Genomic DNA, 144,179 nt, shown 5'->3' with positions numbered 1-144,179 from the left:
GAAGAAATGCAAACATCTGGATAAGTTCCCTTCTCCGTCCCTTTGCAGAGTGGCTAGAAAAGAATGAAGAGCATCTAAGGCAGATACAGAAGAGTACAATTTCTTGGCATTAGCTTGGCTGAGAGGCATCAGATGTAAACATGCAATTAGCTATCTCATTCCAATGTTCTATTATAATTAGTGAGTCATTTCAGCCCTCTAGTCAGAGACAACTTCCTTCAAAAATTGTGTAAGGGAGAGCAGATGTGAGGTTGCTAGTTCTCCTCTACTTTGGCATCAACGTGGAATGGACTGGTAGGTAATAGCGCCTATCCACTATTGCAATATTCCAGCATTTAAATCAGTTTTTCCTCAACTTTGTCACCTTTAAGAAGTGTGGACTTCAAATTCCCAAATTCCCCAGACAGACAGAGTAGTCAAGGTTTATACAGCCTTTGATTCTGGAGGTAGTAAATATCCATTAGTATAAATATCGACTGACAGGTTGGTTCTTGTAGTCATTGACTCTGAAAACAATTAATTGCCAGTGGCATGGATTTTCACAATTGAACTGGACTGTGTGAAACATGTATCTTCTTCCTTCAGTCCTGAATCTCCCTGCACTTAGTTCCAATAGATATATTCATTTATAGCAGAGATCTTCAAACTTGGCAGCTTTAAGACTTATGGACTTCAGCTATGCTGGCTGGAGAATTCTGAGAGTTGAAGTCCACAAGTCTTAAAGCTGCCAAGTTTGAAGACCTCTGATTTATAGCATGCAAGAAAGAACCTCTTCTCTTCTCTTCCCTTCTCTTCTCTTCTCTGCCATGCCATACATCAGTTTATGTGCCTTTATCATATCAGTACATGCTCTCCATTACTCCATTCTAAAAATTCCCTTTTCCTGCATTTTTTCCTTGCAAAGCAGCTGTTTCCAGCCTGTAATCATATGTTTTATACACATTTATGCAAGGGCTTTATTATATCACTCATCTTTGTTCCCTTTCAAGTGCATAACCCAAATGAAAAAAGAAAAACATCCCTGGCCTGCTAATACAATGCACAATAATGGGAAACACACTGTGTTTTAGTCCGTTTCCAATGATGATAATGATGACGATGCTTTCCATACAGTTGTGTCTAACTCTTGGCAATTCTATGGACCACGGCTCTCCACATCTTCTGAACTTGCACTTCTTCTTTGAATTGTTCTATGCTCTGGCTGGTGTCAACTTTGAAGATGTCCAGCCACTGTGTTCTTTGGCAGCCTGGTTTCCTTTTACTGCTAACTCTAACAAACATAATTGCTTTCTTCAGTGAATTTCCCTGCATGACATGGCCAAAATAAGATGCAGTTTCGTGGTTTTTCCTTCCAGTGATGTGTCCAGTGTTAAATGCTCCAGTACTTGCTTGTTAGTCACCTTTGCTCTCCAAGGAATACACAGGAAACACAAGGAATACACAGCACTATGGCTCAAACGAGTTGATTTTCTTCCTATTTTGCCTTTTTTTAATGTTCAACTTTTACAACTATAGGTAGCTATAGGGAACAAAATAGGGCAGTTTAAACCTATATTTGGTTGCCAGGCTGATGTCCTTGCTATTCCAATATATCCCCGCCACCAAATGTTCCCAAGATCATGCCATCAGAACAGGCCACCATATTTCCTTGCCATCTTCCAAGTTATTTTGGGATGAAAAAGGTTCTGGAATTGAGTGTGGAATGTCCAATAAGCTTAAAGCCACCTTTTCAAAACAATACATAACTCTAGCCTCCCTCCATTTCTGATGTCAGGCCCATACAAAACTATACTCCTGGAGACTGAAATAAAAAAGGTGAAAATCAAGAGCTTTCAAGGACAAAACTCACCCCTGTCATATTGTGTTGTAAACTGTGATTTGGTACAACAATTACAATAGGCATTGGCATCTTTACAAACCAGACACACTGTGTGAAGATGATTCTCTGTTATCTGTACTGATAACTCTCTTTTCCACCTCTTCTTCCTCCCTTCATACCAGGAGAATACAGCAAAGTTGTATGCTACCCATCAGGTGTGTCTAACAGTCATAGTTCCTGCTCAATTTTCAGAGTTCCCAGCTGTGCTAAAATACACTCTGTTGCAAGCTGATATGTTGAATTTAAATATATTCCAGTTACAGAACTTCCCCACCAGAGAATTTATTCCAATGGTTAGTTAACCTCAACTTTCATATAATGTAAGGCAAGCCTTGACCACTCTAGCTTTAGTTCTAGACAGTGGATCATGTTCTGTCTTTTGTCGTCTTCAGACTTCCTCAAGCATTTCTCATCTGCCTTCATTACATGCCCTCCTTGACTTTAATAAAGAAGAATATTTGGAGCTCAGGGTTGAAATGAGGGGTCCTTGGGGTTCTCTGAGCTTGCTTGTTTTCTTGCAGATGTTTCATTACCCAACTAGGTAACATCACCAATGATAGAAAGGAGGGGGGTTGTTTAGTTGAAGGGAAGGAGAATGGGATGAGGAGGAGGATGGGGGGCAACTGTGGGTGTTGATGTTGCATTATTCAAATTAGGTAACATCATCAGTGCTAGAAGGGAGTGGGAGAGGAGGAGAAGGAGGAGAAGAAGGAGGAGGACTTTGGGGTTCTTGGTGCTCCTTGAGCTTGGTTGTTTTCTTGCAGATGTTGCATTACTCAAACTAAGTAACATCACCAGTGCTAGGAGGGTTGGAGGAGGGTTGGAGGAGGAGGAGGAGAAGGAGGAAGAGGAAGAGGAGGAGGAGGAGGAGGATCATGATTTTGGGGTCCTTGGTGCTCCTTGAGCTTGGTTGTTTTCTTACAGATGTTGCATTACTCAAACTAAGTAACATCCCCAGTGTTCAGAGCACTGATGATATTACCTACTTTTGTACTGAAATGTCTGCAAGAAAACAACCAAACTCAGAAAGCACAAGCACTCCTCCTTGATCTTTCTGGCTACATCCCATAATATCTAGAATGAGATGTGGACATTTTAAAACAGGACTCATCTTTGCAACTTTGCAACATCAGCCAAGCTGAAAGCTCTCCTAATTCAATCTGTGTTTACCTCTTAAAATAACATTTGGGATTGAGAGGATGGTATGTGATTTTTTTTTTAATGACCACATTGTCTCTGTCAATGGAGCAGACTTTCCAATAACTTTTTCACAAGGTTTTTATGTTTTTAAAGGAAAACTATATATTTAAAAACATATGATGTGGTTTGAAAAGCAGCAGGCATCAACTGCAATGCAGATGTCATCTTGTATCTTAGCCTCAAGGAGAAATTCCATTCTGATTTTTTAAAAAAAATAATATACCTAAACTGAAAATCAGATGGGTTGGTGGTGACAACTATGCCATTCATGGTGGGAAGTAGTTCTGTGTTATCAAAAGCACTTCTCAGATCTCTACCTAAAAAGATGGCAAAACTTTGGAACATTTCGGAAAAGTGGATGGCTACTGCAAATTATTTCCCAGAATATAGAAAGAAATTTGATAGGAGGGAATGAGAAATCTCATAGATACAAAATGCCAAATGCCAAAATGTAACAGTTTTCCCAATCCTGATACCCCCTAGGAATATTGGATTACAAATTCCATCCTGCACAATTGTCAGCCGATACTTTATGGAAATAAGATGGAATGAATTTAAGAAGGGAACAACAAGTATTTAAAATTGACTTCATGGGATGAATGAACACGGTGCAAAACTTTCAGCCTTCTCAAGGAGAATTAAGGAAGGATTTAGACCAGCCTGGTGTTTTCCAGATGTTTTGGGACTGCAACTCTGGGAGGCTGAGATTTTGGGGAATTAGTACACCAGATTGGGGAATGTGTTGTGAGAACTATGGATTTACAAGTAGGCTTTCGCTTTCATCAATGAAATGTTACAAGTTATAAGTAAATTAGTCTTTGTCATTACTCTCAGAGTAAATCTGCTAAACTGCTTGTCTCCCATGCTGCTCCCATCTGTTTCTTAAGTCATCCTCAAACATTCCAAGCTAGAATGCCATAGATTGGCGACAGGGCTGGTTCGGTGCTTAATCTAACCACAAGACAGCTTATTGATAATTCTCCTGCTTCTTGACCTTCTCTGTGCAGGAAATGAAAGACTCACCAGCTGAATCCTGTGTGGACAATTCTATGGGGAAAGAGGAAAACATGCCACAGCCAACTTGCTGCTGCAAACTCACTGTGGCCAACTCGTCATGGCCAACTCGCCACAGCTAACTCACCACATCCAACTTTCAGTGGGAAAACTCGCCAAGGCCAACTCGCTGCAAGACAACTTGTTTCAGGGCAATTTAACAATTCAATTTAATTATTTAAAATAAATAAAAAAATATTTTAATTTTTGCAATTCACATTTCATTCTATCCCTCCTTTTACATTCTTTGTTTAATTATTCTGTTCCACCATTTCTTTGATATTACTGTAACTCTTGTCCCACAGTGAGTTCTCCTGTGGTGAGATGGCCGCAGTGAGTTGGCCATGGTAGGTTGGTCAAGGCGAGCTGGCTGCGGTGAATTGTCATGGAACCAATTCTATGGGGCCTCTGCCTCTTTCATTTAAGCTAGCAAGATTCTGTTACCACAACTTAAAATAAAGGTATTGTTAGTATTTATGGTTGGTGCCTTTTGTCTGGACTTTTTCGAAGGGCTGGGTAGAAGACATAATTGTATTAACTGAAAAACCCAGCTGAAGACTTAATCTATATTTCCTGGCTTTCAGCAACAGAGCAATAGCAACAGCACTTAGACTTATATACCGCTTTAAAGTGCTTTATAGCACTCTCTAAGCAGTTTACAGAGTCAGCATATTGCCCCCAACAATTTGGGTCTTCATTTTACCCACCTCGGAAAGATGGAAGGCTGAGTAAGATTTGAACTGCCAAATTGCAGGCAGCCAGCAATCAGCAGAAGTAGGCTGCAGTACTGCATTCTAACCACTACACCACCATGGCGCATAAGGGGAATATATTGCTGCAATAAGTAGAATAAAAAATATTGGCCAAGTTGAGAGGCTGAGATCACTAATAGGAGCATCCACCACCACCACGTTTAAAAGAATGGTTCTGGATGGAAGCTTCAGAGTAGAGTGGAGTGAAGAGCCCTGGTGGCACAGTGGTTAGAATGCAGTATTGCAGGCTAACTCTGCTCACTGCTGGGAGCTCAAGGTTGACTCAGCCTTCCATCCTTCCGAGGTTGGTAAAATGAGGACCCAGATTGTTGGGGGGATAATATGCTGGCCCTGTAAACCACTTAGAGGGGACTGTAAGACACTATGAAGCGCTATATAAGTCTAAGTGCTATTGCTATTGCTATTGCTATTGCTACTGTAGTCTTGTCCAACAGGTGCCCTTCAGATATCCCAGATGGTCATCCCCATAATTCCAAATCAACGTGACTAAAATAATCCAAAACTAATAATATCAGATTATTAAAACTGGAATAAAGCTAACCAGTAAGGACAAATCAAAATGTAGCTGCTCTCTATTTGCAACAAGGAATGTTGGCAGACAGACTTGCCTGCAACATTCCCACTGCACGCATGTTTTCAAAGGGTTGTCATCACTTCAGCAACTAAATCACACTTTATTGAAGCAAGCACCCACGGCTCCTGCCAAAGAATCTTGCTAGTTTGTGCCTGATCAAAGACATGGGGATTGGGCGCCAGATCAATGAAGAGAGCCATAATGATGCCATGTGATACTTATTAGCTGCAGGTGGAGATTCTCCCTCACACCTATTATATGGCCCATAATGGGCTTGATACCATCATTCCCTCCAAGGAACTAAGTGTTTTTTTCCAAGGGGAGGGGAGAAGGAGAGAAATGTGGACTTATTGTCACTGTAGTCCATTTTCTTTCTTCTTCTGCATGAGAATTAGTTGCTCCTATAAACTAATTGGGATTTTGCATTTGTATGATATTTGCTTTTTAAACATATCTCTGTGCTAATCCAATCAAAGGCTTCTTGGCAACATACACAGAAAAGATTCAACATAAAATTGCAAAATAAAAATACAGTAATATAGCAGTATTGCAGTAAAACCACACACACAAAAAATGATGATGATCAAATCAGGGAAAGGGTTTCTGAAATAGCTCAGCCTTTAAAAGTTTCCAAAAAACCTAACAATGAGGGAATCGGCCCATTTTCCTCAGGGAGGCCATTCTACAGCATTGACACCATTGCAGAAAAATACTGCCTCCTGAACAGTGGTGAAATCCAATTTTTTTTACTACTGGTTCTATGGGCGTGGCTTGGTGGGCATGGTGTGGCTTGGTGGACATGGGTATGGTGTGGCTTGGTGGGCGTGGCAGGGGAAGGATATTGCAAAATCCACATTCCCTCCCCACTCCTGGGGGAAGGATATTGCAATATCCCCATTCCCACCCCACTCTTGGGCCAGCCAGAGGTGGTATTTACCGGTTCTCTGAACTACTCAAAATTTCCGCTACCGGTTCTCCGAACTGCTCAAAATTTCCGCTACCAGTTCTCCAGAACCTGTCAGAACCTGCTGGATTTCACCCCTGCTCCTGAATCAGCCCTTGGAACCTCCCCTAAGTGTAGTATTTTTTCATGATAAATCTAATCAGTTGGGCTGATGCTGACTGGAGAAAGTGATCCTACCAATCTCCAGCTGTCAATCTTTGAAATGCTTTTATAGGTCTAAATCAGCATCTTGACCTGCAAACCAATTAGTAAACAATACAGGTTCTGCAAAAAGAGTATTATATGCCAACATGATTGCCAATGTCCAATGACAGATATGGCACAAGAAGAAAAAGAATGCCTCTCATGCCACTAGTCAAAAGGTATGTGCTATGTTGGACCAGTTTCTGAATACTCTTTAATGGGAGACTCAAGTAGAGTGCATTATAGTAGTCTTCCTGAGTGATGTCGAGGGTATGAGTTTCTGTCACCAAGCCCTCCTGCCCCAAATAAAGCATTATGAAGATACACATGGAAGAGTGTGTTGGGAATAGCTATGGGGTGAACATAGAATCCAAGGATAGAAGGAGAAGACTCAGTTGGACCCAGGGACTCTTTTGAAATGACAATCTTTCATTAGAAGCCTGTCATAAGAGCAAATGGAGCATTCTTTAACATTTTGAGGCATAGCCTCAAAAGGTTCTTGCTAGCCACCCTTAAACAGAAGGGTGTTTATGATGCTTATGGAGATGTTTTTATTTTTTTTACTTGGGGAGGGCACACAGATGTGGAACAGGCAGGAGAATGAAAGCCCTTGGTCTCCAATCAAACATTCTGTAATAATCAGTATTTCTGTTTATAGTCAGTTGAGCTGGACCATGGCCAACCATGTGGATTTTCAATGCAGTCAAGTTCACAAACACCAAAAAAGCACTCAAGAATTAGTTGCATACCTACTTATATGCTTTGTTTGTTTATGGTTATTAAACAGCTGTTTGGTGTGGCTTTTATCATACTCGTTTGTTGTGTAAATAGTAAATGTGTAACAGATGGATTTTTTTTTAAAAAAAAAAAACTTTATTACAGTTGCAAGTCTTCTAGTGGGCTCTCAGTGGTTTCTCACTCTGTGTCATTGACCAGACTTTGGTTGGTTTTGCTTCAGTGGTATTGCAATATTTTGGATTCTTAAGCCATTTCCCTGAACCAAGTTTGCAGAATGTATATGAATAGTTAAGACTAGCAGGAGACAATTCAGCCAATCTTATTTCAGGGTAATATGGGATCTCGCTGAATTTCATTCACACCTTTCATAGCAAAATATATGGGATTTTTTTTTCTGAGTAGATCAGTGGTGGGTTGCCCCTGGTTCACATTGGTTCTATAGAACTGGTACTAAAACCGGCAGGAAGCCCCGCCCACTGACCCTGACGTCATGAAAACGCTTCTGCACATGCGCAGAAGCTTCTGCGCTTGCACAGAAGAGTGCGCACATGAGCGAGCAAAGCGAGCACACACTCGCGGCCCTGTTGCGAACCGGTAGTAAAGGTAAGTAGAACTCACCCCTGGAGTAGATGTATTTTAAACTATTCTGCACCTAGAGTAAAACTGCTCTTTCATTATAATTAATTAATAGTCCTGCAAGTAATGGCTAGCCAATGGTCTATGCCAGCAATCTTATAGGAAGAATCTGCAGGAATCTTTCTTTTGTTCTTGGTGAGTCATCACTCTATAATGGCAATAAGGTGGCAAGCTACCTTCATGATTTCACCCACAATGAAAAGAAAGAACAGACGATTATTGTGTCTTATATAATTGTTATTGGAATCACACAGTCCTTGGCCCTGTTTTGTCCAACAACATCACACCATCCAAATTCATGAGTTCCACCCTTGCAAAGCTCAATAATGCCCGGGTTCAAGTTTTATAAAATGTGATTTTGATTTGGATTATATTTTGAGGAAGTCATGGGGGGGAGGGTCAGGGAGGGTCAGGGAGGGTTGGGGGGGGGAACTGGGGAGAAAATGTATTTGTAAAACTTTTTCAATAAAAAAAAATGCCCAATACTGCAAAAGAACCTGGGAAGCCTGACTTGTCATTAGCCGATAATCTCACCTAGCACATTAGAAGATGATGCTGTACTTGCTCTGTGCTTTCTATTGTCCTCAGAAGATCCAGTTCTGCCATACAGCTTGGAAAAAAAATTCAGCAAACAATTCAGTCAGGGTTTTTTGTTGATATAAGAGGTTAGTTGGCATCTTATTTCCTTAGGCCATGGAAAAGCTATTTGGGAGACTCTTCATGAAGGATTCAGATTGTTCTGTGACTGAAGACTATAAAGACCATCCAAAATAGCAGTTTAGCTTATCCCATGTTTCTATTTGATAATGATTAACATCTTCTATCTTCAAGGAAATCAACATTGGCTGTTCTTCAGAAGGACTCTGAGAGACAGGGGATGACAGGGAACTGGCATGCTATGATCCTTGGCGTCACAAAGAGCCGGACTCAAGTTAGTGACTGAACAGCAACAACATCTTCTATCTCTTCTTCAAGAAGGAAGAATGATCTTCCCACACACAATTTATCCATGATCATTTGGGGGTTCTAAAACAGAACTAGCTTGGCCAAGATAGACCTGAAAAGATCAGCAACTCTGGTTCTCTGTGAAGGAACTGAAGAATTCTGTTGAAAGTTTCAAGCAATCTTTGTCCAATTTTATTCCAAGACAGGGGCTTCTGGGGAAAAAAGTACCCTTCCTCTTCTTTCTCATTTTCTCTCTCATATTTCTTTTTTCCCCTGGAGGGAAAAAAAATTGGGTCTCATCTTCCGAGTTGCAGCAAGAGTTGGCCTCTGACCCCTTTCAGACACAAGGAAGGTGTCTGCCCTGAAAGACAAGCTTATGTTGAGCAGCCCAAATGAATAAAGCATGGGAGAAGGGAGGGGGAAGGATGTTTTATCCAAAACACATGTTTTTACCACTATTCTAGTTATCTGGAATATTTCCTGCATGTTTGTTGCCATGGCAACTGGCCCCGCATGAAAGACCTATTTACTAGGCTATAGGATAAGAAACAGCCATGTGTTGCCAATTTTAGAGTGTTCTCTGTCTCTCTCCCCCAGCCTCTTACACACACACACACACACACACACACACACACACACACACACCATTATATGGTCCCCTCTGTTGCATTCCTGGATGGTATAAAGCCGAAAACCCCAAGATGAGAGCCATCTCTCCGTTTCGCATCATTCTCTAGTAATTTTGTTTTCTCCTTGAGTGAGGTTTTCTTGGCTCCATGTGGAAAGGAACTGGGCAAGAAGCCACACTGGGATGGGGTGGGTGGGTTTTTTGCTTTGGAGGAAATGTTAAGAAGTGTCTGGTGCCGTAGAGGCGTGATTTGAACAAGGGAAGCTCCAAGAGTGGAGAGCAATTTACCGATTGAGCTGAAGGTAAGTGATCCCTTGCACTCTTGCGTGGCAGAGTTGGGGAGGGCAAATCTTTTCCCTGGTCTCCATCCTTAGCATTTTTTTTCTCCAATGATCTTTACACTCAATAAACCCGGGTATTTGGACCTAAACTTTGCATCTTTCTCCTTGCGGCTTTCCTGCTTTCCTTGTGAAGTGAGCAGCTTGTCAAAGACCAAATCTGTAGGAAAATATGAATTGCATGTGCTGCCTGCAAGGAGAGATCTGAACCCAGCTGTCTTCTATGCTTCACTGGAGGAGGGAACATATTTGTAAAGAATAGCTGAATCTTATTATCAGGTCTTTTTTTTTTTTCTGGCAACGGAAGGAGATGGAAAACTGTGTTGGGACTCTTTTAGGAGGCCTCAGAAATGGACATTTGATCAGGGATGTTATTATATTCTAAGCATCCACACCATCATTCTCTGAGAGGCTCCTGGAGATTGACTAGGGAGTCCTCAAAAGACTCCCTGCCTCCAACATAAATGAAGAAGCACATCCTGCCAGACAGAGCAGAGTTTCATCTGCTGCCTGTTGGATTCGGAAAAAGCTGTTCCTCGGTGAATCCAAGCCCTCAAGGAGACATCTGCAATCTAAAGTTGGCAGGTGTAAACCCTCTGGGGTATTGCAGTAATTAAAAACAGCCCAGGTAATTTGCCTGGATTAATTATCCTAATAAAAAGCAAATGTTTTTTTCCACCTCCGCACCCTGCCCAATTTTCCTTCCCTGGATGAATTAGAATAAATTTGAAGCTAAAGGAGTACTGAGGGGTGTAATTTGTTCCCGAAAAGGTATGATACAATTAGTGATGAAATTGTCCTGAGACTGGCTCATGGGATTTTGCAGAGAGAGTTTGGTGTTTTCCAGAAGATAGAGGGCAATATCAGCTTTGTTAAATCACGTCATTAAAAAATAGTGGGTAGGGTTGGTGTGGGCTATGTGATCCCAAAGATATAAATATGCTACATAGAAAGAAAAGTCAGAGGAATTGATGCATGTTATCCAAACTTTTACTGCATGTGGGTCTAGAGCAATCCAGACAAATGGAGTTGAACTGAGTTTGAAAGCAATGACCAAGAAAGAAAGCAATCCCAGAATGGACCATTGTATGATATGGGGAGTACAACTAAGTAGTAGCTTTGGGCTTGGAAGGAGCTGGTTTGCTTTGCAAATACTAAATTGAGATCAGTGTAAATTGGTTGGTCTGCTCACATTGGTGTCTTCAGCATTCCAGATAATAAAGGTTCCTATTTTTACTGGTGATTCCAGGCTCTGATCATGGGCATTTGTGAGCACAAGTCTTATGCTGTGTACCTGAACCAAAGATTCAGTTGTTAAAAGAGCAGCTAATACAATGGATGGATTCACACATTACTGAGTTGTAATGCACAGGATCTTCTTGCCATTGGCCATGCTGCCTCGGGTGGTTGTCCAGCAACCTAATAACATCCAGAGTCCTTATAGATCGTGCCAATCGGCCATCTAATCCAATATTCTGTATCTCATGTTGGCCACCTCATGCATCCAGGAATCTCGTGAATATGGATAGGAGACAGTCATTCACCCCAGTTGGTTTCTAGTAGCTAACTATTTAAGGCATGCTTGCTGTGGTACCAGAAGTAACAAATGGCCATTAAATGAAATAGCTGTTGATAGCCTCACTCCACTATAATTCAGTGCCTTACAAAACAGAGCAGCAATAAATGAGCATCCAATGCCTCACATGAAAGCAGCAAGATCCAGAGTAAGCTCTTAATATCTAGAAGACTTCTGATTCCTTGTCTTAGTTCTTTTAACAGAATAACAGAGTTTGAAAGGACCTTGGAAATCTTTTAGACCAACCTCCTGCTCAAGCAGGAAACCCTATAATAGTTCAGAATGATGGCTGTCCAATCGCTTCTTAAAAACCTTCAGCGATGGAGCACTCACAACTTCTGGAGACAAGTCACACCACTGATTAATTGCTCTAATTGTCAAAAGTTTCTCCTTAGTTCCAGGTTGCTTGTCTCCTTGATTAGTTTCCCTCCATTGCTTCTTGTCCTACCTTATGGTGCTTTGGAAAATAAGTTGACCCCCTCTTCTTTGTGGCATCCCCTCAAATATTGGAACACTGCTATCATGTCACACCTAGGCCTTCTTTTCACTAGACTAGATATACCCAATTCCGGGAAACCATTCTTCATATGTTCTAGCCTCCAGCCCCCTATTCATCTTTATTGCTCTTCTCTGCACTCTTCCCAGAGTCTCAACATCTATTTTACATTGTCATAACCAAAGCTGGCTGCAATTTTCCAAGTGTGGCCTTACCACGGCCTTACTAGTAGTACTAACACTTCACGTGATCTTGATTCTAGATTTATTTTTATTTTTTTTTTGGGTTTCAACTACCAAGACCTATTGAATGATTGTTCCATTTGTTACTCCTACAATCAGTTCACCTCATAATGTGGTTATCAAGATGTTCAGTCCATTCTAATCATTTTTTTTTTAATTTGATTTATATGCCGCCCTTCTCCGGAGACTCAGGGCGGCTTACAATGTGCTAAGCAATAGCCTTCATCCTTTTGTATATTTATACAAAGTCAGCTTATTGCCCCCACAAACTGGGTCCTCATTTCACCTACCTTAGAAAGGATGGAAGGCTGAGTCAACCTTGAGCCTTGGAGAGATTCGAACCAGCAGTAAATTGCAGGCAGCTGTGTTAATAACAGGGTGTGTAGACCACTGTACTATCAAGGCTCTTTTATTATTATATTAATTATATAATAATTATATAATATTATATTATATAATTATATTAATAATTATATTAATATTATATAATATTAATAATAACAATATTATTAATATTGTTGCCGTTTCCTGTCTTTCTCCCACCCACAGAGAGAAATTATACATCTTTAATAGCTTCATGAAAGACAGAAATCCAGGAGCTGATGCTTCACCCATCATTGCATTTCCATGCTGAAAAAAATCCTGTTATTTGTTAGGTTTCTATTCTCCAGGCAGAAATTAAGACTACCGTAGACCTTCCAAGGGACACGATAACAATGGAGGGTGATCTTGGGCTGGTTTTACAAGGAAAACCCAGGAAATGTAATGAGGTCTGATCAGAAACAGGTAGAATTACACTTGAGTACTGATTTTGCTTCAGAAGGGGGCAATCTAGGTCATCATAATAGTCTATATAGCTTGCATTAGCAATATGTACCTACAGCTGGGCTCCCCTACTGAGGAGAAAACATTCCTCATATTTTCATATGGATATGAAGTGACTGTTTCCATACCTTTAGCCAGAACAATGCTTCAAGCCATTTCTGAAGAACCAAAATGCCCAAAACATTAATTTTGGCTTGTGCACCCTGGCAACAGCACAGTGTCCTGCCATGTGCCAAGGAAAACAGCTCTTCACATTGCCTTACAAAAATAAATGCCCACGTTTGCTTGCAGTATGAAATAACTTGAATATTAAAAAGAAACGGAGGCCCAGTCACAGGGTTGGAATAAAAAGGGCAGAGCATCTAAGATCCTCTTAGAACGTCTAAGATCGATGGGAAAAGGAGGGGAACTTGCATTTTTGATGCTATTGGCTCTTGACTCAATCAGTAAGCAAGAAAAAAGAACCACTGTCAGGCTTCATCCATGTTTAAAAACATTTCACTGCAGCATTTGGTGAAATCAGAGATGCCATCCTTCAAGAGGCCCCTCTGAGGCCTCTGAAATTGATTGGTGAGTTGAAGATGGGTACAAGTTACTCATCTGAGTGAAACGGATAAACACAGGACAGTTAGTTGACTATCCACCATGCATGCAGGCTGACCAAATTATTCTGGCACCAGAAACTGAAAATACTCCCTGGGAGTAGCAATAAAACAATGTATTAAATAAGACACTAGCCTTCTAGTACTCTTTAGTGGCTCTAAATATCACTGAAGAGGCTGCCTTGGTTTTCTGAAATGTCAGGGCTTCAGAGTTCCTAATGTATCAACCTAGCAACCACTCTGTTTTTTTTAGGAAATACTGCAGCCACAAGACACAGTGTGGACATAGAAGCTTAACCCTCACTTAGCTAGAGATCTTAGGGTCTAAGTGCTATAACCCAACTGGAATGTGAAAAGGTTCACAGTTTGATTTCTGTTCACTCCTGTCTCCTAGACCCCATCATGCAGATATCCAACTACTCAATTCAGAATGAAATATGCTGAGAATAGAAGCTCTTTATGGGCATTGTTGATGGGCACCAGGCTAGAGACCATGAATTTTAATCCTTCCTACCTTAAATCTTAAACCTGCTGAGTGACTTTGGGACAGTTGCTCATTCTTTCAGCCCCAGGAAGAAGGAAATGGCAAGCTATTTCTGAAAATGTCACCAAGAAAACTGCCAGGGTAGTCACCAGGAATCAAGACTGGCTTGAAGGCAAAATATTATTTATTCATGATGTCATAGAATAGGATATAGAACGACACGCTCTGCAGATGTCGAAACCCAACCTCCAACAAACCCAGATATCATAGCCAGTGGTGAAAGATGCTGATGTTGTATTTTACTAATGCCACAGACTCAGAATGTCACAGACTCTCCAGCCTTGCTATACAAAACCCCTAGGTTCATAGGTTATGTCACTGACTACTAGTTGTTGGAGAACAACAGAATAGGAGTAGTAGGATCTTCCTCCTGTGGACCATCTAGAGGTGTCTTAATGGCTTAGCAAAAGGTGGTTTTCAAATACCATGTTTCCCCAAAAATAATATTTTATATATTATTTATTTATTATATTTTTTTGAACCCTGAAATAAGTACTTGGCCTTATTGCCATGTGCTCAAAGGCCCGATTGGGCTTATTTTGGGGGAAACAGGGTAGGTTGAAAGAATTCCTCAACAAGCACAGTCATCCCAATGCACATGGAATAGCACCAGTTTGAGAAGATAATTCTAATGTTTTTCCAAATCAAGGCATAGATACAAATAGGTAACTTGATGTCAGGAGACATCTAGATTTGCATTGGCTGGGTATTGTTTTGACAACCATGGAACAAAGATGAGCTGTTGTGTAGCAGTTAATGGTGTTATTTTACAAGTTAGATGAGGGAATATCTGGATTTTCATTTAGTGTAAACTCAACAGGAAAAGAATGTGCTCATAGTTCTCTGAACAACATCTTGCCGAGTGTAGACACCTGATATATTCAACCATAAAGGGTTTTGGTGAACACTTTAACAAAGGGTGAGCATACTCTTTCGTTGTGGGTCCATTTGCACTCCACCTTCAACTCTCACTATGACTACAGCCACTTTAGATGTTTGTGGATTTAAGCAGATAGGTAGGTGTGAGGCAATCGTGGGTCACTTGAGCTGAGAGAAAAACCATAATTTTGCAAAAAAATTGGCGAGTTTTATAGTGAATCTTGTAACCCAGCGGTGTTATACACTGGTGCTATTTTCAGATTTATATTTCTCAGAAGTGTCATTAAACATTTACAGATGCTGTTTCAGTTTTCAAGAAGGTTAGAAAAATCCCATCATGAAACAGAACAATATCCTTGGGAACCTCAGTCAAGTATCAGATTTTGCGCTTCATTGTAGAGTGTACTTGGAATCAGCCCCCCTTTTATAGGTGTTTGGAGTAGGATTGGATTGGATTTTATAGGTGTTTGGAGTAGGATTGGATCTAGGTTTAAGCAAGCATTGTCACCAGGGTAATAGAATCTCCCAATGACCTGTAATAGGTTCACACATAATCATATTGCCTCTGCGCATCATCGGGCCTTAAAGGGACATTCCTTTCTCCCCTAAATTCTGCTATTGTGCTATGTGGGAGAGCAAGACAGCAGTTTGTGATCATCCATGGTATGTGCCAGGGATCGGGGTGCCCAGACGACCAGGCCCTTGTTTATAATAACAGTGGGATGTGTGTAGTAAAAGCAGCCTATAAAAGGCAATGCAAGCTTAAGGTTGTAGAAGAGAAATATAAACATGCAGCTGAAGGTTACAAGCATCTATGCAGAGCTGTGAAAAAAAATGGGTGTGTAGCTCAGAAATGGAACAGAGGCTGAATATGGCTTTTTTGGGCAGAATTGTGAACTTTGATGCAAGAGTGTGAGTTCATGTCAATATTCAAAATACAACAATATTAGGAATTAAGCCTAATGGATTTGCCTCAATGAAACCTGAGAAGGAATCTCAGTTTTGTAAAATCTGGGGCAGATTGGCAAAATGTTTTGTCCAATTTGCCCAAGTTGTATGTAGACAATTTCTTTTCCTGTTTTCCACTCCACAAGTGTTTTTATCTCATAGATACCTAGATGGATAGGAGTTAGATATACATTCAATAGATGATAGATAGATAGATAGATAGATAGATAGATAGATAGATAGATAGATAGATAGATAGATAGATAGATAGATAGGGATGGATGATAGATAGACAGACAGACAGACAGATGGACAGACAGATGGAAGAACAGATGATCGACAGACAGATAGACACATACAGATGTTTACATTACATGTTTTTGAAGTCAAGGTCCAAAATATAAACAATATTGCCCAAATCCTTGGAGTCAAATTCAGCATTCATAATACATATTAATAAAACAGAAGATAGTGAGTGCACAATTAAATATTCTATTGATTCTTAAAATCAGAGTATTAAAATGATGAATGCAGCTAATCAGATGATAATGCAAAACAGCCAGAAGTCTTCACCTTCCTAATTAATAAACAGTGTCTGTTGTGATGTGTATTAAATACTGTATCTCACTTTACAGAAGGTTGGCCTCCATTTAAAAAGCTGCCAGGTTTCAAACTGTGCTCTGTGGGATGGACTGTCCAGTCCACAGCTGGTTTTCAGACCAAAAAGAACAATAAGAAGGGAGAGCGACAGAGGCCTCAAATTTTGTTCATCATAACTTAGCTCCTGGAGAAGCAATCACACAGCAGGGTTTCGATCACTAGGTCACAAATGTCCCGTTTCCACACACACAAACACACCTCCCGTTGTGAGAAGCATTTTTAACTCCCTTTAAAATGTGAGTGGTGATTTCTAAATTTGCATCTATACATATAGTTTAGCATATACAACGTTTAATGCAAACAGAGGCCTAATTTTTGCTTTTGGTGTTCCTTGTTCGTTTTTCATTCATTTATTACAGGCAGGATGTTTTAGAACATTCATTTATTAAATATTATGGTGACCTGGTTTGCACATATAGCTAATCTCCAATTTACGACTGGTTACTTAATGACAGTTCAAAGTTACGACAGACCTCCCCCTCAAGCTACTTATGACCCAGTATCCAACAGCCAACACACACACACACACACACACACACACACACACACACACACACACACACACACACACTGGTTACATGATCACATTTTGGATGCTGGGTAATCAGCCTGCATTTACTGTTACATTTAACTTATCAACCACCACAACTTACAACCATAATTCTGGGCTCAAATAAGTCAAGAACTGCCTATACAACTGAGCCACAATGTTTGGGTTGGCAAAACATGCTAAGCTACAAACAAACTACATCATGGGTTAGCGCCATGGGCTAACTGAGTGTCCAGAGTCATCTAAACCTATCCGATGAAATACACATCAAATCGCCATTGATTTACACAATTTGTAGAAAGCTGCTGCATTTTTATGGCTTTTTACGATTCAGTTAGTGGCCAACTTGCCAAGACATCATTCTTCCCATGGTTTCTATCCTACCTCTCCAGGATGGTGCGATGACCATCACTAAAAGGAAGTCCGACCCTTGAGAAATTGTTCAAAATTTTCATTTTCCCCTGGAAAACAATAGAGCAATTATTCATGTCCACCCAATTTCTCTGACCACAAATTTAAAGGGGGATGTTGAAAGGCTGTTTTTGCAGAGTCCTTGGTGCTCTCTGAGCTTGGTTCTTTTTTTCCTAGACATTTCATTGCCAAACTAGGTAACATCAATGCTATTTTTGCCCAGTTCTAAATCTATTCATTATGCTTTAATGACAATGATATAATTTATGCAGTGAGGTCAGGGGTTAGTGGGGTCAGAGAGATGTTACATTTCAGATCAGTATGGAACCAGGCTACTGAATCAGAGGATACTCAAGCTTTTGAACTCACCTCCAGATGCTATATCCCCCTCGGGCTAAAGCATCCAAGCATCTCTTAGATTCTTCATTGTATCACCTGGACATTCAGAGCGCCTAGTATTTCTTGTTCAAAAAACTGCCATTAAAATGCCACAGATGAGTGTATCGGAAAGACAGAAGGCCATCAGCCTTCCCTGAGGTCAGAATTGCACAGCACAGGTGTTAAGTCAGAATTCCTCCAATGGAATTTCTCCAGATTGACATCAATGTTACCCAGAGGAGCACCTGCCATCATTCTCCCACAAACAGCACAACGAGAAGCCCTGAGGCCATCCACTAGGTCAAAACCTGACCTATAAAGATGCAGCCACACAGGCTGGAATGTGTTTCCACAGCAACCTGTTGAGTCTGGATTCCCCCCCCCCACCTCCCCACTTATCAAGGGGACAGTTTATGTTTTGGCAGCTAACGGAGCAGCTTGGGAGTGTAACTGGATCCACCCCTGGAATTAAAGCAATAGTCTGCATTGTTTAAGACGTTTGACAGATAGAGTGAGAGGAGGAGAGGGCTAGATGTTCAAGGCCAAGCCTCAGAAGCAAGTGTTGAAAGTAGAAGGACACCTGTCTGCATGGCCTGGAAGCTGCCCTACTGGATCACTTGTGGTCTAATGCCTGGCTAGATGTCAGTAGGAAAAAACTGATGATGGCAAAGCCAAGCTGCAAAGTCAAGTGCAGTGGTCAGGAGGATTTGCATACATTCAAGACCAAAATAAGGAAACCGCCATGTTTATCAGCCTGGTAGAAAATCTGTATCTTAGCTCTTACATCCTCTATAGCCGTGATGGCGAACCTATGGCACGCGTGCCCCAGGTGGCATGTGGAACCATATCTGCGGGCATGCAAGCGTTGTCCTAGCTTAGCTCCAGTGCGCACACTGGCCAGCTAATTTTTGGGCCTTCTGGGCCCACTGGAAGTCGGGAAACAGGCCATTTCCGTCCTCTGGAGGGCCTCCAGGGGGTGGGGAAGGCCTTTTTTGCCCTCCCCAAGCTCCAAGAAAGTCTCTTGTTAGATCAGGCGCAGGAAATGAAGACGTGACCAGCTCAATACATTTAGTAACTTTATTAGCTACAGTAACAAGACAAGACAAGACTGGCTGCGCGCTGCCGGAGCTCTCCTTATATTCGCTCCGGCAGTCGCACCGCCCCTGACAGAGATTCAAACTTTCCCACCCGATGGCTGGCAGCCAATCCGGGCGGATGTCCTTATAAGGACATAACACTCCTCCCCTCTTAGTCCGGGAACTGTCAATTCTCATTAATGAAAGTCACGTAATCACGCAGGTACGTAGGACGCTTCGGCACCCTAGTTGACCTGCGCAGTCTCACTTCTTCTTCGTCCCCGACCTGGACGGACGGGGCTCCTGTGTCTCCTGGTTCCCCCCCCCCGGAACCGGGCTCAGTTCGGCTGGCGAGTGTGCGGGGTCACCCTCAGCGCCTCCGGCCGGACCGCAAACCTTGGATGGCTGGTTCTGGTGGTCTTCCTCCTGGCCTGTGGATCTATCGTCTCATCGCGGTTGCTCAGTTCCGACCCGGGAAGACCGTCTGAGTCTCGGTAAGTCCCAGGCTGTCACTTGCTCCTCCCCGGTCTCCCGGGCGCTGCAGTTCGGCTGCAGTTCGGCTCGTTATCGGTGGTTCGGATCGGTGCCCTCGGGTCCGGTCTGCCAGCGGTGGATGGTGTTGGCTCGGATCGGGGTGTCCGATCTCGCAGGGGTGGTGCAGGACTCCTTGGTCTGGCTGGCGTTGGCCTACCCCGTCAGGTCGGCGGTGGTCGACCTGGTCGGGGTGTCATTGTGGGGCTACCTCTGCGGGTCGGCGGAGGTCTCCCCTGCCGGGGTGGCACAGGTCTCCCTGGCCGGGTTGTTGTCGGCTTTCCCTTCGCCCTAGTCCCTGGTCTACCGCCGGTTGGTGACTGGGGTCATCTGGGTCGGGTTGTTGTTGCCGGGGTGTCTTCTGTGTTGGGCGGGGGTCCCCCTCGCCGGGTAGTCGTGTGCCACCCTCACCCATGGGTAGTGGGGTGCCCATCGTGGATGGATCCTGGTCTACTCGCCTGGAGTGGAGGTCTCCCTGGCAGGGCTGGTGTAGGCTGCCTTTACTGGTGGGGTGCGATGTTCCCACTCTGGGCAGGTCCCGGTCTACTCGGGGGCTGGTTTGGTAGTCCCTTGCCCTGTCGTGCCAGGTGCCCACCTCGCTGGGTTGGTGTTGCCATTCCCCATTCGGCTGGCCCCGGTCTACCGCGCTGGACTGTCGATGTGATAGTGCCTGGTAGTGTGCTTGGCTGGCCTCGTCGGGGTGGTGGTGGTCTGCCTCGCAGGGGTGTGGTAGGCCTACCTTGTCGGGGTGTCACAGGCCTACCTTGCCGGGGTGTTGTAGGCCTACCTCGCCGGGGTGTTGTAGGCCTACCTCGCGGGGTGTTGCAAGCCTACCTCGCTGGGGTGTTGTAGGCCTCCCTCGTCAGGCTGGTTTTCGTGCGCTCCCTCCCACCTTTTCCGGAGCTGGTCGATGTGACGTCTACAGACCTGTCCATCTTCCAGCTCCACGGTGTAGGACTTCAGGCCGGTTGTGCTGTCTATCTTCCCCTTCAGCCACTTAGGAGAGCCGTTGAAATTCAGCGCGAAAACTGAATCTCCCTTGCTGAAGGCGCGAAGCGGGCAGCTGGCCGTTGCGGTCACTTCTGGGCTGTATTGGGGGTGCAGCCGGTCCAAGGGTGATCTCAACCTTCTGCCCCTCAACAGTTCGGCCGGGCTCTTGTGGGTGGTGGCATGCGGCGTGATGTGCTGGGTGAGGAGGAAGTTGTCTATCCTTTCCTGCCAGTCTCCCGTGCCCATCTTGGTGAGTGCCTCCTTGGTGAGTCTCACCATTCGTTCCGCTTGTCCGTTCCCAGCCGGCCTGTACGGGGCGGACAGGGCATGGCGGATGCCCAGTCCTGCCAGGAACGCTTCCATGGCCAGGGATGTGAGTTGGGGGCCGTTGTCGGAGACCAGCACATCCGGTAGACCATGGGTGGCGAAGAGGCGGCGCAGGGCCCGGATCGTTGCTTCTGTTGTGGTAGATGCCATGGGTACCACCTCGAGCCACTTGGAGAAGGCATCTACCACGATGAGGAGGTGTCGTCCTTGCATCGGACCCGCGAAGTCGATGTGGATCCGTGACCAGGGGTTGCTGGGGGTCTCCCACTTCGCTGTTTCGGTTTGTGGCGGTGCTGGGCGTACTTCTTGGCACGGGTCACATCTGGAGACCCACTCTTCGATGTCTCTGTCCAGTGAGGGCCACCAGACGTAACTCCGTGCCAGGGCCTTTTTGCGGACGATGCCCGGATGCCCTTTATGTAAAGTCTCTAGCGTCCGCCGTTGCAGAGCGCTTGGGATCAGCACCCTGTCTCCCCATAGCAAACAGCCCTTCATGGTGGACAGCTCCTTCTGCTTCCTGGCGAACAGGCTGAACTTCTCCTCCGTCTTCTCAGATGGCCACCCCCTGAGGATCCAGGACTTCACTTGGCGGAGTGTGGGGTCCTTTTGGGTGTGGACGGCCACATCAGCGGACGAGACTGGACAGCTGGCGTCGTCATCTATGTGGAAGAGGTGGAGTGTGGGGGCTGGGTCTTCTACTGGATCCTCCAATGGGCATCTGCTCAGCGCGTCGGCATTTCCTATGGCTGTGCCTGGCTGGTGCACGAGCCTGTAGGAGTAGCCGGCTAGGAAGATGGCCCATCTTGTCATCCGCGGGGACATGAAGGTCGGGGTGGGTTGGTCGCCTGCGAGGAGCCCCAGGAGTGGCTTGTGGTCGGTTACTATGGTGAAACGTCTCCCGTAGAGGTATTCATGGAAGCGTTTCACTCCTGCCACGATGGCCAGAGCTTCTTTGTCCAGCTGGCTGTAGTTGCGTTCTGCGCCGGACATGGTCTTCGAGAAATATGCTATGGGGGCTTCTGAGCCGTTGGGCAGTTCGTGGCTGAGGACTGCCCCCACCCCGTAGGGCGACGCGTCGCAGGTTAGCTTGATGGGGAGCGTCTCATTGTACTGGATGAGGACGCTTTTGGAAGTTAAAAGTCCTTTTATGGCTCGGAATGCTGCTTCCTCTTCTTGGCCCCACTTCCAGGAAACCGCTTTCCCCAGCAGGCGGTGGAGTGGCTCAGCAACTGTGGCTTTCTGTTTGAGAAATATGGCATAGAAGTTAAGCAACCCAAGGAATGCCTGAAGTTCCGTTTTGTTTTTTGGGCTTGGAGCTTCATGGATTGCTTTCACTTTTGATTTGGTGGGGTGGATGCCAGTACTATCTATGAGATAGCCCAGGAACTCGACTTCCTGTACTCCTAGGATGCACTTATCACGCCTGACCCTCAAGCCCTTGGCCTTGAATTGCTGCAGGACAAGCCTGAGCCTTTCAAGGAGTTGTGCTTGTGAGTCTCCAGAGATCAGCACATCGTCAAAGTAAGGCACCACCCCTGGAACGCCTTGGAGTAGGTGTTCCATCATAGATTGGAAAATGCCGGGGGCAGCACTGACTCCAAATTGGAGGCGGTTGCATTTGAATGCCCCCCTGTGCGTGACAATTGTTTGTGCCTCTGCCATTTTTTCGTCCACTGGCAGTTGCTGGTAAGCCTGGGCCAGGTCCAGTTTCGCAAAAATTGAGCCAGTTCCCAGGGAATGCAGCAGATGTTGCACTACTGGGACTGGGTATGCGCTCTGTGCCAACGCCTTGTTGATGGTACAACGGTAGTCGGCGCAGTTGCGCACAGACCCATCATGCTTCAGTGGGGTCACAATGGGGGTCTCCCATGAAGCATGATCGATCGGTTCCAGGACGCCCTGGGCGATCAGCTTATCCAGCTGCTCGTCTACTTTTGGCCGCAGGGCAAAAGGAACCCGGTGGGGCTTTAGCCTAATTGGGGTGATTCCCTTGTCCAGATTAAAGGAGATTGGCCTTCCCACAAATTTCCCCAGCTTACCATCGAATACTTCTTTGAACTCTTCGATGAGGTTGTCGAGTTCATCCCTGTGAATTTGGTGGATGCCTCCGATGGATAGCCCCAGCGGCTTAAACCACTCCACTCCTAGCAGGTTCAGTCGGCTGTTCTCCATGACTGTGATGGGAAGCTCGCCTTGGAAGTCCTTGAAGGTGATGTGGATGGTGGTTCTGCCCAGGACTCCGATGGGGTTTCCTCTGAAATCCACAAGCCTCGACTTCAGGGGTTTCAGCTGGGTCTTCTCGCAGGATGGCTTTAGGTGCTTCAGATGCTGCCAGTCCATGATGGAGTAGGCGGACCCGGAGTCTACTTCCATCTTGCACGGTGACCCCTCTGCCAACAGTGTCACGTGGAACTTGGTGGCACCCTCGTCGTTTGTGTGGGTGATGGTGGTCCGGTGCACTGCTCTGCTGTGGGGATATTCTTCATCTCTGTGCCTGGACTGGTTCGAGGACCGTTTGGATGTCCTCTGGGTTTCTTTGCGGTCTTTGCGGAATCTTGGCCTGGGTGCTTCCGGGGCTGGATCTGCTGCTCTGCATGCCTCGGCGATGTGTCCCCTCTTCAGACAGCGGCGGCAGGTTGCGTCCCTCCATCTGCAGGTTGCCCTGGGGTGGTCGTTTTTGCAGCTGCCGCAGCGTTTCCCCCGGTTGCCATGCTGGGGGTTTTCCTGCCTGGGAGGGCGGGAAACCTTGTGGACGGCCATTTCCTCATCAGACTCTGATGGCGTGGTCGAGTCATCTGATGAGTTCGGGCTGGACTTGTGGATCTTGTGGATCCCTCTTGCCTTCACCATTGCGGCGGCTGCTTTTTCGGACGTCTCGGCGGCTGTGGCTTCTTCGAGGACTTCCTTGAGTGGGATCCTCTTGCGGCTCAGGAACTTCTTCTGGAGACCCACATCCCGCATTCCGAAAACAACGCGGTCCCGGATGGCATTGTCCACGTTGTCGAATTTGCAATTGACAGCGATTTGGCGAAGCGCTGCCACAAATTCTTTGATGGATTCACCTTCCCGTTGATTCCTCTGTTGGAAGGTGAACCTGTTGGCGATCGGGGTGCCTGTGGGTGCGTAGTGTTCCTGTAGGACTTCCTGCAGGTCGTTCCAGGACATCTCCTCAATGTCCCTGGGTGCCACGAGGTCAATGGCCATTTCCAGGACATCGGACCCGCAGTGAGCCAGGAATAGGGCTCTCTTTCGCTCGTCGTCGAGGTTCTGGTATCCATTCCCTCGCAGGAATTGCCAGAATCTGACCATGTACGACCTCCATTTCTCTCGTGCCAGGTCGAATGGGTTCAGCGAGGCAATCGGTGCTTGCGGGTTTGCCATTCTGAAGGTCGCTGCGGTTGAGTGACTTCAGCTCGGTTGGGCGATCGTGCCACGAGTCTTGCTCAGGTTCTCTTCTCTAGTCCTTCGTCTAGAGTGTTAGATCAGGCACAGGAAATGAAGACGTGACCAGCTTGATACATTTAGTAACTTTATTAGCTACAGTAACAAGACAAGACAAGACTGGCTGCGCGCTGCCGGAGCTCTCCTTATATTCGCTCCGGCAGTCGCACCGCCCCTGACAGAGATTCAAACTTTCCCGCCTGATGGCTGGCAGCCAATCCGGGCGGATGTCCTTATAAGGACATAACATCTCTGGAGCCTGTGGAGGGCAAAAAACAGGCCTACCTGGCCCACCGTGCCAACACATGCCAAAAGTGGGGGGAGCGTGGGGAGGCAGGGGCATTGAATTATGGGTGTGGACATACATGCGTGCGACCTCCCCACACTCCCCCCACTTTTGGCACGCGACGGCAAAAAGGTTAACCATCACTGCTCTATAGTTTATAATCTGTCTTTAGTATTTTATTTATTTATTTATTTATTTATTTATTTATTTATTTATTTATTTATTTATTTATTTATTGAATTTGTATACCACCCTTCTCCAAAAAGGGACTCAGGGCGGTGGACAGCCAAAATTAAAATACATACAATACAAAAGTTAAGATAGCTAAAATAAATTAAATCAATCGGCCTCCCAATTTAAAACCCCAAGTCTATAAAATTTAAAAATTCCCATTAAAAAACCATTTAGGCTAGGCCGGCTTGCTGGAATAAATAAGTCTTCAGGGCCTTACGGAAAGTACGGAGGTCTGGGATCAGTCGTATTCCAGGAGGTAGCTCATTCCACAGGGCGGGTGCCCCCACAGAGAAGGCTCTCCCCCTGGGGGCCGCCAGCCAACATTGCTTAACCGACAGCACCCTGAGGAGGCCCTCTCTGTGAGAGCGTATTGGCCAGTGGGAGGTTATCGGTAGCAGCAGGCAGTCTCGTAGGTACCCTGACCCTAAGCCATGGAGCGCTTTAAAGGTGAGTTCTAGAAGATGTGCTCATGGCCATTGTCTGCCCTTGAAATATTGAAGTGAAGATCCACTTCCGATATGTAATTTTCCTCTTGTTTATAAGAGGCAGGAAGAAACTATTTGCACAGGATCTTCCGTTGCATACCCAAAGGGGATTTATCATCTTGAGCATCAAGGGCAGCCTTTTATGAGAAACATCACTCCCGTCCCCATGGGAAGATTAGCTTGGCACAAAAGCTTTTGGTCATCTGGGCAAATTTGTTTCTTTGTTTTGAACTAAGGAAAATATGTGGTTCTTTTCCAGCAAGTGGAGACCAGCAAGTTCTGCTACTGATGTAGGGCAGGGGTCAGCAACCTTAAACACTCAAAGAGCCACAGAGGTCCTAACCAGAAGCCCCCCATTCAATTCTGGAGCCAACCGGAAGTCTGATTCCTCCACCATAGAGTCTCCTAGCCCGGAGTTCTTTTTCCTCTGCTGATCAGAAGTCTGGTTTTCCCCATCATAGAGTCTCCTCCTAGCACGGCATCCTTTTTCCTCTACCTGTCCTAACTGAAAGCCCTATCAAATGTGGAGCTGACCGGAAAATCCGTCCCTTGCCATAGAGTCTCTTCCTGGTGCGTTGTGCTTTTCCTCCCCATAACCGGAAGCTCCTCTCAAAATTGTGGCGGTGACAGGGAGCTGCAGCAGAGGGATGAAAGAGCCACATGCGGCTCCAGAGCCGCGGGTTGCTGATCCCTGGTGTAGGGCATGGTTGGATTGATCCTTAATTGAGGTTCCAGAGTCAAAGATCTTCTAGACTTTCTGGTCTAGATAGTGGGACAAACCTCTAAGCAAGACAGTGGGATCATCTATGCAGCTCAGCCCACACCAGATATAGGATTTCCTTCCCCGTCACTGAGGTCTGTATTTCTTTGGAGATAATCTCCAAAAAGTTGATGGTGGAAGCAGCTGAAGTAAGCAGAGTCAGATGTTGCTGGGGGTGGAGATGGCCTGAATCCTGGGAATTTAAGGAAGAAAGCTAATGTGAAATGGAATAAGAATTCCATGTCAGATTCTTAGCAGAATTGCCTGGCATCTTCTATATCCCTTCTCCTCATTAACCAGCTGTTGTTCCAACTGGATGATGGTCAGGAGACAGACAAAGGACAGGGAAGAAAATCGTTGGAAGCACATCTGTCTTTAGCACTGCTGCAATAACAGCAATCTGGACAGTCAAAAGAAGACATAGTCCAGGTGTGGGAAGGTTAAGGACTAACAAAAGAGGTGGGGGAAGAGAGGCTTTGTTCCCACGGTTACGAGGATGCAAACATGGCCCCAGAAATCCTGGATCTAAAGATGCTTCAGGCAAGGGACAGCTTCTTTGGAAACATTGTCTGCTGCCTTTTGGGTTTCATAGTGTGTCTGTTGAATAAATATTTCCTTTTCACCACGGTGCAGTGACACTTTCATTGTTTCTTCTTCATAAACAAAAAGGCTGGATTTTCACCACTTTGTTTGTCTTGCCTCTTGTGCCATGTTAAAGCCAGCATACATACCGGTAGTAAAAGAACAAAAATGTCAGCAGGAGCCTTCTATGAAAAAGTCACATTAATCCTAGCAGTATCCAGAAATGTTTCTTTCTTTCTTTTTCTTTTAAAGGGGCTTTAAGTTTATTTTATTTTTAAAATAAATGATTGAAGAAAGAGGAATCCAAAGAGTCAAGATGAGGGTTATGATTATGCAATCTTGCAACCTGCCCCTTTTTTACAAGTATCATAGGCCCAGGACAATTTCATGGACAATTTTTCTTTTCTTTTCTTTTTTTTTTGACCCCAATTCTTTACAAAGTGAACACCTTGTGGAATAGCCACAATCTTTTTCTTCAGCCCTAATCCTAACTAAACTAGTTTAGAAATGATCACCTTAGTAAGTAGCTAATATTTTCTCCAAATCCAGTTATAAGGTTTGCTTAGCATGGTAAACACCCCCCCCCCCAAAAAAAAAACCACCCAGGACTGTGTGATTTGTTCTTTTAGCATGTTGGATGAATCGGGCCATTAAAGAACTATAACTTAAAAGCATTTAACTTACAACTATTCATTTAATCACTGAAGTTACAACAGCACTGAAAAAAATGACTTATGACCATTTCTCACACTTACAAATGTTGCAGTATCCCCATGCTCATGTGATCAAAATTCAGATACTTGGCAACTGACTCGTATTTATGACAATCGCAGTGTCCCAAAGTCACGTGATCCCCTTTTGCGACTTTCTGACAAGCAAAGTCAATGGAGAAGCCACATTCACTGAACCACCATGTTACTTACTTAACAACTGCAGTGATTCACTTAACAACTATGGCAAGAAGGGTCATAAAATGGGACAAAACTCATTTAATAATTGTCTCGCTTAGAAACAGAAATGTTGGGCTCAGTTGTAGTCATAAGTCAAGGACTACCTGTAGTTTATCCATTGGACTATTGTAATTTACATGAATTATCTTTGGCTGATGTGCATTTAGATTGCTGCTCGAACTCAGATTTCATATAGGACCGTTCCAGGTATATTTTGGAGAGGATATGTTGGCTTGGAACTGACAGAGGCTAGGAAAAAATTGCAGATGCCCCTCGACCACCCAAATGCTTCTTATAACCTGGTCCTGAAGTTCCAAAAACTGGGACTTTAAATGGAAAATCAGATCGCTTATTTTATTGAACAATTTCTAGATTTTAATGGAGGGTTGACATATAATAAAGGAGCAAAATAACAAGGCATTATCCATTGCAGTTTAGCATAGAGCCTTAGGAAAAGATTGGTAAAAGGCAGAGTATTTGAAAATCTCTCCCCACTACCACCAATACATGCATATAGACAAAACAAGGGGATTTTTAAGGAAATTGGACCAGATTCTGGTATACAGGCTGCAGTATCTCCTACAAAATGCAGACAGTTTTAAATTAAGTCTTTCTCTTAGGAGTTAATGCTACATTTTGACTTTGCTAAACATGATTAGCTATAACTTCCCATCCGGGTTTTGTTAAATTGTTTCTCATTCCTTTAATAAGTTCTTCCCTTCAGTCTGCTGCTTCCATCCTTTACACTGGCCACAAGGTAGATTATTATTTCAAAAAGTTCTGGTCAAAATTGTTCCGCTATTTCACAGGGACATTTTTTTAAAGAAAATTTTTCCTGCCTCTAAACTCCTTGACATACAGTTTACCGAAAGGCCAAAGACGGCTTACACTCTGTAAAACATTCATCATGCACTTTGGCTAAAAGGCTATATAGAACATGTTGCTTGATTTAGTGACATTTTAGCAAAGCCAAAGAAATACTTGTGGCAAGGTTGAAGGATCGGAGGTCTGCAGTTTAAAAAAAGAGGTCAGTTATTTTTAAAATGAATGTTCATTTGGAATGGGAAACTCCAAGAGTCTGCCAACCTGTCTGTTCCTAACCACAGCTTACAACCACATGATTCATTTAACAATTGCAGTGATTTGCTTAACAACCATGGCACAAAACGTCATAAAATGTTGTTTTGGGATGACGCTGCAGTGGTCATAAATATGAGTCAGTTGCCAAGTGTCTGAATTTTGATTATGTGACCATGGGGATGCTGCAATGGTCGTAAGTGTGAAAAATGGCCATAAGTCACTTTTTTTCAGTGGCTTTGTAACTTCAAACTGTCACTAAATGAACTATTGTAATTCGAGGACTATCTGTACATCCATGAAAAACATTTTAAAAGTATAGACACTAGATTTGGCTGAGTAAGTATATATGTCTGCTTTGCAAACAACAAAAGAAAGAAAACATGGAAATAACTCCATTTGATTTTATGTTAGATTATTTAAAACAAGGATGAAAAGAAATATAAAATAAAAAGGTGAAGTCCTGATTGCATCTCAACTGCTGATGTATCATATCTGCAGAATCTCAACTATTGCTTATTGCCAAAGATGTTCCGCTTAATTCTTTTGTTCCACCCATTCTGAAAAATGTCCCAGGCAAAGGGCCGGCCATAATGAGGAAATAGAAGTCATCATATTTTACTATGTCTAAAGTTCTCAAATAGATTACTTTAATCTACCGCTACGTATAGGTTAAAGATACAATAATGAACTCCCTTTTTCTGTTCCTGGAGAGGTTTTTGTTTGAAGACAGTTCTTAATTTCCTGCTTGGCCTGCTTCAAAGTAAAGGGATGCCTTAGGGAGTATATGGAACTGGTTTCTAGCAAAGGTTTTGGATGCAGAACTCCTGGAAAAAGTGACAGCTGCAGCCTTAAATATGATGGTTACTTTATTAATGAGATAAATTACTGGCAAAGCAATTTGCCGGGCTGAAATGTTGGGCTTTGCGTACAGGAAGACAACTCTGCTCTGAGCAGTAGAGAAATCTCCCTCAGAATATCTAAAAAAAGCAGGGATGTTTTCTTTGAAAAGGTCATTCGATATGCTAATTAATTTATTGAGCTAAAAACAACATACCAATTAAACTAGCAGACAGTTTTTCTTTTAGCTTCTCCAACCAGTAAAAGGTAAAGGAGCCCCTGCAGATTTTACTCCGTTAATCATTGCTGACTCTAGGGGGCAATGCTCATCTCTGAGCCAGCACTATCCAAAGACATTTCCACAGCCATGTGGCCAGCATAACATCACGGAGCACTGTTACCTTCCCACTGAAGTGATACCTATTTATCTACTCGCATTTACCCAAGCCCAGCATTTTAACTACTGAGCCACCATGCCACCCTCTCTGACCAGTGGATGATATGAAAAGAAAGCCACCAGACCTCTGGCCCAGATGAGCATATTGGATGAGCTCAGCCACTGAATACTTGGATAAGCAAGCCCTTGTTGAGAGTTGGTTCAACATCTGAACTGACTGGAAAATACGTTAGCTGACTTCTGACAATATGCAATTTCCCGGTGATAGACAACATCATTTGATTAGAGGCCCCTACTTAAAACAGCCCTAAGTACCTATGTGTAGACCAAGGTTTCCACAAAGAAATGAAGATAAGCAATCTGGTTAATTTAGAGTTTAGTTGGGAGACATACAGTATCTGGTTTCTCTGTCATGATACTTAAGCACAATGCAGTTGTAATAAAATGTTGACGTACAGTGGCAAGACCAATGTGCCATGTTGCATCCCCTACAACTGGTGTCCCATTTATATTAAAACACCCTTCTCCAACCTGGTGCCTTCCCACTCCCTTGAATCCCCATGTTAGTTGCCTTGTTGACAAACAATAACAAAAGTATTGAGACAGGAACATGCATAGGAATCCTTCAAGTCATGATTCGCTGTATTAAGTCAATGTTTAGCAACTAAAAGATATATGAAGATTCGTCTATCTAAGCAATTAATTCTTGGAGGAGAATTTGGGTTTGGCCAGTCCTAGTTTAACCTGTAGCCACTTTTCCCCCCCTTCTGGTCAGTCGTGTCTGATCCCCAGAGGCTGCCTGGACAAGACCCTGCAATTTTCTTGGCAAGGTTTTTCAGAGGTGGTTTGTCATTGCTTCCTTCCTAGGGCTGAGAGAAAATGACTGGCCCAATGTCACCCAGCTGACTATGTGAATAAGGCAGGACTAGAACTTACAGTCTCCAGTTGATTGGCCCAAAGTCACCCAGCCAGTTTTCATGGTTAAAACAGAACTAGAATTCACAGTCTCCCAGTTTCTCCCTGATGCCTTCATCACTACACCAAATCGGCCCTATACTACTTTACTATTATACCATTTTTTTATCGAAAAATTCTCTCCCCCACCCAAAATATACAACTTAAAATTTCTAAAAACAAACGCACCAAAGTTAAAACCTCTACTAAGCCTCACAAAAGATGTACCTTTTACCACGCATATAATTTTTGGCCATAATACATTTTCTCCAGCAAACGCTCCGCTGTGGTAGGAAAGCAAGTAGGCCTAATTTGAAATGCTGCATTTTTTTATGGCTACCGCAGAAGTATTAGCATATAAAAGACCAAAAATAGGTTTTAGAGACATTGTTGATTTCCATATTAGCTTTCAGATATCTAAGGCAAGTTTTCAAAGGTGGCACCTCCTTCTGGGAGAACCTGCTGCCTTTCAGAAAATGAACTACATGTTGTAATGACCTTTCAGAACACGAAGAATACCAATTAGTAGCCCCCACCACAAACACCATGCCTCTGGTTTCTGTACCCCACTCCCTGGTGACTTTAATGCAAACTTCAAATTACTTTGCGCTTTGATCAGGTCACCAAAAATACCACCATAGAACTGGCAACCAGCCAATAATAATATTCAAATGAGTCCTGAAAATTTCAAAATGGTTCACTTCATAATATCCGGAGACCTCTCCACCACAATGGCCATTAAATTAAAAATGTGGTATGGAAACCCCATGAGAACATCCTCTGAGCGTGATAGGCTAAAGGGAGGCGGCAAAGGAGGACAGGGGTGTTAATATTAAACCTTTCTCCTCCATTTACAACCTGTTGACATTTTAAGAGTCACTTTCTTCAAGGCAACTGAGCTCACTGCAACAAAAGCTGACTTTGGATGACTGGGAGTTTGATTTTGTTTTTCCCCCACGTGGGTTTAAATGTGAAACCTAGAAAAGTGGCTATGGGAACGGAGACAGGAAAATTTGAGACCTTAGCCTGCATACCTTCTCCCCTTAGGCCTCTGGCTCACCCACCACCCCCTCCCCAGATCTGCTTCCCTGTTGATCTGGCTTTAGCAATTTGAAATTGATTATTTTGGTTTGCGTGTCTGGGTAAAGCCCTTCCTTTTCTGCTGGCAAATTAAAATGTGGCCTTGTTCAGGCAGCATGCTTTTAAATTGCTAAGGATTGCCAGGCTGGGCTTAGGGACAATGGCAACAAAGAGGAATTCATTAATTCTAAAGTGACAGTGTTTCTTTAAGAGGGGGCTTGCAGTACAGAAGAGGGGCCGAATCCCCTTGATTGGGAATCCTGTTCTCATCAATCTCACAAGCTCTGTGCAAAGGCAGCGGAAATGCAGCTCCAGATTTTGACTCTTGGCTCAGCTGTTGGCTGAGTTGGGATTGAAAGTCTCTTTCTCAGGCTCCATGTTTCTCCTGGGGGAGGACCGGGAAAAAGATTGCTCAGGCCCTATGTGCAGCCAAAGGTAATGAAGCATCATTCCTCCTCAGGAAGAGCGCTGTTGGATATTTAAAATTCTGGAGTTCCAAGACTGCGGTTCTTCATCCAGCCTTGGTCCCGTCCTGCCAGATTATCCCAGAGCCATGGGTGAGATCTCTAAATGAGAGCAGCAAGGCAATGTCAGTTCAGCTTTGTGAGATTCACTCCCATGAATGCCTGAAAGGTTGCCTGTACAAACTGCATTAGACGCGCTTCAAAATGTTCATTCCTGATTGGCTACGCTGTGACCCACAGCTGCATTCCCTGGCTAGGGAGTGAAAGATGCACAGTGGCCTTTGTTCTGCCAAAATCAGGACTTGGAACCATGACAGGACGATCATATTACTGAAATGGAGGGTCATCTAGAGAAAAATGATCCTCGCCAGGCCTGGAGGGGGGTTTCTGTCACTCCCTGGAGGAACAAAAACATGCAAACTCTCAGGTCCGCTTCCCTAAGACAGAGTCAGTGGAACCGAGGTGCAAAACACAAATCTAAAGGAGCCTCAAACCTCCAGCTCCTCTTTCATCTAAGTCACAGCCAGAGGACAAATATCCCCCTTGCTTTTTAATCACACAGCATGCTAAGCCATAATATGGCTTGCTTGGTTTTGATTTCCCAAGTTATGTGAACCGAGCTGCACAATATAGTCTTCGTGTGATGGATGTACCCGGTCAGTGATTTGTCCAGCAAACTGTGACTGTATAACTTTGTGAAATGGTTGAAGTTATCCAATGAACATTTAATGGCCAATTGGGGCTTGCCAGTGCTTTATTCAGCAAACCATGGTTAGTTAAACCATGACTCTGCACCACAGATAAACTCAATCTGCATTAGTCACTGGAAAATGTCAGTGGGAAGGTGTTACTGCGTTGTCCTTATGTCCCATTTGTGGAACAAGGCCACAACTATGTAGCTGGATTACAGAAGCTGCTAGTGTGATCTATAGGACATTTTTTAAAATTTATTGCAAACATTATTTTTATCGGAGTTGAATTGGTTTATTGTCCTTAGAACCGAAGACCAATGAAAGAGCAGGGAGGGAGGGAGGGAGGGAGGGAGGGAGGAAGGAAGGAAAGATAGAAAGAAAGGGAGGGAGGAAGGGAGGGAAGGAGATGAAGGAAGGAAGGAAGGAAGGAAGGAAGGAAGGAAGAAAGAAAGAAAGAAAGAAAGAAAGAAAGAAAGAAAGAAAGAAAGAAAGAAAGAAAGAAAGAAAGAAAGAAAGAAAGAAATGGCTTAAAATAGGAATAAGTTGTCAAGTGAGAAAGTCAGCTGACTTGGCCAGTTAATTGAGTAGGGAGTAAAGAACAAACAAAGAATGAATACAGTGAACTATGCAGATTTACTGGCAAGTTCTAAGCTAATAAATCAAACTAGAAACTGGAAGAAAGGGAGGGAAGAGGACAAGGATCTTTGAACCACCTGTATGTGAAACTGATGGAGCACATTGGCAAAAATATTTGCTCATTCATGAGTCATTGGAGACCTCAGAAGTTGAACAGATTCTCATGAGCGATTCCAGCCGTGTGGAATTCTGTGTGAATCTTGCTTGCTGGTATAATCTTAGCAGCCAGAAGAAGCAAAATCCTGTGAATTGTGTCTGAAATGATATATATTGTATAAATTCATCTGTTTTGCCAAATAGTTTTTGTTCCCAGCCCTTTGTGTTTGTCTATGTTTTTTCTCCCTCTCCCCTTCAACAGCTCATTGATCAGCTGCATTCACAGAAAATGTCTGTTGCTCTCTAGCTAGTTGTGAAATCAAAATACATATTACGTGTTGTAATATGGGATAGGATTATGTGGGGTTTCAGGCTTAATTCCAAAATGATATTTTGGACTATAAAGGATCACAAGCCTAGTGCTGGTCCACAACACTTTGAAAACAGCTGCAGTTTTTCTTGAGTTCGTATGCTGACAGCTGCTTCAAAAAGTTGAAGATAGATGGTAGGTTTATCTCTCCTAATGCACTGAAACAATTTGGGGGGATAAAATCTGAAAAGCTGCACTATCTTTGTGTGGAAAGTTTTCATCTGGGATTTTATCTATTCAACTAATCAATAGGCTCTTCTTAAATAGTTCCATTCCATTCAGAATTCCTTCATCTCCTCTAGATTGGTTTCTATCCCATTTCCTTCACAATAATCTCATTCTTTATTTGATTTATTTTGATTTTTTTTTTCATCTGATACCTTCTCAAGTGCCGGGAGAAAAATTGTGGCAATGGGCAAACATATCCTGGATTAGGGTGTTCTGTCAACTAAGCTTTGAAGGCATCCAACAATGAACTTTTTATTATAATGCAAAGAATAGGGTCCCTGTTTGTAAATTATTCTCTATAATACATTGTAAATATCTACAGTTGCCTTTGTTTAAAAGTTTGTGGCAAGATACAGCTCAATATTCTAACATGCATATAACCACACACTGTACCACAGTGTAGCCAATCATATGTTAACCTAATTGTTTGAACCCAGCCATTGTAGTTAGCGTATGGCTTGGGCATAATGCACATCTAAAACATTGGGTCAATTCTATAAACCATAAACTATGATTAGCAATGAGTAAATATGTTATGAAAGCAACCCAAGGTTGCATATTTCTGCTTTAAAAAAACTACATGGACCAAGTTTGTGCTATAATCTGCCTCTGGATAGGGATAAATGAATCTATCAATTTCACTTGGAATCAGTTTCTTGTTCTTTTTCCTTGAAAACTGTGGCTTAATCTTCTGTATATACTTTAGATTTAGCCTCTTCTTAAATGAGGTTCTACAACCAGTTTGAACTTTCCTTATTGATATAATATTTGCAACTTGATTGAGGCAATCAGATAGAGTGTGCTGAAAGGGGAAAAAAGAAGGATCAGATGTTAATTTCCAAAGATCTGTTCATATTTCCCACAATCTGAAATGCTGTCGCTTCTTGTCTAGCTTTGACTCAAAGCAAAAATCATATAGAGTCCCTTACAAACAAGGCCAAAAATACGTTTTTCTACACTTGGGCACTAAAATTTGACCTGTTTGTGGTTCTTGAAAGGAACTGTCTTTTCCTTTGATTGCACAGCTGCTCACCACATGAAAAGAAGAATTTTGGTTTAAAGAATTAAAAAAAAAAGATTCTATATATGTGTTCTGTAACCCTAAGAAATAATGAATATAATGAAACAATATACTTTTACAATATCTGCTTTCTCTGTCCTCCCACTAACACAAGCAGCTAAACTAATCAGAAAGTTTGTTTATTCATCATTCTACTCAGGAATCATAATTTGTTGCTGGCAAACAAGCCAGGATTTATGAATCAAAACTTAATCCTGATTGAGCCAGGATCAAGGAGGCTGTGGAGTGAGAAGACATCTCAGAGGTTGCAGCACCATGGATAGTTCCAACTGCTCCAATAAGATCTAAGGGGACACTACCTGAACAGCCAGGGCTTTGGTTCAAACTCCACCCCTTGTCTTAAAGGGGCAGGCCTCTGGCCTAAAGCATAAACGTTTTCCTTTTTTCTAACATTTATTGTTAGATGTATTGACAACATTGCTGCACCAGCTTTATGGGGCTGTGGTTCTGGAGGTGGGAATGCTGACTCTTCACTGGTATTCCATGAACATCTCTAGAAGTTGTAAAGTAGGGCCGTCCAACCTTGGCAACTTTAAGATTTGTGGACTTCAACTCCCAGAAATCCCCAGCCAACATAGCTGGCCAGGAAATTCTGGAAGTTGAAGTCCACAGGTCTTAAAGTTGTAAGGTTAGACACTTCTGCTGTAAAGTCTTCCCACAATGGTTTGCCCTCCAGATACAGTGGCTTATAATGCTTTAGCATTCTTGCCCTATATTAATCAGAAGACAAAAGGGAAAATAAAGGTCCAGAAGTTATTCCCAATCCCTTTCTAATAGTTTGTAAACAGTTGCTGCATCACACCACCAAAATTCAATGACACTTTTTTTTCTTTTCATGTTTTAAGTGGAAATAAATGAAATGCAAGTATTACTGGAGTCATTCCCATCTCACTACCATGCCTCTCTCTAGTGTTAAATAATACTTAAGAAAAAGTGCAGTCTGTTGATGCAAATAAATAAATAAATAGTTCTCCACCCCTCTTTTATAGCAACAACATGGAAAATGTTCATGCCATTCATAAGAAAGACTTCATAATATATTTTTTAAAAAAAATCAAGAATAGAAGGACTTCTTCATAAATAAATTTTAAAAAATCAAGAATAGCTTTTGACCGAATTATCTCATACTTTCCATCTATCTGTTCACTATCTCTGGGGTAGGCTGTGTATGTTAGACATGAAGAGAAGACCTGTCTGTCATCCCTTCTGAACCATAAAGTGGCTTGTCCTCTGATGTTAATTTAGTTAGATCACGGCCAAAGGGCGTAGCTTCTATCAATGCCAGGTCTTAATGAGCAGCTCATTTGAATCCATGCAAAGTACCAGGAAGCATGGAGACATGCTAATTAAAGTGACTGCTGTTCTTTAATTAAGCAGTAATTCCCTGCAAAGAGGTGATTCTCATGTAAATTGGGCACCACTGAAGTGATGTAAATGGTTTGGACAATATCTGACCTGCTTTCATTGGAAAGGAGGAGGGAGGCATTATGCCAGTGTTCATGTACTGGCATTAAGCAAGCAGATAAAAGTTATTCATTTATTGAGCTGTTGGGTTCTCAAGGCTTTGTCAGAGAACAATGGGATCAGGCAACAAGGGTCTCCTTACAATAATATATTTATGAATAAACCCACTTTCATGCTAAAAGCCTTTTCACAGTGTTCTCAACATTCAAGGGCATTCAAGACTGCAGATGTAGAGTTAAGGTCTGCCAGGAACAATGGGTGGGTCCCTGTGTGGGATGGGCACATGAGAGAAAGTGGCTGAGAATCTGGCAATATCAGCATTTGGAACCAATCAAATGGCATAAAATAGCAGGCCAATTTGGGGGTTCTCTAAGAGCTGTTCATCAGATCAGTTGTTACAAGTGGAGAATTGCAAGAGCTGGAAAGTCCAAAAGTAAGGTCATATGTTTTAGCCACAGACTGCAGATTGAAATAAACCTCAAGATGAGCTGTTTGAATTCACGTTGGTATAATACCTAAATCGATTTTGCAAAATTGCGGAAGGTAGACCTTGTTCCCTTCTGAATACTGCATCCCCACGTAAGTAATGTTTGTTGCAATATCAACCTGTTTATCAAAGCACACAATGTTATATTGCAGCCCTGTGGTTGTTTTTTTTTTTTCCCATTTCAGAGAAAGACCTATCTAGCTTTCATTGTCTCTCTGCTCCATCCTTGCTCCCTCAAAATTTCATTCTCATGATACTCTTCCTTGAAACTTTGTGCAAGCACTCATATGCCCCCCCCCTCTTTCTTTCTTTCATTTCTATATTTTGTCCTCTTTTGTAGAATTCTTTGATCCTGATTGTGTCTTGGGGCATGGGTGTCCTTGTGCAAGCAGCTAGCAATCAAGGTTTCCCCAGTGAAATGAAAGGCAACCAGCTTTGTAGGCCATCTGGCCATCACAGATGCATTTCATCATCATCATCATCATCATCATCATCATCATCATCATCATCATCATCATCTCCTGTGCAGAGGACTTTGGGCAGCAAGTGATTTCCAGCAGTTCTGATCATTCGCAGTGTCTTCGGCTTTGTCCCAAGAGACATTAATAATCTTAACATCTTCCTTAATTGTTTGGCACCAGGTTTTCTAAGGCTGGCCTTGGTTCCTCTTTCCTCCAGGAAGCATCCTATGTAGTGCAGTTTTTGGGTGCCAGTCTTTAAGCAGTTGCATTTGGGATGCTGTAATTTCCTGATGCCTTAAAAATGCACATAGACAAAACAAACATCTGCTGTGGCCACAGCAGGTAGAATTGAGGAAGGTTTAACCCACCATTTTCTCTAGATCTTTTAAGGACCAATCCTACATGGTCACAGGGAAGATGAAAAGTAAGGGTTAGGGTTAACCCTAAACCTAACCCTAACCCTAACCCTAATCCTGGGCTACTTTTGGAGTTATAACTAGCTCCAATCTCACAACTTGAATTATTTGCATGACATATTAACCCTGGTCATAACCTAATTAATCATGTTACATAAGCACAACTTTGATAAGGCTAGCATTGCAACTTGGTATTCTCTAGAAGTTTTTTGTGATTACAGAGTTCTTTCCCATTGATTGTGCTGCCCAGCAATGTTAGGGAAAACAACAAGGGGAAAAGACTTAATTATCCCTAGTTCAGACTACACATCAATTAGTAAGGAGATATTCCTTGAATTAGGTTACAGAGATGAGCCAGAATTGACCCAGTGTTTCTGAACTACATCTTACACTCTCTTTTGATTTTGTTCGTTGCGAAGTCATGTCCGACCCATTGCAACCCCATGGACAACGCTTCAGTGACTTCATCGAGCCACCTCATTCTCTGCCGTCCCCTTCTTCTTTTGCCCTCAATCTTTCCCAGCATTAGGCTCTTCTCTAGTGAGTCCTTCCTTCTCATTAGGTGGCCAAAGTATTTGAGTTTCATCTTCAGGACCTGGCCTTCTAAAGAGAAGTCAGGGTTGATCTCCTCTAGGACTGACCGGTTTGATCGCCTTGCAGTCGCAGGAGTCTTCTCCAGCACCATAGTTCAAAGGCCTCAATTCTTTGGCACTCAGCCTTTCTTATGGTCCAACTTTCACAGCCATACATTGCAACTGGGAAAACCATAGCCTTGACTATACATACTTTTGTTGGCAGGGTGATGTCTCTGCTTTTTAGTATGCTGTCTAGATTTGCCATAGCTTTCCTCCCCAGGAGCAAGTGTATTTTAATTCCTTGGCTGCAGTCCCCATCTGCGGTGATCTTAGAGCCCAGGAAGATAAAATCTGTCACTACCTCAATTCACCACTGCCCATATTTGCTGGGTTGCTAAGAGTTGTAGCTCAACAACATCTGGAAGGCTCCAGATGGCTGTTGCTCAGCCATGACTTCAATGTTTATGGTTCTATGAAATTTAAGAGAATTATACTTTATAGATTAGATATCGCTGTTAAGGCCTATGGAGCGTGCACAAAAATATCAGGAAACAAGTAAAGTTCACAAATCATAATCTAATCAATCAAGATCTTTCCATCTCAGACTGTTGGGACATTTCAGAGGCTACCAGGGTCAGTTCACCATTTCTACATGGGAACGTGGATTGGCCAATCTGAAGATCCATACAACCAATACAAAGAGTTGTAAAATATTGGATCTTCTCTGGAGCTGTATTTCACAGTCTCCTTCCAAGATGTGGTTTTTAAATAATTGAGGTCTTGATCTTGTTTATTTGGCTTTTAATCCACAAAGAATAATTATCCTCATAGGGGATTTAGTGTTTTATTAGAGGAGTGTTTCTTTTCTTTCTTTCTTTTTTAAAAATCCTTAAGCGCATCAGGCTGATGAAATGCATCTGTTTCCATGAGGCTTTAAGATGCTGTTCCATCATGTAAGCAAAGAGGAGAATAATGGACAGTGGAAATCTGGAGTAATCCCAAACGGCAAGAGGAACCAATGTGCTATCTGAAGAAGAAAACAAAAACAGAGGCTTGAAGCTTATGGCTTTGTTTATTTTATACTTGGCCTGCGGAATCCTTTTGCAAGAAAGAAAGAAAGAAGAAAAAACCCTTAAAACAGCAGTAGCTATTTATACAGCCAAGCCCAGAGTAAACATTCTGGGATGGAGTTGTCTCCATTCACAACACAGCAACCATTTTCATGGATTTGTGCCATTTCCTGTTTCCATAACAACATGGCTCACCCTGATTCGCCTTTATCACTTCCCTACTGCCTGAACCTTATGGAATTCCAAAATTCAAACTCATTCAGCTTTCCAAAATAAGTTTGGCTGAGGATCAGGATGAGTTGTCTCACTACACATCTAATAAGAAGGACTTGATAGGTGATAAAAATGCCAAATCCAGTCTAAACCTCTGGCTGACTATGTGACCAACCATAATGATACAGGGAGTTCTTGACTTAAAACAGTTCATTTAGTGACTGTTCAAAGTTACAATGGAAAAGGTGATTTATGGCCATATTTCACACTTATGACCGTTGCAGCATCCCCATGGTCACTTTATCAAAATTGATACCATCAAAATGATGGTTGCAATGTTCCAGGGTCATTTGATCACTTTTTACAAACTTTTGACAAGCAAAGTCAATGGGGAAGCCAGATTCACTTAACAACCATGTTACTAAGCTAACCGCTCTGGTGATTCACTTAACAACTCTTGCAAGAAAAGTCATAAAATGGGGCAAAATTTGCTTAACAACTGTTTCGCTTAACAACAGAAATTTTGGGCTAATTGTAGTCATACATCAAGGACTACCTGTAATAATAATGGAACATCATTGGCATTGACAAAACCACCGTCAGTCAATTGCAAAAGGCAGCTTTACTCGGAACAGCTTGCATCTTGTAATAATATCTTTCGCACCACCAAACAACATTATCTGCCTAACGCAAATCCTTAGAAAGGATTCGATAGGGGGATAAAGATGCCAAATCCAGTCTAAACATCTAACTGACTGTGTGACCAACCATAATGAAGAATATATCTTAAAATTCCTTGAAACATTAGCTTGACAAGGGAGAAGTTAAGATAATTTTTTGTTTGCTTTTGGAAACTGAGATTCCAAGGCTTCAGGGCAATGCATGGCAAAGCCACCATTTGGTGGTTTCTAATATTGTGAAGGTCTTCCTGTCTGACACATACCTTGTTTTAACGGGTTTTAAGTAAAAACATATCTCCAGGCAGTGCCTCCTGGTCCCCTCTACTTCACCAACATCTTTTCAACTGTCAACAGCTCCCTTTGTGAAGGAACTGGACTGGACGATGTAACGTGAATGTTTCTTTTCACATGCTTTTTTTTTAAAGAGCACAGTACAAGTAATATAATATTTTAACACTTAGGGGAGTGCCATTATCTTTTCTGCACTGAAGCATTCTGCAATCGCCTTCCTGCTTTGGATGTTGGTTTAGCAATCCAGCAGAGTAGCCCTAATAAGCGAATGAGGATAATTTCATCTTCGAGAGGATTGTTGTGAATGTTATGCTCTAGAGGTCCAGGGTGTTTGGTTAAATATCATCCTTTTCAGAAGAATCATTCTAAGAATTCAGACAGAAATTAAACTGGTGCTTTTAAAGGATGGAAAGGCAGTTTCCAGCAAGATATTCTGCTCGTCTATGCTGAAGAATGAGCCCATAGATTCATTTCTATAGCCATTTAACATATTCAGCTTAATAGTACAATTGTGTAGGAGTAATAATGGTTAGAATGAGCTACAATCAGGGCTATGCAAATGATCTGACTGCAAAACTCTGCATGTCCACCAGATGTAACCAGAGTTAGTTTTCAGTATCACATTTCTGCCATCCAGAGCAGTGGTGAAATCCATTTAACTACCGGTTCTGTGGGCGTGGTGTGGTATGGCTTGGTGGGTGTGGCAGGGGAAGGATACTCCGAAATCCCCATTCCCTCCCCACTCCTGGGGGAAGGATATTGCAAAATCCCCATTCCCATCCCACTCTGGGGCCAGTCAGAGGTGGTATTTGCCAGTTCTCCGAACTATTCAAAATTTCCGCTACCAGTTCTCCAGAACCTGTCAGAACCTGCTGGATTTCACCCCTGGTCCAGAGGTCATCTGGATGTTTGTGGACCAGATTCAGTAGCCGTAGTAGGAATATTGATATCAGATGTGCCTGATGACCATCACTGAGCCCAAAATTCCTGTTGTTAAGCGAGACATTTGTCAAGTGAGTTTTGCTCCATTTTACGACCTTTCTTGCCACTGTTGTGAAGGGAATCACTGCGGTTGTTGCGTTAGTTGTTAAAATAATCTGGCTTCCCCATTGACTTTGCTTGTCAGAAGATTGCAAATGTTGATCACATGGTCCGAGGACACTGCGACTATCATAAGTATGAACTAGTTGCCAAGCCTCCAAATGTTGATCGCATGACCATGGGGACGCTGCAACAGTTGTAAGTGTGAAAAATGGTCATAAGTCACTTTTTCCAGTGGCATTGTAACCTTGAACAACCACTGAATGAACTATTGTAAGTCAAGGACTACTTATATTTCAGGCAGGGGTGAAATCCAACAGGTTCTGACAGGTTCTGGAGAACCGGTAGCGGAAATTTTGAGTAATTCAGAGAACCGGCAAATACCACCTCTGGCTGGTCCCAGAGTGGGATGGGAATGGGGATTTTGCATTATCCTTCCCCCTGGAGTGGGAATGGAGTTTTTTTTCAGTATCCTTCCCCTGCCACACCCACCAAACCACGCCCACCAAACCACACCCACAAAACTAGTAGTAAAAAAGTTTGAATTTCACCACCATGTTTATGTTAATTTATATAAGAAATCTCAAGCAACTTCCGTCCCATTTTCCTAACGTAGGAACTCCAGGTACTTTATGTAACTATAAACTCATTCTCAGCTTGCTAGTGCCTTCCTCCTCTTTTCAAAACAGATATATCTTATGTTCTTCTGTTCAGGTACCAACTATATCCAGACCAGCTTAGCTTTTGGTAAGGACCATCTCTCCCCAGTTACAGGTGGTCCTCAAGTTATGACTGTAACGGAACCTGTCCATCACTGTTGTAAGTTGGGACAGTCAAAAACTGGATTGTCGTGTGACTGGAGCCAGTTTTAGAACCTTTTTTGTGGTGGTCGTAAAATGAACACAGTGGTCATTAAGCAAACACTATGGGTTGTTAAACAAAGCTCTGGTGGCTCAGCAGACTAAAGCACTGTTATTAACATCCACTTACATCTGCTGCCTGCAATTACTGCAAGTTCAAATCTCACCAGGCTCAAGGCTGACTCAGCCTTCCATCCTTTCTAAGGTAGGTGAAATGAGGACCTAGATTGTGGGGGCAATAAGCTGACTTTGTATAAAATATACAAAGTATGAAGGCTATTGCTTAACGCATTGTAAGCCGCCCTGAGTCTTCGGAGAAGGGCGGCATATAAATCAAATTAAAAAAAAAAATAAAAAAAAATACCACAGTCATTAAGTGAACTTATAATTTGTTATGGGGTGTTTTTGCCAAAAAACCAGAAGTAAATGCTGGTTGTTTTTTTTTTTGTTTTTTTGTTTTGTTTTTTTTGCAAAAACATTGTTAAATGTTGTCACGTGATCACAGGATACTCCAATGTTAAAATACTGGACTATATCTGTCCCAAAACATATTATATTGTAGAAAATGTTTAGAAAAAGATCATCAAAACAATCAAAAGAGAATATGTAGCATTTCGAGCAGTTCCATTTAGACAAAAGACAAAAAAGGGGGTCACACATGAGATTAAAATTTGAAAAGCATGGAAAAAGTGGATAAAGGTTCTACAAGACCTTGTCCTCAATACATGAGATCAATATCTAGCAAACAGGATCCAAATCTCGGGAGTAACTCAATAGGTCTTACTTAGGAGTAAATATGTAACAAGCTTCATTTTTATTTTTAAAACATTTATAATGGGGAGGTTTGGCACATCTCCATGCTTCTTTATAATGTTATGCCAAAATTCTAAAACAGAGGTGGTGAGAACAGAAAGTCATTAAGATGACTCAATAGCAAATGCGTCCGAGAGTTTGTACGCATGTGGGCACATTGAAGCTAAGACTGAATTAGGACGAGAAAAAACAGATTGCGAGCCTACTTGAAGTTTTGGACAGCTAACAATACTTTATTCAGTTACTGTAAAATAAATGCTTTGTGTTACAGCATGCTCTAGATATGATCTCAAAGAAAGGGGGGGGGGAAATCTTGCCAGTTTTGTATTTTTTGTGCCAATCCTCAAGCTGCCTTTGGAAAAGAGAACCAACTGAAGCAAAGCACTGCCAGCTCTTGCTAGGAAAATATTTTCACCATTCACAGAACTGTCATGCCTGAAAATATAAAAGATGTCAAGTAAAGCCAGTGACTCATTTATATACATAGAATTTACTTTTTTTTTCGAGAAATACTCTCTAAATTTAGCAATTACAGTTAAATGAAACAAATATATTTTTATTTTCCCCAGTGTGTGTGTATGTGTGCGCACATACATGTTAACGGAATGCATGTGATACATGAGAACAGTGATAAATGAGCATCCATCACCTCATAGGAAGGCAGCAAGATCCAGAGTTAGCTCTTCATAAATTAGCTTTTAAGCTTATTGGGAATTTTACTGGAGAATTATAGTAAAGAAGATACATATGTGATTATTCATATAATAACAGCGGCTAGAATGGACATTGCTTACCTGAATGTCCCTTTTGTCCTCGCTGCGAAGACACTCCTCAACATGGGGTACAGCTCACTCCTATTTGCATGGCTGAGTGTCAATCAAATCCCTCTGGAGCTGGATCCGCCCTTCTTCCTGCTCCTTCCTCAGACTTTTCACGAAGACATCTTGGTCCAAGAACATTAGGACTGATATGAAGAAACACCACCAGATTGCAAGACAGGAACATCACAGCTACAGAGGGAAAGAAGAACAGACCTCCACCAAGGCCAGACCCGGCGAAGATAAGGGAGGGACGGAGTGTCTTCGCAGCGAGGACAAAAGGGACGTTCAGGTAAGCAACGTCCATTTTCCTCCTCGCTGCTCAGACACTCCTCAACATGGGACATACCCAAGTTCAAGAAGAGGGAGGGAACTAAGCCGAAGACTGGCCTTGTGGAGAGATTACAGACTGTAAAATTCTTCTGCCAAAGGCAGCATCTGCAGAGGCAAACTTATCTAAACGATAGTGGCTTACAAAAGAAGAAAGGGAAGACCAGGTGGCCGCCCGGCAAATATCATCTACCGATGCCTGGGTAGCCCAAGCCGCCGATGTTGCGGCGCTACGGGTAGAATGGGGCAGGATACCTCCCGGGACAAGAGCCCCTTGCAACTCATATGCTCTAGAGATACAGGCTTTGAGCCACCTGCCTACAGTTGCTGAAGATATCTTCTGACCCAAAGAAGAGGGGAGGAAGGACACTAATAACGCCTCAGTCCTATGGAAGGAGGCTGTCCTCTTGAGATATCGTCTCAACGCTCTACGCACATCCAAGGTATGCCAGCTTTTCTCAGTAGGATGGCGAGGGTCCGGACAGAAATTAGGCAAAATAATTTCTTGGGCCTGATGAAAGTGTGTGTTTACTTTGGGGACGAAAGCTGGGTCTAGTCGTAAAACCACCCGGTCGGGATAGAAGACACAGAGATCACTTCTCATGGACAAGGCTGCAATTTCGGATACTCGGCGAGCCGAAGTGATTGCCAACAAAAAGGCCATCTTCAATGACAAATAGCGTAGGCTGGTCGAAGCAAGGGGTTCGAACGGTGGTACAGTCAAGGCTTGCAATACTAAGGTAAGGTCCCATGTAGGGTAGCGATGAATCGGTGGGGACCACAGGTTGGTGACCCCTTGGAGAAAGGAACGAATTCTGGGATCCTGAGACAAAGGAACTCGATTATCCCCAGACAAGACAGTGGCCAGAGCAGCCACCTGCCGGCGCAGGGTCGCAGGAGCTAGCCCTTTAGAGAACCCTGCATGCAGGAATCGCAGAATGTCCGGAACAGCCGCAGTTGTGGGGTCAACATGATGATCTCCGCACCATCTCGTGAAGGCGGTCCATGAAGCGTCATAAATGCAAACTGTAGATGGTCGCCTAGCGGCCTGAATAATGGAAATGACGTCTTCAGATAAATGGTCTTTGAATAACTTTATGCGCTCAAATGCCACACGGCTAATCGGAGCCATTCTGGTTCCGGGTGGCGTACGGCACCTTGAGTCAAGACGACCCTGTCGGGTGGAAGCCTCCACGGTGGTTCGACGGATAGGTTCTTGAGGTCGGCGAACCACTCCCGACGAGGCCAATATGGCGCTACCAACAGAAGATTCACCCGCTCTTGAATTACCTTTGAATTACTTTGGAGATGACAGGTAGGGGGGGAAAGGCATAAAGGAGCCCCCAGGGCCACGGACTCCGAAGAGCATCCAGTCCCTCCGCCGCTGGAGACGGGTAACGGGAATAAAATCTCGGTAATTGGGTGTTGTGAGCTGTCGCAAACAGGTCCACTACCGGCAGACCGAACCTCCGTGACAGGTCCTGGAACAGGCCGGGGTCCAACCGCCACTCGGCATGATCTATCTGGTCTCTGCTGAGCCAATCTGCTTCCCGATTTACAGTCCCCGAAATGTGTTCGGCTCTTATCGACGAGAGGTGGAGCTCCGGCCATGACAGAAGACACTCTGCCTCCTGCATTAGAGTCCAGGAGCGGGTCCCCCCTTGCTTGCTGATATGGGCCTTGGTGGCCACATTGTCCGTTAGAATCAGAAGGTCTTGACGATATACAAGGTGTTTGAAGTGTAGCAGAGCGAACCGGACCACTCTGAGCTCTAGCCAATTTATATTGTACAGCTTTTCCGTCGGCGACCAGACACCTTGGGCTAACTGAGAGTTGAGGTGGGCTCCCCAGCTCCACGGACTCGCGTCCGTGGTTAACACCATCCGTTCCGGTTCCAGAAAGGGAGAGCCCTTGCTGAGGGCCGGAGACAACCACCACCTCAGGGAAAGCCGAACTGGAGCCGGCACTGTCATTTTGAGAAGAGACTCCGCTCGACCTTGTCTTTGGAAAGGGAGCAGGAACCATTGAAGGCGACGAAGGTGGAAACGCGCCCAAGGGACAATGTCTATGCACGATATTAGTTTTCCCAGAAGCTGGGAAAGAGTCAGTAAGGTTACAGTCCGGTGTAGTAAGACATGAGACAACAGTTGCTGTATGCTGACTTGTCTGTCGGGAGACAGGAAGACCGCACACAGACTCGAATCTATCGTTGCTCCGAGATGCAGAATATGAGTCGTGGGGGACAGATGACTTTTGGTGAAGTTCAAAGTGAACCCGTGGTCTTGAAGAGTGTGAACTACCAACTCCCGGTCTCGAATCGCCAGCTCAGGTGATGATGACAGGATCAAAATGTTGTCGAGATAGCATGCTAGACGGACCGGGACTTCTCTGAGCGACACCGCCACCGCTGCTAGCAGCTTTGTAAAAGTCCTCGGGGCCGAGGAAAGGCCGAAAGGCATCGCCCGATACTGAAAATGGTGGTCCCCAGACGCAAACCTGAGGTACTTCCTGTGCAACTGGTGAATGGGAACGTGCAGGTACGCTTCCTTTAGATCCACTGATTGCATCAGATCCCCCCGCCGGATGCAACCTAGCAATGATTTGAGAGCCTGAACCTGTTGTCTTGCCTTAGCAAATTGTTTTTCTAGTGCATTGTGCCTACGTTGGGAATCCTTATCTAACTTGGCAGACTTGCTGGACTTTACATGTTTAGAATTCTTAGACTTCTTCCCCTTGACTTGTTTAGGGGAAGGCACTGGAGAAGGAGAGGGACTCCTGTCAAGGTCAGAAGAAAGAGCAACTGCCTCCCTGTCATCCATGAGACCAACCGTCAGCAAGCCCCAATAGGTAATAATTAATAAGTTGTAATTATTCACTTATCAATATATATATATATATGATTATTTTATATATATATATATATATATATATATATATATATATATATATATATATATATATATATATTAAATGAACTAATTCAAAAGTAGATATATACAGGTAAATAAGTCCTTTCAAATATAACTAGGCAACAGTCAATAATTCTCTTTTTTAGCCTCTTTTTTTTTTTTTTAAATATAAAAATAAACGGTATGTACTTCCCTGAAAACTTCAGGCACGCCTCTCCATACGGTTGGTAATCGCAGGTATGATCTGGACAGCGTCCACACCTGCCGGCAAACTAGCGACCCTGGAAACCAAAGCCCAGGTCGCAGTGCCAACGGAGCAGCCGAATAAGCGGGCGATTGTCAGACACAAGATGGCGGCCCGTGAGGAGATTCCCAAACGAATCCCAAGCCAGGCGAAACAAGGCGCCTACGGCCGGACTGAGGCTGCAAGGAAACAAGCCAGCAAAAGGACTCCGAAACGGCTAATGAGTTTGCCAGCCGGCAGGGACTCAAGCCGTGAAATTCTGCGATCGATAAGTAGGTCAGCAGTCACACGCAATGAATAGCGGCAAATGGCGGCAAAAACAACAATCAAATAAACCGCCAGCCAAGCCAAGCCGCTAACGGTGGCCGGAGCCCCGAACTGCCGATGTGTGCCTGTAAACTTCACCAAAGTGAAGGCAGGCGAAGCGCAGCACTCCCAAAGCAAAGAAAAAAATATTTGAAAGCCAAATTCCAAAAAGAATCAGTATTAATAGCCAATTTGAAAAATGAGAAACAGACACTCAATGCTCTTGCAAATGGCTAAGTGAAAAAGTCTGAGGAAGGAGCAGGAAGAAGGGCGGATCCAGCTCCAGAGGGATTTGATTGACACTCAGCCATGCAAATAGGACTGAGCTGTACCCCATGTTGAGGAGTGTCTGAGCAGCGAGGAGGAAAATTGTATTTGCACAAAATTGAAAAGCAGACAAAATCCCGTAGGAAGGAGAAATTATAAAGAAAATTTTAGAATGTGCAGAAATGAATAGATTAACACTGAGAATAAAATATAAAGAGGATTTGATGTATTTCAGGATATGGGATACATTTTATGATTGGTTAGAAAGGGAATATGAATAAGGGTATGGAGATAAAATAGATAGAGAAAAGATGGGAGAAAATAATCAGAAAAATAGAAACCCAGATGATGCCTAGGTAAAGGGAGAAAGGGGAGGGAGGAGTAAAAGGGAAAAAGTGAGATTATTATAAAAATGTACACAAATGATGAAATAGATATAATTATTTATTAATTAAATAAGAAATTGAAATGAGAATAGAGACAAATAGAAAATCGGGGCTGCTCTAATACCATTCTAGATTGAATTGAAAAGGGAAACAAGAGAGAGGGAAGGAGTAGAGAGAGAGGAAGGGAGAAGAGAGGAGAGGAGAGGGAAAGAGAGAGAAAAGAAAGGGGAAAGGAGAGGAAGAAAGGGAGGGGAAAGAGGAGTGGGAGAGAGGGTTAGAAGTGGGGAAGAAGAAGGAATGGGGGAAGGGAAGGGGAAGTAGGAAAGAGAAGGAAAGGAAGAACGAAGAAAGTAGGAAGAGATAGAAGAAGGAAGAGAAGGGGAGGAGAAGAAGAAAGGTTGTGGCAAAATTTGTGGAAAAAAAAATAAATTAGCTTTTAAGAGTCGTGGTGGCACAGGGATTAGAATGTAGCATTACAGGCTAATTCTGCCAATTGCCAGCAGTTCGATTCTCACTGGCTCAAGGTTGACTCAGCCTTCCGTCCTTCTGAGGTCAGTAAACTGAGGACCTGGACTGTTGGGGACAATATGCTGACTCTGTCAACTGCTTGGGGAGGAGCTTAATGCTTGTAAAGCATTATGAAGTGATATATAAGTCTAAGTGCTATTGGTATTGCTATTAATATCAATATCTGGAGGGCTTCTGATTCCTTGTCTTAGTTTTTTTAACAGAATGTCAGAGTTGGAAGGGACCTTGGAGGTCTTCTACTCCAATCTCCTGCTTAGGAAGAAAACCCTATACAATTTCAGGTAAATGGCAGTCCAATTTATCTTCTTTAAAACCTCTAGTGTTGGTGCACCAACAACTTCTGAAGGCAAGCTGTTAATTGTTCTCACTGTCAGGAAACTTCTCCTTAGTTCTAGATTGCTTCTCTCCTTGGTTAGTTTCCATCCATTGCTTCTTGTTCCAGGTGCTTTGGAGAAGAGCTTGATTCCTTCTTCTTTGTGGCATCCCCTTAGATGTTGGAACACTGTTATCATGTCATTCTGAGTCCTTCTTTCCATTAAATTAGACATACTCAAATCCTGCAACTGTTCTTCCTATGTTTTAGCCTCCAGTCCCCTAATCATCTTTGTTGCTTTTCTCTGCACTCTTTCCAGAGTCCCAAATCTTTTTTTATAGTGTGGTCACCAAAACTGGACAGTGTTCCAAGTGTGGTCTTACCAAGGCATTATAAAGTGGTACTAACACTTCACGTATTTGTATAAAAATCTTACACAAGGTGTCTATGTTAACAGTTAGGAAACATTCACCTAATTAGGTTTTGTAATGAACCTAACAGGCTTCTCAGTATCAAACTCCTCCTGAGTCACCAAAATCAAAAAAAGGGGGAAAGAGTTGGTTAGTTAACAAGACCACATCTGTATTAGGACTTATTCACCTGGGATGAATCCAAGTGTAATTTTTCACAACTCTGACTCTCAATGTCTGGGTTCATACCTCCTACTATGTCCTGGACAGTTTCAATCATAGTTTGTTAAATAAAACGTAGCAGTCTGGGTTACATAGCTCAACCATTGTGCTAATCCAAAATCAAATACAGGCAATCCTCCATTTACAACTGGTGACCACATGTAGTTAAGATGGATCCCCCTTCTCCAAAAAACTGCCTTGAATTCTCAGAGAAAGTGTAACACAAATATAATAAATGAATAAATAGCTTCTTGGCCTTTTAGTTAAGATCAAGTGTAATAAATTCAAGAATAATATAATAAAGTAAGTCGTATGAACATCAACATCAATAGCTTGCATTATGCTGATGACAATACCCTGATAGCTGAATATTCAAAGACTCTGCAAACGTTAGTATTAAAAGTTAAAGAACACAGTGAAAAAAAAATTGGGACTAAGATCAAGTATAAAGAAAACCAAACTAAAGTTAACAAGTAGAACAACCAGCCATAGAGCTGACTCCCAGAATTAAGATTCAGTGGTGAATAGCTTCTGCCTTTTAGGATCAAAGCATAGATGACCAAGTTCAAATTATCTTATTTTGGACACATTATGCAAGGACCCAGCTCTATAAAAAAGATTTTGAAGCTGGGAAAGATAGAAGGAAATGGAAGAAGGGAATGACCATCAGCAAGGCGGGCTTTGTAAACTCAACTATAGCAATGATGAGTGAACCATCAGAAATCCTAAAAGAACAGGTTAGAAATAGATCATCAGGTAGAAAATCTACCTGGTTGTTAGGAGTTGAAAACGACTCAACCACACAATCCACCAATCAATCAATGCATATTACTGTCTTCATATGTCTTATCAAATCATGATTTGTTTTATCACAGTTCATTAAATCAATTCCACTTCTGGAATCATACAGCATACTAAACTAGAAATTGTGGCATGGCCCTCATTCCACAATAGCTCTGGTCAAACACTGAAACAAACCACATCATGAATTAATTCATGCTCTATGAATCCAGCCAAGCAAAATTCCTTAGGAAAGAAAGTTGGTGCTCTTTATAAATATTTGGGCTGCAATCCTGGAAAATGACTCAGTAAACTTGCAAATCCCTTTCACTCCCAGGATACGGGTTTATCGGCGATTTTCAGATTTTTGTCTTACTCCTTTCAATGCATTGCAGAAATAGAGCTGGGGGTGTCAAAAGGCAAGTCCTCCTCTCCTCCCCCAGCTTCCCCCACCCCACCCCGATCAAAACAAAATCTCAAAGCATGGGGCCAAAGAAGCCAGTTGGTTCAACTTCCTGTCTCCTGGGGACAGGTCAGGCCAAGTTAAGTGATTTAACTTTCTAGAAGTGTTAAGTTCCCTTTCTTTAGCCTTCGATTTTTGTTTTGTTCCTCCACCCACCCTTAGGCTTAAAGAAATGTGGATGTTTCTCCAACTCCCCTCCTCCTTTCTTGTTTAATTCTCCAAGAATGCAGAAGGATGTGTTACCCCAAGGCGTCTAACTTTAATCACAAGGTTTTTTAAAAAAAGTTTTGAAGGTCCTGTACTGAGAAGAGGGGGTGGTGGTTGGGAAACAGCTTTTCTAGGGTGCTAATTAGCCCTGGAGTTAAGCTTCTGACAAATCCAGTTGAAATCAATGCAAGATGGGAAGCACACACATCCAGGAATGCAGGTACAAGAAAAGAATGGAGGTGAACTGAATGGCTTGTTGAGATTATACAACCTCTCCCCTGCTCTCCAGCGGATAGGTAGGTAGTGAGAAGGAAAGAATCCTTAATCAGAGACCATGGAAAATTGCATTGTGATCTGGCTTTTTTAGCATCTCTGCTTGGGTTTTCACTATCAGCAGGACTACCCTCTCCTTAAGGAAAAGAAGGAAGAAAGACTCAGTCAGAAGGATAGATGGATGAGAAAACACCATGCTGGGGTATTGAAGGCATCTTGGTGGGGAAACTGGATTAGAACAGGTCCTTTGGTAGTCCTAATCTCTGCCATAATAAAACAACTGTCTCTGTGAAGAGGCAAGAAGCCACATTAAATGAAGGCTATACAGGAGGCTGATATGGTCATTGCAGTGCATTTCTAGCAAATATCTGGCTCCATACCAGGGATATCCAACCTTGGCAACTTGAAGACTTGTGGACTTCAATTCCCAGAATTTCCATCATCCAGTTCAATAAGATTTTCTGATAATAGGTTTGGGGTAATAAAGGAAAATTTAGGAAGCCCTGGTTTAAGGGATCCCTCGTCGTGGTAAAGTTCTTTTTTTTTTTAAATTTGATTTATATGCCGCCCTTCTCCAGAGACTCAGGGCAGCTTACAATGCGTTAATTTGAGGTTAATTTGCTACGGTGCTTCTCTTTTTGAGAGGAGCTGTTTACGACTGGCTGTAAAAGTTCCCCCATGACTGGCTGTGTTCAGCTGTAAAAGTTTAATCATTGAAGTATCTTGAACCATATTAAAATACAGTCAAAATGCAAGCAATATATCAGTTTAAAAACAAAGCTTTTGGGGAAGGTTGGGAAAAAAAGAAAACTTTTCAACTTACAAATCCAATTCGAAAATTTGGATAAAAAGCTTGATAAAATAACAATGGTTTTAAATCAACCCGAGGATGATAACCAGATGCAAGTAACAATAGAACCAGATTTACAACCAGATAGATTGGAATGTAGTTTCCTTCTAGTAGACCTGTAGGTTGATTCAGAAAATAGAACATAGAATGACAGAGTTGGAAGGGACCTTGGAGGTCATCTATTCCAACCCTCTGTTTCTCCATAGAGGTCCCCCAAAATTTGAGGATATAGAGCAGGGGTGTCCAACCTTGGCAACTATAAGATGTGTGGACTTCAACTCCCAGAATTCCCTGTTCAACATGTTGGCTAGGGAATTCTAGGGGTTGAAGTCCAGATATCTTAGTTACCAAGTTTGGAAAACACTGACTGTCAGAATTGATAGTTGTAGAAAAGAAGACAGAGCCATATTGCTTTCCCTTTGGGAGAATTGATTAAGGACAGAAGGAACTCTATTATCTGCTAACTGGTTGGATAACATTGCAAGAAATAAAACTTTTGAATGCAAGAATTTTCTTTGTCTACCAGCTTGTGAGAAATGCTTAAATAATTCACTAATTGTTAGGGAGGTGAGGTGACATAACCTTACCTTTGAATACTTTAAATAAATGTCTTTTGCAAATAAGGCTATTGTGATAAGAAAATTATCTGGATGGAATTTAAATACTTTATTAAAACTCCCTCTTCTCTAATATTCCATGTTTTATTTCAAAATCCAGAAGAGGTGAAAGTGAGGCACTGAAATGGTTTCATTGCATTCAATGTTTTACTTAACTTGAACTTTTTATTTTCAATTCCCTGCTAATGTCAATATAAAAAGTCCACAGTGAAGACTTTTTGTTTTGTCTGGTGACGTTAATCCTTGCAAAATGCTTATTTTTAGAAGGCTGGAAAGTCAGCCAAACATGCTACAACCTACAATCTGTCTTCCTTTTGGATGGGTAAAATGTGACCGTCCATTATTTCATGTTTATTGTTAATCTTAAAAAACCCTTAGCAGTCAAGTGCATTCTAAACACAGCCATGTGAATCATACCCACACAAACTAAATCGTTTAAAATCTGAACTTTTCGTGCTACGTGGCGATTCTAGGATAAGATTTTATGGTTCAATATAATGAGGAAAATGTAAGAATGGAATTCCCAATAAACTTATTCAGGAGTATATACAATGCGGTACAACAGAATTAGAGATTAGTTAGATATACCTAATTTGGAAATGTAAGATACTGAGTACTAGAGGAATTGCAGAAATAAGATGAACTTGATTTGATAGCTGAATGGTAGTTAATCTAATCACATTTGACTTTTCGGAAGGACATCAACCTTCTCCATCTGCATCACTAAGCAAAAGCAGAGGTAGGCAGCCCTGCAGATCACTGTTTTCTAAATATTCTGCTAAGCATCTGTTCAGAGGTCTAGCAAAAGAGAACCATCTCTTGTGAAACAGCCTGAACCACAGGAAGGGGAAGGGAAAATAAAGACAGGGAGAATGAGGATGGTTATCTTGCACTCAACATTAACATATGGGACACTGGGACATTGAATCAAATGTTCTCAAACCTGGCAACTTTAGGATGTGTGGACTTCAACGCCTAGAATTCCCGAGCCAGCCATGGTGGCTGGGGAATTCTGGGACCCGAAATCTATATATCTTAAGAGCCTTGGTGGCGCAGCAGACTAAAGTGCTGTTAAGTAGCACCAGCTGCCTGCAATTACTGAAAGTTCAAATCTCACCAGGCTCAAGGTTGACTCAGCCTTCCATCCTTTCGAGCTAGATAAAATGAGGACCCGGATTGTGGGGGCAATAAGCTGACTTTGTATAAAAAAGAACACCGCTTAGGGGGGCCAAAAGCCCTACTAAGCAGGTATATACAAAAGTATGAAGGCTATTGCTTAACGCATTGTAAGCCGCCTTGAGTCTCCGGAGAAGGGCAGCATATAAATCGAACCAATAAATAAATAAATAAAATCTTAAAGTTACTGAGGTTGAAAAACACTGCCTTAGCCCTTTGGGGCAGGCCAACTCAGGAAAACATAAAGCCAGTCAGAGTTTGTTTGTTTTTTTCTTTGTTCCTCAGGATTGAAAACATGTTTTTCTAACTGTCTCTGCATAGTTTCTCCCAAGCCATCTCTGTGATTCTGCATAACACTGCACAAAATGCAAAGGCCATTTGGGCATGCCTACCCTGCAGGACGGTTGTTGTGGGAAAAATAGGTGGCAGCAGTATTAGGTATGTTCGCTGCCTTGAGTTAAGAAAAGTGGACTTTTTTTAAAAGGTGATGGAGCTTCAATCCACAATGCAGGATTAAAATGAAAGCATTCTGGACACACTGAGAGCATTTCCATCTACAAAGGGGAGGAAAACACAAGTATTTCTCTGGAATAAAAATGTTTTGCAATACATGGATATGAAAAGCATGCCCAGAAAGCATAATAGAATAGCGCAAATAGTAAGTTGTGAAAAGTAGGGTTTTTTTAAAAAAATATATATTTCTCATGAAAAAGATGTCAGTGCACCTTCCTTACAGCTGCAAAGAAGAGAACCGGTTATGTAAAATGCATTTTAAAATTTCTTCTTCTCCTGGGGACAGATTTCTAATTTTTAAACATGTGGTTTTATTAATTTATCACATTGGGTTATTTTTAATTTTAGCATTTGTTATGCATTTCACCACTGTGGTCTCCAGAGGCATCAGAAGTAAAACGGAATCTCTGACACGGCATTCTATATTGCTGAGGGTAAATGTATTTTAACTCAGTTTTATAGATGTCATACAGTAGATTGTAATAGGTCAGTATTCCGGGGCTGACCAGCAGACTTTTACACATAGTGCTCACCTTATGACCATTTGTTTAGCAACCGTTTGAAGTTACAACTGTGGTGAAAACAGAGACTTATGACCAGTTCTCATGGTCTTAGTGTAACAATCTTATGATTATTACACTATCCTCAAAGTAACTTGATTGTGATTATGGTATTTGGCAACTGGACTGTATTTATGATGGTTGCACCATCCCAGAGTCAGAGGACTGCCATTTGCCAGAAGTAAAATCAGTGGGGGAAGCCAAGCGGCTCCTGATCTCCGCTCCTTCCGTCGGGACTTGAAGACTTGGCTTTTCAAACAAATAGGCTGAGACTGATTCCGGGCTTTATTATTTACTACTAATTAATTATTTGGATTAAATTATGATTTTATTGTACTTGTTTCTTAACTTGTGTTCGCCGCCCTGAGTCCTTCGGGAGAATGGAGGCATATAAATACATGTAATAAATAAATAATAAATAAATATTTGCTTAATGACTCATTTAACAACTGTAGCAAAAATAGTGGTAAAATCAGGCACAGTCATGACTGCATCATTCAGCCACAGCTATAGCAATTCCAGCCCCTGTGGCTGTAAGACAAGGACTACATGTACTGATATATTTTATTATTATTTAGTGGTGTGCAAATCGGGGGTGGGTTCTACTTACCTTTACTACCAGTTTGCAACGGGGCCGCACGTGTGTGCTTGCTTCGCTCTCTCGCACGCGCTCTTTTGCGCAAGCAGAAGATGACGTTGGGGTTGGTGGGTGGAGCCTCCCACCGGTTTTCCTACCGGTTCTATAGAATCGGTGCAAACCAGGGGCAACCCACCACTGGTGCAAATGCAGCTTTCCAGTCTTTTAAATGGTGGAGTTAAATGTGTTTGAATACAGCTTCTATGTTGCTTATATGTCATCTCTTCCTATTGTTAAGAAACCTCCTTAAACAACATTAGAAATATTTAGTTAGAAACATTATTAGAAGCATCTAATTATATTAGAAATATAATGACCCAGCTGGGGGAATATTTAAAGTTAAGCCATTAAAACCATTCCTCCACATTTCAGATATTTCAAATCTTAACCAGGCTATATAAATTTAATTAAATAAATAAAAGTAATATTCCATTGATCAAATTACTAGACCTTCTGGAGCCAAAATAACCCCACCCTCCTCCTTTTCTTAAAGGCAAAGTCTAAGTTCAAACTAGGTTCTTCTTAGGCTTTACTTACCACTTATCCTTAGGGATGCTGTTTTAAGATTTGTGGACTTCAACTCCCAGAATTCCCCAGCCAGCCATGCTAACTGGGGAATTGTGGGAATTGAAGTCCACAAATCTTAAAAGTTGCCAATCTTGGAACCTCTGCATAATCTATCTCGCGTCCTTTAAAAAAAAACACAGGTATTTCTTCTCACGCTACTTATGTTGTACTAGCGGTCAGAGACCGAACGCCTACTCCGCTTTGCCTCACCCCTTCCCCTTCCCGCTTTTCACCTCCGTTGGTATATTCCCATCCAAACCAATATAGAGAAGCTGGGGGTGGATGGGTAGGTAGGGTGAAAGAAGTGGGAGGAGCGAGAGACCTGGAAGGACAGCGCCGGTTGGCTGAGCATGAGCTGAGGGCGGGGCCCGGACGCGAGTTCGGCTTGAAGGAGGCCAAGGGGGAGGAGAAAGGGGAGAGGCGGCGGTTGGGGCGGGCGCGTGAGCGCGGCCGTGCACGCGAGCGATGGGCGGGGCTTCCTCCGCTGCGGGCGCCTGTAGCCGAGCCGGGCGCGCAGGCTCGGTGGCTCGCGCGTCGCCTCAGCCCGTCGGTCCGTCAGTGCGTGAGGCAGCTTCGCCCTGAACGGCGGCGGCGGCGGCAGGACGGGGACCAGGACCGTTCTGCTGGGTCGGCCGGTCGGTGTTGGATGGAGGCTCCCGTCCGCCTCGCCGGTTCTCACTGGAATGTCCTGGGGAGCGTCTGTCGAGCGGGAGCGGAGCCTCTCTGGGCGCAGCCAGCGCCGCGGCGGCTGAGAGGTGTGAGGGGGTGGGGTGGGGGGGGAGAGGACCCTGCTGGGTTGGCAGGCGGCGGGGGGCATCGGGGACGCGGGAAGCGCTCCAAGGTCGTGTGAACGCGCGCACGGGCTTCTTGGAACACGCGTGTCGGGGGATGGCGAAGCGCGGGGAAGGGATGCTCGTCTCGTGGGTTGCCCGACCTTGTTTTCATTCTTCGGGTCTTACAATTGGGGGGTGGGGGAGAAAAGTGACCTGCCATTCCCTCTGGGTGTGTGGGTGTGAGGAGGGTGGGTGTGTAGGTGTGTTTGCTCGTGCAAACTCCGACCCTAAAGGACTTGTAAGGTAGGGGAGTGGGGGGTGGGGGTGGCTGAGTGAAATCCTCCCACGGGCGTTCTCGTGGAAACCCACGGGCTGGCGGAGGCTGGCCAGCTTTCATCCCCGTTTGCAGCAAGGTTGGTGACATCCATTTGGCGAAGGGGTGGTTGGGGGGGGGAGGGGGAAGATGAAAGAGCGCTTGGCACCTTGGAGATAGATTTATGATCGCTTCTTCCGCCCCCCCCCCCCACCCACCCCCACCCTCACCCCCCATTCCGCGTTGAATTCCCCAACTTTTTGGGTATCCGAAACTTCTCTTGGTCTTTTCAGAAATGGGTTGGCGATATTCTAGGGGCGCATCTCTCTTTAGGATCGCGATTGTTGAGCCTGAAGGGAAAGGGGAGCTTTTGTCGGGTGGGGGGTGGGTGAGTTGTAAAGCCCCCCAAGAGCTTTCTTTAAGCCTTACGGCTTGCAGAGAGTGAGCTGGGTTTGAACCTCTGCAACAAAATCAACCTAAAATTCTTCTGACATCTTAAAAAGACTAGCAAGCATCTTGAAGGGTAGTTTTTCTGGGATATAATGCAGGTCATTTATTGCTTTGTCCTAAGAGACCAGTCGGTTTGCACCCATAGTTGCATCTTAATCATAGGGAAGATCAAAAGGAAAGGAAATGCAAGGAGTGCCAACTGTGATAATTCTTCATAGGGCCATTCAGATGTGCACATAAGTACCCATGGAAGACTAAATGGAATGGGAAGGGCTTTTCCCCCCCTTTCTATAAATCCTAGAACATTGAAAGGAAGGAGTTAAAAGTGATGTTTTTCTGATGCCAAAACATCTGCTCCCCTAAAGTTTAAAAGGGAGAGCAAAAAGAACAGTTACCTGTTTTTGAGCACATACTCTTGTGTGTGCAATTCTGTTGCAGTGCAAAGTGCATATGCAAAATAACACTGGAGTTTGTCAGGAGTTGCTGTTACTTCCTCCTTCCTATACATAATCAGGCAGTATGTATGAAAGGGAGTTGACCCTGCTTTACTGTTTCTTAACCCATGTGTAGCTTTTGTTTCCTTGACAGAATCGGAGATGAGTTAATTACTCTGTATGTATATCCCCTTGTATTTATTTCCTACCATAAGTTGACCTGTGCGAGCCATTGCTTTTTATGTTCTGTGTCCTTGTGAATAGTCTGTTATGGAACTTTTGATATCAAAATTTGTTTTTTCCTTCTTTAGTTTATCATAATCCATTTTTGGTTCATGTATCATATTGAAAAGTTATTTCTTAAATCTAGAAATTACTTCAGCGCTAACATTACTCCAGAGGCATGTGAGAAATAGAATAACCTTGTGTTAGCTGGAATTTGTTTCTGTTTACTATGGAGGATGAAACTTCTTTTCCATAACAAAATCCTAAAAAGAAGCAGATAATTGGATCCTGTGCAGTCCTTTTGATATTGATTTGATCAGAAAGTTGCTTTTGATAAAACCAAAGGCAGTGCCTGGCACTTCAATGAGAAACATGATTGAAAAGCTCAGTTGTCAACTTCAAACTGTTTAACTTTTGGCAAAGTTCTTTTTGAATGTGAAATTGTAAGCTGCATCTTGTTTTTCTTAAAGAGTATTTATAGCAGCAATATGTTGGGAGGTTTTTATTTGGGCGAAGATGAAACACCACATTTTGTCTGGAAACTTTAACTGTTTTTATGTGCTGCTCAACTAGGGAACATTCTTAGTAGGATCAAATTGCATTACTGCTATCTGTTATACACATGTCAAAATTGCATAGTGTCCAAAAAGTTGTGTGCAAAGAAAAACAAATCTAAAAAGGAAATTTTAGTTTCTTTGTATCCAATAAATCATCAACATAATTCATTTTGATTTGTGGGTTTACATAAGAATATTCCTTGTGTTAAGTGCTTTCAGCATATTAATCAAAAATACACAAGATTGAGAGAATGGTGGGGGGAGGGTCAGTTCTCATAAACAGAATTGAAATCTCTGATTACAGCCATACTCTATCTTGACACTTGTATTGCTTGTAACAGGTATATTACAGCTATGAGTTTAATTTCATTTTTGGCTGATATTTAATATAATTCAAATGTATAAAGTAAAAAAAATCCTCTTCTCCAAAATTGGATTTTGTTCTAGTTTGTTTTTTTTCATCACACTGGCCATGGTTGCAGGTGGTTTGACTTTGAAATAATGAAATTGATTTTGTTTAGACAGCATGCTTTGACAAGTTTAATAATACAGTAGTGGCTGGGTCTTGTATACAGTGGAATAAAACAGCCGTGCTACTTTTATAAAAGTCAAGGGAATTCAATATTGAATTCCTGGTGGGAGGCTTATAATTCTACATTTCTTCCATGGGATATTAAATTCATATAGAGCTGTTTTTGCATCTACGGTAGTATAAAGCATGAACTCATTTCTATTAGTTTTATTATGCATATGCTAAGTGCTATATTTTATTGTGTATAAATGACAGCTGTACTTTGATAACTGAAAACTATTTAGGACTAATTCTCTGCATTTTAAGGGATTCAGAAGTTCAAGGTATAAATATGCAGCATTTCATATGAGCCCTATTATTGGGGGATTTAATTTTAAAAGAGAAGCTGTAAAGGGAAAAAAGGAATCACTGCTGGTTTCTGTTAATACACAAAGAGCTAACCATGACTAACTACCTTGCTGTTAAAATGAAACCAGGCAGTATAGTATAATAAGAAACATTCAATGCAAAACGTATAGCATTTTGCATGATTCATGTTCAGTTATCCTTCAGTTTTTCAAGCTTAAAGCATAGAGTATCACTATCATTCACAATCTGATAATAGGACCGAGGTGATATTAATGTGGCTCTTTTAAAATCAAACTAATTATATTTGCCTGAAAGAGCCACATTAGTGTGATTCTAGCTCCCTGGTGTTTTTTTGGAGCCCTGGAGACAACCTAGTGAATAGGGTTGAAAATTCATTCTGTATTTGATTAAATGGAACAGACTCGCTGCTTCTTACCCCAGCGGGAGCTATGAGATCTCTTGATCCCCGAAGCGGCTCATAGACCCTGGGAATTCCATTAGCAAGCACCTGAAGAATTTCTGCCCTGCAGTGCCTTTTTTTTTTTTGTAAGGGAGCAGGGGGAGATGGTGGGGGAAATAGAACAAGAAGTATATCACTCTTGATGATAAATGGGGGAGGCTGAACTGAAGTAGAAGAATCCATGTGTTGGCAGATCTAAAATCAAGGCATGACTTAACAGCCCAACCTGAAAAAATAGTCAGACGCTAATGTTTAAAGTCAATCTGTGCTATACTGGGGGCACTAAAATTAGTTCATCCACACTTATTGAAATCATCTGATTTGATTCCTTGTTTCTTAGTCTGAAGAGGCAAACTCTTGGGGAAGGTATGTGAAAACAGACAATAGTACTTGTGAAGTGGGTGAGTTATTCTTTTTTTAATGAAATGTAATACAGTAGGCAGTGGCATATGCTTTTTGTAGTCTTTGCATATAAATAGGAAAGTGATCAACATGTTTAAAATATAGCTTTCCAACTCTTAAAAAGATAACATTCTAATAATTATAATACAAATTTGTGATTTCCTTGCAGAGCATTATTTTTATTATGCCTATTACAAATTTGTATTATGGTGAATTCTTGGTAAGCAATTAACTTCTCTTTCAGGAGAACGTAGTTTTCCAATATTTAATCAGTTCCAAATATTGTTTATTTTATATCTAGAATGCTGATAAATGTATATGTAGTAGATAATTGAATCTTATATGTAAAAATGAGATCTCTCAGGAAAAACATCCTTATTTCTATTAAGATGAGTAGTGCTTATTATCAGGTAGTAATTGTATAGTAAGAAGTGTTTCAGAACAAAGTAGTGATTTGTACTGTTAAAGATTTGTCTTATTTATGTTTCATTTTTATTAATGATATAGAGCCAGGTGGTTGTTGACTGGATACCTTATCCAATCATAATTACAAAAATAATCAGGAATTAGTCCTCTATTTTGTGAATATTTTTATGATAATTGTTTCTAATATGTAAACCCACTCTCTTTTGGCACAATCATTCACAATCTCTGCTTCTTTACTTGCCCCAATATTTTGACATTTCTTTTGACTCAAAGATTTAGGAAGCTTGCTTTTGAGCTTCTATAAACAAAACCTGCAGTTGACACACTGAAGCTCATATAAAACAACATTAGAGGGAATTTATTGTTTGAGTGACTTTTCAATGTTTAGCATTGGTAGATAGGATAAATATGTGAAGAAGTCAACTGGGATTACAAATTCATTTAATATTGTTCCAGTTTATCATTTGAAATGCTAACACTGATCATGTAATTGAATATATGATAAAAATGTATTTGTAATATAAGCTTTAAAAAGTGGTTAATTATCAACATAATAGATAGGATGTGTTTAACTATATTGAACAGCACTAAGCCTAATTTTCTAATTTTATCTTTAAACCACTAATCTGCTATAGTTTTGAAACCTACCATTTCAGAAATAATTGTTATAATCAGTGTGCAAGATTATTATATAGCTTTTCTAAATTTTTGCAGTTGAATGATATTATATTTCAGATCAAATATTTATTTTGAAAACCTTGAAGATCATTTTCTGCTTACCTGAAAATGTTCATCTATTTAATTTTGGTAGACCAGTTTATTTTGTTCTACAAATTTGTAAATGTTTACACTCTGCTCAGTTCTACAAAATGTTGACTATTCTGTGCTCCCTCTGCTGTTCACTTTCAGCATTGTAGTAAATACTCTGTATTCTCATGTTTTTGTATTAGGTCTGTTACCTAAAGCTTAAAACTAATTCACTAATGTTTGTCCATATGAGCAAGCATTGCATATGTCAAAATTATGTTAATCAGCAAGAATTCTTATTAGGTCTTTCTCTGTTGCTCCCAATGCAAGTTTGGACTTCAAACGTTGCCCTGTTTGTAGCATTAAAGAAGCAAATCTGATATTTTAAATTTGATGATTTTTTTTTTTGAGATAATTTATTCCATACTTCTATTCCTCTTTCTGATTCGCCAACTAATTCTCCCTTAAGTTCACAAGGAAAACAACATAGTGTATTAGAGGCACTGGTCATTTTAATGGGGACAAAAAGTTAAAAAATGTGAAAAAGTTTTCTGCTCATTTGATTCAACTATTTAAGAAGTTTCAGAAGAAAATTGTCATTCATTCTTGCAAGTGTACACCTCTTGTGCATTTGTCCATTAAACTGAGCATTTTATCCTATCCCATCGGATTATTTATTTCCTGCTATAAGTGATTGCAAAATAGCCGAGTATTCCAAGCATTTGCTTTTTAAGGAGATATTCCCATCAAGGTTTATGAGGACTGAATTAAATATCTGAACAACACTTAACAAGCATTTTTCAAGTATTTGATTTTAAGTCATGAAATGACTCTAGTATTAATTTTGATTTTGATAAAACACTTTCAACAGCAAAGTAACAAGACACTCATTTCTCTTTATTCTGATATGTAGGCCATAGACCATTGTTATGGCTATTATTTGAAAACTTGTGTATTTCTATGCCACATTATCTCTTACCTAGCATTCTATGCTGTATATACTGACAGTCAATTATATTGATATTTGCTTCTTCCTTTTTTTATATATTACTTTTTTCCTTTTTTTGAATATACTCATTTGCTTCATGAGTAGGAATTTAATATGATAGAAGACTGACATGAAAGAAAACACAAACAACATGTGGATGTAGTGTAAGCTAACTAGTTGTGAATGAGAATAAGTGACAAACGTGGAGAAAGCACCAGCCAAAGCACTGGGGTGCTGGCCTCTAGTGCAGTGGTTCTCAACCTTCCTAATGCCGCAACCCATTAATACAGTTCCTCATGTTGTAGTGACCCCCAACCAGGGGGGGTCTGTGGGCGTGGCTTATTTGTGGGCGTGGCTTGGAGGTCATGTGACTGGGTGGGCATGGCTAGCTGGTCAGGTGACCGGGTGGCCATGGCTATGTGTATAGGGACTACTCAAAGGGCTGAAAAAATTCATTTCTGACAGATCCTCGCACTTTTGACTGGTCCTCACACTTATGAACATCTTCACATTTATGCCCGTGCAGCATTCTTAACAACTGTGTCACTCATTTCACAACTGCTTCTCTTCACCATGGTGACAAGATAGGGCAAAAATGTAAAATGTGAGGACAGTCGTAAGTTCGAGGACTGGTCAAAAGTGCAAGGATCAGTCAAAAATAACTTTTTCAGCCCTCTGAGTAGTCCATATGCATAAAAGGATACAGCAATAGAGAGGGATGAAGGAAGGGAAGGGAAATTAGAGTAGGAGGGAGAGGAAGAGAGGGAGGAAGAGAGGAGGAGAAGGAGAAAGGAAGAGGAAGTAGGGAGGAAAAGAAGAGGGGGAGGAAGAGAAAGTAAGAAGGAAAGAAAAGAGAGGTGGTAGGTTTGAGGAGAAAGATTGCTGTACAATAAAAAAGATGAAAGGGAAGAAAGCCAACCCCAAACAAATATAAAGATATTAAGATAAAGAATGAATTGTTAAACTTTAAAGAATAAAAGAGAACAAATATGAATAAATAACAATAATTAGAAACGCACATACAAACATACAATGTATTTTCTTTGAACAGAGTATTTGGCTGGTTCACAAATTTAAACAGTGTTTAGTCATTTCAATTAAATTTACAATTTATATATTTCCTTTTTGCCATATTTATTCCTCATCTATTTTTGTAAAAAACCAATATTATCCTTCATCCTTCATCCTCATCTCTAATCTTAATCAAATTCAATTTTTCCCTTGTATTCTATATTATACCCCTTCCCATTGTCATATATTTTTATATCCATCCTCACATTGGTTAATTATGTAATATTACAGTTGTTTAATATAAATTCAACATTTTAATATAAATCAATTAGTTATATAACTACCTTTTTTGTATATTAATCAATATGAACATGAATATTCCAATTATTTCCATGCAATCCAATTTCTTACAAATCAATTAATTATATTTACCAATAATAATAAACCAAATAATTTCCCCCATATATTCCTCCAAACCACAACTTAACCATTTCTGCTTTCAGAAATATACAATTAATAGTATCTCAATTATTACAATTCCCTAGTTAAATAGAGCTTTTTTTCTTTTGTGTTTTAAAATCTTGAACTCTCCTCTTTTTCCCTAAATTTCCCATTGTTTGCACCTACCTTTTTTGGTGAGGAAAAAGAAAAGAAATCTGCCTGCCTAATTTTCCAACCTTGCAGCAACAGCAAAGCAGTTTCAGTTTCGTTTTCCAGCATAGCTAGGGGGGAAAAAATCTGCTCCAGGACTCTTTGCAAGCAAGCAGCAAAGCCCTGAACCCTGAGCAAAACAGCTGAGACAAATCAGCTGAGGGTCGGAGCCGATCTAATCAAGGGCTAATTAGCCTATGCTGAAGCTCCGCGGGCCAATAAAATTACAAAAAAACACCGAACTATTTGTTAAATTGCTGGCTCCCTCGCCCCTCGCCCACCACTATTTATTGGCAATAAATAGTGGTGCGGAGGGGCGGGGCAAGCCGGCAATTTAACAAACGGTTCGGCTTCACCACTGGCTATAGGGTGGCCCTTTGAAGCCCCACGGCAAGAATTTAAACCGTTTTTTTTCCTCTAGCCATCAGCTGGGACTCAGGAGGCAGCAATAGATTGGGGGTGGGCGGGGTAAGCGAACGGCCGGCGATCCAACAGAGCAGAGAGTGAGGGTGAGTGAAGGCATGGGGGGGGCGAGAGAGGGCTTTGACGACCCCTGTGAAATGGCCGTTCGACCCCCAAAGGGGTCGCGACCCCCAGGTTGAGAACCGCTGCTCTAGTGTCTCAGAGTGCAACTAATTTAATACGCTGTACTTTTTAGAAAAAGAAAAATATTCGTATGCATCAGTGAGGCATTGTGCATCATGAAGGCACAAAAGGCTGTTTGGCTGATGGAAGTGCTGGAAGAGGCCATTAGTGTGATGGAAAATAAAGTTGAAATTAAACTTTCTGGAAGCAAGTGAGAATTTGGATTGCTTCATGAGGGAGCTTCAAAGGGATATGTCATTCATAGTGGAATCCCCTTTTTGAAAATGTAACACAACCTCAACCGTTTGTAATCCAGTTTTCAAAAGTCTCTAGTATTGCTCCTTCTGACCAAAAACCTGAATTGTTAGAGCATGTCAGAAACAATTGAATGAATTAATAAATTCATTGAGTTGATAAACTAATATGTGAATTAATACATTGAATTGTTTAGTGCATTAATAAAGACTAGGCATCAAGTAGCCCTGAAATACTGTTGTTTTTAAAGCCACAAATATGCTGGGCCACACTGTTTTTAAATAAAAATATGGTCATGTATTTTAAGTGGTCATGCTTTGTAGCTTGAAAAACAATGGCCAGCATATTGGACAAATTAATTTTAGGGAAATATTAAGGAATAATGCTTTATCCTTCCATCATTGAATATATTTTCAGTCGAAGAGGTCTTGCCTATTATTAGGGGATTTTTATCATTACAATGTACAATCATAAATGTTGCCCTTAGAATAAAAATCCTTTTTCAAATAGATTTATTAATCTTTGATTTTATTGTAATTTCTTGGTTGTGAGCAGGCCAAAGTCATTGGGCATTGGGCAGCACACAAGTTTAATAGATTGTTATTACTGTATTATTAAAATCTGATTTCCTTATAAAGCTGTTTCACCTGTTAGGGTCTACTAGTTTTGATTGTTTCATATTCAGTCTAGAAACAGTGCCAGCAGATTAAAATACAAGCTAAAGAATAGAAATACTTATTGCATCTTGTCTTGTCCTTGCTATATTTTTGAAAGGAAAACTGGAAGCTTGCCTTCAGTTCGCTGACAAAAGTAAGAAGATTTTTAATCTAGTTTTGTTTTGTTTTTTTGGAGGGAGCAAGATGGAGGGTGGCATCTTAATTTTAGAGTTAATATCTTTTTCTGTATGTATAGTAGGCCAAAAATAATGTAATAGGAACTTGAGTGAGTTACAAAAGAAATAGAAACTAAAACTTAGCAATTATGTGTGTGATATGCTTCAGCCAAATTTAAATCATCTTTAAATTACCTGGGTATTATTCAGAGTATAAATCCGACTTATTTTATTCATTATGCCTGCCTCTGGCCGTAAAATAACTGGTTTCTAATGACTGGTGATGTAACTTATTAGTAGATTAGTGGGTAACTATAAATTCTGGTTACAGGTGTGTATATTCCTTTCTAAAACATATTGTCTTCTTTTCCTAAAATAGAAAGTCTGTAACACAAATAGTTGTGCTTTCATATTGTAAATGTATTTCTGAAGCAGGAAAAGTGCTTCATATCTGGGGTGGGGGTGTTCACCATCTAAAGAAACTGCTTGTTTCCTGTGTTTGCACTGTAGTCACATGGATGCAGGCACATGCATTTGTGTTAAAAGACTGGGGTTTTTGGGGTGAGTGTGTATGGAGGGGTTGACATTCAGAAAATCTGAAGCATCTGATATAAACCAGCCTGCAGAATAAATAGCTTCAAAATGAATTGTCTTGCAGTGATACCTTTCAAATGCAGATCGGCAACCTAAATTATGGACGTGTCTGAAACAGAAAAATCCTTTTATGAGTTTGTATTGGCTTATATTGTGATTATTTATGTTTCCTATTTCAGAATGGCAGGAAATCTCTGTGGAGACTGTCAAGTAGGGGTCAGCAGCCTTTTGAACCCATTAAAACATTTGGCATGTAGGAAAATGTTGTAGGCAGTCTTAGTGTCTTAAGGGCTCCTTAAGAACCAGCCTCCATCCATGGAGGATGAACGTTATTTCTAAACCCCAACTGCCACCCCTCTTCTGAAGGTCCCACTATGCTACCCTACATATCCTTGTCCCTTTGTGGGGAGGGGAAGAAGAGGCATACAAAGCAGTGGTCTGCAGTCATCTGTTGCTTGTACAGGTAGTCCTCGACTTATGACCACAATTGAGCCCAAAGTTTTTGTTGCTAAATTAAGTGAATTTTGCCCCATTTTATGACTTTTGTGCCACACTAGTTAAGTGAATCACTGTAGCTGTTAAGTTAGTAACACGGTTGTTAAGTGAATCTGGCTTCCCCATTGACTTTGCTTGCCAGAAGGTCGCCAAAGGGGATCACATGACCCTGGGACTCTGCAAACCATCATAAATCAGGTGCCAAGCATCCAAATTTTGCTCAAGTGACCATAGGGATAGGCTGTAACAGTCGTAAGTGTGAAAAATGGTCCTAAGTCACTTTTTTCAGTGCCATTGTACTGTGCCTTCTGTTGTAAGTCGAGAACTACCTCTATTTTCTAAAATAAATGTGGCTTAATTGAGGCCTTGGATCAAAAATAACTTTAGAGGATATGAAGCCAGCTTCCCATATTTGAAGAAAAGTTATTCTTTGTTTTAATGTCAAACGTAAGAAGGAGAAGCACCAAGGGAGATGGTGGCAAGCTTTAGATCTGGGAGCTGTTAAAAGGAATGTGGGGTCGCAGGTTACTCACCTCTGTGTTTCCTGCTTTAATCGTATGGTTTATAAATGTTGAATTTAACAGTTTTTGTAAGAAGCTGGCACTTTTATGTATTTTTCCAAAAAAACATAAGGATAGTTGATCAACAAGATAACACATTACCTTTGCTTTAGATCTGTTGTCTTAAGAAAATGTCATGATTAGCACAGTCTAAAGATCTTTTGTAGAACACATCTATGATTTAAAATGACAAAAAACAGTGTTTAGTTCAAACCATCTTCAATTTCATAAGCCAGTTTAAATTTTAGCTCATTTTTTCTTGATAAGCAACTACAGTATCCTCCTTTAAAGGACTCAGCTCTGTTTATCACAAATACAGTAATACTAAAAGAGATTGATAAGAAATATTAAGATTCTTGATTTAGTTTTAAAGTAATGGTTTGTTACCGTTACAATGAACTGAGGATCATAGTTAATTGTAACAGCCAAAATGTTAGAAATCATTTTTTTATGTTTTTTTTTAAAAAAGATACTTTTATATACTAGCATTGTAGGTCAAATAACCTATGCAACTAACTCCATTTCTTAGCCACAGTAAATAATAGTAGAAGTCAACTGGCATGGACCAAAAGAAAGCCCTGTTACAAATATACAAGAATTATTTATTTTGTGGTTTACAGTGATGTGCAAATATGTTTTCTATTTGGAAGAAGTGCTATTGACTTACCTTTTGCGGCCATAGAACTTCTAAGAATACAGTTGAATGACTGAAACTTTGAAACCAACACTGTCTCTGTTTCTCCTTTCCCTTGCTACATCAAACTTGTATTTTAATCCACCAAAATACAGGAGACATTTTTCCTATTTTGAATTGAATCGGTAGGGTTTTAAAATGATTGCTAGCATTAGTTTGTGATCAAATTAAAAGTTACTTTGAACTCAGTCCTTCTGTGAGTGTAATTTGGAACACACTGATGCTTATTGCAGCTGGCAGCTTCTTGCTATTGCCTCTTTCTGTGTGTGAAACCCATCCCCCTTGGTGACCTTTCCTGGGGCTGGTCATGGTCCCTTTTCATTGTGATGGGCTAGAAGTGGCTCATGTGGAGTTGATTATTTCCTTGCTTGTCTGGTCTGTTTGGTGCCATAACTTCAAGTCATTTCCATTTTCTTCCTCTGTTTTTGGCTGACCACAGTGAAAGGAAATGCTTTTGCTGGCGACAGGATCAGTTTGCATGCTTGGCTGACTTGATTGAGCCTGTGAAAAGGTGGGAGTGCCTAGTAAATAAACCCCAGAGGTGCTATGTTCCTTTGGTGTAGTTAGTTGTGATTATTAAACTCCTAAAATCTGCCCAAACATATATTTCTTAGTCTTCATTTCACTCAGGTCTCTTCATTAAGGACAGCCTTGTTTAATGGAAAATTATCTAGTGTGAGAAAATACTAATGCCTGTTATGTATAAACTTGTCAGCAGATTTAACAGTTCTCTAAAGAACAAAATCAATCCTGTAGTTAAAACTAATGGGTAGCATATCAGTTGTTGGTAGCCTACTACTAATTGCTGTTTGCCGAAAAAAGAAACCCCTAATGATCTTTGCATGCCAGATCTCTTCCATTTATGATGTGGATTCTCTTAAATATTCTGTTCTTCATTGGAGAGTCAATGGCGGTGGGGGGAATGCTGTTTAAATACTGTAGCTTCACTACTTTTTACTTTAAAGATGCCTTGGCAGGAAGTTTATAATCCAACTTATCTTTCTAGGATTAAAGTACTGCGTGGTTGTATATAAATTGTGTATAATTTACGTAGGGGACCCTCTGTGGTCTTGCAGATAGTGTAGAAAGCCGTAGAACCGTGCAGCCTCCCCAAAGCCATGTGACCAAAATTTTGGATGCTTGACAATTGGCATCTATTTATGATGGTTGTAGCATCCCACGGTAATGTGATCACCATTTATGTCCTTCCCAGCTGGCTTCTGACAACAAAGTCAATGGGGGAAGCGACGCTAAAGAGATTGTTGGTCTGACTACGTAGCTTATTGAAATCAATCAATTTCCTAATTTATATTCTCTACAAAGGAGAGTGGTGATTTGTGCCTCTTCATTGTGCTTCTCACCAGATGTTGTCGGAGCTCTCCCAAAGTGTCTTAAAAATTGTAGCATCAGTAAAGAACCATGCATAAGTTTGTATAAATTCCTTGTGTCAAAATATTTTTTTCTGATATGGTCCTAAACTCTTGTTTCTGCCACAAAAGAAGCTATGGGGAAAGAAAAATCCAAGTGATAATATTTATAGTTTATTGTTTAAAAGTAGCAGAAGCCAACAAGGCTGAAGCTGTTTGGGATTATTTCCTTTTGGTAAAATAGCTAATTTGTTTGTAGAATTGTGGAGTGTGCTGTGAACTTAAAAATAACAAGATTCATTCATGTTTCTACAAGTAAAAAGATTGAGGGTATTAAAGGCTTTTCATTCTGTGTTTTAGTTCTGGTACATATGGTTGAAACTACGTTAGCTGTCAACACCTAGCTGACTGGGTTTGGAAGCTAAGCGGGATCAGCCCAGGTTAGTACTTGAGATGAGATTAGCAGGCAGTACCTGGAGGAGGAAAGGGCATGCCGTTTCTGTCGTGTTGCCAGGAAAATTACATGGATGTATCCATGAAGTTAAACGGCAACTTACCTTAATACATATTTAAGTCTTACATTTTCCAGCCCTCTGCTCCTGCAATCCACCTCTGGGTTCTCTTCTTCCTCGCTTCCTATTGACTGGGTGATTCTTTTTAACTGTCTCTCCGTGCTGTGGCCACGCCCACCTTCCCATGATGCACCAGTCTTTTCACTCAGTCGCTGACTGACTGGTGTGCATTTCTCTTCGTGCTCGAATTTTTTGGTCTATTTAGCAGTCTTGCGTTAGGTTTTTAATTTATTTTTCTTAGTATTTTTTTGTTTCTTCGGTGAGAGCCTCTGTCGGTGAGCTGCGGGCGAGAGTTACGTGCCTGGGGATACAGCCCGTCCTCCGCCCAGGAAACAATTTCTTTTGACAGCAGCTCGGGCTACCGGCCCTTCGGGGCGGTTCCCTCTCTTCTTTCTAGCCGCCGGTGTGGTGAGCGGGGGGTTTGCGTTTGTCGCATTCCCTTCCCCACGCCAATTACTATTTACTTTTGAATTTGGCTCTCTTAGGGCGGCTCCGGAGTGCTCCGCAAGGTTTGCCCTGCGGCCTCTGAGGTAGTCTGTCATTGCCCACCGCTGCGCTCTGATCGTCTGAATTTGACGTTGCCGCTCGGGGTTTCAGCTGCCCCGCCAACATCGGCGCCGTTTTTACAGCCTCCAGCGCCTTGGAGAGCGTCGGCTTCAAAGGTGGTGAGATTTGCTGACGTCCGTCCTTCGGGCGGCGTCTGGGGAAAGTTCTTCTTGGCCCGTTTGGACTGTTATTCAGCCATCTATGCTGCCGCCAGACGTTTTCACGGCCGCCATTTTGTGCCTTCCTTTTTTGGCGGCGAAAAGTAACGGGCGCCATTTTGTGACTTCCTTTGGCGGCGGAAATTAACGGGCGCCATTTTGGGGCTGCAAGGTAGTCCATTAAGGGCCGTTGTTGCTGTGAGCCTGTCAGCATCTTGGCCTTAGGGTCCAACCGTCTGGCGTCTTGTGTATTAGCGGCTGGACGTTATCTGGTATCTTTTCCCTAAACGCCCTTGTCAGCCTTTGTCTCTCCTGTCAAGGATAGCTTGGCTGGGCTGTCTTTAGGCTACCCTCGCAGTTAGGGGTGCCTATGTGTATATAGTTCAGTTCTTGTTTATATTTATACAAAAAAAAAAAAAAAAGAAAGACGATAACTCTCATAAATATTATTTTTTCAGTATCTTTTTCACTAGAAAGAACTATATAAAAATAAATAAATAAATAAATAAAATAAAATAAAATAAATAAAAAATAAATATTTTCGAATTTTTCAACAATGGCGGATGCCTATTTTTCATCGGATGAGGAGCATGAGCCTAGCCCACCTAGGGTGGCGGCCAAGCACAAGTCCAAATCTCACAGCAGGGTCGTATCTGCTTCTGAGGACTCCCGCCGGCCTAGATCTTCGACTGCGGCGGATAAAGATGCGCAGCGACGCCACAGGGCTTTGGAGCGCCAATATGACAAGGCCAGACAGGCCACCTTGGCTTCAGTTTTTCCAACGGGCCAGGCTACAGCACCTTTGACTTCTTCACCCGGCAGAGCCCAGGCGCCTGATCCGCCACAACCAAGTCCTTCTGGACGCCTGTCCAAAGGAGCTTCAATCTCCTTACCTGATGTTTCTTCGGTGGGCCTGCTACACCCTGCTCCCCCTCCTACTTCTCGTCCTGAGGCGACTTTTACACCAACCGCCGCTGGACTGCGCGGGACTGATGGGCAATTGTCGTCTTCCCAGATGGACTTGCAGTTGTTGCTGTCTAATGCCTTGTCCTCCCTGTGGGCCGCAGGAATTCAACATCCGCCCATGTCACTGGCTCCGACGGTTCCTCATCAGAGGCCTCAGCCTCCTATGGCACCAACTCAGAGGCCCTCCCACCATTTGGCACCCGATTCTTCGGATGATTCTGATTATGGGGATAATGCGGTCGAGGACTTAGAATTTTCAGAGGATGAGGGCCTCACCCCGGATGTTCCTGCATTTACGGGGCTGTTCAGGCCCTCACTGTTCAAATCTCTTTTACATAAGGCACGTCAGATCACAAACATGTCTGTTTCTTCGTCTGCAACATCTGAGACCGCGTCCACGTCGACCCCACACGAGGCCTTGTTCTCATCTTCCAAACCGGGCAGAGACTTCATCCCCTGTCCTCAACTTTTTTCTGACGTGCTGCAATCTCCTTGGTCTCAACCTGCTTCGTCCACGGGCCCCAATAGCATTGATAAAAAATTGTATTGTGCGGCACCAGAACTGGACGCCTTGCTGTCTGTACCTGTGGTGGACACTCCCATTGCCAACCTATCCTCCTCGTCCTTACTGTCAACGGATGCACTGGACGGATTGAAATCGGAGGACAGGAAGTCTGAGCTTTCCTTTCGTAAAGAACATCAAGCCCTGGCATGGGCAATCAAAACCGCGACCGCCACTTCCTTTTTCAACCGAGCGACGCTGCTTTGGCTGAGGCAACTCCAGGATAGGCTACCACCAGAAGACACACGTCTCCACCAAGACATAAACAAAATTGTTGCAGCGACGGAATATTCGGCCGACGCTTCCTTGAATTCTGTGAAGTTTACGTCCAGGGCTTTGGCCTCGTCTATTACCTCCCGTCGTTTATTTTGGCTCAGGAACTGGAGGGCCGATGCCAAAGCTAAGTGGCGCTTGGCGGCAGCGCCCTTCAAGGCTCCGAATCTGTTCGGCTCCGCTCTTGATCCTGTTCTTATCGAGGATAAGGACAAGAGGAAGATTATGCCAACTTCCTCATATCGCAGGCCTGAGAGACGTTATACACCTTATTATCAGAGACAGTCTTTTCGGGCGACTTCCGGGTCTGGAGGTGCCTATTCGCAACGTCCACAATTCTTTGGCTCCGACCGTTCCTCTGATCGCCAGCGGTTTCGTGACAGAACCAGGAACCCATCTGGCCCCAAGCGCCCCTTTCAAGGAGCCGGATACCGTCAATTCCGCAGGGGGAAATGACTGCGAGTCACAGGATCCCATTGGCGGTCGCCTGCAACTTTTCCACCATCAATGGGAGCAGTCGACCTCGGACTCTTGGATCCTTCATACGGTGGCTTCCGGCCTGTCGATCGAGTTCCTGGGATGTCCGCCTTCTCGACATATTTGCTGCCCTGTGCCACGTTCTCCCGAACAGGGCCGCTTGCTACAGGAACAAGTTTGCCATTTACTCAACATCAGAGCAATAGAGAGGGTCCCACCGGAACAACAGGGTTTGGGATTCTATTCGACGCTCTTTCTCGTCCCGAAACATTCCGGGGGTTGTCGGGCCATCTTGAACTTGAAACAACTAAACCTTTTCATTTGCTATCGCAGATTCAAGATGCACTCCCTGGGGTCCATCTTGGGGGGGGTTCGTCGTGGCGACCTCCTTCAGTCGGTCGACCTCAGGGAGGCATATCTGCATGTCCCAGTGTCTCCCTCACACAGGAAGTTTCTGCGCTTTCAAATTGGGGACGATCATTATCAATATTGCGCAATGCCCTTTGGTTTATCCTCTGCCCCAAGAACCTTCACAAAATTAGTGGCTGTAGTGGCGACGTCACTCCGAAAGATCCCGGTGCGGGTACTCTGTTACCTCGACGACATCCTGGTGTTGTCATCGTCCAGGAGTCAGGCAGCTCGAGACCTTCATCTTGTCATCATGGCCTTCCAGAATCACGGATTCTCCATAAATTTTCCCAAGAGTCACCTTTACCCGTCCACATCACTGCTGCACTTGGGGGCGGTGATAGATTCTATTCGGGGCCAGGTTTTTCTATCGCCAGACAGGATCTCAAGTCTTCAAGACCTGATATGTCAAGTTCTGTCTCATCGCTCCGTCCCCCTTCTCCAGCTGTCACGACTACTGGGGAAGATGGTGTCGTGCTTCTCAATTGTTCCATGGGCATGACGTCACGCGAGGCCACTGCAATGGTTTCTGCTCCCTTACCAGCGCTCGGGACGCAGCGATTCCCTTCACAAAGTATACCTTCCACCCCAACTTCGGCTGTCGTTTCGGTGGTGGATGGGATCAGCCGTGAGCAAGGGCTTGCACTTTCTGATTCAACACAGAATGACTCTAACTTCGGACGCCAGCCTTCGCGGCTGGGGAGCCCACCTTCAACATCAGGTGGTGCAGGGTCGTTGGTCCGTTCCAGAAAGAGGCCACAACATCAATCTGTTGGAACTCAGAGCAATCCGCCTGGCCCTCAAACATTTTCAATCTCAGTTGGAGGGTCACCACGTCCTTGTGCTCACGGACAACATTGCAGCCAAGGCCCATGTAAACAAAGAAGGCGGGACTCATTCGAGGTCTCTGATGTTAGAAGCGGAGAGTCTCTTCCGGTGGGCGGAACGCCACCTTCTTTCCTTGAGAGCCGATCACATCTCCGGCGTAGACAACGTGCGGGCAGACTGGCTAAGCAGACAAAGTCTCGATCACTCGGAATGGCAGCTGCATCCGAGGCTCTTTCACGAAGCCACCCTTCTATTCGGCACGCCTGTCGTGGACTTGTTCGCCAGTCCGTCGAATGCTCAACTTCCACTATATGTGACTCGTTACCCTTGCCAGTCGGCAATGGATCACGACGCGCTGCGATGCCGCTGGCCCCAGGGGCTTTTGTACGCCTTTCCCCCAATTCCCTTGATTCCTCAGGTAATTCGGAGGCTCTTGGAGGAAAGGGCCGAATTGATCTTAGTGGCTCCCAACTGGCCTCGTCGACAGTAGTACGCAGATCTTGTGGCCTTATCGTCTCGTCCACCATGGCTGATTCCACGAGACCGCATCGCCCTACGCCAAGGGGTCATCGACCACCCAGAGCCAGAATGGCTCCAATTGGCCGTTTGGCGTTTGAGCGGCTTATATTGCGAAAGGACCGACTGCCCGACTCCGTCATAAGTACGATTCAAGCTTCTCGTAGACCGTCAACTTCACGGATATACGACTCTTCCTGGAGGGCTTTCTGTCGCTGGTGTGCAGCCAACCTGGTGGACCCTACTTCAGCCCAGATAGAGGACGTGCTGTGTTTTCTTCAATCCGGTTTAGACAAAGGGTTGTCACCATCTACCCTTCGTCGTCAGACGGCTGCATTATCTACGGTTATTCGGTGTCCCCCATACTCGTCTTTGTCTATGCATCCGTTACTTAAGGGATTTCTTCATGGAGCAGTAAACCTATGCCCACCTGTCGTTCATAGGTACCCGTCCTGGGACCTTTCCCTTGTCCTTCAGACCTTGATGTACCCTCCTTTTGAACCTTTGGGGTCTATTCCTTTAAAGTTTTTATCTTTCAAGTTGACCTTTCTTTTGGCGATCACTTCGGCCAGACGGGTGTCTGAGCTTTCCGCCCTATCGATTAGAAAAGATCTCTGTATTTTTCAACCTAATACAGTAATACTACGTCTGGACCCAGCATTCTTACCTAAAGTGAACTCATATTTTCATCGGGCTCAGGAGCTTATCCTTCCGGATTTTTGCCCGTCACCGAAACATCAACGTGAAAAAGACTGGCATACCCTTGATGTGCGTAGGGCTCTACGTCGTTATATTCGCAGAACTGAATCCATCCGTAAAACTGAGGCTCTTCTGGTGTCGTTTCATCCACCTTCCTTGGGCCAAAAGATCTCTTCATCCACAGTGGGCAGGTGGATTAAGACATGCATAGCTACAGCTTACAAGCAACGTTCTCGTCCTGTGCCGAGTCGCATCTTACCTCACTCTACTCGTAGTGCGGCAGCGTCGGCCGCCTGGGCTACGCAGGCTTCAGTTTCAGACATATGCCGGGCCGCTACTTGGTCTTCGGTGACACCCTTCATCAGACATTACCGAATTGATACGTATGCTTCGGCCGAAGCATCTTTTGGGCGACGTGTTCTCCAAAGTGTTCTTGAGGTCCAGGAGGCTGAGTCCAAGTAGTTTTTCCCGCCCTGGGATTTGAACTTTGGTATATCCCAGAGGTGGATTGCAGGAGCAGAGGGCTGGAAAACGAACGTTGTCTTACCTGAACGTTCCTTTTCAGCTCTCTGCGACTGCAATCCACACCCGCCCTGTTGATTTCTGATTTCTTGTGTTTTTACGGGTTCCAGAGTTGAAGTTTATATGGCTTGTTCTTAAATTTGATTTGCCTACTAGGTGGTCACGCCTTCGTTCAAAGACTGGTGCATCATGGGAAGGTGGGCGTGGCCACAGCACGGAGAGACAGTTAAAAAGAATCACCCAGTCAATAGGAAGCGAGGAAGAAGAGAACCCAGAGGTGGATTGCAGTCGCAGAGAGCTGAAAAGGAACGTTCAGGTAAGACAACGTTCGTTTTCACTCATGAAAAATATGCTTCGAAGATGTTGCCTACACTGTCTTCTTTTGTAGGTTCCTCATTGAGTCATATTACTCTGAAGCTCTCTGCCACCAGCCTTTGTAACTTGGCATTATGCATCCTGATCCAGTACCTTCACACAAACTGCTTTTTCTTACAGTTTTACTCTCCACTGCAGCTTCAGGTAAATTCACTTTCCTTGATATGTTCCTAATGTTCTCTTTTAGACTGATAAACGTCTGTCAGTTAACAGTAGTGATAAACACCATATATGTGTGTCTTTTTTTCCCCTTCCCTAGAGTTGATTCTTCACTTTATTTCTGAACCTCTTTCTACCGTCCAGAAGACAGGAGCAACTATAAAACTTTACTGTTCCGCTGAACCCTCTACAGCTCATCTCTCTTGGATATTCAATGGAGAGAAACTGCATAAGAAAATAGAGCAAGTAGACCCACAACCAGGATCCCTTACCATTTTCTCTCTTAGCCCTTCAAATTCTGGAACCTACCAGTGTGTTGCTAATAACAGTATTGGTGCAATAATCAGCAGGCCTGCAACTGTGTCTATAGCATGTAAGTTGTATTCTGATTGATGGTGAAACTGTACACCCCATAAAAAATTTATTCTTCCCATTGGCCTCTTTTGTTTCTGAGCGTTTTATATGTCTAAACAAAGCTTATTTCAGAGTAGGTTTAGTCACACACAACATTAGAGCGAATATATACACTGTATTTTTCACTCCATAAGACGCTCCTGACCATAAGACAGATGCACCTAGGTTTAGAGGAGGAAAACAAGAAAAAAAAAATCTGCCTCTGTCTCCCAGCATCCATCAGGACCTGGCTAGTGTCCTTGCAGCAAACAGCCTGCCTCCTCCATGTCTGCTGTCTCCACTGGGGAACGCTGGAGCCTTCGCCTCTGAGCAACTGATCAGCAGTTGGATCGGCTTCCCGGAATACTGCTGATCAGTTGTTCCAGGTGGTGGGGATCGCTGCTGCCGTTCGCTGCTGCTGCCTGTCGCCTGTCGCTTTGCTCCATAAGACGCGCAGATATTTCCACCCACTTTTGGGAGGGAAAAAATGTGTGTGTTATGGAGCAAAAAATATGGTATATATAATGTGAGTTTTAAATAAAGAATGTATAGTTATTTCTTACTTGAAAGGGAAAAAGAAATAAGCTAACCTTGTTAATAGGTTTATTAATCCTAATTTATCCCACTTAATTATAAATTAAGACTGTGCTGTTCTTCAGGTATGAAACAAAATGCAGCTTCAGATGGGCAAAACGGGATCATTTTGCAACTAACTCCTTAAATTAAGCATGTCTTTTCCTTGGCAGAATGCAACCATCTGATCCCAGTAAAAAGTAGCTTCTCTTCTAAGGCAGGTGCTGTGCTTGCCTGCCTTCAGATATTAAGTGTTGAGCAGTCCAATTATTAATTATTTTTTTTTACATCTTATCAACCCTGCAAAGATTCAGCTGGTAATTTAAACAATGTGGAATCAAAGATGCTCTGCTTCCTTCTCTCCTCTTCTCCCCTCCCCCGTATCTGCACAGCTTATTTCTGTTGAGGGTAATTTGACTATTTCAGATCAGAAATAAAATGTCTGAATTACTCCTTTCTTATGCCTGAGCTTGATACATTTCCATTATAAATATACTTTGCTTTTGAAGCATATCCAAAATACCCATAAGAGAAAAACTTCTCATAATTGAGAAGAATAAATGTTTCTGTAGAGTACTGACCCATAGCAAGATCCTCTTGAGAGCTTATGAACATTAGTTGGTACTTACAGATGCTAAGGACTGTAGAAAACTGTGAATACATTAAGTGCCTTTTGTACTGTATTGATTGCTGATGAAATGGCTGCAGCAAGACCAGTATTGTATTGAATTGCCATGTAAGCAAAGTAGGCATTTATCAAGCTTTAGTTAAGATATCAGTTAGTTTAGGTCAATGTTGGCGAACCTTTGCAGCACCAAGTGCCGAAATGGGAGCGCACTTGTTCATGCCAGAAACCAAAAGAACAGCCGCCCGGCACACATGCATGCGCCAGGAAGATAATCTTCCAGTTTCCGGCATGTGCGTGCGCACCAGCCAGCTGGTCTTCGTGCATGCATGTGTGCTAAAAACTGGAAGACCAGGTGGACAGTGGTTGCATGCACCGGAAACCGGAAAATCATTTTCCTGGCATGCACACCAGACGGCTGCTCTTCTGGTTTCCGGCACTCCTGCACGCATGAAGACCAGCTGGCTGGCACGCCAGAACCCGGAAGAGCAATGGGCAATGGCTCGCATGCCCTGAGAGATGGCTCTGTGTGCCACTTCCGGCATGGGTGCCATAGGTTCAACGTAGAAAATACAAGCTTTGAAAAGTCACTTTATTGGCAAAAAGTTTGATTACCTGTTAAGGTTCTGCTAATATTGTCCTATTATTTATCAAAGTAAATTAGCTAATTGGTTCATTTGCTGTTTTAGCTGTGCTACAAAAAGGATACAAGGTGACTCTATTCAAAATGGCTAGATGTGAAATATATATTATAAAATATGTAAAATTCAACCACTTTACATGCCATAATGCATAACATGACTTAATGTAGGTACAATAAATAATCCTCTAAAGAGCAACTCTTTATGGTCTATTTCATCTATCCAGTTGCACAGGGAGCAAATGGGCCAGGGAAAAATATGTTGTAAAAAGGGCAAAACCCTATTAGGCACTGTGATACTAGTCAGACAGATAATTGAGTTAAAGCTGTTCCTATTCCCTCCTTAACTATTTAGGAAATTATATTATTTTGAAACCCAAAGTTGCACACTTACCTTTTAACATTGTGAAGAACAAAACAGATTCTCAAGTTTTATAAAGAACCTGACAAAACTAGAGCTTCTCAACTAAGGCACATTTGCAGCTGGATTTATACTTATTCAGCCAAATTACTAGGGTTGAGAATATTTACGAGGCTTTTACTGTTTTCTTATTTTGTTTTAGGAAGTGGAAACTCAGCATCCAATCAGCTGAAACCAATAAGTTTTATTAAGCAAATACTTTTGGTAAAGACCTACAAAATCTACCAAACGTTGAAAATAAAACAAAACACTTTCATTTTTTCCTAGATCTTGATGATTTTGAATCTTCATGGAGAAACACAATTTCAGTGGAAGAAGGGAATACTGCTTTAATAGGTTGCAAGCTACCAAAAAGCAATCCAAAAGCACAGATTCGCTTCCGTGTACGGGGAAAATGGCTGGAACAATCAACAGGTGAGTTTCTATGTCCCTTACCTAATTGAGAACTCCTACAAATTTGCATTTAAACGTATGATACAAGTTAAACACAGTATTTTCAACAGAAAAATCAATTTATATTCTTTGTAGTCTAATTAAAATAACTATTTTTATTAGAAAACTACCTTATTCTCCCATCTGGAAATCTGCAAATTTTGAATGTATCTTCAGATGACAAGGGAATTTATAAGTGTGCAGCATATAATCCAGTTACTGATGATCTCAAACTTGAACCTACTGGATATAAGCTCGTAATCAGTAGTGAGTATTACATGTCAGTGTAATTAAACTGTCAAGATACAGTGCCATTGCTTTGCTAGGTCTTTTCATCCATCTAGTTTGCTGGAATGTCTGCTTGCTGAAAAGTCTTATTACCAGTAATTATATTCATCATTGTTAAACGCTGTATGTGAACGAATATTCCCAGAGTTAAGGATGTGAAGCATCTCTAACCTTTAACTAATAACTGGCTGTTATTGAAAGCTAGATTTGATATCATGGGAATCTTTTGTTTGTATGTAGGTCTCCAGTCCATAGAATGTCCAGCTAGAATTGGGAAAGGGTCCTGTATAAAACCTGGGGTACTTTGATAGAGTATGCTGAGCCAGATAGACTAATGGAGAGGCTTGATATAAGGCTATTTCCCACGTTAAAATAGTTCAGACCAGGTGAGGTGTGAAGCATAATCATAATAACAACTCTGCTGTAGATGACAGAATAAGCTTGGCAATTTAAACTTAGGTTTTTTACAGGCTTTGAATTTAGCCAAATATCACAGCTAACAGATTACAATTAAATATTATCTTTTGTGGCCTACAAGGAATTTGAGGTAGCTTATTCGAAAAGCTCATGCTAACTTTTTCCTCAATTTGCAGACTCTTCCTCAGCGGATTTTCATATTCTTCATCCAACCAGTTCTCAGGCATTGGCAGTACCTCAACATAGGCCTCTGATGTTGGAGTGTGTAGTTAGTGGGCTGCCTGTTTCTTATGTTCACTGGTATAAAGATGGCAGAGATGTGCTAATTCAGAACAGATGGAAGCTCTCTCATTCGCATCTTGCCATTGATTCTGTGGATCTATCCGATGCCGGAAATTATTCCTGTGTAGTCCAAGATGATTCTGGAGTTGTGAAATACGTGAACTACAGCATAAATGTGCTTGGTACGATGACAATTTTTAATTTACAAATTAAGAGTCAAAATACTGCTGCTGCAACAGAATGAAATGGGATGTAATGCTTCCTTTTTCTTTTCCTTTTTTCCTCTTTGGTTTTAGAACCTGCTTCTATATCAAGAGGATTACAAAATCAGTTAGTGTCTTGGGGCAAAAGTTTGCATCTATCGTGTGAAATACATGGAAATCCTTTACCTACTGTTACCTGGTACCATAATGGAATTCCCGTCCATCTTTCTTCCCGGCACTTTCCTTCAGGAAACAAGCTGAGAATAAATCAGATTGCTCCAGAAGACACAGGATTATATCAGTGCTTAGTAAACAATGGCAATGGATTTTCACAGTCCACTGGGAGATTTCATTTCCAAGCAGGTAAAAACTACATGATTCATCTTTTCCTATCCTCCTCTAATCTATATAGAAATGGCTTGTTGGCTTTGTGGGTTATTTCTAGTGAGTAAATCTTGACCACTGAGCTATGCATCGAATTGTAAGACCTGGCCAATTTTTGACACTGCTAGGAAACCTTTTTCATTATAAACCTGCCTGAGCTCTAAAATTATCCACGGAGCTCTTACTGCAGATGGCACAAATTGTGAATTGTCATCCACTTGTGTATTAAGCTTCTCAGAACTTATGCCTGCTATTTAGAGTGCTCTCATTCCTCCTCCCACCCCACCCCCATTACTATCCTTGTTCTTCTCTTTGTTCATTTAACATGTAAGACAATTTGATTCATGAGGTAGTTCATGCAAAGCAGTATGTAAATATTTTAAATTAAAATAATCACTTGGGCCTTTATTTTTCCCTACCAATCCAAGTTTCTTCCATACATCTAGTCTCCAATGATAGTTTAGTTCTCTTGAAAAGATCTTTTATTGTGTTAGGAGAAGAAAATAATGCTAGTTATACCAGCTGCCTTGAGTTACTTATCAAAATAATAAAGGTCGGAATAAATCAATAAAGTAAATATATTTGTAGCTCAAGGAATTCTGCATATGTATGGTCAGAGAGTTATTATTTCATGTTATTCTTTGAAGCTTCAAAGTCTTTGGTGGATGTGTAAATGTCTCTCTCTATATATATGGATGAATAGTAAATTGTATTTTTTCTGCTTTCATTTTTTAACTAGACAAAAATTCCAAGCCAATTATAACTTCACTGCCAGCAAATACCAAAATGATAGAGGGCAACACTGTGTCATTGTCATGTAATGCCACTGGATTGCCTACCCCTGTAATTCGTTGGTACAACAGGCATGGAATAATTAGCACCCATCCTTCACAGGTGCTCTACTCAAAATCACATAAGTCATCCTCCCAATCAAGAAATGGTAACTCCATTGCAGACAGAGCCTACTTCATTATGTCTCGCAGTGGGTCAAGTTCCTTATATATTCAGCCTCTTACAGCAGAGCATGCTGGGAAATACATCTGTGAAGCAACAAATGATTATGGACTTGCTCGTTCAGAGACTTTCCTTACAGTTGGTGAGTTGCCATCCCAATTGTCTTACTAAATAGTGTGCAAATATTTGGGCAAACATTTGAACGGAGGTTTGCACTAATTGAACGTCCACAAATTGCTTACATTGTAAACTTACACATTTTATAGCTCATCAAATTTCTATTGCTTTCTATGTTGAAACATGCTCTTTCTGTGCTCGAGCTTTGCAAATTAGGTGAATTAGTTCAACCATAGTTAGTTGTCTGTTTCTAGAATTGTGGCCTATAATCAACACTTATAACAATAGACTTGAGATTATAATAAGTGTTGTAATGTTTTGAGGTCAGCTGGGTTCAACTTGATGATGTTGCTGACACATTAGCATTCATGTTGAAACAATTAAACTATTTCCTCCTTCATTTTTAATGAATCAGCTACCCACAGCAAACAACTATTTCAGCAGATGCAGGCAAGCAGGCATAAAGTGTTGTACAATGAAATGTTTACTTTCTATTACTTTTTTCAATGCTGTTGTAACTTTGAACGGTCACTAAACAAACTGTTGTAAATTGAAGATTACCTGCATTTGAAGCATTTTGTATACTGCAGGCTACTTCTGCTGACTGCTGGCTGCCAGCAGTTCAGGAGTTCGAGTCTCACTGGCTCAAGGTTGACTCAGCCTTCCATCCTTTCGAGGATGGTAAAATGAGGATCCAGGTTGTTGGGAGCAAAGATGCTGACTCTGGAAACAGCTTAGAGAGGACTGTAAAGCACTGTGAAGCAGTGTATAAATCTAAGTGCTATTGGTATTGCTATTTTCAGCATAGGTTTAGCCATGTATATAAGAATCTAGAAACCAGAGGGACCCTTTCAATGGGATTAAAAACTGTTCTTATTTGCTGCTATAATCTAATTTCCTTTTTTAAAAAAAGTTATAAATCACTTTGTGATAATATACATTGGTTCAGTTAGAAGAAAGGTTGATGGGAGAAGTGATAGTATGAAATGTCATTTGTAAAGATCTTTGAGCCAATGCCTGTCTTTAATCTCCAAATCCTTCTGCAGTTCCCTATGAAGCCAGTACAAAAACCGAAGCTCCTCCTTTTGAAATTGCCCAGAATGATGATGATGGAGATCTTGATTCAGAAACGGGCCTCCCCAGAAAGTCTCCGGCCGAGATTCTTACTGACAAAACCTCTACAGTAAAAACATCCAGTGGCATTTCCCCACCCGAAGCTCCCATCATTCTCAGCCCTCCACAAACACTTAAGCCAGACCAGTATAACCTGGTCTGGCGATCTGGAAAGGATGGTGGTCGGCCAATTAATGTTTATTTTGTGAAATATCGCAAGGTAGGACTATCCTGGCTCTAAGCAAATATTAGTTTTTGTGGCTTAAAAAAACTTGGAAAACTACAGTATCCTGGTATTAACTATGAGAGAGAGGGAAAATAGGAAGCTACTCTACATCAATTTAAAGCATTGGCAGTAATGAATGAAAGTTGGTGTGTTTTAAACATATTTGGGCCTTGTATTATAGGAAGATTGAAATTTACATTTTGCAGTATGTGAAAGAATTTTTGTGGCGATCCTAAGCATTTCATTGTGTCTGTGCTTTTGTTTTTAAATACAGTTTGGTAGCTTGATAGCAACTATATAAGTAATACAGTTCAATATTAGAACCAGCAAATTGTTTACCTACCTTCCCTGTAAACTTAAGTTTTTGATATCATTTTTTAATTCTCCTTTTACAGCTGGATAGCAATGTTACTAATTGGTATACAATTCGTGTTCCTGGAAGTGAAAATGAACTTAGTCTTACAGAACTGGAACCTTCCAGTCTATATGAAGTCTTGATGGTTGCAAAAAACGATGCTGGCGAAGGTCAGCCTTCCATGCTTACTTTTCGCACAAGCAAAGGTAAGAAAGCTTTTGCTAGACTACGCGTCAATCCCTGAAATATATTTTAGGTGACCTTTTTTCTGAAGTTTGCACACTTGGAAACCTCTGACATGTTTCCCCTAACAAACAGTTCCTTCTCATTTCCCAAAGCAGCAGAGGAAATGCCAAAGCAGAGTAGAATCAAATTCCCCCGTCCCATGAGCAACTCTGTCAAAGATGTTTCATATGTGGAAGAGCATTTCTTAAACATTTCACATTGGTATACTTATGGATGCTCAGAGTCTCTTCTGAGCTTATTCCATTAACTCACTTTCATGTGGGAGCTTTCCTTGAGTATCAGTAATTAAACAAAGCAACATGAGTAAAATACAGGATTTTTCAGCATTTTTGTTGCCTGCTTGCATAGAAAAACATGTAAATAAGATGTAAAGGACTAGCACTAAAAAGACTCAAAAAGTAACTGAAGACATCTTAAATTATTTACTGAGTACACATTTTTTTTCTCAGAAAGGTCATCTTCTTCAAAAACCTCACAGACACCCTCTCAACCAATTGGCATTCCTAAACATTCTGTCATTCAGGAAGGAACAACCAACAATTTTGGCGTGGTCCTTCCAGATCTGTCTCGACATAGTGGCGGTAAGTCCCACTAATAAATCTGAAAATAATGTATTTTTGAAACATCGACTTTAACCACCTTTCAAATCTTCTGTTAGTTGTGCACTTCCAAGGTCAGTTGTGTGTTTAACAGAACAAATTTCAAAAGAGAATAAGGGAGCACCTTTTCCAAACACTGAACTCTTCTTTGGAGTTTAGTTCAGTGATAGAATATATGCTTTGTATGAAGATTGTGTAGCTTAAAGATCAGGTAGCAGATGATTCACCAGGGCCTGGTACCTGGAAAGTGTGTGTGTCTGAGTGTCTGTCTGTTATAATAAGATGGGTGGATAAATAGACTGAACTTGTATGAGGCTGCTTCCTTTGTTACAGTTAATGATTTTAGGCAGTATTACCAGAAAACGCTTCTGCTCCAATGTTTTGTGAAACTGCTGCTGAAGAGAATAAGTGGATCATCTAATTTAATGATCTTAGACAGCTTTAGATGTTTAAATGCCTTTTTTCGGGAAGCAATCAATTCTTCTTTTGCAAGAAGCAAGGAGCAACATTCTGCTTCTGAACATTACATAGTTCTGTGGTAATAGCATAATTATGCTTAATTCAAAATTTTTGCAATTTGAATAATATCAGGACTTGTATTATCCTACTGTTTTTCCATGTCGTTTGCTTTATGAAGCAGCTTTAGGTTATATATGCCAAGGTGTTCGATTTTTAGATAGTTAGATTTTTCGATAGTTAGATTTTTAATATTAGTTAAATGTTTTCTGTTACTAAAATAAATGCTAATATAGGGCATGTTCTGTCACTCTGGTTATATTGCAATAATGTACAGATTTTATAATTTATGAGTTTTATGGGCTATCCCAATTTGTTATGACTCTGGTCAATATAATAAAACCATAACATATATCATTAAAATGTCCAAAAACCCTCAAGAAACTGTTCAAAAACTAGAACATTATACACCACCAACTCTAAAGCATTTCAAAATAGTTTTGTTTTTGTAAATTGATTTCAAACAATGCAGTCAAGTTTCATATCTTGATTATAATATCCATTCTGTTAAAAAAGTAAAGAGCATTCTGAACTATTTGAGGCAATGTACAAAAGTAAGTTGGAAACATCTAAAAAATATACAGTTTTTCAGTGTTACACTGTATCTTTCTTTTTCCAATTAAATATTTTCCTTCATGGTGTATCTTGTGTAACTTGATATAAAACATACAAAAAAGATTGGGATAATATTTCACATAATGATTGTAATCAGACTTACTAACATTCCTTTTCTCCCTTTTTCTGTTTCCACTGCTATCTAACTTCAAGTGAGTTCAGTAAGTATTAATGTAATCTGCATGGTTTTGAATACTAGCTTTTTGGTGGGGGAAGGGATGCCTTTGAGTCAGTTTTTGACTCCTGTGGACCGCCTGGACTAGTCCCTGCAGTTTCCTTGGCAAGATTTTCCAAATGTAGTTTGCCATTGTCTTTTTCCTAGAGTTAAACAAGAGTGACTGGCCCAAGATCATTCAGCTGGCTTCATGCTTACACTGGACTAGAATTTATAGTCTCCTAGTTTCCATCCTGGTGCCTTAACCACTGCATCAAGCTACCTAAGTTGCTAATACTTAACAGAGATAGTAATAAAGTTTTCATGAATCTACGAATTTCACTTTACATTTTAGACTCGCTATCATGCAAAAACTATTTAGCTTTTTTAAAATAAGCGGAATTTATTTTGGTAATTGAGCTTAAATGGACTCCAGAAGATGTAGAGGACAGGAAAGCCTGGAGGAATGTTGTCCATGGGGTTGCGATGGGTCGGACACGACTTCGCAACTAACAACAACATTTTGGTATTAATTGGTTTCTGTGTCCATTTCCATGGTTGTGAATTCTTTTTGGTGTGCTAATGCTTCAGGATCCATATGTTCTGGATTAACTCACTATTGTTGCATAGGATTGTCAATAAATTGTAGCAGCCAGTACAACCTTTTGCTTGTTTGATTGATTCCATAAGTAGCTTTGATTCTGTCTTTGAAAACTGGAAAAAAAGTTGCATTTCAGGAAGGATTTTCTAGAATTAAGTTACCTTGTGTAGATCACACTAAGAAACCCATGCTGTTTCATATAGATCAGGACTACTTTTATTGCAGCAGCTGTAGTAACAGAATTTTGTGACTCTGAATGCACTTCCCCCTTCCCTCCTTTTATCTTCCTGTGAACCTAGAGAGGGGCTTCTTGAAATGGGCTTCTCTGCTTCTCTGATTGTGTTGCCTTCTTCTGTCCTTCAAGTCCATTCCATATGCCTTTTAAACATTGGGTGTATCTTTTTAATTTGACTGACAAACAACCTACAGATATAAAAATCAATGTGTTTTTTTTTTTTTTTTTTTGTACACAATTTTATATGAAGATTTGTGTATTTTCTTTTCTAGTTCCTGAGGCACCAGATCGGCCTACTATTTCAACAGCATCAGAAACCTCTGTTTATGTCACTTGGATCCCACGAGCAAACGGTGGGTCACCCATCACTGCCTTTAAAGTAGAATATAAACGTGTTAACAGAAATAATGAATGGCTAATTGCAGCAGATAACATCTCTCCATCTAAACTTTCAGTGGAAGTTGACAATTTGGATCCAGGTATTTATATGCATGCCTTGTCCTAATGTTGGCCATTTCTCCTTCCCCAGAATGGTATTTATTTAATCCTTCTCTCTCTTTCTCTCTCTCTCTCTCTTTTTCTTGAAAGGAACTGCATATAAATTCCGTGTAATTGCTGTTAATAATTATGGGGAAAGCCCTCGAAGTTCTCCCTCTCGACCATATAACGTGGCTGGCTTTACCAACCAATATTCCAACCGCCCCATCACAGGACCTCACATTGCTTATACTGAAGCAGTCAGTGACACCCAGATCATGTTAAAGTGGACTGTAAGTATCCCATTTCTTTTTCTGGAAATAACGTTTTATGTTTTTTAAAAGATACTGTGTGTGCAATAAAACAGTTTGCTCACTAATTGTCTTAGAACAAAGCTCTGTATTAGATTGTTAGGTGTAGACAATGCCATCTAAAGAACTTTGAACATTTAACACGTGTTCTGCAAATGCTATTCTAAACAGTCTATAGTTTGCATACGGTCATTTTCCATTTTGGTAGTTTATATTATTTATTGTTTAATGCAGTATAAAAAGTAAAAGAGAGTGATGAGAATATAATAGAATATTCAAATGAAAATGGCACTTTAAATGCTGATATCTTAATTTTTTTAATCTTAGGTTCTAATTCTAGTTGTTTCAGTTTTTAATGATTGAATATGTAAGTTACCATATTTTTCGGTGTGTAAGATGCACCCCCCCCAAAAAAAAGTGGGTGGAAATGTCTGTGCGTCTTATAGAACAAATCTTGCTGAAGCCCCACCCACCCGCCGGCCCCCACCCTTCGGCCTCTGCCTCCCAGCAGTTTGCCTCCTTGCAGCAAACAGCCTGATCAGATTCAGCACAGTCTGATTTAGCACGAGCAGCTGATTGGCGGTTGGATCGGCCTCCCGGAATACTGCCAATCAGCTGTTCCAGGCTGTGGGGATTGCCGCCAACCACCACTACCCATCACCGCCACTATTGCCGCCTGTCCGTGCCCCGTTTTTGGCCTCTGCGCATCTCATTTTTGGCCTCTGTGCACCCCATTTTCGGCCTCTGCGTGTCCCCTTTTTGGCCTGTTCCAGGAGAATTCCTTATTGAATGTTCTGAATTCTCACATGTTTAAACATTTCTGTTTTAGTATATTACTTCAAGTAACAACAACACACCTATCCAAGGATTTTACATTTATTATCGCCCAACGGATAGTGACAATGATAGTGATTACAAGCGAGATGTTGTAGAAGGTAAGATCTGTGCACAAGTACTTTGTTTTGTATGCTAGTGCATGGAGGCCTGTTTTGTATGCTAATGCAGGGAAGCCTGGTTAAATGAGATGTAAATATTATCCTTGTATAATTATATTCTTATTAAGACTGTACAGTAATAATCCATTGGATATATTAAATTTTGTACTCATACTTTTAGAGAGCAACGGGTTAAAAAAAGCTGACACAGAAGATACTGTTTACCTAAACCTGCCTAAAACTGACCTTATAAAAATGATTTATCAGATTTGTCAATGATTTAATTTAGGAATTAATTACTTTTTTGTGTACATACTCTGCGAATGCAGAGTTTCATAGACTTTTAACTTTTGTCTCTTATAAGATGTTCTATTCCTTTTTTTTAATAATGCATTTCATTTGAAAGAATACAGTTCTATTAAATGGCATTTCTCTTTGCTTCTTCTTTTCCCAGGTACAAAACTATGGCACTTGATAAGCCATCTACAACCTGAAACATCGTATGACATTAAAATGCAGTGTTACAATGATGGAGGAGAAAGTGACTACAGCAATGTGATGATATGTGAAACCAAAGGTAAGAAACAATTGTGGGATCTTTAGTTCTCTCTGAGCTTGGTGGTTTTCTTGCAGACGTTTCATTACCAAACTAGGTGACGTCATCCATCATTGTTGCTGTTCTGACCCGGCCTTGGCAGAAGCAAGAAACAGACTCCCCGCAAAGAAAGACCCCTGTTTATTTACACATTGGGAATTAACAGCATTCACCAACAGGAAGTCTAGGCAAGAGTCCTGCAAGAAGTTAACTGGAACAATAGTCCTTATCAGCTCATTATGATAAATGCAAGGATGTGAGCTCCCAGCCGGGAGGCTGCAAATTAAGTCAATCCAAACAGAGAAATAGACAAACCTCAGTTCTGACAAGGCAGTCTTTGTCGCACGAAACACACAAGGAGCAAACTTTCAAGAAATGCAAACGGTTGTCTGAGACAACCAAACCATTCCCTTTTCCTCCTATTTATTCCCCAGCCAGGGACAGACCAGTCAGCATCCACGTTTGTTTTGCTTCCGGAGTTGGCTCATTGTCCTCCATTGTTCACCTCTCCTATCTGCTCTGTTCATATATGCATCAGGAACAGGCCCCAGCTGTTCCTCCTCCTCACTCATCTCTGGCTCCAAAGGCAGCTGCCTCTCTGGCTGGGAAATGCTGGACGGCCCTGACTCTGTGTCCGACACTGAGCATGCCCAGGCTCCTGAACTGGCCCAAGTTCTTCCCCAACCTCATCATCCCAAGTCTGCCACTAGCTCTGCTGGCAGCTGGCGGGCCACAACAGTTGCTTCTGATCATAAATAATTAATAAGCAAACTTGGTCAGTCTTAAAAGCAGATGTTTATCAAAAGGGGAGAAACATTGTCTAACTAGCATGTATTTTATTATGCCTTTCTAAATTGAAACAGTGCTCTTTAAACTGAAGGCAAGTAGAATGATATGGCAATCTTAACCTTCCCCCTCGTTTTTTTCATTCTTCTATGATTGTTTGTGATTTACTGTATGCCAAAACAAATGCATCTAATTTTAATAGTACTCTATAACTAATGGGTTTAATAATTTTAAAGCATTTTCAGCTGTTGCTGAAGTTCTACCTAAGGTCAGAATAACAGTTACATGAATTTACCATTTAATTTTTTTTTCATTCAACCTTTTTGCTTTCATTCCAATTAGTGAAACGATCACCTGGAGCATCTGAATACCCAGTAAAAGACCTTAGTACACCACCTAATTTCCCTGATCGTGGAATTGGGAGCAATGCAGGTCAACCAAACGGTTCAGTCCGGAGTAGCAACATGTTGTATCTCATTGTCGCCTGTGTCCTTGGAGTGATGGTTTTCATTCTGATTGTCTTTATTGCCATGTGTTTATGGAAGAACCGTCAGCAAAACACCTTGCAAAGTATGTTCCTTTTCATGCATAACAGCCCTGTTTTATTAATAGGTCATAGATCATAAATCACAGTTACAATCATTAATCATAAGTTATAAAAGTTTTCATCAGGGTGATGGCACGGGGAAAAACTATATGTCTGGTTGTTTTGGCATGCAATGCTCTGTAGCAGCATCCTGGGGGGAGAAGCTGAAATAGATCATGTCCAGGATGTGAGGGATCTGTAGGTATTTTCTCAGCCCTCTTTCTGGCTCGTGCAGTACAGATTCTCAATGGAAGGCAGGCTGGTTGCAATTGTTTTTTCTGCAGTCCTAACTATCGATTGAAGTCTGTGCCTTCCACATCTCATTACATCTCATCCCTGCTTTATCATTACTGTGGAAGAAAAGACAATTTCTACAGGAGTTTATTTTTCTCAGCCTGCAAATCCTCTATTATGCAGGTTGTAACAAAAAGCTGTGTAGTAGTGGTAAAAATGAAACACCAGCCTATGTTTATGACTCGGCTTATTTGTTAACCATCTTGATATCATCCAATATTTTATTTTATTTAACCAACTTTTTTATCATGATCTCCACTTAAACATGAATATAAGTAAAGACAACGAATTTGTAAAAATGCAATGAAATTTAATGCTTACTCTGACCCCATGCCTTCCTGATTTGGCTAATGGGGATTAAGTCTTGCAGAGATTCATTTTTATTTTTATTAAGTGAAGCCAACTGTGCTATTTGTTTTAAATTATATTTAGGAAGATTCTTCCTATTGTAAGATTTGCTATAGACTAAAACTGTTAACTGACATATAAATGTAGGGAAAAATAGGTCGAGATTTTTGTCTACATGCAGTACATCAAAGTTTTGTTGCACTTTCTAAATGATTTTTTCTTCCTTGTTCCTACAGAGTATGACCCTCCCGGGTATCTCTACCAAGGTACAGATATCAATGGACAAATGGTTCAGTATACAACGCTCCCAGGCACAAGTCGCATTAATGGTGGCGTACATGGAAACTTTATCAGTAATGGAAAACATAATAAGGGATGCCTCCACCTCCATCATAAGGTTGCTAATGGGATGAATGGGATCATGAATGGTGCCATCAATGGAGGAACTGGGATTTATCCAGGACATTCTAACTCCCTCTCCAGAACCCACATCGAATATGAACATACCCATCACATAGGAAATGTAAGTAAGCTCAATGCTTTATCGGTCAGGCTCTTGAAACTTTGGTTGTTATGAACATTAGAAAGGAAAGTGAAGACTTTCACTCTACTTGAAAGAGAGGTGTTGCACATGTCATATCATTTTCTTCTTGTTCTTGAATATTATATTGTTGGACACCTTTTAAAGTATGCTAAAGTCACTAAAATTAAAGACTTCATCATGAGAGCAATAAGTATGCACTTAATGATACTTTAAAAGCCATCTTTGTTAATGTAATATTTGGAAACTTGAACACCTTCATTTCTAAGAGGCCATATGTTCCTCTCATACACTCATTTTGGTATAGACCCCAAGTTACTGAGTTTGTAGCAGAGTTTTCTAATGTAAACATTTTGCTGAATGGAAACAAACAAAGGTTTTGTCATTCTTGTGGTTACTGGGAAGTTCTGTTATCGGGCAAAGATGCATGACTTTGTTTAAACTTTCAGTTTCTAGAAATTAAAAAAAATAGTACGTTAAAGAATAAGGGTTTTGTATATAAATTTGTGAAGCTGATTCAATCAAATTCAGGTTCAGTTTAAGAACAAATGCTTCAGATGGACTAGGTTTGAAAGATTTTAAACCATAAAAATGCAGTAAAATATTTTTATAGTCACGTGATGCTATTTTATCAGTTGGTGAATACGTATAGGCAAATATCATGTGAAGGTAGAGATAATAAGCACATAGTTAGAGGTAATTTGTATTAAGTTTCCATGTTTGTTTTTGAGTTGTATCCTGCAGTGTCTTTCTGCCAAAAGAGTAGACATCTGCCAGATCAAATCTCTCTTTTCCCGATATTAAGGAATCTCCCCCCCCCCCCCCCCCGCCAGCAGATTTAATGAGGACAGAGTGGAAGGAAAAAGTGATTTTAATCATGGGAACAGAAGTCAGTTTGAATAATGTTGGATACAGCTTTTTGTGTTCTTGAAAACTACATTCATATAATCCTGATAAAATAACTGCCCATTTCTATACCTTAGCTTTTATTTCATAATGATAAGAACATTTGCCTTTGGAGAAAAGCAGTTCTAAGCTAGAAAGCAGTTCTAGTCCCATTTTAGGCATGAAAGCTGGTTGGGAGACTTTGGCCAGTCACGCTGTCTCAGCCCGCAACATCTGGCTCAGACAACAGTTCCAGTCACAGCCAATGGATCAACAATGAGTTGATCTGGAAAAAAAAAACCCAGACCCTGCAGTTACAAGAACAATGCTAAAAAGGGGGGAAATGCTCTTTGTATATCCATCCAAACTCTTATGTTATGTTGAGATTTTGATAATGTGAGATTAGGGGATTCCTAGCAGACAAGAGATTCACTTTTTAAAAAATATGCACAAATTTGATGTGTGCCAAGTCATTTTGTGACTAAGCTGTACTTCAGATCTAATTTTAAGTAGGTGCCCTTAATTACATTTCAGTGTGCCAAAACCTGGGGCTCATAAACCGAATAATTCCTTTTTTTTTTTTTTTTTTGGTTCTTGCTCAGCCACACCGTAATATCTGCTTTCTTTTTAAGTACTTCCTTTTTAAGAATGAACTATTCTATTCATGTCTGTTTTGAAAAACACAGTTCTTAGGCTGCATTTTTATTATGCAGCCTATTTTAAATAGTGCTTTCCTTCATGCTGAGCTGAAGACAGTTTAGATAGAGTTTTAAGCTTTGAGGAGTGAAGAATGCAGGTTGATAATTGTTCGTGCTGCTTGAGTAGCAACAACTCAGGAGGAGCTGCTAGGTTAGAGGTCCTACGCAAAACCATTTGGATGTTTTATGGGAAACCAGGAATGTGTTCAGAAATTAAGTAACATCATCTGCTTTGAGTGGGAGGGTGAGAGGGCAATTGTTTGCTCTGGTAATTGAACATAAACACTTCATTTCATGGAATAACAGATTGCTAGAAGTACAAGAATTGCCATTCAGATAACCTTTTAAGTCTCTCACAATCTTCATGTTTCCTTGTTGTGGGCTTCTTAGATCCTTAAGACCCATTTAAAGGCTAATCCAAACATTGATTTTAGGAATATTTAAATGTAAGCACATAGGGGAGGGTGGATGCAGCCGCTGTGAAATTAAATTAGAGCCTAGGCGGCTGGGTGGGTGTACTGAAAACACAAAGTTAAAACAGGTGTTAAAGATTCTCCTTTTAGATGCTCCCCAAAAGCTTAATTCTCACATTTAAATTTATCGCCAAGTAACCTTATTTCACTCAAGTAGGAAATCCTTCATTCATCATTCAGTATGCAATTATTTCAAACATTCCAGTGCTTAGCATGGGTCAATATCCTTGAGAGTTTTAAAATCATTTGCTGTGGCTATTCATCACTTACTGAGTTTTAGTCCGTTCCTATCCTGCTTTTCATTGGAGAAGTGTCCCTAATGCTCTGAGTAAAAAGGAAGAATCTACACTAAAACATTGGTTTTGCTTTTTGTGCTAAAAAAAAAAACCCTTCACAAACATTAAATAAATGCTATGGAATTGAAACTAGTGGCAACATTTTCAAATAAGGAGTTTCAGCCTCTTCACGGAATTAGTTCCCAAGATTTATAGATGAGAAAAAGTTATCCTGTTTCTTCCCCTCCCCACCCCCCACCAGAGTTTAATTAATTAATCCTATATGCATGCAACAACTTGGGAACAGTTGTCTTGAATTTTGTCTTCCACTAAGGGATCCGAGTATTTAAAATGTAGATTCATATTACTTCTTGTGTTGCCATATCTGCAAGCATTTCTCAAATCTTCCACATACATAGTATTTAGCAATGAGTTACGTGTTATTAATGCTGTTTTTTTTATTTGCAAAGATTGTACAGCCAAAACCAAGAGCTCAGAAACCCCCTTACCTTCTTTCTCCATCCCTTTTGGCTGACAAATTAATGCATCTGTAAAAATAACAGCAAATTTCAAACCCAGAGCTTAGTCAGGCAAGCTGATCTAATTGGAACAATTGGAAGAAACTGGGACATTGATTATATTTCATCAGTCACTCAAGCAACATCATGTCTCCACCAGCAGACAGTAGTTTCCAGTAAAGAAAAATTCCCTTCATGTCTGTCATCAGTAGCATTTTCACTTCTTTCTTCAAATTAAATTTGGGCGGTTCAAACTGAAAATAAGGCCAAGAAAATGATGGTGTACATGTCTAAGCCATAACATTTTCCTTTGCTTTGCTCTAGCACAGCCATGGGCAATTCTTGCAACTTTATGACCATGCTGGCTCAGGAATTCTGGGAGTTGTAGTCCACAGGTCGTAAAGTTACCATAATTACTCATCCCTATGTATGGGATATATACTGTGCCTGCTTGTTTAATTTTCACTTACTTAGACTCATTTGTGATTCCCTATTTTAATTTTCAAATATTTCCATTATCCCATCATCCAGGGTGGTGACGTATATACATCAGTCCCTCAGACAGATCCTTCAGAGTATGCCAATTGCAGGAACTGCTGGAATAACAACAGGTAATCAAACTAAAGAGATCAAAATGATCTTTGGATCCCTGAATTTGAGCCTGCACAGATTAGGGATCCCAACTATGTGTCTAGCAAATACATCTTGATATTTGCATTATTACTATTCCAGATTAACACATAGAAAATACTACATGGTTTCTCGAAACTGGCTCCCTGAAGGCCTTCCTGCCTCAAAGTATTTCAATTCCTTTCAGTTTTATGTTCAGAGCTAGTTTTAGTCAATTATACTTAGTGAAGGCAGTTTTGTTCTACATAGACATTTATCAACTGTAGGATTTGCTTGAACTATTTTATTCATTCAATTTTAATGCCAGCTGATTCCAATTCTGAGCTGAAGTTCAAGATGCGACCAAATTTCGGCTTTGTAAATTACAGGCACATTTCTTCATGAAATTAGCCGTTTCTTAATATAGGAAACAGCGCAATCTGGCAGATTCCTTGCAATATTGAAATGGAAGTGGCTTGGTAGAAGCAGGCAGTTTTTGCTCTGAGGAGAGAAAACTCCTGATCTAATTTAGTTGCCTTGAATTGCAAGGAAGCATAAAAATAGTATCCAGCCTTATTTCAGGATGGTTCTTGAGCGAGTGGTTAGGCTGGATATAATATTATCCACAGTGGTTGTCCCAATTTCACTCTTTTCTGAAAGCTGCCAAGTCCTTTTGCTCTCCTTCAGCAACAAGATCATAAAACAAGGGCCTGAGCAGACAGGCTAAAGGCTTCAGCTTTTCCATCCCCACTGCAATTTTTCTGTTGATGGGCCAGAAGTTGCTTTATAGAAAGCTTGCCCTGCATGAAAAAATCTTACTCCGTTTTTGGGAAGATGACCCTATAATGCTTAGGTCCCACCCGTTTTTCCAATTTCCCATTAGCAGGTTTTAACCACAATGGCCAGCCTTGGAGTTATGAACTGTCTCAGAAACCATAAAGAATTCCCAGAAGGAGCGCTTTGGTCTTGTGTAGTGCACGGCTGTCCCTTGCAGGCCCTTAAATCAAATAAACTCAATATTTGTGGTTCAACACCACTATTTTACTAGCCATCCTGTTCAAAATAAATGTGGAATAATAGTTCCGCTTTGTAGATTATAAAATGTGTGCCTTGTGTTGGCTGTATATTTTAAGCTTAGTGGCTCACGCAGTAAGGAAAAAAAAAACTTTATGCAAATACTTTTAACGCTTGTTTATAGCAGAGTTGAGCCATTTTTTTTTCTCTTCCATGAGAAACCAGCAAAAATTAACTTTTTACATATGAGCCTCTCTTTCACTTTAGTTTAAGTAAGCACATAACCTAGAATGGATTGATGGACTATAAAATTAAATAGCAGCTTTCTGTCAGTAGCTGTTTTTTTCTTAATATTTCACAAGATACCCTGATTTTTCTGCATTGAAGACTCATATAATAATCTTGGGATTGTGCAACCTGTGCTTGTTGTTGCGTGTTATAAATCATATTTTCATTTAGATGTTGTTTACCGTGGTCCCACAGCACCTAGCACATCAGGCACATACAAGGAATTGGATTGACACTTTTCCAATAAAATCAAACTGAAAGTCAAGGATTTTGCATGGTGCAAAATGTAAGGTGTTGGATTATGGTTAAGGTTCAATTTAACTCTTAGCAGTAGAGCTCACTGGATGGAAAAAAATGAAAATGAAAGTTAAAATATGGCAAATTGGCTTGGCAGCCAAAAGTCAGATTTTTTTTTTTTTGGTTCTTGCAATACTACATAAAATATTCAAAATTCTACATGTTGCATCTTAAGCGAGTTCCACTGTGCATGTATCTGTTTACAATTAACCTAAAGATGGAAAACTAAGAGAATTTTTGGTATAATGGTTTGGAAATTCTGGGAGTTGATGTCTACAAGTCTTAATGTTGCCAAGATTGGACACCCCTGCTTTAAAAGAAAACTCATAGTGAATGTAACAAACAATTGTAAGAAATAAGAATAGTTTGAATTGTGCTGCAATTCTATGTCCCCTATGGACATAGTCTTTGCATAATGAGTTAGTATCCATACTCCTCACTTTACATTCTCCCTGAGTTCCCATCTCTTTTTATCTAGTCTGTTGGTCCTTCTCCCCTGCTAAAAATGGTAGCAAGCTTCTTGAATAAATCAGAATTCACTCACTTTTTAAAAACAAATGGGAAGGTATTATTAAGAGGCTTATTTGAAAGTCTTGAAATAATCTGAGCTGCTGTTAAATCCAAAGTGATCATTCCAGATTATTTTGTTAGATCCAGCATTTACTTATATAATCATTTAAGATACTTATTCTATCTGGACCTCGTGCTTTATGCAACAGTTCCGACATCTTCCCTAAATAGATGTAGCTGTGATGTGGTTTTTCACTAAATTTACGTTTAATCACCAATAATAAAGTAAAGTGCTTGTTAGCATTTACTGTGGATGTTGAGAAAACAACTTGATAACTGCCTTCATGTCTTTGGAAGTGATGATCCAGCTGCAAATGTTTAAAGTACTGGCAGCTTCCCAAAACTTTGGATTAGAGCTAGTATGCCTACAAAGGATTTCGGTTGTTAAGTTGCCTTTTTTGTTGTTTTCTTTTGTTCAAAAGCTGAGTAGCTTCATCTATAAGAAACTGACTTCCTTCTCTGCTTGACTAGCCGTTCACAATCCAGAACAAGAGAGAATTATCTAAGTGTCTTTCTTGGGAAGAATCAAAAAGCATGTTCTCACTTTCTAGGATTACAGTGGAGAAGAATGTTATCATGAATGAAATCATTCTGTCAACAGCAGATTTTCCAATTTGGAGGGCAAACTGGCAAATATAGTAAACAATCAAATCCCTTGTTATATTGCCCAAGTTACCCCAATAAAAATTTTCAAGATAAGATCTTGAAAAGAAGTATGAAATAGTACTTGTTATTGGACACACAAATTTCTTGTGTGACTAATCACACTTGGCCAATAAAGAATATTATCTTCTATTATGTATATTAATAATTGTAATAATAAGCATTTTGTACATGCTTGTGCTGCTAAACCAAGTTTAAGATTTTAATGTTAATCGTTCATATCCTAAACAACATCTAACCCAGATAATTGAAATAAGATAAAGCTTTTGCTAGCCTTACATATTTTATTTGCGGATTGAACGCATTATTATTAATTGTGACATTTGGTAACTTGCTACAGATCTACTATTCATTGCAGGTGAATGATCATACATAGGCATATGCATGTTGTATATTTCCTGGTGATGAGTGCACAGAAGGCATTATAGAAATACTTTGAAGAAATAAAGAATATATTGGTCAGTGAAACATGATGTGCATTTGGATCCATGTTCTTTTTTTTTTGTCTTGGGCTGAATATTTGTAGGTGTTTCACTAAAACCAGTGGCAATTTTGGCAACAGTTCTGTACCAGTGATGCCCATGATGGCACCTTATCAGCAAGACAGTCTAGAAATGAAACCATTAAATCACATGATTGTGGCCATGTGCTTGGCATCCACAGTCCCTGGATGCAGCATTGAGACTGAGGAAAATGATAAGGAGAAGGCAGAATCACCATCACATCAGGACTCTTGTGGCCAAGAAAATGTCAGCCCACTCAATACGAATTGTACATCAGGTATGTCAGAAAAAAATGGAAAAATGTGCTTCTTTCTTAAAGTCTACAGAGATTCTCAGTTATCCAGATTATGGTTGTCCCACTGGTGCTTTTTTCAAAAGGCAGTTGAACTTTCTTTGTTTTTCTTTGAAGATGTTTCACTTCTCATCTAAGAAGCTTCTTCAGTTCTTATCTCTTAGATCATTTGTATATTTTTTTCTCTCCCATTCAATTGTGTCTGATTCATGGACACTGCCTTGCCAAGTTCCCAGCATTTTTCTTGCCAAGTTTTTCAGAAATGGTTTCCCGTTGCCTCCTTCCTAGGGCTGAGAGAAAGTGACTGACCCACAGTCACCCAGCTGGCTTTGTGCCTTTGATGAGACTAGAACTCATGGTCTCCCAATTTCTACTCAGATGCCTTAACCACTATCCAAACTGGTACAGTAATTGGTATTTCTTTATGACTAAAATATATTAATTAATCCACAGAGAAATGAGAATTGGTGTAAGAGCAAATAAATACATTTTGTGGTTCTGTCTCGGCATATCTAATGCTCAGTTATTTTTCAGGGTGCTTTGCAAAATTAGGAACTTTTACAAAGGAATTTCTTCTGCCTTTCTCCTTTGATGAGGCTGTGAGGATTGATTGATTGAATCTAATTATGGACCTGATATTTTTTTAAAAAAAACTTTTAAGGATATCTTTAGCTGTACTTCTGCATTTCAACAGCTATAATTAATTGGGTTGGATCCTTATCCAGATGCTGCACAAAATGGCCTTAATGTGAGGCGAAATAATGGCATTCAGTAAATGGCAACCAGTTGTGACTTGCATAAATCTTTTGAATAGTTGAGGTTGCTCAGGTTGCTGACAAACAGATGCTGATCATTGTTTCCCTTTGCAGAACACAGTGCACATCTGGAGACATCTGATGCCACCTTGAACTGGAGCCCCCTTTTTCATCGGCCGATTTCAAAACACTGTCATGAAAAGACCGAAGTGATTTCAAACGGGGGTGTTACCTTGGACAGTTTGGGGGGACATCCACAGCTCCAAATACAAGAGACTTAAAGAAATGGCCTTCCTTGATACTCCAGTAAAGCCAGTAACTGCACAGCAGAATTGCTGGAAGGGACAGACAACAAAAATATTAATTATTAGAATCACTATTTATTTTTCATTTTGAGATGCAGTGTCCTATGAATGTATGTTTTAAAACGCCCTTTCGTTGGTATGTATTATTTATCCCCAGAGAAACCAATCTCCCACACCTCCCTGAATGAAATCATTGTGATGATTGATGATACTATAGATCAGTGTTTCTCAACTTTGGCATCTTGAAGAACCGGCTGGGGAATTCTGGGAATTGAAGTCTACCCATCTTCAATGTGCAAAGGTTGAGAAACCCTGTTATAGATGATGTCTTCCTTGACAGTGACCATTGGAAAATTACTGTTGCAGTTTGATGTGAAGGTTTTAGCGAATATACACAAGGGAGAACCTCAGGCCCAGGTTGGACTGCAGTTTAAGATTATATGGCTAAATGGTATGAAATTTCAGCCTGTCTCAAAAATTGCAAGCTATTACTGGAATCATGATAACTTTCTAAAGGCATATTAATTGTTTGATGCTGAATGATTCTCAGTAATTCCAGCAAAGTCTTGCTGATTGGCAGTTAGGCTTCTTTTTAATACATGTATAAAATATACAGTTGTTCTTAGGCTGGTTTGATGATAGCAAGAGGAACAAGGCAGGCCTTGCAATATTGTCACAACAACAAAAATGGCAGTAGCATTTATAGCCACCTGCTCAACAATAAGGGAACACTTGAATGTGGCTATTCTGTAGCATTGTCCTTTGTTTTTATTCTAAATGTTTTAAAATTTATCTTTTGGTATTCTCTTGGTGTGTCTCACATACAATACTGTTCACATGTTACGTATTGTATTACTTGTTTCTCACAATATAGTAGTGTGCTGTGCAAAACATAAGCTAGGGGAAGAAGAAGTAAAGAAGGTTCTTATATCATGGTTGGCATGTAACCGTGATATAAGAAAACTGGCAGAAATGTGCTCGATTGAAAATATCCTCTCTTTTCTTTCTCTTTTTAAAGAAAGCAAAGAGTTTCTATTGCTTTAAAGGTTGCTTAATTAGCCTAACTGATTGCAAGTCAGGGGGAGGGTTTGGAACTTCCATCTGTAGTAGTCGGTAATTACATTTCATGGCATTTGTGAAATAAATGCTAAGAGTACATTAACTTCTACATGTTACTCTTCACCAGAATTTCATCCCAACTTTTACACAACTTGGAAAGTTGGGATACAAGATCAGAAATACTACTTCCATTTCCTTTGGTCATACAGAATTGCTGCTTTAGCCAAAGGCATCCAGTGCTATTAAACAATAAAGTTCAATTAGTCCTTAATTTGTACAAAAATGATGTGAGTATCAAGAGAATAGCTGCATAATTCCTCTTCCCCTTTCAGTTTTAACCAGTACGTAGACAATGTGAAATATCTAATAATCAGAGACCCCAAGTCCTAAAAGTGCAGTTGGCCCAAACAATAGGGATTGGTTTTATAAAAAGCAAGGATTGAAAAATAAGCCCAGAGGAGCAGAGCTGTTACTAAGAGTAATAATGCCATAATAAAATTAAAAACCTGTTCTAGGAAACCAAAAGTGGTGCCCAGCGGTACCATTGGCCACACTGAATAATGTGTGTGTGTGTGTGTGTGTGTATGATTAAAAATGGGCTCTATATTTTTTATAGCTATTGCAGCAGATATCAAGTGCCGTGTGTATATATAGCATGTGATTATTTTATATGATGTATATTATATAATTTTATAAATGTGACTCCCTTATGAGAATTTGCCGTGTGGGTATGGGTTGCTATGCAAGATAGGGTTTTGATGCAAAGTGCTATTTGCTTTACATTGAAACTTACAGAGAAGGATTGTTTATACAATTAATTTGGAAAAAGTTTTAAAAATTACTTTTCAATGTTCTATGAAAAGAAGTCACAACCTTGTATGCTACATGAGGGTGGGACCAGCATCTCTCCTGGTTGAGATAAAAGGATAAGTCTTTTTGGCCAGCCAGATTGCCAAAACACTTTTTGGCAGCAAGTTGCTTCTATCAGTTCCATCTTTACACAGCCCATTTGATCCAGAAAAGCCCAGATAAGTAATGTAAGAGATTATATTATTATTTGAAGGAGGAGAAATGTCCTTAACAGAATCTCATCAAGAATTCTTTTTCTTATCTTGTGACACTGTTTTAAGTGTTTTTCCCTCTTATTGAATTTTATTTATGAAAGTTATATATTGTCTTTATATTTTAGGGGGATCGTGTGTTCCTTCCAATCATAGTTGCATATAAATGTTAGAAAGCATATACAAGTGATCAGTTCCTGAAATCTAACTGCTATTTAGATTCGGATTGGTCTGTTTTGCCCAAGAACTGGTCAGACGATCTCATTTGTCAGTTTTACCCTCCCATTTTAAGTTATAATGGCTTTTCAAAATCATTAAACCCTTCTGTGAGAATTGGGACATCTTGTTTAAGCTATTTTGAATGACTCTTCTTCCAGCCTTTAGATTTGGACACTGTGGCCCCAGAACAAATCTTCAATTGTTAAATTCTCTAGCATCTTCATCTGCATTAGATATCCTTTGAATTGTGGCATGGTGTTAGCTCATTTGCAGAATTTACTATTGAAATATATTGCAGCAGAATTTAAACGCTGTATCTCACAAGAGAATTTCTTATTTATCCTCACAAAAAAAGATGCAAATATGCAACTCTATAGAAAATGTTTATTGCAGAGCTTTTTCCCAGAATTTAATCAACTCACATTTTGTTCACCTTTGAGTTTGACTAAGAATGAGATGAATTGATGGAGCGATTTCTAATTATATGATCAACATCTGTGTTATCCTAATATAATGGAATAGGTAAAGCTACTGGTTTGAAGTAGTTGGTTAAACTCTACTCATTGCCTGTTGTTAATGCCTGTACACAATAGCTGTCAGGAATTTGTCCCATTAAAATCTATGTAAACGACTTATGTAAAAGGTGGTTTTGGTGCAATATGGTTTTAATTTGAACTGTTTTCCTGAAGGTGTGTGATCTAGCTATGCTAACTCAAAAAGATGTTATTCTCAGAGATTTCTCCTCTGGTCTTTGAAAAGTCACTTCACTAAATAAAGCATCGCTCTTTAAGCAAAAAGTGTTATTTCAGTTTACTTTGATTTTGCAATTTAATTTAAATTTAAAGATGCATGTATTTTTTGTCATATAAAAATGTTATATTTTCTTTTAAAAGTTGTAATATTCTTTTTTTAAAAAAACTGTACAAATGTTTAAATATTGTAGGTTTGGGCAGAATTTTCTTTGTGTTTATAATATTAAAGAGAGTAACACTGGTCCTGTCTAATGGTCTGATATGAGAATTATTATTACTGTTGTTTCTTGTTGCAGTCTTATTTAAAACGATGGTATTCTGATGCAATGAACGGAAAGTTCACACAAGTTTCATTTTTTAAAAAAATCTTGTTAAAATTAATGTTTCAAATCATGCATCCCCAGTTTTCTTTTGACCTTTCTTAACTACTGTCTAATGCAGGGGTCTCCAAACATGGCAATTTTAAGACTTGTGGTCTTCAACTCCCAGAATCCTCTAGCCTGAATGGCTGTCTAAGGACTTCTGGGAGTTTGAGTCCACAAGTTGCCAAGTTTGCAGACCCCTGGTCTAATGAATCCCCTGAGATATAAAATAGCAGCTATACAACCTATCTCAAAAGGAGGAAAGTCCAAATTCATTGTCCAAATGATTGGAGATATCCTATGATCATCCTTAATGAGGAAAATGTAATTACGGTATCCATTTTATCTTAATTCTCATTGATTTGGGAGAAGGCACAATAAAATCCTATAAATGCCCTCCCCCTCAAAACTTTACCTTGGCTTTCTCCCTCTCCCCCTCAGTTGCCTCATCTTTTCTCCACCCTCATCTAGCTTAACTAGTTTCTTTATTGACTTGTGGATTATTTACAGCTCTGAGATGATTCTCGTAGCTTTTACAAGCAGGATTGGGCTAGATACTGAGGCATTTCCCAGTAGTGGTGCCAGTGGTGAACTGAATTATACCCAATGGAAACATCCCCTTCCATATTATTAAATGGAAGGGAATTGTACCGCATTTTGGGACAAAACAGCTATTGTCTAACTCCAGGGACTACAGATTTATATATACTTTTGCCAGCATACATGCTTTACAACAGTGGGTTCTCAACCTGGGGGGTTGCGATGTCATCACAGGGAATCTGTGAAGGCTTTTGAAGAAATCTCATGATTTAAATCTTAAGTCTTGGTGGTCCATGGCCATGGTCAGTGACCACAAAAGGTATTTAAAGGTCCGTGATGAAGACAAGGTTAGAGAACCACTGCTTTACAATTGTAACTGAGTCTATTGGAGTTATTAACTAGAGCAACCCAACATCTAAATCAGGGGTGTCCAACCTTGGCAACCTTAAGACTTGTGGGCTTCAACTCCCAGAATTCCTCAGTCAGCCAGCTGGACACCCTGCTCTAAATGGTCAGTGTAAAGGGTTGGTTTATTGGAAAAGTTGCTCCATACAAAGGAGCTAGCACTGTGTATTAAATTGTGGTGAATGACTCCATCTCTGCAGGGATATGGTGAATGAATCCATCTCTGCCCCACCCATCCACCAGGTCAACAGATGACTAAACCACACGACAGGCATTGTTTGCTGAGATGATTCATTATTCCAGCTGTCCAGGGCTTGGCTGCCTTTGACAAAAACCAACACACTAAAACTTCATAATGCAAAGACTCCCTGGCAGATAAGACAGGATGGGTGCTTATGACCTGGCAATTCCCATCATGTTGCTAAGTTATCATTTTACAAGAAGAATGGGCTGGAGTGTGAAAAAATCAGCAATTAACCTGTGTTCTCCAGCTCTAGCTTAAACTGGGAAAAGATTAATCTGGAAAAATGCAGCCTCCTTGTCCTCATTCAGTAGAGAATACGTTGGGAAAAATAGCTAGTCCTACATTATAGGTTGGTGATTAAGGGAAGTATATTGCTGAACAACTAATTACCTGCAACCTTAGAAAGTAGACTTAGGAATGAAGGATGCTGAACTTTAGTTTATCCCCTAAAAGGCACAGGTTCCATATTGCAATAGGAAGTTAGGAATGTGTATGTTATTGGGACATTTTTGTGACAATGTTGGACACAAACCTTTTTGGAAGAATGCATAACTTGCCTTTGTAAGCTCGTCTTAATGCTCAATAAAAACAAAAAGAGGACATAGACATGAACTTAAATATGTATGTGGTTTCCAACCTCATTATCTCAAACATGATACCCTTTTCCAAAACCAGAGAGAGTACGGAATCTCAATTTTCTATTTAATTCAGCAGTGACCAATTGGACCTGGTGGTTTCTCCTTCAATTAGACACAATTAGATAATGCAATGTATACACCCAATCCTGTGAAATAATGGACAGTGGGGTGGTGCGCTTTCATTCTGGAGTATTTAAATACCCATTTAATTCAATTTATCTGTTACATTTTAGGATGGTGAAGTTAAATGAAGGCAAAGCTTCAAAACAGCATGGACTCATCTTACATCCATGCAATTCAAGCCCTTGAGTTTTCCATCCCTAAGAAAACAAGAAGTCTCTGACACCAGTGCATGAAACAGCTTAACAAAATTGTACACGGTTCTTAACAAAAAGTTCAGCATTTGTTGATCCATGAGTTCTGTTTCAGTGACCCAGCTGTGATCTCTGCAGCATCTGCAATCCCAGGAAAATAAATTGCTTCAAAGTTGTCTAGTTTATGCCTGATCCCATATTGTAACTTCTCTGCCAGTTTGTCGGTTTACAGAAAAACACTCCTATTTTTTGCAAAATAGCTCTTACTCAAAGATGCACTTTGGTTCTGTGGGTGACAATGAAATCTCTTCAGATATGGTCTTCTACTTTTCCGAGATTCTTTTTGGAAAGGCCTTGCATAACACCAAAACTGGAATGACACTCACAGGTTCTCCTATGCTCCACAGTTGTTCCCTGTGCTTCTTTCTTTCTTTTGCTGATCAAGGAGATCTTTAACCAACCTACCCTACCTTGAGTGCTAAAGAGTCAGATTTACTGGTAGTCATGGGGTGGCTGTCACTGTGATTGTAACATTAACTGGATCCTCAGAAGGAGGACTGGGGGCTGGCACTTCTTCCTGGGCCCCTGTTGGATCCTCTGAAGACACCACAGCTTCCTTCTGAATTGCCTCTGCAGAAAACAAAGCATAAATGACAAGCGCCTATGAATTGATGGAAGAGAAGCAATAACTAAGTAGAAATCCTGAAGCCCAGCTGTTTCCATTCTTTGTTTCAACGGTTTCCAGATTCATGTTTAACATCAACAGATGATCAAGGCCCACCAATAACAATGGAGAATAAGGAGGTTTGTTTGCTAATCAATGTGTTTCGAGGGCACATTGTCTTCTAGAACAGGGGTCTCCAACCTTGTCAACTTTAAGACTTGTGGACTTCAACTCCCAGAATTCCTTAGCCAACGTTGCTGGCTGAGGAATTCTGGGAGTTGAAGTCCACAAGTCTTAAAGTTGACAAGGTTGGAGACCTCTGTTCTAGAACAAAAGGCCATAACAGGGATGAATAACTAGACAAAAGGGAAGCCCGATACCTTCACCAAGGGACAAACTAGACATCTGAAAACAATCAAGGCACTCATGAATCTCTGCCATGTGTAAAATCTCTCTTTGATTACAGGAACAGGGAAACCATTTCTACGCATTTTGAGGAGCTGAGTATTGCTCCCTTCCCAAAATAAAATAAACCGACTATTTAAACAATGGCTTGGTTTCCAGCAGTGCAAATTTGAACATTCTTTCACTAATTGAGTTCTAAATATTTCCTTTTAATCTGTTCTTAATGTATTTATTATGTGTTTTTATTTGGCTGTACACTGCCTTGAGTCCCTAGGGAGAAGGGCAGTATATAAATTTGAAGTAAATAAAGTAAATAAATAAATAGCCTCTTCCCCCTCCTTTTTTTTAAAAAAATATGTGGATTTACTACTTTTCCTGGGAAATGAATAGCTGAGTCTTGAAACTGAGTCTATAGACCTGAGGTGAAATCCAGCAGGTTCCAACAGGTTCTGGAGAACCGGTAGCAGAAATTTTGAGTAGTTCAGAGAACCGGTAGTGGAAATTTTAAGTAGTTCAGAGAACCGGCAAATGCCATCTCTGGCTGGCCCAGGGGTGAAATGCTCCCGGTTCAGACCGGATCACCTGATCTGGTAGTGATGGCGGCCGGTGGTTCAGAAAATCGGTAGCAAAAATCCCTGCACCACCCCACCCCCCACTCCCATGCCCAGCTGAGCCGCACGATCATCAGAGGCTTTTTTTTTTTTTTACTTTTAAAAGCATTTTTTCTACAACCTCTTGCGATGAAAAAATGCTTTTAAAAGTAAAAAAAAAGCCTCTGATGATTGCGCAGCTCAGCTGGGATAGTCAGATGCTTTTTTCTGCAACCTCTTGGCCGAAGAGGTGGAAAAAAAAAATGCTTTGAAAAGTCTCTGACGATCCCAGCTGAGTTGCCTGATCGGCAGAGAGGCTTTTCAAAGAATTAGAAAAAATGCTTTGAAAAGTTTTTTTTTAAAAAAAGTTGGCCACGCCCACCCAGTCACATTAACCCCCACACCAAGCCACGCCCACAGAACCGGTAGTAACAGATTTTACATTTCACCCCTGGGCTGGCCCCAAAGTGGGGTGGAAATAGAGATTTTGCAATATCCTTCCTCCAGGAGTGGAGAGGGAATGGAGTTTTTGCAGTATCCTTCCCCTGCCATGCCCACCAAGCCATGCCCACCAAGCCACACCATGTCCACTAAGCCACGCCCACAGAACTGGTAGTAAAAAAAATTGGATTTCACCAATGCTATAGACATAAAAGTTTTGGGGCCAGTCTACACCCCACCTAACTTTGACGCGTGAAGATGAAATATATCTTGAAAGACACACCTGTGTGACATAGCCTCCTAGGAAAGCAAGAGTTGGTGTTACCTAAAAAGCCATACTTACTTATAGAATTTGGATTTCCTTCTCTAATACCAAGAGAATGTTGAGGACCACCTGTATTTCAAGGTCTGCTCTTGGACTGATCCATTCAAATAAGGTAACCTCCAGAGATTTATCACCAGTTTACCTGCTGGTGTTGTTGTGGAAGTGTCTCCAATCTGCTCACTCGCTTCTTCAACTTGCTCGTTGGCTGCATCACTAATTCCTGTTGGCATCTCAGCATCTTCTGGAGTCCCGATTTGTTCACGAGTTTCAGCTCCAGCCCTGAAGAGAAGAGATGTGTTGACCCATTATCACCCTTATGAGGCAGACCAGACTGGAAACATAACCAGATGAGCTAATTCTACTTCATTGTAAGACAACATTAACAGAACCTTGCAATTCTGAAAGTACAAACTTCCGCCATCACTTTTTCCTGCCTGATAAGTTAGAGTGGATCCTTTCTAAGTTTCTTTTTGTGCCTGTTACTCAGTTATGGATTCCTCCCCCTTATACCTGATCATTCCTTAAGCAGCATCCTCTCCCCCACCTTCCCAGGTATTGGCACATTCCATTACACCTATGGCAATTTGCTAGTCCCTACTACCTGTTGCTATAGCCACCCCCTTGAAAGCTGGAAAAGGTGACCAGTCCAGCTACTGTCAGAACTACATGGAAGGAAGCTTTTCTCATAAAGGTTTGAATATCAAGATTTTCCCCCAAGTGTGAGACAGAGTGGTCAATAAACCTATCTGCAATGAATGCTACAACACTGGAAATTTGTAAGAAGATGTTGGATAACCATTTGTCTGAAGTGATGTAAAGTTTCCTGCCTAAGCAGGCGGTTGGACTAGAAGACCTCCAAGGTCCCTTCCAACTCTGTTACTCTGTTCTATTCTATTCTATTCTATTCTATTCTATTCTATTCTATTCTATTCTATTCTATTCTATTCTATGAAGTTCTGGAAAATATAAACTACACACTTTGAGGCAGCTCAGAAGATTCTACTTGTTATAGATGGCTAGAAAATATTAACCAGTTTTTCCCAAACAGGCCTTCTTTAGATGTGCTGTACTGAAGCTACTGTGTTATCTGGAGATCACTGGCATTCTAGCCGAATATAGATACTGGATGTCAATCAATGAGAGGGAATAAGAGAAAGAATTCAAGGGGAGAAAAAAAATAAAAGATGAAAAGGAAAAAAAATGAGGTGTCACTTACATTCTGAAGAGCAGGTCATGTAACCCTATGTCATAAGAGAAAGAAATCCCATTTTAGAAACTATTCTGCAAGAACAGCTAAACTGTAAACTATTCAAGGGTACATTAACAAGGACTTTAGAGAGACTCTCCCCATGGCAATGCCATGCCCTATTTGTAGGGAGAATTTGCAGCTATGTTCCACAACCATCATTTCAGAACATCATATTTCCATCCTGCTAGGGCTTTTAAGGGTAAGTGTAATTTCTGCTTAATGGTGGCTCTCTACTGTGGTGCAACAGCTTATTGAACTATACACTTTCCATTATTTTAGTGATCTCTTCAATATTCATGCAAGAACCGTGTCGGCCCAGTGGTTAGAATGCAGTATTGCAGGCTAACTCTGCCCACAGCAAGGAGTTCGATTCTGACCGGCTTAAGGTTGACTCAGCCTTCTATCCTTCCGAGGTAAGTAAAATGAGGACCCAGATTGCTGGGGGCGATGTGCTGACTCTGTAAACCCCTTAGAGAGGGATGTAAAAGCACTGTGAAGTGGTATATAAATCTAAGTGCTATTGCTATCTATTGCTGCTTTAGTGCACAAAACTTGCTAACATTGAGAGAAACAGAAACATAGCCATCTCAGACTCTTTGGCCTGCTGGCAGAACTAAAGTAAGGAGACAACCACTGAAATGACTTCCCAGAAAGGTGAGTCGACAATTTCTGACTTTTTGTCCTTGGGGAAAAAAAAGTTAAGGAAGGATTTCCATAGATCCCATAACCGAGCTGCTGATTGCCCCCACAGCAACTACCACTCACTTGGATTATTCTCCCGATTCCATACGATGTACTGAAAAACTAGAAGAGAGATGACTGTTGCCACAACCATTCCTGCCAGAGCAGCCCCGATCACCACAGGATATGCATTGAAAGGAGGGTCAGCTACAAGAGAGAAGAAACAGTAGATGAAGGCAATGGAGTTCTACCAGTCTTTGGAGTTCTTCAAGTCTTTGGAGAATGATGTGCCAGATGTGCTTTCTGTTATTTTAGCCTCTCCTTCTCTTGCCCAGTGATTTTCAGATGGGTTGATGTTCAGCTCATCAAATCCACCATCTGGTTAGAAATTTATAGGCACTGAGGCAACATCTGCTTTATTACTTTAAGAGGAAGGTTCTGGAAGCAATAGTTTGAGCTCCATGAGCTTGTTGTTTATAAAATGTCTGCCAAGGTGGATTAGTTGGAGGATATTTATTTATTAGAAGGCAAAGGATGACCCACTACTGAGTCAACCATGTCTTCTAATACTTCAGCATCTTCAATTTTCAGATATACACATTTCTGAATGAAGCTCCAGGGGTTGCCAACAGCTACCATTCTTATGTTCTAAGAAACTTATAGGAATCAGCCTCAGCCTCAGAGGCTGCTTTGGAAATGAATATCTACTTTTCAGTATGCCAGCACCACATCTTTCCCTTAATTTTTTTTAAAAATTAAAATTATACAGTTCATTTAGGATAGGGTTCTTTGCAGGCACCAAGAAACTCTCCGCGTGGGATTATACTTTCTGCAATACCTCCTGGTGTGTTTGCCAAATTTTAGCATGTTTTTATGCTACTTCCTTTCCTCCACCTTCAAGCATAAAGAAATGTCATCCCTCCTGGGAATATCTGTAGTTAAACGATTGTATAGGATAATCATTACTTTGGGTTTGCCGTTTCCTTGAGGTATAGCTTGAAATGGCCCTACTGTTGGTCTGCTTTAGAAACTATCTTTGCTAGGTGTGAAAGTTGTGATTGTCTGAACCGATTGTCTGAATAGGTTGGCAAACTATTATCAAGGTACCTGATCAGTAAAACATCTCTCCCCCACTCCCAACCCCCCATTCCTGGGCAAGGAGATTAAAGCTTTTAAGAGAGGAAGCAGTTTGGGGCAATGTCAAAGGGAGCGGGGGTTAAGCAAGGGTCTCTGTCCTGATTAAATTGTTCCCCTCTTCTGCCTGCAGCTAATTTTAAAGATGGTTATTTCCTTAAAATATCAGGAGATCCAATTACGGATCTCTCGTGTTAACAAGTCGTTCTGGCCCTCGGCAACTCTGCATCTTGGGATGATTCTTTCTCTGCCAAAGGAAACCCTCAATGAGGCTTTACACAAACTCTTTTCTGGCTTTTCAGGTCTCCGAGCAATCTTCCACCCCACATCTGTTTCCAATCGTCTCCGTTTTTCCAAGAGAAGACTTTGCTTGTTTTTCTTGAGCCTTTCATTTTGCTTTGCACCTTCCAAAGGCTCTGCCCAAACCTCACTCAGCCTTGCTTGTTGCAACAGCTGCTGCCCTTATGAGGAGAAAGGATGAGGTGGCCATCTTTGTTTGAATAGAGCAGCGTTTGCTCAAGATCACCAAGCGAACTGAGGTCAGAAAATCAGGCAATTTTGCTCTTGTGCTGTCTGACCAAATCCTGCTTCTGCAGGACAGATCTTGGTCATGGAAGGAAATGCCACATCAAGAATAGGCAATATTGCTGACATTCCTGATCTCTTCCAACCAGGTCATAATGACATGGGTGCCACCTGCTAATTGTCTACATACAGTGATCTCGACTATGTGTCTGAATGGTCATCTATTTGGCAACTTCAAATTTCGATCAATAAATGCTCTGTTTTACATATTAGTAAACATAATCAGAGTGTAAAGTACAAGCTAGGTGGCATTGAACTAGCTGATGATTCTCACTTTGTCAAGGACTAGGTGTACTTATCTCTGACAATCTATGCTCCAAAGTTCACTGTAACAGCGTTGCTAAAAAAGCATTAAGAATTGTAAATTTAATTTTGTGCAGTTTTTTTTCCTGGAAACATTGTATTGCTAATTAGAGTTTACAAAACTTATGCTAGACCAATCTTAGAGTATTGTTCAACTGTTTGGAATCCCCTCCATATATCTGACATCAGTACAATTGAGTGGGTTCAGAAGTATTTCACGAGAAAAGTTTTGCGCTCTTCTGTACACAATAGAATTCCCTATGCTACTAGGCTCGAAATTCCCGGTTTGGATAACTTAGAACTGGGTCGCTTGCGGTCAGACCTAGGTATTACATACAAAATTATAGGTAGTAATGTTTTACCTGTAAATGACTTTTTTTGTTTTAATTGTAATAATATGTGTGTTAACAACCGCTTTAAGCTCAATGTAAATTGTTCTAAACTTGTCTGTAAAAAATCTGATTTCTGTAATAGAGTTGTCAAAGTCTGGAATGCTCTACCTGATTCAGTTGTTTCAGCTGCAAATTTTCACAGTTTCAGTCACAAATTGACTTCCCTGGGCCTTACTTCATACTTAAGTGGTCAGTAAAGGGGCCGTGCATGTGCACTAATGTGCCTATAGTCCCTGTCATTTATTTTTATTCTCTTATTCTTGTTCTCGTTTTTGTTTGACAAATTCAAACAAACAAACAAACAAACAAACAAACAAACAAACAAATGTATTCAGGCCGACTGGAGTTTCTACACAATTAGAAATTGAATTTTGTACTTTTTTTTCCTCTAAGAAATGGTACCCTTCATAAATCAGGGTTTCTATGTGCTTATTAATTCACAGTAAGATAAAAAGACGTAATCTTTAATACCCATCTGACCAAGAGGCCAGGTCTTTTCTGCGGCATGAGGAACTTTCATTTCTTTATATTTGGCCAATCATACATAGCAAGAGCACAAATCGGTCAATGCGGGCAGAGATTTTTCACCACAACTAGGAGAGCAAGCCTGGAGATTGTTTTGTAAGGAGCCATGTAGCACGTTCCAAGAAGGTGAAGTACATTTCCCCAAAAAAGAAGAATAATGCAGAGAAGGAAAGGTGAACTTCATCATGCTGTTAAGAAGTGATGTCACACAGAGAGGAAAATCCTGTCAAAGTCCATCTCTTCACACCTCCCAACCTGATCACAATCTTGAGACTGGTGTGCAACCACCCACACGACTGAGGTCTGCAGATCTCATGCAACAGAGCAAGGTGAATAGAGGAGTAGCTGAGGCATACCAAATGCAGAGGTAGAGGAGCACACTAGAAGGCAAAGAGAGACTCAAAACAGAGGCTCTGGGAGAAGCAATGGCAGACATGGTTCTTTCTGGTCATTCTAGCACCACCACTATCACAATCGCCATCTTGTACTAGTAATTGTTATAGTTGTTTCAAATTGAAGAGCACTTTGGACTGAATATGGAATATTGCCTTTGATCAAGTCAGCCATATTTTCCTAATTAGCTCAGAATTATTTATTCAGGAAGGGGGTTTCCAAGAACTGAGGCAGCCCAGGAGAAGGAGACAAGGACTCACTAATTATTTTGTTTATTTATTCCCCACCTATTATTTTTAAAAATAATTCAAGGAGACAAACAATACAACGCTCCTTCATCCTGCTGTTTTCCGCACAATAACAAACCTGTGAAGTTTGTTGGGCTGAAAGAGTGAATGGCCCAAAATTACCCAGCTGGCTTTCATGGCTAAAGCGGGACTAGAACTCAGCGTCTCCTGGTGATTGGCCCAAAGTCACCTAGCTGACTTTCATTTATTATAATATAATAATAAAGGTTTATTATAATTAGCCCTAATCATGCACCTTGTCATAATTTATCATAAGTAGCCCTAATTATCCAACTCATTATCATAATTTATTATAATTAGCCATAACTATATCATACTACCTCACAAGGTCTCATAGAAAAAGAGGTGGGCATATAGATTGTACGTATATACAATCTGCTGTTCTTTCTGGCATCCCCAATGAAGTCCACTATCTCCTGCATGCAGAAAAGACTAGGCTTGATCCTCTCATCTAAATGCTCAACTGCCACCTCTTCCTTTAGAAGAACCATCTTCCAAAACAGCTGTTTTTTTCCATACGTGTGTGAATGTAATCAGTATAGTTAGCCACTTGAATGCACCTGGAGTCTTCACTTCAGAGGGGTGCCCAGTGGTGCGATGGTTGACTGCAAGGATCCGGAAAGCATAGGCCACTGCAGGATCCAGACCACCCAGTTTTCGGCCACGGACATCAGGGTCAATGTTGTTGGCCACTGTTTCCCAGCTGCTGGCCATCTGCTTTGGGCCGGTCTTTTTTGCTTCTCTCCTTTGGACTACAAAGCCAGTCAGGTTTCCTGAGCCTCGAGTTTCCCATTCCAGTTCCACCTCTGTACGGGGACGAGTGTACATCAGTCTGCTGATTGTCACATTGGGTGGGTTGGGATATTCTGCAAAGAAAAGAAAAGACGTATAATTGTTGCTGGTGAACGAATCATCATTCTTAGAAGACCCTCCCTCTTCCACGGGGCATGCTTAGTTTGGGAAGCAAGGGCATAACAGAGAAAAACAAATGCCAGGATCCCCCTCTCTACCACATGGCAATGAAGTACAGTCATCGGCAGAAATAACTGTAGAAAAAAAAATCGAAATCTTAAGAATTCGTCATAAAAGAAGGATGCTCCTTTGCAGGGGAAGAAAACTTGGAGCAATTGGAGGACAAGTGTGGACACGGTATTTCCACTTCATGGATTTGTGCTTCCTGGGTTTGGGAGGTCTAGAGGAGTTTTGTGGTACACATCAAGAAGCAATGGATGGAAACTAATCAAGGAGAGAAGCAACCTAGAACTAAGGAGAAATGTCCTAAGAGAACAATTAATCAATGGAAAGACCTGCCTCCAGAAGTTGTGGGTGCTCCAACACTGGAAGTTTCTAAGAAGAGATTAGACAACCATTTGTCTAAAATAGTATAGTATGAAATGAGCAGAGGGTTGGACTAAGTCCCTTCCAACTCTGTCATTCTGTTATTCAACTTACTTTTTACCTGGAGGCTGATGGTGGCAGAGGCATTGCCCACAGCGTTGATGGCAGCACATCGGTAGGTGCCACTGTCCCGTATCCATTCTGTGTCCTGGAGAGTCAAATTAAACCAAGCATTCTCCTGCTGCAGGTGGTATTTCCTAGCGCTTGCTGTAATGGGCTGGTTCTTATTATTGTACCAGAAGACTTCAGAGACCAAATAGGCACCTTGGAGGAAGCAGGCCAACTGGACCTCGCTGCCTTCAAACAACGACACCTGGGACCGTTGCACCATAATCCTGGGGGGTTCTGTGTATAAAACAAAGCAGAATAAAAGAAACTCTCAAAACCATCAGCTTTAAGGAGAGTGCTAACCAGGTTATGACCTTTCTCTTCACCCCACGAAGCAGGGGTGAAATGCTCCCGGTTTGGACCAGATCAGGCGATCCGGTAGTGATGGAGGCGGATAGTTTGGAGAACCGGTAGCAAAAATCCCTGCCCCCCCCCGCCCATGCCCACCCAATCGCCCGGTAGCTTGGGTGGGCATGGGCGGGTAGCTTGCTGCTTCTTTCGGGCTCACTAACTTTTCCTGCCTTGCTTTGGCTGCTGTAATCCATTGCATCAGCCAGCAACTCAATCTGCCTGCCTTGTGCCTTCAATTTGGTAAGCAACTGGGAGCTTTAAAAAAAAATAGTTAATTGGGGTTTTTTTTAGGAGTTTTATTTTTTTTTAGACAGCAATTTAAAGTTAAGGAAGTTTTAAATTTAGCTGCTTTTATCTAAAAATATAAATAAAATAATAAAATAAAATAAAATAAAATAATAAAATAAAATAAAATAAAATAATAAAATAAAATAAAATAATAAAATATTTGTGCAGCTTTCTGAGATTTGGTGTGTTTCTATAGTGCTTCACTCTAACTACACAAACACACAAAATCTCACAAAGCTGTATGTGCCATTTTGTGTGGAAAAAGTGTGAAATTGGTTTTTGAGTTTTTTGTGGCTGGGTCAGGTTCCTGCTTGTTGCAGGAGCCATTTTGGGTGAAGTGCAGCTGCTTTTACATTGTGTGTGAGTCAATTGTGGTGTGTGTGTGTGTGTGTGTAAAGTGTGAAAGTTGGTTTTGGGTACCTCTTATTGTTTTGTATACTTTGTTATTATTTTTATTAGTTATTATTATTGGCCATGCCCAGTCACCTGACCACCAAGCCACACCCACCAATTAAGCCATGCCCACAGAACCAGTAGGGAAAATTTTTAGATTTCACTCCTGCCACAAAGGCTCTGAGTCTTCAACATCCAGATGGAAGCTTTGCCTGAAGCACATCTATCTTTCCAACAGGAAACAAAAAAATAAATAAACTGAGATGTAAACGGCATTTCAGGCTGGTCTAAAGAAAGAAGTTTGGAACAACCTCATACATTAACCATACATTAACATGCTAGTAAAAGAGCAGCATTGCCCACAGTAGCAGCCATATTGCAAAAGCAGTTCTGCATGTTCTCAAAATGTCTGATCAGCCCCAAAAGTTTAATTGTTCTGGATTTGTTCTGCTTTTGCAACAGTCCTCTAAATCCTCAGGAACAGGCTTCTCCACTGTTGCCTTCCTGACCTTGTAAAATTGGAGGATATCTTGGATTGAGCCCAAGAGATAAGGTGGCTCTTCCTTCTTGACTTAGGAAGGCCAACTATAGCACCAGAGGATAATTCCATTACATGATTTGGTTGTAACTGAATAAAGAGGCAAGGAGGAAGGGATCAGCTTGGGACAGGTAAACCTGATGGAACAGTGTCTTTCACACTCTGATGAGCCAGTCAATCCTCCCTTGACCCTATTATTTTTTCTTGACCCATATTTATCTGCTTACCCAGCCGGATGTGGCATTCAGCAGTTCTTGCCCACAGAGGATGAGCTGCCATGCAGGTGAAGGTCTTGCCTCCAAGAGTGGCGTTGGGCTTCATGACAAAAACATTGTGTGATGGTTTCATGCTTCCCAGCACATGATGCCTCCAGTCTCTCCACCAGAGTGTCACCTGAGGTTCTCCACCTGGCCAGTCACAGGTCAACATGAGGAATTCATTCAATTTGGTTGCTACCACACTGCAGGCCAGGCTCCCTTTTGGAACCCCTGAAATAAATTGGTCAGATTTCAGAGGCGACTTGCTTTTGCGTACTTCCTAGGATTCCTAATAATCATGATTATTAGTTGGATAAGAGCTAATTAACAAGCTAATTTTCATAGATAAGAGCTAATTAACAAGCCCCATAAATTATCATAAAGATGAGTTCATCAAATTATTATAATTTATGATAGTGAATCATATAATTAGGGCTTTTGATTATAAATTATGCTAGTAAAGTAAAAATAATATAAATAATAATGAAATAATAATAATAATAATAATAATAATAATAATAATAATAATAATAATAATTATTATTATTATTATTATTATTATTATTATTATTATTATTATTATTATTATTATTATTATTATTATTTATTAAATTTGTATACCGCCCTTCTCCTTTCGGACTCAGGGCGGTGAACAGCCAAAATAAAAACATTTGTACAAAAGTTAAAATAATTATTTAAAACTAATTAAATAGAATTTGGCCCATAATTTAAAACATATCAATTAAAATCAATATCAAACGTTAAAACCAACATGGAATCAGGCCAGCCCGGCTAGCTGAAAAAACTAAGTTTTTAGGGCCCGACGAAAAGTCCGGAGGTCTGAGATCACTTGTATCTCTGGAGGTAGATCGTTCCAGAGGGTAGGTACCACCACAGAGAAGGCTCTCCCCCTGGAGGTCGCCAGCTGACACTGTCTGGCTGACGGCACCCTGAGAAGGCCCTCTCTGTGGGAGCGAACCGGCCGATGGGAGGCAATTGGTGGGAGGCAAATGACTTGATTTACAGGAATTATGACTTTCTTTAAGGATTTAACTCTAAAGAGCCCCTCCTTGTGGGAGATGGGCATTCAGAAACGTGAAATAAAGGAAGGAAGGAAGGAAGGAAGGAAGGAAGGAAGGAAGGAAGGAAGGAAGGAAGGAAGGAAAATCTGGGCCTGAATATTGAAGTGTCTTCCACCAATTTGTATAAGGGGCTTATAACCATCCTAATTGCACAGGGTTCTATGTCCCCATAGTTGCATTTCATTAAAAGAAAAGAAAGAGAAGTTTATTTAATCATGAATTGTTGCTGTAGCATAATTAGTATTTTAGCATCAACTTTTGGGAGCCTCAACATCTGTCTCTAGAATAGCAAAAGGCTGGTACTCACAGACAATGGTCCTGCAAACGGCATCCTTTCTCAGTGCTGGATGGGAAGCCAGGCAGATATAGGAAGTCCCATTGGAAACGTCTGCACCCTGATGGATTTGAATAGCTCTGGAGAAGCTTCCCATGTCAGTTTCTTCTGCCCTCGATTTTACCCACCGCAACTGCACTGAAGGGAATCCCCCTGGCCATAAACAATGTAGAGCAAGGTCTTGGAAATTGGAGGCAGGCAGCGACATGCACTTGAGCTGTCCCTTGGGCAGATCTGTGCATAGGGTAAACATCATATCAACAGCAACGAGGACTTACTGGGTCCAGAAACATCCATGGAGGAAAACATTATCCAAAGGGTGATGGTGACGAAGAGCAGGGTCCCATCCCTGCTGCTTTGGGATTAAGCTTGTTTGACCCACAAGATGTTTGTGTCTATCTTCTCCATGCCCACCCAAAACATTGCTCTTGCAAGCCAACTTCTACCCAAAGTTGACCAACAGTTTATGCATTTCCCTCTCAGAATCTCATGACTTCTTGGCCAGGAGCAGGAGATATAGCAAATACTTGCCTATTCTTTGCATTAGCATACTAGGGAAAGCTTTGATGGCAGAACTGGTCTGAAAAATGACTAGAAGAAGCGGAGAACCTTTGCTGTGAAAAAAAAAAGTTGACAACTGCCTGCTTGCAGATGTACCTTGGTGGGAAAGGAAACTGGGGGAAAGGGACTATTGCCCTCACTCCTTACATTTTTCCACTGGTAGTTGCACTACTAAACCATGGAGCTGAGAGTCATATGGGCAAACTCATAATTTATGGCTTCCTATTTTGACAACCTCATATTTTTCTTAAGCTTTGAATTTCTTTGGTTTTCCATCTCTGCAAATCCCCTTATTCACCTTAACTTGTTTCTTGGGTAAGAATGAAGTCATTGGTGCAATAGCATTACATGAATGCATTATAAAGTTGTAAGATCTGGGTGCTGGGTCAATATCTTCAATGAAATAATATTCTATGTAAATGCTAGCCCTGATCTCAGGGCTAAGATTGTTTCCTATTTATTTGTGCATTTATTTATTTTGTAAAGAAACATTAGGAAAATGAGCTTCTCCCACACCCCACAGCTCAAATTCTTTATGATAACATCCAGCTAAAACTGCATCACGTGAAGATGATGGTACAGAAGTTGGGTGGCTCTACATTATTTCAGGGAAACTAAGAATCTTGCAGGTTGGTCTTTGAGGTGTTGCTTGTTTCGAAATTTCCTAGGTTACTTTGGTCAATGTTGTTATCAAACATATATTTCAATGGTCCACAGACAACAAACATCACAACAAAGAGGCTGCTTTGGTCTACCTGCAAAACACTTGGCTGCTTTCTGCTGCAGGACACAAAAGCAACATTGGCCAATGATTACTTTCCCGTAGTATTAATACTTTTAGCAAATTGGCCTCCTTCTCTGTGATTATTTCATACAGAAATCCATGGATTCTTTCACTTTTATTTCTCTTTTGAAAAAAAAAAAAAAAAAAGAGAGAGAGAGAGAGAATTTGAAGAATTTCACCAGAAAGAACAGACTCTGTTGACACAAGACATAAGAGACTTGGCCACATGAAAAGTGCAATAATCAGGGTACAGAACAAGAACTGTCCATCATTCTCTCAGAAGGGAAATTAAAATGTTACTACAGAAACACCAGCATTGGAAACTGTGGTAGAAGAGACAATCACCACCTTCTTTTAACACTGATATTTTACACCCAAATTATGTTGACATTTTTATTTTGGCATCTTTTCAGTTGTGCCAGCTGTGCATGATAATATTTGAAAAAGTGATTTTTTAAAAAAATCTAGAAGATAGAGAGATAGGAAACAACAGAACATGCTAAAACCTCATGCCTGGGAAAATAGGTAAAGGTAACTTACAATAGACAGTCAAGATAATAGTGGCCTGGGTCCGAGTATTCAGGTGCATATTCTGAGCAAGGCAAGTATAGATGCCTGTTTGAGTCCGTGAGATTCTGGCAATCACATACTTCTGTCCGGAATAGACTTGAGAGCTGTTGTAGAACCAAATGTAGTGGCTGGGAGGATTGGAAGGAGCTACGCATGTCATAATCACCTCTTCTTGTTCATTGGCTGAGAAGCCATGTTGGTTAATTGCAAATGGCTCTATGCTGATCACTGGCTCATCTGGACCATCTATGGAAGATTAAACTAGTTAATAGAATGCAAGCTGAAGAAGGCCCTTCTGTTGATGAGATGCTGAACATCTAAAGATAGGTCTCCCCAGTCTTGTATGCTTCTGGTGTGCACTAGAATTCCTATTCAACCAAGTCAATACATCAGAAGTAGACCAGATAGGAAAATCTGACCTAATTTGCTTCACTAGGAATTATCTATTTTATTTCATAGTCTACACCTGGCAAGATTAAGATTTGATTGGCAGCACATAAAGTTTCCCAAAAATAGAAAAATTGGCCCGATTGACCAATTGCTTACAGATAACGTCAAGGTACATCCCATCGCTGGTTTGGCTGTTGACCTCATTGTGGGCTGTGCAGGTGTACCAACCCATGTATGTCCGGTTTGTTGAGGTCAGGTTTAAGAAATCCATCCCTGCTTCAGCAAGAACTACCATGCCATCTCGGTTAGTGTAGCGCTGCCAAGTATAAGCGATAGGAGGTGTCCCTTCTTTCACTGTGCAGATCATCACAACCGGCATGCCTTCCACGGGTGTTGAATTGTTTATCTGCAGAAAGGGCTTGGGAACTGGGACTGTGGAGGCCAAATGAAAAGTTAACAAATTAAGAAGAGCGAGACATCCTTACATCAAGAAACATGAATGACCTGAACCAGTCATACCTACAAAAAATCCATTTCTGGTACACATTGTTCTTTCAGATTAGGGATTTGATTTAAATCACCCATAGAACTACCCAAAGATTCAAAATGCAAGCTAAAACAGAAACACAGGCAATTTGTTTTGAAAATGGAGATAAAAATGAAACCAGAACTTTTTCTCTTAGGTTTAATGGAAAAAGAATGGGGGGGGATTTGAACTTTGTTATTATATATGTTGCATCTGCAAGACTATTGTATGCACAAAAATGAAAGGACACTTGAATCCCTACCATGGACAAATGGTTGATGGAGTTGGCGAAAATGGCAAAATCAATCACTTTGATTAAAGAAAAGACCATAATTACTTTTGTTTCCACATGGAGACCGCTTCTGAACTTTGTGCTTGATGTGGAAAAGAATGAAACTCTGACTTTGGGTTTTACCGATTAGACTATCTAGACTATCTTTATAGAAATGGCTTGTTCCTATTATTATGAAAAAGCAAAAAGTGGTGATTTGATGTTAATGCCTTATTTTACCGTAACAGAGAGAGTCAGAAAGCAATGCTTCTTTTTCTTTTCTCTTTTCCTATCTTTCCTCACTTCACTTCCCCCTTTCCCCTCCCCACTCACTGTTATTATATTTACTTTTGTATTTTGTATTTTATAATACTTTATAACTCAGTAAAAATGTTGACTAGGACTGGGGAAAAAAAAGAATCACAGGCAATTCAACTATTGGCCTAAAAGTTCATATTCATCATATATAAACATAAATTTAGTTTTTATCATTGCCCTGGCTATTACTTAGAGCAGTGTTCCTCAGCCTTGGCACATTTAATCAGGATGGACTACAACTCCCAGAATCCCCTAGTCGGTATGCTGGCTGGGGAATTCTGGGCGTTGACGTCCACACATCTTAAAGTTGCTCAGAAAAGCTGAGAAACAATGACTTAAAGCATGTGCACCTTTAACTATGGAAAAAACAATGCATGTTTATGGTTTGCTTCTAGGGTTAAACAAACCAATTTCTTTACATGGGGAAGAGAAAGAGCTGGACAAGAATTCTGAAGCTAAATTCAGGGTAATTTAAATGATTTAAAGATTGAATACTTTTCTGCTGGGTGACTATTTTTTTTTTAAATCATGTGGATGCAGTGAAATTTTAGTTTGCTTAAGAACCTATTTTACTTAATCTCCCACCCTACAACAAGTGGGGAAAAGGATGTCAAAGACTTGGTAGCAAAAAGGTTACTTAATTCTGGTTTATATTGCAAATAGAATGGATTGAAGTCCATGAGGACGTTAGGTTACACGTATATATAGAGCATCACTGGCCTGTTCAGACAATCACAGGCTTGGGTGGGGTTTTTTTTTCATAATGCAGTTTTTTTTAGCATCTGAATATGGCAACAGAGGAGTTCTTTGCCTCCCTCCTCTGCTGAAAACGCCAGGCTAACTGCCCAAGGAAAAATAACAAATCAAGTTGTCTTGTGATCAAAGGCAAAGATGAACCTTTGCTAGAGATGAATGACATACCTGGGAGAGAGTATCCTCCATCAGCCAAAGAACTTTAATAACTTGCATTTGACCAACCTGATCACGGGCAAGAACAGCTGGCCAGGGACCATCAACACTGAAAGGCTATTTACAACATTTGACCTACACCAAATGTCAGGTTAAGATGAAAGGAAACTGAGATAGGGTTTCTCTAATAGACCTTTTTGGAATTCATTGTTGGAATGTATTTTTATGCAACAACTACAGTAGTATTCAGCCAGTAGATGGCAGTATGGTATATATTCTTTGCTCTTTTCTTCTAAGTAGAATTTCCTGTTTCATGTTACAGTTAAAAACAGTTAAGCAGTAAAGCACATGGTGACTGTACCATTTGTTCCCTGGTGCTATATATAAACAGAATTTCTAACAGACCTTCTCCCCTTAACTGGTAGACTTCAAAAAGGAACATTGATTTCTTAGGGGAGGTGATTCTCCTGCTATTTTGCTGCACTGTTTTATTTTGAAAGGCCACCAAATGTTGACATGCCCCATGTGGAGTTTTGTGCACATCTTTGTCCATTCAAAACATGACAAGCCCTACTGTTGTTAGCTCTAGATCCCAGATCACCAGATGGATTCCTGCATCATCAACTGACCTGATTGCACAATGACTCAGCCAAAGAGTATGAGCTCCAGAATAAAGAGCTGGAGGCTGCTATAAAACCCTCAGCAGCCATTTTTTGGGGAACTTGCAAATCCAAATCTCTTGCATTGAGGAGCCAACTCAAAGCTGCATGAGTTTTCCATGTAAAAAGTAATATGGAGTCATTTTTTTGTATGCATGTTTAAAAATCATTGATCAAATGGAAATGGAACAGAATGGATTTATCAATGGACACATGAAATGTCCACAGCAAGCCAAGACACTATCAACAAAAACAAAAATGCACATTACAATAACATAATGCACATTCCAGTGCTTACCTAATATATTTGTGATACAAGTACAAAAAGGGGTAGAGTTTGCATCACAACATGTTTCATAATTGGCATCCTTGAATTATGGGGCAGAAAATACAAGGATTCTGATTTGCTATGAGTATCTTGGGACCATAGAGAGTAAATTGGATCAGTTTGTGCAAGGAGAGAGATTTTATTCCTGCATCATCATCTGACCTGATTACAGAATGACTGTTCTTTTTAGGAGTGTTAGGGCAAGGGCGGGTTCCAAATCCCGTTGCTACTGGTTCACATATGTGCGCACGCGAGGTGCTTCTGCGCATGTGCAGAAGCGTCCAGGTGGGTGGGCAGAGCCTCCCACCACCGCCACTTCCGGTTCACCCAATCCGGTGAGAACTGGTAGCAACCCATCACTGTGTTAGAGGTGATGGGAAGAGACACTGTTTCTTGCTAGTAAGGGAAGAAACATGGAGGGGATTAAGTGTTTATAGCCCATTTTGTACAATTTCCTCATTAGGCTTGTCAATCATAAGGACCAAAACTAGTGAATTTCATTCTGCTTTTGTAAAAGGTGAGCTTGCTTTCTTTCTCTTTCTTTCTTTCTTTCTTTCTTTCTTTCTTTCTTTCTTTCTTTCTTTCTTTCTTTCTTTCTTTCTTTTCTTTCTTCCTTCCTTCCTTCCCTCCCTCCCTCCCTCCCTCCCTCCCTCCCTCTCTCTCTCTCTCTCTCTCTCTCTCTCTCTCTTTCCACCCATCTCATCTAGAAGCAACTTTCCTTTTAGCAAGGAAAGGGTTAGTTAGAATGGAGGGCCTTTATTTAGAAGCAGGAATAGTTCCTTTGGGTCTGACAGGATTATGGGGAGACAAAGAAATTGAACCTGGTCCCTCTTCATGTTTGCAAGATCAGAAGAAAAGTCCTAGAAATCAACTCTGATCTCATCTTTGAGAAAACACCCCATTTCCTCAGAAGCTGTGACTTACCCAAGACAAGAAGCTCAATGTAGAAATAAGCCACTTTGATCTCTCCATCCACTTCGTACATGGCTTGGCACATGAAATGTCCCTCAGCAGCTTGTTGCAGTTTCTTAATCTCTAAAGTGCTGTTCCTCAAACTGATCTCCCCCAGAACGGCAGAGGCCTTCTCCACCTTGGACTCAAGGCCATTGCTGATGGCCACAGCTCTGGGAATGAGGGAGCCAGGTTTGGTGAAACTCCAGAAGACAACCAGGGGTTGCACTATGTTACCACATGCCAGCCTCACTGAGCGGTTATGCACCCCTTTGGCCACTTGCTCATCATATTCTGCATCTTCCAAAGGGAGCAGCTGACCTGGGGGAAGGAAGAATGAATGAATGAATGAATGAATGAATGAATGAATGAATGAATGAATGAATGAATCATTCAACTGATCAATCAGTGCTGAGCTTTCAGGCCTCTCCAATGACTCATAACCCATTTTTTTTTTAATGAATAAACGTCAGTTTAGGACTTTTCTCTCATTCAGTTTAGGAAGATAGGAGCTTCATAGAATCAATATACTACTAAAGACCAATTTCTTGAGAAGGCAAACAGAGCAACAAGATTGCTTTTATTATTCATTTCTAAGCCACTTCTAAGAGGGAAAACCCCTTCAAGTATGCCGGTAAACAGAGGTTTCCCAAAAATATTTGGCTTGTGGCTATGGACCACAAGATATTAACCTTTGATCTGGTCCAGCATGTTGCTCCACATGTGTTCAATTCTCAGCCAGCCTTGCTTAGTTTAGCATCTCCATCTGTTTGATCTGATAATCTTATGCACCTCTAATGAAACTTTCATATATTGATATTAGGTTTTATTTGACTGTTTTGTTCTTACTGTATAGAATGGAATGGAATGGAATGGAATGGAATGGAATAGAATAGAATAGAATAGAATAGAATAGAATAGAATAGAATAGAATAGAATAGAATAGAATAGAATAGAATAGAATAGAATTTTTATTGACCAAGTGTGATTGGACACACAAGGAATTTGTCTTAGTGCATATGTTCTCAGTGTACATAAAAGAAAAGATACATTCATCAAGAATCATAAGGTACAACACTTAATAATAGTCTTAGGGTACAAATAAGCAATCAGGAAACAATATCAATATAAATTGTAAGGATACAAGCAACAAAGTTACAGTCATACAGTCATAAGTGGAAGGAGATGGGTGATGTTTCCAATGAGAAGATTAATAGTAGTGCAGACTTAGTAAATAGTTTGATAGTGTTGAGGGAATTATTTGTTTAGCAGAGTGATGGCGTTCGGGAAAAAACTGTTCTTGTGTCTAGTTGTTCTGGTGTGCAGTGCTCTATAGCGTCATTTTGAGGGTAGAAATTGAAACAGTTTATGTCCAGGATGCGAAGGGTCTATAAATATTTTCACAGCCCTCTTTTTGACTCATGCAGTATACAGGTCCTTAATGGAAGGCAGGTTGGTAGCAATAGTTAGCTTTTATTTGGATATGATTGGTTTTCATCCAGAGATCAGAATTCTAAAGAGTGAAGCATGACTTGAACATACTGAGCAATGAAGAAGAAATGAATAAATATGGGTATGTGACAGAGTAGGTGGAAACCTGGAGAAGCTGCTATTAGAAGGTTATATTTCCTCATATTGAGGTTCTAATCATTCTTCTGGAACCTTTCCAACTGTTGATCTTAAAGCACCACCTGTTAGGAATGGAGCACTCATAGCAGCTAACATTTGGCTGTTTTAGGCAAAGGAAAGGGTGGCACGCACAAATTACTGCAAGTTCAAATCTCACCAGGCTCAAGGTTGACTCAGCCTTCCATCTTTTCTAAGGTAGGTAAAATGAGGACCCAGTTTGTGGGGGCAATAAGCTGACTTTGTATAAAATATACAAAAGTATAAAAGGCTATTGCTTAACGCATTGTAAGCCACCCTGAGTCTCTGGAGAAGGGCAGCATATAAATCAAATAATAAAAAAAAAAAAGACATCCCCTGATAATAAGCCCAATTGGGCTTTTGAGCTCATAGTAATAAGGCTAAATGCTTAATTCAGGGTTCAAAAAATATAAGACAGGGTCTTATTTTCGGGGAAACACGGTATGTATTGATGAATGCAAGCTAGGTCGTTTGCATTTTAAACAAAGTTTAAGGAAATTTACATTTACAGCCACATAAATTAGGGGAAGAGGCATAGAAAGCATCCAGGGCCATTTATTTGGTGAAATGGGCGACTCTACAATTTTGATAAATAAATAACTATAATAGTTACACAATAACTACAAATATAAATTTTTAAAATTCTACAAGTCTTTCTACAAGGCACACATACACACCAGATTAGACTACTGAGCTACAACTGTGTACCCTGGGCTGAATCTCAACTTTTGCGATAGTGTCAACTCCTCCACCGAGATCACCACCAGTTTGTCGCACTCACCAACAAGAGAAGAATTCAAAAAATACAAGCAGGAGGCAGCCATCACTGTATCAGTAAAATTGAGATTCAGCCCAAGGTACACAGTCTTCCATCTAAACCTTAGTGTAGGGCTGAGCCTCTAAATATTCCACCACTGGGACTCGCAAGCAAAAAAGAAATATATGCTGCTTATTTCATAGGTAGACATACATATTTTTGCATTGCAGCTGGCCTGGTAAGATTGCTAACAGGTTACTCACCGTAAACTACTGCTGGGAGGATATAAAGGATTTTCAGCAAGCTGTTAAATTGTAGATCCTTTGCCAATCCATAATCCATTGCTCCATGTCACTGCACAAGACAAAACCCAGAAGACAGATCCTATGAGCTCCTTCAGAGTTCACATCTCCCCAGCTTCCAGGCAAGCCATGGACTTCTTCCACTTCCTGTTTCTTCTGCGGACTTACTAACCTCTGTGACTAGGGGACAGGTCTCTCTGTCTCTTCTTTCAGTCTCTCAAAGATAAAAAATGCAGCCCTCATTAGGCTCAGATTACCCAACCCCCAATCATCCCCGATTAATGTTCAATTATTCATTTATTCTTACTTAATCTCCTTTCCTTGATCTATTATGCAGGAGCTTCTTTAGAGAAACAGTGGAAATACAAGTCAAGTTCCTTTGGTTTGAGCACCTTGAAGTCGTGGTTTCATGCTAGTGGAAGATAAGGACGGAAAGCATTAAATTTTCCATAGGAAAGTCTAAGCCATGTGCTTCTAGTTTGCAAACCTCTCATGCAATTATATTTCTTCGGACAATTTTTTTGAATGGCAGAAGAGTAAAGAGTGTTTTCTTGCTCATCTTTGAAGGCATACTCAATTGCAAAGTTAATCTTACTCTTCCTGGGTTGAATGAAACCTTTTAAATTGCCAATATGTGCATATGGAACACACATTAAATACAAAAATATAGCCAATAGCCAAGCAAAATAAATAAAGTATCATTCAATGAAGACAACAGATATATGGAAGAATTCTTATGATTCTCACAGTTGCTAAATAATCTATATTCTTTGATGTAGAATAGAATAATAGAACAGAACAGAACAGAACAGAACAGAACAGAACAGAACAGAATAGAATTCTTTATTGGCCAAGTGTGATTGGACACACAAGGAATTTAATTTAATTTAATTTAATTAATTCAATTTATATGTGTTTGTATATGTTCTCAGTGTACATAAGGAGAATAAAATACATTCATCAAGAATAAAAAGATACAACACTTAGTGATAGTCAAGGTTACTAATAAGCTATCAAATGTACATCCTATACAAAAAATGTACATCCTAGTTTGAAATATTCCCTCTTGCAAATTTTGTAAAAAGATTTCCTTTATTATCTGTTTTAATATCTTTCTAACTATCATTTTAGGCTCACTGGACAATAATTGCTTGGACCATGCTAGTTTTCTCCTCGTTGTGCTGAAAACATTATTTTCTGGAAATAGTGGAAACCTGGCAAACTTCAGCTAAGGCCCATATTGTAGAGAATGTTTATGTATACAGCATAGATATTTATGGTTATGAATACCAGAAGTTATATTGGAAATATACCCAACCTGTGGAATGAGCTACCTCCTGGAATACGACTGATCCTGGACCTCCACGCTTTCCAAAAGGCCCTGAAGACTTATTTATTCCAACAAGCTGGCCTAGCTTAAATGGTTTTAATGGGGTTTTTAAATTTTTGATTTTATTGATTCTGGGTTTTAAATTGGGAACTTTTCGATTTTGCAGATCTGGGATTTTAAATTGGAAATGCCGATGATTTAATTTATTTTAGTTTTTTTATTAACTTTTGTACTATATGTGTTTTAAGTTTGGCTGTCCACCGCCCTGAGTCCCCCTGAGGAGAAGGGCAGTATATAAGTTGAATAAATAAATAAATAAATAAATAAATAAATAAATAAATAAATAAATAAATAAATACGGACAGACGGATGGATGGACTGGTGGATGGATGGACCGATGGACAGACAGATGGACGGATTGAGAGACAGATAGATGGAAGGATGGATAGATAAACTGACAGATGGACAGACAGACTGATGGACAGGCAGACAGACAGATGGACAGAGGGACTATTCTTCTTGATAGTTTAGAACAGGGGTCTCCAACCTTGGCAACTTTAAGACTTTTGGACTTTAACTCCCAGAGTTCCTCAGCCAGCAGAGCCTGGTTTAAAACATGTACAGAATGAAAACCTCTGATGCAGAGAAACCATGACTAAGTTGCTCCAACAAACGGCACCTCAAACTACCCAAGGCCATTTTGCTAGGAGAAGAGCATTCTATTTTCCATCAAAACTAAAAAGTCATCCTTTATTTTGACCATGCAGGATTCCACACCTGGATTTTATAGGTGTAAAGGTTTTCCAAGTGAGACTGCCCAGTTGTTTGTTTGCCACTCTCTCAGGATTTCCAGTCACCCATCCCTGCCGTCTCCAAGAGCTCACAGCTTCCCAAACACAATGGCTGCTTCTCAGATACTCTCCCTCTTAGGCTTTAGAAAATAGATCCCTCAGCAAAGTGGTGCTCCTGTCTTTCCTAGTGAAAACAAAATGGGATGGAATGAAGCAGGGGTGGTATTTCACTTACCTTCGCTACCAGTTCGCAAATTTGAGTGCATGTGCCACCTCCGCGCATGTGCAAGACCTTCTGCTCATGCACAGAGTGTCAAAAACGAGATGTGATGACATCTGGGTGGGTGGGCGGAGCCTCCTGCAGCCGCCCTACCAGTTTTCCCGAACCAGATAGAACCGTCTGAATCAGTGGTGGATTTCAAAATTTTTTACTACCGGTTCTGTGGGTGTGGCCTGGTGGGCATGGCATGGCATGGCTTGGTGGACATGGCTTGGTTAAGGTGACCAGACGTCCCGCTTTTGGCGGGACAGTCCCGCTTTTGAGCAATTTGTCCCGCGTCCCGCGGCGTTTTAAAAAAGTCCCGATTTTTCATTCTGCCTCCTGAGTCCCCGCTGATGGCTAGAGGGAAAAAACCTGTTTAAACTCTTGCTGCGGGGCTTCAAACGGCCACCCTACGTTGATTAGCTCGGCTTCCCCCTCTCAGGCTCTGCTCTTGCTAAATTGCTCAGCAGTTTTTTTTTCTCTTTGTGCAAACCAAGCTCAAAACGAAACTGAAAGTAAAACAGGCTGTTGGCTTTGCTGTTTGCTTGCAACGTTGGAAAATTAGGCAGCAGATTTATTTTCCTTTTCCTCACCAAAAAAGGTAGGTGCAAACAATGGGAAATTATTTAGGGCGAAAGAGGAGAGTTCAAGATTTTAAAACACAAAAGAAAAAAAAAGCTCTTTTTAATTAGGTAATTGTAATAATTGAGATACTATTAATTGTATACTGTGTTGAAAGCAGAAATGGTTAAGTTGTGGTTTGGAGGAATATATGGGGGAAATTATTTGGTTTATTATTATTGGTAAATATAATTAATTGATTTGTAAGAAATTGGATTGCATGGAAATAATTGGAATATTCATGTTCATATTGATTAATATACAAAAAAGATAGTTATATAACTAATTGATTTATATTAAAATGTTGAATTTGTATTAAACAACTCATATTACATAATTAACCAATGTGAGGATGGATATAAAAATAGATGACAATGGGAAGGGGTATAATATAGAATAGAAGGGAAAAATTGAATTTGATTAAGATTAGAGATGAGGATGAAGGGTAATATTGTTTTTTTAAAAAAATAGATGAGGAATAATATGGCAAAAAGGAAATATAGAAATTGTAAATTAAATTGAAATGACTAAACACTGTTTAAATTTGTGAACCAGCCAAATACATTGTATGTTTGTATGTGTGTTTCTAATTATTGCTATTTATTCATATTTGTTCTCTTTTATTCTTTAAAGTTTAACAATTCATTCTTTATCTTAATATCTTTATATTTGTTTGGGGTTGGCTTTCTTCCCTTTCATCTTTTTTATTGTACAGCAATCTTTCTCCTCAAACCTACCACCTCTCTTTTCTTTCCTTCTTACTTTCTCTTCCCCCCACCCTCTTCTTCTCCTCCCTATTTCCTCTTCCTTTCTCCTTCTCCTCCTCTCTTCCTCCCTCTCTTACCATCACTCCTACTCTAATTTCCCTTCCCTTCCTTCATCCCTCTCTATTACTGTATCCTTTTATGCATATGGACTACTCAGAGGGCTGAAAAAGTTATTTTTGACTGGTCCTCACACTTTTGACCAGTCCTCGAACTTACGACTGTCCTCACATTTTACGTTTTTGCCCTATCTTGTCACCATGGTGAAGAGAAGCAGTTGTGAAATGAGTGACATGGTTGTTAAGAATGCTGCACGGGCATAAATGTGAGGATGGTCATAAGTGTGAGGACCAGTCAAAAGTGTGAGGACCTGTCAGAAATGACTTTTCAGCCCTCTGAGTAGTCTCTATACACATAGCCATGGCCACCCGGTCACATGACCAGCTAGCCACGCCCACCCAGTCACATGACCAGCTAGCCATGCCCACAAAATAAGCCATGCCCACAACGTCCCTCTTTATCAATGTTAAAATCTGGTCACCTTAGGCTTGGTGGGCATGGCAGGGGAAGGTTACTACAAAATCCCCATTTCCTCCTGATCAGCTGGGACTTGGGAGGCAGAGAATAGATAGGGGCGGGGCCAGTCAGAATTTTTACTACCAGTTCTCCGACCTACTCAAAATTCTGACCAGAACTGGTCAGAACCTGCTGAAACCCACCTCTGGTCTGAATACCACCACTGCAATGAAGTCATTAGGGCCAAAAAAACCCCATCTTCCAACAAAAAGCAACCCAGAATCTAAATTGGGGGGGTGGGGAATAGGAGGGCAGAGAAAATCAAAAGAAAGGCCTCCTCCATTAATTGTGTATATTGCTGTTTACTGCGAGTGGCAAACAAATTCCAATGCCTCCACAAGTTCTTTCTTTCCAGTATGAAGGCACGTCAGTCCCCAAGGGACAGATACTATTACTACGTAGGGTACAGACCACACACAGCGAGAACAGAAAAACACACACTGGATTATCAGCTTTCTCCTCATTACATATTACACGCCCAGCCCTGACTGATTCTTCGGCTGCCGCTGTTCCCTCTCAGAGATCCCAAGTGAGAAGAAAATCATGACTTGGTCAAGTTGGAGGTTAGAGGCCTTTTAGGTCAGGAAACAGGTGGGGAGGAGTCATTGGTATTGATTTTGCCATGGTTAACCTTTGGTTGCATGGCCAAATGGAGGGGAAAAGCCCCAAACAGCTCAATTTTAAAGCAAAGTTGACTTCCTGCTACAATGCCACAGTTCATGAAGATTTCAAATCCAGATTGATTCTGTTTATTGAGTAGCATGAGGATTTTGTCCATATGCAAGTAATAAACATGATCTATTTAAGACAGATGGACTTCAAAGAAGCAGAATAGGAAGAGTATTGCTATTTTTGAACTTTGGTATGGGAGAAAACTCTTGAGAAGCCATGAAAACAATCCAATGGAATATTCAACAAGTCAACCCAGAGTTCTCATTCAAGAGAACAAATGACCAGATTCAAATTATCCTACTTCAGACACATCATGCAAAGACCCACCTCTGATGTTAGGAAGGTAGAAGGAAAGAGAAGACCATGACCAGAAGCAAAGTGGATGGACTCAGTTACACCAGAGATAGGTGAACCGATGTAACGGACTGTGAGAATAACTTTGAGCAACAGGAGGACGAGACTCACCCAAGATAATGGTCAGATAACAGAAATTTGAGTCCAAACTAGAAATGTAATTTGAAACTCAGACTAGAATTTCCTTAATTCTTGTTATATACAGTAAAAGCAGGTTAGATTTGCAAGATTCTGTTACTCTAATCCTTTAATAAAAAAAAGCATAAGTATTCCTAAATTTGGTTTCTAATCTGATTTACCTGAAAGTGCTGTTAACTGCTTGCAGGCCTGAAGGACCAGATTAGGGAGGGAGGGAGGGAGGGAGGGAGGGAGAGAGAGAGAGAGAGAGAGAGAGAGAGAGAGAGAGAGAGAGAGAGAGAGAGAGAGAGAGAGGGAGGATAGATAGACAGACAGACAGACAGAAAGACAGACAGACAGACAGACAGACAGACAGACAGACAGACGATAGAATTCTTTATTGGCCAAGTGTGATTGGACACACAAGGAATTTGCCTTTGGTGCATATGCTCTCAGTGTACATAAAAAGAGAAGATACATTCCTCAAGAATCATAAGGTACACTACTTAATGATAGTCATTGAGTACAAATAAGCAATCGAATCCTACTAGGAAATGATCAATATAAACTGTAAGGATACAGCAACAAGTTACAGTCATACAGTCGTAATCATCACACAGAGAAAATCTGAAAGAGTTGGCATTGACTTGATGACAACATAATCAGTCAATTTAAAATGGGTGAGTTTATTATTAGGGTTAGGGTTATAATTATTTAATATAAATATAATCTGACAGATGGGATGTAGCTCACAAAAGCACATTTAGTGGAGTTCCCTATATATAAGATTAAAAGAATTACGCAATCATATTTCTGGGGGGGAAAAGAAGCCCAGCCTTTTTGAAACAACTGGTGGCACTATTGGTCCTTCTCTTTGATGGCAAGGAGTTGCAAAACTCAATTGTCTTAAGACCAGAGTCATCTGCTGCAAGGCACTTTTTCCACAATGTCTTTCCAGCCAGGTTATAAGAGAGAAAGTTGTAATAATTAGGAAAATGGTCTTGAATCAAACAATGAGAGCATATGCTCTTCTAATGCTTCTCTTGACCCACTGATTAATGAGCTTAGAGTATGACTATATCTTATCATTTAAAAACAGTTACTTTTAGCAGAACCCACTCTGTGCTCGGATGGAATATAAGCATCAATTCAAGGAACAGAGGAGAAACATTTCCAGCAATGTTATTACTCTCCTTTTTGTTCTAAAACCAAAAAAAACATCTACAAAGTTACTTAAGGATTGATGTGTTGACCCCATACTCTTTATTAATGTGCCAACTGATTTAGACATCAACTGACCATGTATGGTGGTTTTTCCTAGCCAGCTGTCTGCCAGATGTGTTGGGACTACAATTCCAGAAAATTCAGGCCATTAGACATTTTTGTCTAGGTGCTGTTCCGCATTCTTTGTCTACTGAAGTTCCTTATTAAGACATTGCTGTGCTTTTCAGTTATCCTGGCAGCTAAAAAAGCAAATATCACTTGCCATCAAGAGAACTGAGGTCTATAACCTGAGGCCCAGGTACTTTGAGTGGGATGCAAGTCCTTGAAAAATTAGGAACAAATTGTAACATGAATGCTAAAGAATGGGAAAGAAAGATTAAAAACATACTTGGAGATTATTCATAACACCACAATTCCATTTGAATTCAATTTAAGTGATGCCAAACTACATCAAATCAACCTTTATTACAATCAAACAACAGCATGGGAAGGGTGGGGCACAAGAAATTTAAAAGCAATTTAAAAAGTATAAAAATAAAATTGCATTAAAAAACTGAAAAGGGTAAAAATAAAAATCTTTTTTAAAAAATGTAAAAGGGGGGGCAAAAAAATAAAGGGATATAAAAAAAAACATGGAAAGCAAAATCTAATACAAATAATACATCTTTTACTAAACACTCTATGATAATCATCCTGGTACTCATTAAAATTGATTTGTAGCACAGATCTGACATATTTTAAGTGCTGCTGTGCAGAACATGGCAACTTTGTATGTTGTAGCAGAGTTGGTGTCTGAAAGCAACAGAGAGCATAAAATTATTCTGTGCGCCCTGGTTATTTATTCAATAATAGTGAAATAAGGATAATCTCTATAGTGTAGGCACTGGAGAAGTACGTATTCTGTTGTTCCTCCAGGTCCAGAGTCACAAGATGCCAAACTAATGTTTTTGTCCTCCAGCCCCACCCCAGTTTGGAGAAGTCACATGCCTGCCAACAAACAGCCCTTTCAAAGATCTGGTACAGCTTTTTGCCTAGGAAAAACAGAATAATAGAATTGGAAGGGATCTTGGAGGTCCTCTAATCCAGGGGTCTGCAACCTTAAACACTCAAAGAGCCATTTGGACCCGTTTCCCACAGAAAAGAAAACACCGGGAGCCACAAAACCCTTCCCGTGCCTGACTATTTCTTGAGCGGCCACAAAACTAGCATATGTAGTTGAATTAAATGTTCAGTTTTCTTCTGAAACTTTTCTTGTCTTGGATTTATCCATGGTTGGCCTACTGGGGGTTGAAAAGCTCAATAAATTGTGTGCCGGTGGGTGTCGCACATTGGTGATTGTGACGCATATCTTGAGTGACAGGGAGCTGCAGCAGAGGGGTGAAAGAGCCACATGTGGCTCCAGAGCCACAGGTTGCTGACCCCTGCTCTAATCCAACCCCCTGGTTAAGCAGGAAACTGTATGCCATTTCACATAAGTGGCTGTCCAGTCTCTTCTTAAAAATATCCAGTATTGGAGTACCCACAACTTCTGAAGGCAAACCATTCCACTGGTTAATCGTTCTCACTCTTAGGAAATTTCTCCTTAATTCCAGGTTGATTAGTTTCCATCCATTGCTTCTTGTCCTGCCTTCAGGTGCTTTGCAGAATAGGTTGATCTCCTCTTCTTTGTGGCAGCCCCTCAAGTATTGGCTAACACTGCTATTATGTCTCCCCTAGTCCTTCTTTTCATTAGACTAGACATACCCAATTCCTGCAACCATTCTTCATATGTCTTAGCCTCCAGAAAAACTGCAAAATGGAGCCCCAAACAGGTAGAAAAGAGACATTTTAGTCACGTACATATTATTGAGCAGAGAGGCAGCTCCAGCAGTGACAAACTTCTTCTGGGAAATGGGATGGTTCTGTTTTCTTTGATTAACTGCTCCAGGATACACACTCCTCTGGCAACACGCTCTCATTCTACGTGGCTTTTCCAAGAAATACATTTAAATACAGACAACCTCAAGGGAGGCAGGGGAATAGCAAGGTCTGGAAGCTTGGCTATTTTGGCACATCCCACATATGCTAATCCTGCTTTTCCCCAAAACAGCCAATGCAATTTCAATAGCATATAGAAGCATGGAGATGTCAGTAATGTTGATGTTATCCATTCAGTTGAGTCCGACTCTTGACAATCCTAAGGGCCAAGTCTTTCCACAACTTCCCAACTTGCTCTATTTCTTTGAGTTGTCCTATGGTCTGGCTAGTGTCAGTTTTGATGTTGTCCAGCCACCGTATTCTTTGGCAGCCTGGTTTCCTTTTACCCCTAACTCTTCCAAACAAAATCTCTTTCTCTGGTGAATTTTCCCAGCATGACCTGGCCAAAATAAGTGAGACACAGTTTTGTGATTTTGCCTTCTAGTGACATGTCTGTTGTTATGCACTCCAGAGTTTGCTTGTCAGTCACCTTTACTGTCCAAGAAATATGCAGGAGTCTTCTCCATGACCACAACTCAAACAAGTCAATTTTTTTTCCTGTTTCAGTAAAGTTAGTAAAATGTAATTAGGCTTTGACTTGGAGGACCTGCTGAATAACAACTCTTCATCCAGTTTCAGTTTGCTAGGCAAGCTTCGATTAGACGATTTTTCTCGGAATGGCCTACCACAAGGCCATTGAGAAAACAAACTTTGAAACTATAGATGTCCCAGGAATGATGTTGGCAGTGGGATTGGCTTTAAGATGCTATCACTCTGCTGCTGATAGAATGAAGTCCTGCCATTAATGTGCAAGGCTATCTTTTAAGAACACTGATAAATAAATATTTCCAGACAATTGCAACCAGGTGGAAAGGGAGTCAGTTTCCTCTCTGTTCCTTAAATGAGTGGCACTAGAACCAGTGAGCCGAGGTTGCAGGGTAACCAGATTCCAGCTAAACATGAAGTGGAGCTTCCTGATGGTATGAAATGAGCTGCTTTGGAAGATGAGAATAACGTTTCATTTACTAGATAAATACAAAAAATTGGGCATTGATGCTGTACCAAGGTGTTTTTTCAAAAGGCAATTGGACTTTGTTTTTTCCTTGAAAACACTTCGCTTCTCATCCTAGAAGCTTCTTCAGTTCTGAAGAAGAATTGAAGAAGCTTCTTGGATGAGAAATGAAACATCTTCAAGGAAAAACAAAGAAAGTCCAGTTGCCTTTTGAAAAAGCAAAAAGCAAAAGCAAAAGCAAAAAGCAAAAAGCAAAGGCAACCATGCTCCTGGTTGCCTTTGGGACAACCAGGACCATGAATCTCCATAGACGTTGATGCTGTAGTTGTATCATGCATTGTACAAGTTGGACTAGATGGTCTCCAAGCTATCTTCAAGCTTCATGATTACACAATGAACTGATTCCAGTATACTAATAATACTATCTTTACAAAGCTATCGGGCCTTACTATATTCCAGCTACTATGCCTTTTTGTTAGACATTCCAAGGTTGAGTAAACACTTACATCAGTTTTATATCAGTTTTATATCAGACTATAATTATTCCTACCTTGGGATTTATACTTTAGGGAAGATGATGCCAAAAAAAGTTGATCTCACATTTCTTAGGCCTTCCTGAGAAGGCAAACTATCTGCTGATTTAGTTTACAGCAGGGGTAGGCTCTAAATTTTTTTACTACCGGTTCTGTGGGCGTGGCTTATTTTGTGGGCGTGGTATGATGGGCATGTGACAAACAATTCTTTAGGATTTAGCAGAGGTACTGGTCTACCAGGCTTTTAACTACTTGCAGAGCCGTACCGGTTTACCCATTTGTTCTTGGAGCGCACTGGTCTACCACCACACTGCCTTTTACCGCTGATCAGCTGTAGGGCGGCCCTTTGAAGCACCGCAGCAAGAGTTTAAACAGTTTTTGCCGCTCTGCCACCACCGAGAGCATTGGAAACCGCTTTCAGGCAGCTTGGCCTCAATTGCCAATCTACCACCCCCGAGCAGTTTACAAGGAGCGGATCGATTCTAGCCGATCAGTTGGGAGGCTTCTTGGCTTCTCCATTTAAAGCTACGGTGTCTTGGTTTTTCTCTCTCTCTTCTTTGTCAAGTGAGCCCTGATTTTTTTCCTTCTAGCTGATCAGCTGGGACTCGGAAGGCAGCGAATAGATTGGGGGCAGGGCCAGGCAGAGGTGGTATTTACCGGTTCTACGAACTACTCAAAATTTCTACTACCGGTTTGCAAGAACCGGGGAGAACCGGTAACAACCCACCTCTGGTTTACAGGTAGAAATATCTACCTGTAATGGGTGGAAACTAATCAAGGAGAGAAGCAACTTAGAACTAAGCAGAAATTTCCTGACAGTTAGAACAATTAATCAGTGGAACAACTTGCCTCCAGAAGTTGTGAATGCTCCAACACTGGAAGTTTTTAAGAAGATGTTGGATAACTATTTGTCTGAAGTGCTGTAGGGTTTCCTGCCTGGGCAGGGGGTTGGACTAGAAGACCTCCAAGGTCCCTTCCAACTCTGTTATTCTATTCTATTCTATTCTATTCTATTCTATTCTATTCTATTCTATTCTATTCTATTCTATTCTATTCTATCCTATCCTATCCTATCCTATCCTATCCTATCCAATGTATTTGCAGATTAGTCAATATATTCTATAAATTGATATTCTGCTGCATATGTCAAAGGAGACCTTTGTTCAGAGCTTAGCAATGCTCTCTAAGCAGTTTACAGAGTCAGCATATTTGCCCCCAACATAATGTTGGTTGTCTTCAAATTTGTCACAAGCTTTAGCTTCCTGAGTTACGGTCTGCTCATGATAATTCAAGTCCAGAGGCCTTGGTTTGTTATTTCATCCTTCCTTCTCCACTTAGCCATTCAATATAGATGAGGGCTTGTAATGTAACTTAAATGCCACTGTCTGTGAGATGAGAATGATGTAAATGTAGAGATTCTTCCGAGCTGAATGTCTATTCATTTTTGCATCACATGATCCATGACAGGAAAACAGCATCCTTATTATGTGTGAAAAAAACCTAAGAGCAAAGTGCCATGAAACCAAAGAAGTAACTTAGAGACTTATATTTCAGAACAGCTTTGGTACAAATCAAAGGCAGTAATTTACTGGGTTTTTCTAGGCTTGGCTGCAAAAATAATTTGTTTTTTTTTTAAAAAAAAAATCTTCATACATCTTTTCAGGCAGTGCTGGAAATCTAAGATGATCGTGCCCTCCGAGCTACTTTGTAAAAATGCCTTCTGCCTAGGGAATGGATTGAGAGACAGACCAATCTATTTACGGCACACTAGCCGGTTCAAATTCCATGTTGGAAACGTGGAATGATTAGTGTTGTTCCTTAGAGCCATGAAGGAAATATCACATACTTACCTCTATGAATTTTTTGGTCTCCGGTGGCTGACCAAATTAATTTTGAAATATGCATCTGATAGTGTCAGATGTAAATGCCTTATTCTCTAATGTGTAAATAATGTATATATGGAACATCAGGGGTTAACTTATTACTTGAGCTTTAATGTATTCATATTTTACCACTCCCATTCCTGGCTCCGCCCCTTGTATATAAAAGGAGCCATCCTCCCCATTTTCCTTGCTTCTATCTTGAATATTCAGTGAATATAGAATGCCTATTATGATTAAAGAGAATTATATTTAAACCTATAACTTCTATTATCTTTATTGAGTCTGATCCTGAAAATATTGCAACAAGCTGGTAGCAGAGGATGGTTAATTGACTCAATAAGTAATTAAAAATGTCCAAGAAAGATAGGCCCAACACCAGGGCCTACAGCAAAGAAATAGAAACTGATCAAGAGATGATCAACGAATCCACTAATGCGATTTCGAGAGAATCCGAAGAATACACCACTGAAGAAGAAGAACTGATGAGTGAAAATAACGACCAGGAAGAAATCGAGATAGAAAATAACGAACTCAGGTCAGAAATATTAAAAATACTAAAAAACCAAAAGAATGATGAAAGCCTCATCGCGGACCTCCAGGAGATGCTGAGGAACAGCGGAGCAGCGAGAGAGAAAAACATCATTAAAGAAAAACCCAAAGATCAAAAAACTGTGAGTGAAATGACTACTGAGAAAATAGTTGTAAAAAAGAAAAGATGTGACCCCGCGCGAAATTTTGAACGGCAGCCATCTTGGTTTCAACGAACTTCAAAAGAGAGTGAAGCAGAGCCAATCAAAACGCTCAGTTCAAAATTTCTGGCGCGAAAAACGCTATCAGACGAAGAAAGTGAAAAAGAAGTCTCAAACTCTTCAGATGAACCAAAATCAGAAAGTGAAGACGATTTAACAAAGTCTCAAGTAGAGTCAGCAATGAAAACACTTTTTGCTGCTTTTGGGCCAAGATTGAAAATTTCTAAGACATCAACGAAGAAGCAAGCAATCAAACCGACAACTCAAGACCTGCACGCTCCCATCCTGACTTCGAAAACGACGACACCCGAGCCCAGAGAGCCATGCCGATTCCGTCCTACACCGCAGACAGAATCGAGTGCCAGCACACACAAGAGAAAGAGAAGAACCGCCGCCATCACCAAAGCCCCAAAAACCGAGCCAGAGACCGACTCATCTGAAGAGGAGCGGATCGAGAGAGCTGAAATGGAGAGAACCTTCCACAACGGCGCCAAAGAAGAAATGAGCAACGCGCATGTGCAAAACTACGTAGACGGCCCCGAAAGACTTGAACTGGCCAGAGAACCGCGCAGACTCGTTACAAGCATCCCAATGCCGTTCTGTAATTTCCTGCACTTGAGAGACCACGGACTGCCTCAGGTTGTAAGTAATGGACAAAATAATGTGGGGAACTTACCCAGTGACTTCCCAAAACTTAGAGTTGATGGCATTAATTTACAAGAGTGGTACCAACAGCTTCAGGTTATTTTTATGAAAGAAAATTTACTATTCTTTATAACTAGTCCTCCAAGAAGACCTTGGACTTTAAAAATAGACTGTTTACATCATAGAGCATTTTTCATAATAATTTCTAGCGTGTCTCCTGCAATGTATCATAGCATCAAACCAAACCTAACTGTATCAGAAATAATTCAATGCATGTTTAATCTATTTCACAGCGATAGCGTAGCCACAACCACAAGAATGTCTAAGGATTTCTTTTCTTCTAGAGTGAAACCAGGGGTTTCTATAAGTGAACATTTGATAAATCTAAACAAAATAAGAGCTGAGCTGCAATTGAGGGGGGAAGTGATTTCAGATCAAACTATGAAAAGTGTTATTATCAATTCACTTGATCCATCATGGGATAGCTTTATGTCACACTTAGATACCATTAATTTGGGATATTTATCAATAGAAAGTCTATCTAACAAATTGATAGCAGAAGACAATTCAAGAAAAAATCGTTCCAGTAACCAAACAGAACACAAATCTTTTAGGAAAGTAGTCTTTCAAGATAAATATAATGAAGCCTTTAGATGCCACAATTGTGGATCCAGGGAACACAGTAGAAGAGACTGTCCCAAAGTCCCAAGGGAGAGACATAGGCCAGAATATAGGAGCAAATACAATTACAGACAATCTTCCACAGATAGACACAAATATAGAAGTCCACCAAACTACAGAGAAAGTAGAGGGGGTAGAGAAAATTCAAAAGAGAGAAAATCTGGGTCACTAAATGGGCTAAATAAACAAGACAGCACCAAAACACAACAAGATGAGAACAATAATTGGCTTATTGATTCTGGTGCAACAAATCACACCACTAATAACAAAAGTATATTATCTTCATTTACAGAAGATAAGTTTGTGATAAAGGTAGCTAATCAAGAAAAGGTTCAAGTATTAGGCAGAGGAAATGTGACCTTGCCTGGTTTAGGGAAAATAGAGGGGGTATTATTAATCCCAGAAATACCTCACAACATACTAAGTGCTATAAAACTAAGCAGAGAATCTGACATCAATATAGTTTTCTCAAAGGGGAAAGCAACTATAGAAAAGAACAAAACAAATGTAGGCACTGTGATGATAAAAGGGGGTCTACCCTATCTGATAACCAAAGAAAGATGGTTACATAACATTGATTCAAATATGGAAGATTGTATTGAAGCAGATGATGAAAATGTCAGTAACAGTGACAATGATGAATGTAAAATAACTCATGATAACAAAAATACACACAATGAGAAGAAACCAAAAATAGGTAAACCAATTCATGATGAGTGTGCTCATATCTTACATAGGAAGTTAGGACATGCAAGCTTTCCTGTAGTACAAAAAATGACTGAACACGCAGAAGGTGTAAAAATAAAAAATTGTGAAAATTATTTAGAATGCTCAGTATGTAAATCCACCAAACTAAAAACCAGTCCTAGACCAAAAAAATCTAACAGATCAACTAACAATATTTTTGATTTGGTACATATGGACTTAGTTGGTCCATTAACTCCATCAATTACCTATAGAAAACGTTACTTCCTAACAATAGTGGATGATTACAGTCGCTATGGTTTTGTTTACACATTAAAGCACAAAGATGAAACCTTTCAGAAATTTAAGGAATTCTACAAACGCATAGAAACACAACATAATATCAGAATAAAACAAATTATGACAGATAGGGGATGTGAATTCATGTCTAAAGAATTCTCCCAATGGTTAAAGGATAGAGGGATGCTACATTTCACGTCC

At 40.9% G+C, this 144,179-nt stretch overlaps 2 protein-coding genes across 2 annotated transcripts; one reads left to right on the top strand and one right to left on the bottom strand.

The window, feature by feature from the left end:
• Window positions 1–58,079: 58,079 nt before the first annotated feature.
• Window positions 58,080–104,878, top strand: CDON (cell adhesion associated, oncogene regulated). The gene is made up of 20 exons (XM_070952284.1): window positions 58,080–58,101; window positions 77,961–78,091; window positions 78,207–78,479; window positions 81,026–81,172; window positions 81,314–81,457; window positions 82,072–82,359; window positions 82,474–82,743; window positions 83,504–83,860; window positions 84,882–85,168; window positions 85,570–85,735; window positions 86,225–86,356; window positions 88,768–88,974; window positions 89,084–89,265; window positions 90,113–90,218; window positions 90,673–90,795; window positions 91,942–92,169; window positions 93,064–93,350; window positions 96,749–96,828; window positions 100,185–100,438; window positions 101,323–104,878. The coding sequence occupies exons 2-20, from the start codon at window positions 78,022–78,024 to the stop codon at window positions 101,487–101,489; spliced, it is 3,768 nt and encodes a 1,255-aa protein (XP_070808385.1). The 5' UTR covers window positions 58,080–58,101; window positions 77,961–78,021; the 3' UTR covers window positions 101,490–104,878.
• Window positions 104,879–107,609: 2,731 nt separating this feature from the next.
• VSIG10L2 (V-set and immunoglobulin domain containing 10 like 2) lies at window positions 107,610–128,864 on the bottom strand. The gene is made up of 11 exons (XM_070952597.1): window positions 128,786–128,864; window positions 126,092–126,439; window positions 122,313–122,588; window positions 121,737–122,012; window positions 118,406–118,585; window positions 116,555–116,845; window positions 115,663–115,968; window positions 111,547–111,669; window positions 110,749–110,773; window positions 109,675–109,811; window positions 107,610–107,737 (listed from the first exon to the last, which is right to left on the bottom strand). Exons 1-11 carry the CDS (start codon window positions 128,862–128,864, stop codon window positions 107,610–107,612), a joined length of 2,169 nt encoding a protein of 722 aa, XP_070808698.1.
• Between the last annotated feature and the right edge of the window lie 15,315 nt (window positions 128,865–144,179).

The sequence above is a fragment of the Pituophis catenifer genome, unplaced genomic scaffold (assembly GCF_029215685.1).
Source record: "Pituophis catenifer annectens isolate HBS135680 unplaced genomic scaffold, rPitCat1.0.hap2 SCAF_12, whole genome shotgun sequence".
NCBI lineage: Eukaryota > Metazoa > Chordata > Lepidosauria > Squamata > Colubridae > Pituophis > Pituophis catenifer.
Note: the sequence above shows the minus strand (reverse complement) of the source record. Positions and strands in the feature narration are given on the sequence as shown.

Coding starts and splice junctions, on each gene's coding strand:
- CDON (XM_070952284.1), top strand. CDS start 78,022: ATGCATCCTGATCCAGTACCTTCACACAAACTGCTTTTTCTTACAGTT. Junction 81,173..81,313: donor ATGGCTGGAACAATCAACAG/GTGAGTTTCTAT, acceptor TATTTTTATTAG/AAAACTACCTTATTCTCCCA. Junction 96,829..100,184: donor AACTGCTGGAATAACAACAG/GTAATCAAACTA, acceptor GAATATTTGTAG/GTGTTTCACTAAAACCAGTG.
- VSIG10L2 (XM_070952597.1), bottom strand. CDS start 128,864: ATGGATTATGGATTGGCAAAGGATCTACAATTTAACAGCTTGCTGAAA. Junction 116,846..118,405: donor TGAATGCCACATCCGGCTGG/GTAAGCAGATAA, acceptor TTTTATACACAG/AACCCCCCAGGATTATGGTG. Junction 115,969..116,554: donor CATCAGCCTCCAGGTAAAAA/GTAAGTTGAATA, acceptor TTTTCTTTGCAG/AATATCCCAACCCACCCAAT.